Below are 128,720 nucleotides of genomic sequence, written 5' to 3' on the forward strand. Positions count from 1 at the left end.
TGTAATAGCAAGAAGTGAAAGAGCAACCAGGAGAACTCATGAAGTCATAAGGTTCCCAGATTAAAGTAATTTCTTCCCTTTTGCCCTCTCCAAAGCCTTCACAAAAGCCTCTGTGAGCTCACCCTCAGTACTCCAGACATTAAAATGTCTCTCATTTCTTCTCACTTAGGAATGAAAAGAGAATAGGTCCTTTTGCCTTCATTAATCTGCTGACTGGCTTCTCCTTCCTGGCCCAGTTCAAAGCAGACAGAGCGCAGGGCGATTTAATGTGAAGTTAAGTGATGCTGAGGCTGCAGTGGCAATCAGAGCATAGCACTGATGTCTGCAGCTGCATCCCAGGCTCAGCGTTAAAGAGCACCCATTAGCCCCCTTTTTAATGAAGCACATCTCATTATGATATCTATTCTTTTCTCTTTACCTCCAGGAGAAGAAAGGAACAAACTTCCTGGCTCATAAAGCTGTCATTCTCGGGTGTCAATAGGTGCTCAGGGATAGTTCAGCAACAGAAACGAAGTCACTGAGAAGCATGGTGGTGCTTAGAATCCAGATGGCCAAAACCCTGAGTGCATTCACACAATGTGATTTTAAACACCACAAGCAAAACAAACTGATGATAATACTACGTATCCTGCCACCAATTGAAAAAAAAGTGACTAGAATATGAGTTCACACAGGCCATATCAGAGGTTCTCCAGATTTTACACATGAAGCTCAGTTTATTGGTTACAAGGATCACTAGCCTGTGAAAACAGCTGTGTAATGTCGGCTGTGGGAGATTCAAGAGGGTGATTTACAACATTTGAAAAACAAGTGCTGTCATCAGGGTTATCTTGGGCTTGAGACTTAAAATCAGTAACAGAAGCGTTTGTTAAAAAAAGTAGACATTTAGTGGGCAGTGGGGTTAATGAAAAAAATCTTAATTTGCATTAAGGGAAATGTAGGATCCACATTTTTGGAGCTTTGCCCATATTATGCCCCTTTTCCAATGCATGTTATCAGCTCAGTTCACCTCGACTCTACTCACCTTTTTTGCCTTTCCATTTCCAAAACTTGGTACCTCGTAGCTGGTACTATTTTTCGGTATCACCTCTCTCGAGGTTCCATGTGAGCTAAACCGATACTAAAAGGTGACGTCAACAGACTAATGGCTACCGTTTCAAGGCATTTTCGCAGTTTAGCTGTGTTATTACGACCCTGCCCACATTGCGGAGGGAATATGAAAAACTAAATCGTAATGGAAAAAGGACGTGCCTCGTACCAAAACCGTGCAGAGTAGAGTCAAGTAGAGTAGAGCTACACTGTGTAATGGAAAAGAGGCAGAAAACAAAGCCCTTTTCTGAGTTCCACAAGTTTATGGAGGTGAAAACATATCTGGTTTAAGATATTTTCTGATGTAAGATGTCACTAGACTACGGGTATAAAGCATTATGTTGTTGGTGGTCTATGTTGATAAAATCTACAACGCAGCCTGTTTTATTTTAATCATTTCTGATATTTCCATACAACATTTTTTAGCCTTCTGTGCAGCCCTCATCAATGATAATGGATTATAAATTTTAAAATGCATTAGCTGTTTTTTACAGCTGTTTTAGATCAAGCCAATGTTTCTTTAAAAGGACCTTCACAGGGACCAATTACCATAAGAAGAGGCACTAAACCAAAACCTCTCTTTGAACTCACCACATTTGACCAATTTTTCCGATAACAGCATTCAAATCTTCCCTATAGGCTCCTTTAGAATACTTGTGAGAGGCTCAGATTGCCCTAAACATTAAAAACACATTAGGCTACACATAATTTATAGTCAGCCAAGTTCCAGAGGAAAGTCTTTGAGAAGGAGAAAAGAAGGATAAACTCAGATATTTGAATGTGACAGGAACAATGGAGAGACTATCCAGTGACAGACAGCACAATTTCATGAACTCTTTGCATACAGAGAGAAAAAGCGAGACAGTGAGAGAGAGAGGGAGGCGTAAAACGGAGGAGAATCAAACAAAATGTGAGCTCCTTGTCATGAGAGGTGCGTTAGTAGGCTACTGAAGCACTTTAATGAGAGCTATTGCAGTAACCCTTAAAAAGGCAAGTGTAACAATAGACTATGCAAAGCCAGCCGTTGAGTCAGGTGTTTATCTTTGCTGGCAGACTAAAGAATATTTTTCATACTTCCAGACGGTGGCTTACTTTTGAGATCACTTTGAAATGGACTGTTCAGCTATATTGTTTCAGCTCTGCTGAATTCCCGGTTTCATTACAGCAAAGGCAGAGCAATGGCTTACTATTTGGGTTATTCCTTATGTAATATAAAGCAAGCTGTATTTAAAAAGTGTGACAACATTTAGTGAGTGTACAGAGAGGCGGGCACACTGGCAAGTCACTCAAGCTCACATTTTCCTGTCAAAGTGAAAAGATGAAGTGAAAGAAAACATGGTGGAACTGGGTTTTTTTCTTTCTTTTGGTATTTTATGTGCTCTGTGCGCATTTAGCAGCAGAAAAAAAGTGAGCTGTGTTTGTGTTGTTGAAGAGCTCATACACCACCACATCTGAGGAGAAAAAAACCCTCAGCTGCTTCTCTGAGTTCACAAGAAACCAACTTCTCCAGCTCGGTTTCTGGCCTACTAGCTCCCCCTGCTGCTTGATGAAAGAAGAAATCAAAAGAGAGAGGCTTTTTGGTGTACTTTGCAGCTCCGCACCTCTTCACATCAATCTATTTCTTGACAAAAAATCCCTATGGTGTGCAAGCTACCTCAGCAGGTGATATTACTCAGCCAAGATTTGGAGAACAGCAAGATATACATTGTTTTTCTTCCTTAGTGTGTGGAGCCACAGTAAAATCATTACTGGGAGAAATTATGTATCCGCTGACATGGAATATTCATCAAAACGTTCAGAAGAGGATCCCCTTAGCTCACGAGTCATTAAAATTTGAATGAAATATAAATGACCCTGGTTCATTTGACGGGCTTTAGCGTCTCACTCACATGTATCAAAATGTTTGATAACTACACTGGCAGTCAGGGATACTACAGAATTACATGATTACCTATAGCACACTGTGAACTTCACCTTCAGATCTAAGAAAAGCTATTAAAATCACAGTGATGAAAAATGGAAGATGGAAGCTTATTGATCATAGCAATTCTCTGCAGACACAAAAATATCAGATGAGAGCCACTGCTGTAGATGGTGGAAGCCATCTTCTTCAACTGTGGCGCAATAGACAAGTAATAAATCGGCTGGACACTAGAGAAAAATTGGCAGACAATGGATGATGATGATTTGATCATGACGTTTTTTTTGTTTTGTTTTTTAGAAGACTTTCACTGTGAATTTCACACCTAGCATGAGTCCTGTTGTGGCAGATGCAGCTCTCTTCACCCTTTGTTTTTTTTCTCCCTCCAGCACCCACCAAAGAGCCACAGGGGGGGAGAGGGAGGGGGAAGAGGCTTAATCTGAATGTCTCTCTCTAAACTGGAATGATCAACTCCCTCTTTAATCTTTGAGGTACGAATCACTTGAATTCCATAAGAGCCGCCTACTACGGTAGATTCTACTTTACCCCCGCCTACTGGAATGCCAGCCCTGTACATATAGCATATTTGGCCATACAGCAGTGAGCAGCGCACACAGTCTAAGACATTGTTTATTGTGTGGGAGCTCATTTTGGCAGTGTTTGACAGTTAAGCTTTTGTTTTCTCTGAGCTGTATGTTTGTTAGTGTTAGCTAAAGCAAAGCCCCTCAGTAACAGCGAGAGGGAGTATGAGGAGGACATTAAGCATGAAGGGAGGAAATTCATGATAGAGGGTTTGTATTAGTTTGCACTGGTGATAATAACCTCTAAATGTAAGTGCTGTTGGTTATAAATGTTCCTCTTCCACATATAAGTGACAATATTGTTGGCTCATATAAAGCAGGAGAACAGAGCTGGACCAAATATAAAGTGCTTATACGCAGCACTAAAGGGATATCAGTGAGTGTAATTTCATAAGAAAATATAGCCTATGTGCCCCTGCCCACAAAGAATGGATAAACATGAAGGTGCAACAAATAGAGAACAGAACATCCAAACAGCCCCGCCCTCTAAAATATATGCCAGCTGGTTTAGGCCCTCTGTTGTTTCAGGGCAAACAGCTTTAATCTGGTTTGGGGGGACCCATAATGAAATGTGCTGTTCATAAGGCCTGTAACCATATTAGGAGGAGGAAAACTTGATATTGAGGTGGCCTCCATGGCAACAGTGCCATGAACTGTGCTTCAAATGTTTGGGAGGATTTCTAAAAAGATTCGTTGGGCTTGAAGGGAGATGACAACGTGGAGGCGGGGATGTAGAAGGAGTTGCGTTTGCACAGTGTAAATCCTTTTGGAAATAGAATTTGAATTCCTCCTCTGATCTTTTGGCTTTACCACACATGGTCCTTATTGCGCAGCCAGCGGTATCGTATAACATACAAGTTGCGTGTTTGACATTGTAGAAATATTTAATACACTATAAAACTATCAGAAGTAGTTCATATTTTGGATTTTTAATGACTTTTTAAAATGATTGAGCCGGTTGTCCACAGCAACACAGAGTCAAAATGTCAAAGCCTTGGGCATTTTTTGCAGACTCTTTATTTAGTCCTGCTCTTTGCCCTTGATTGAGCACGGTGTCACTGTCACAGGTCAATAATATGCCCTCTCCTAGCCTACCGCGTGGAGAAAATGAACATTTGTCTCAATGTCCGGGAAAGGCATGTAAGGTCTAAATTGAATACTCACTATATGGCAGGAGCATTTTAGATAAGACACTACTGAAAGAAGAACTGATCCCAGCCAGAAACTGGGGGACATTTAGAAAAAAAACAATAACATCCCTAACACAGAGGCGGAACTCGAAACAGAGATATAATCCAGCTCAACCCATCATGGTCAAACTCAAGAGAGGAAGATACAAAAGTTTCCACAAGTTGAGAGGGACAGCGTTGTTGCATGCAGACTATTTATTGATGACAGCACATACAAAAAAACATACGTGATCCCTTATTTAAAATGTACATGAGCAGAGCTCTGCTCCAACAAATCATCAATGACATTGACATCTTCAGCTAAAAACTACCCGGCTTCACAGAAGTACAGCACCTAAGAAGTGGAGAGAAAGGTACTGCATACAGTGTGGCGGGCTGCACACCACTGGTTCAGTTATGACGATGGTACTAAATCAAAACATGCTAGCTGATGGCTTGCAAAAAAACTTCAACACTGTGGATGATAACATTCATTTATCAGAAAGCTTAGCAACAGTTTTGGCATTCATGGACTGTGCAATCTTCCCTCACGAAAGAAGGTTCCTTGAAGTTATGGTGTACAGAAAAAAACACAACTCAGTACTTCCTGATTGATTCTCACAATCCACTTTAGCAGAAATGATCAGGGTTTGAACCCTGCACCACTGAGCACAGAAAATATCAAGAAACGCTGAGGCTAAGGCCAAGGAATAGACTTTGTGTGGTTTCCCTGAGTGGGTCTTTGTTGAAACCCAAATAATCCCCTGGCAGCTGGCTTTAAAAATAAGATTTGTTCCGGCATTCTTGTATTTTACAAACCTGGTGATCTGTTTGCAAAAACATACAACCCATCTCAAACACATGGCGCAACATAGAAGAGCCAGCACATCAGGTCTAGGGGTGGGAATCTCTAGGCACCTCCCGATTCGATTCACAAAACAGAAGTGATGTGACAACTGCAGCGTATATCCTTGCATTGCAAAGAACTTAAAGAAAAGGTCTGCCTGTAGCAGCACACTTGTAGTAAATTAATACAGACTTCAGCATATTCTTGACAATATAAAAAGCTGTCCTTATTGACAAATAAATAATAGAGAATCCAAAACAGTTCAGCCTAGTTCAGCCAACCTCGATCATTTTAAGGATTCAGGTTATTCTGAGTCACTCATTAATATGATCCGGTCTGTGTGAGTCACTTGATTCACTTGAGTCAACCGATCGCTAGTGAAACTTGTTCCCACAAAGTAATCTACAGTTAGTGCAGCCACTCGCTTAAAGTGTGATTCTGGCGTATTTGAATTTCATGGTCTTTTCCGGCATGAATATACATCAAATAAGCCATCTAGACAGTTATTTTTCAATTACCGGAGGCACTGGAGTTCAGTTCAATACTTTCCTCCTTGAACTGAACTCCAGTGCATTCAGGATGGACTTCCTCTCAATATGGATGTAGCCAGCTGCTAAAGCTGGTAGCTTTGTAAAACGGTCTTTTTAATAAACTATGGGTTCACTAAGTATGTTGTTGGTGCTTTGTTTTATGTGTAGAGACTCTTATCGTGCTACTGTAGAGGTTTGGTGCTATTTTGAACAATATTAGTAAAAATATTAATATATGAAAAATGCTGTTTTAGATGGTTCAGTGCTCCACCCCGAGCTACTCAGTGTTCTGTTATTATTAAATGGAGTTTGTCAATATGTTCCACTACTCACAAACAATAGATATCCTTAAATCCTTCACACTGCTCCTTTAAATCAAACCCACTTTAGATCCATGCTGAATGTCTTTATTTGTAATAATATATTCTGTTATTGCTAGTTTTGATAACTGAAGACTCTAAGGGGGATGGAGATCAAGTCAGCTGGATATGACAGTTTATTAAGATTCTCCATATCCATTCAAGTCTTCAATTTACAACGGAAAGAGTAAATCCCTCTGAGAGTGTTTCAAAGAAGAACAGTTGGAAATATTAAACCATCTTAAATCTTATATGTTACATTAAAAAAGTTGTCCAATTAACTGCACATGCACAGTAATGAGAACAATTTTATTTATTTATATCTGTTTTAACTATTTTCCAACATGTAATTATTCTAGCCTACAGTATTTCAAATCGTGTCCTTGTTCACAAAAAACATTACAGGAAAAATATCAAATGGACTGTAGTTTAAATTTTGCCTTAGGTCTTGCTTCTTTGGGGGGTACATGGTACTGACACAGCTCAGACCCAGATCTATGGTTATGTTAGCTTGCCTCTCATTTACAACTCACTTACTCACAACTCCGGTCATGTTGACTTGGCAACTTGCCAAGTACATCACTTTGTAGCTGGGGAAAGATAATTCAACCACATATTCAGACTTATCACCCCACACTTGATGTTGGTGATAGCTAGTTCAGTTACTGATTTATAACATCAGGGTCACAATGAATGGGCAGAGCAGTGAGGTGACAGCCACGTCACACATGAGGAGGAAGAGGATAAACCAAATCCTTCCCTGTGTGTACGTGCATAAACACATGTTCAAACACAATCTGATAAATATGTATGCGATGTGCAAGCAAATCCTCAGCAACCTGACCTTTAAAGTTGCCTGTCTGTCTGTGTTCACAACAAGTCCACAAGTAGCTGTTCAAAAAATCTGTGGAGGAAGTTAATAATGGCCAAGTAGTGCTGATCTGATGTATCACATATTAATACTGTCCCCCTCCTCCCCACCTCTCACGCCTGCCTCCACAAACCCTTCAGTACCCACCTGAGTCTCGTTCATAAAAGGAAATCAAGTGTCATCGTCTGCATCTTCCTTTAGTTCCATTCCTCTGGGTCCTCTGCTCCCTGCCTGTCACCATGGAGAACGCCACAGCTCAAGTACACGCTACCTGTTTGGCTTCTGTTATATTGGTCCACAGAGGAGTAGATATCTGGATTGAGCCACATTTGCATTTTAATTTTATATATTCCGCACCATAGCTTCCACATTTTTTAACTACTTTGTGCTTGTTTAATGGTCCTTGGTGAAATGAACGCGCAAGTTAATAATAAACAAAAGATTTCATTATGCAAATACAGCCCCGAGTCAGACCCAAGACTTATGAAAATGTTTGTGTGGATGTTTGGAGATATACAATCTGTCGACTTGTGGTTTTCTACATGAAACAAGAGTCACTGAGGAGGAATGTGTGCAAGCATTATTGGATTACCTGCACTCAATAGCTGGATAGGATAAAGGAGCTGCAGCACATGCAATTATTTCAAATTCACATTAAGCTTTAGACGTGCAAGTATTCCGTGCTTATGCAGCACCTATAGCTAATGGCTCAAATGTACACGTGGGTGCATGTGTGTGTATGTTAAAACAAGAGAATTGTATTTTCTTCTTGAGAAAAAACAAATAGGCTAGCATACTGTATATCTTCACTGTGGTCTGTGCAACAAAACACATGAAAGATCTTTTTTTGTTCAGACACTTTTCAAACTCTAATAAACTGAAACCTAACTGGGTAGCTTATGCTTTATTAAAAGCACTGCAAATACAGTTGAACTACTCTGATAGGTTCCAGGTTTTAAAACATACAGTATAATGAAGGATATGTTGTAGTGAAAACCATTTGGAGGGTAGAATGATCCCTGTAGTACCCTACATCTGCTGCCTGGTAAGAGCTGTCAACAAATACAAAAATAGTGATTGACGTTGCATCTTTTCTGAGACACTTTTGAAGTCTTTGTTCTTTAATATATAGTCAATGTATTTGCACCCTGATTAAACAAAAACAAAAAATACAAATTTTACCTGCATGAACAGATGACAATATTTAATTGACCACTGGATATTTTTTCCTCCAAGCAAATATCTTTTAAAATTGCTAAAGGTAAATGTGCAGTGGCATACATGTCCTTTTTTATGGTCAAACACAGTAGATTCCAGGAGGGTTGCGGGTTGTTATTTACTGAGCTGACCTTGGCAACAGTGGCTTGTGGAATGGAGTAGTAGGAGGTAGGCTTATTAAACCTTTGAGGGGGAAAGGGGCATCCACCCTTTAAATGAAGAATTTCACACCACTCTATCTCCTACAAAGCACCACTATGCTGAAGCCAAAGCTAACAAAACAAAAGTGCCCAGCTTTTAGCTGCGGAATGATGCAACAGAGAGTACAGTGTGCTAATGTGACTTGGTTTAAGCGCCTTTCCACAGTGAATTAGAAAAATCTGTCCTTTTCTGCACTGCAGCCCGGTCTGTTTGTCATAATGTGAAAACAGAGGTGTTGTCTTGGTATATAATGAATTAATTATCCCTCAGCTGGTAGCTAAGCAGAGTTGACACTGTGCTCAACCTTTTCTCTTACTTACTATTTAAAGAAAGTTTATTAACTTCTGAGTGAAGGTTCACAACACACTTTAGAGGTATAAACGTCATGCCAACAGTCATGCCAGTGTATGAGGCTGCACAGCAGTGCTTTGAGCTCAGTGCTGGAGTGTCTTTGGTTGCTGAGTAGTTACAATGCATGCCATATAACTACAATGTTTCTGGTTTAAATCCAGCCTTGGGACGTGCATACCATACCCCTCTCTCTCCCGCATTTCTGCACAGTCCTGTAAAAAAATCTTTGAACTTTAACATGCTCACAAAGGGAATCTGCTTGGGAAGGGCAGTAAGAATAGCTGTATGTGTAACAATTTTAAAAGTCAACGGCCAAGCTGGTGGCTCATTTTCTTTTCAACCTAAATGCTAATATAAGCAAAATGGTTTGTTATGGAGAACCATTCGAGAAGCTGCATTTGAAACTGTTTGTTTGTCACTTTCAAAAAACATTTGGCAGGTGACTGGATGACCCATCTGTCTATCAAACTCTTGCCAAAGCAATCGGGAAAAGAGCAATAACAAAACAAATCCTTCACTGCCTTTGTTCTTCTTTCAACTAAGAAATACAGTTCTGATAGAACTGATGATATTGTAGCATCTACACTGACCTGTTTAGACTGCTAGAATACTGATTGGTCTAGTGACAATTTACTTGAAACCTGACGATATAGATTTTTGCTCAATATCGTGATACTGCCAGAATCCAGCTGCTGTGGTAGGTATTTGGTAGAGGAGCCATTAAAATGTTGATCAGAGTATTGGAAGTTAAGGGATTACCAAATCAAAATTCATCCCATGAATGTTTCCATGACATCCATCCAATAGTAGGATTCATCCTCTGAGTGTGAATGTCTGTTCAGAATTTAATGGCAATCCATAGTTCTAAGTATTTCAGTTTGGACTAAATTGGTGGACTGACCGACAGACTTTGCCATCCTTGAAGTCATAATCCATAAGATTTGAGATACCTTGTTTCTAGCTGTCTTTTTGGCGGTAAAATGTAATCGTAGGCGAGCCTATTCTTTCACAGCCCTCCATTGTGTCGCGTTCACGGTCACTATGCGTTTTGACTTGCTCTTTTGTAAACTTGATTGACAAACATGCACCTCTTTACTTCCGGGCCGTCCCCTACATTTTAAACTCTTAAATTCATAAATACACACATGATCTTATTACACTTCTGCCCTTACCACATACCTGACTACGCAGTTGGAAGATCCCGATTTACAAGTACAAGTGAACGCAGCATAACCAGCAGTGACGGGCTCCACCGGCAGACCAACCACTGTCTGTAGTGTCACTAACATGACGGCGCATTTGCATTAAGGGAGGTAATGTTGTCACAGACACACAGGTTGGGAAAAGGCAAATACAACTGCTTTCATTAGTGGGTCATATGAGCAGTCACCGTTGTTTTAACTCACTCTTTTATAAATCAGAACTTAACAGACAATTAACTACATGAAAATCTTACGGATTATATCATTAAAGCCACGCTGATAGCATGGCTGCGATGTGACAAAATGTACAACCACAAGAGCAGGCCAGACTGTTGCTCACAGAAACTATTTTTCTCTAGAAACCTAATAACCTGACTGAGTCATCACAGGGCTGTGAAAGCAGGCTGAAATTACATGGCCCTCAAAAAACAGTGGCACAAGTAGGGTTCATCAAGAGCAGTAAACAAGATGAGCTACATTGACAGTGTAATAACCAAAAATCAAAGTGTGAAGAAAGGTCTGGCATAACTTCAACTTGTCTCTCTCTAGACTTAATATTCCTCCCAAAGGTCACATTTGTTTGGCTTTTAATCCGTTAAATGTCACATACCAGGATGTTTTAGCATTCCGTCAACAAATGCACCGCCATTACACCTCAAAGAGTGCTTAACTACCTGGGAGGAATGTCACATATGGTCTTATAAAAGTAAACACCTGCTAATGGAGGTTTATTGCCCCTAGATTGTGTTGGTTTTTTCACCGACTCACTGAGGTGTTGGTGACTGCTGTTAGTCTGGCGTCGATGTGAGATACAGTATACTATGCAAAGTTTTTTGCAGCGCCTCTTTGATTTTTCTACCTTTAACAGAGTCAGTGCACATTTAGTGTTTGCCAGCTGGCTATACATCTGTGCACACTCCTTGGACAGGAAACTTTTTCTTAAACACAATGCCTTTATTATCATAACCAAGCATTCTGCAACACGGGAAATTACAGAAAATTGGAAAATAAGTAGCAATTTTGTTTGTGATACTGTGCAGATCCCTTGTAATTAGAATTCATTTTTCCCAAACTGCATCCCCAGAGCTAGTGGGGTTTTGGTCAATGATGCTTCAGCAGGATGGATACCTGCAGTCATGAAGGTTTAAACCAAACCTTTGGTCTCAAATTCACACTCCTTCAGTTAAAAGATGATGTCTCTCACCACCATGCAATGCTAGTTCCCTTTCTATAAAGGAGACTTTTCTGTCAGCAGAGCACATAAAACCACCTCTCAACATTTCTTTGAATGTGCCTTGCTACTTTCACCCCTTTATTTCACACTCAGTTTCCTCAACACATGACCGTCTTTGCTATCCCTCATCTTTTATAAGTCCCTCAATCCTTCTTTTGGCACCACCTGAGCAAAACTTTCTTTCTTTACTGTCTGTAACAAGTACTTCATTGATTTGTGTCTGACCGGCCACCTGAATTCACTCTTGGTTGACATTTTTTTGAAATAAAAAACTATATGTCTATAATCTGAAACACTTCTCAACATTTAAAGCCATTTTGAACTGGCATACCAACTGGCTTTAAAAAAATAAATAAAGCCAGCAAGTCAGTGAAACATAATAGAGATCTAAAAATGTCAAAATTATTTCAGTATAGCTGAAATAACCACATAACTTCGCTATGAAAGCATTTAGGAGTGACTAAAGAAAAATAAACGGGAACAGCCTTGAGACTGGACTTACAGCTCCTCTCACAAATGTTTCTCTTCGCTCAGTTGGTTGGGCTTCTTTTCTTTTCACCATGTTTCCACCATGTTTTTGTCTTCTTTTGGCCAAAAACAGACTCAGTAAGTCGGTCACAATGTGTCCAAATGTGTTTCCAAGCCAGCAAGTTTCCATTGTTCTCGTTCCACAAGTCATGTGGAGAGATTTCCCTATAATGGGCCACTTCTATTTGAACCAAAATGAGATCATATTTTCTGGCCATATAGAGATCAGCTAAAGAAACTGAAGCACAGGTGCAATATGGTTTGAGAAACATTTTCAGCTTGGTTAGTATTGCGGATTAGTCGTATTTAAATGATGAAGCTAGTGTTATTTATTTATTTATTTTTTTTAAATCAACGAATCAGTTACTGGTCATAGCCTGATATAATATATGCCACCATGCCACAGGAATATGTTTTTTATTGAGCAGTTTGATTCACTCAGTTTGACAATTATAAAGACAAAGGACATGCGATCAGTTAGTGAAATACATAGGAACAGCAATAACTATAAAATCGAGTGGTGCAAATGTACCAAAAGGTGTGGCCATTGTACAGATCTCCTACTAGTTACCCGACTTCCATGTAATTAATGTCTTGTCAATCCTATTATATAGATGGAATGAAGCTAAAATGATAAAATAATTGACTATTGGAAGGACTGAAGAAATTTTATTAAGATTGAAATTAGATTAACAGAACTCTGTGTGTAGCAGAGTTTGTATAGGGATTGCACTTGCCTTAGGTGTATTAAATCATAAACCCATTATTGATCGATAACTACATGAATTCAGAAATCCATATAGGTTTATTGGCTCACAGCACTCTCTCAGTCTGTTAACATTGTGAAACTTTGCCAGTTAATGAGAAATGTGCCCGAGGTGGGTCGCTGTTGACAAATGTTGTGTTCTAATACAGGTATGTTCACTGTATGAGTATGTTTGCAGTGAGACTTATTGAAATGCTTCTGCAAAGTGTGATGCATTTTCAAGTGCTAAACTGGTCATATAACAGGGAACAGTGCACTCTAAACTCACTGTTAACTAGCTAACTATTTGGCTCAAATAATGTTGTGTAGTGTGCTTTGTTTGATCTTACCATGGCCACCTGTATGACAAGCTAGCTAAGACTAGAGTCTAAATTAGCTCAGTTATATATATATATATATATATATATATATATATATATATATATATATATATATATATATATATATATATATATTGTTTGTTGTGGGTTTTTTGCCTTCCTATAGGATTTGTTGATATTATCAAAGGATGAAGTAGTACCAGCCTTTAAATCTTCCAAACGAACTGACACTTAATGCAACACAAATGGAAACAAGTTCTAGCTCAGGTAGGAAACACAGACCACTTTTGAGAAAATAATATTCTCTGCATTGCTATGGCACAATGCTAACATGCTTTGCAAGAAAATTATGCTGATGTATGCAAGTTGTTGTCTGCATTTATTACTGAATAACAAATAGAGGGCTTTGAAAGTGAAAGTCTAAAGAACAGAGAGAATTAGACTCAATGTAGCAGTGGCAGATGTCCATTTAGCTGTGAAAGGGGAAGAAAATGAACACCATGCTGTCATGAACTATTTAAAGCCATGTATATGTGGGGTGGGGGGTGCCGCCCATAACCACTAGGTGCGAATGGCTCTAATTAGCATTTCAATGTCACACATGTCTGGCCTGCCTGAAACATCCACTGGATGAAATCACAGACAGCTCATGAGTAAAGCCACCTGTGATTGGACAGTAACTCTCTCACTCATTGGTCACATTTGGGAGGGAAACGACCATATGCCCCTCCCACTAATAAGATTATTATAATAATAATGATACGACTACTACTACTACTATTAATTGTAATAATATGGATCCTACTACTACTACTAATAATAATAATAATAATAATAATAATAATGATAAAGATAATACAAAAAATGTGAATACTGCTACTACTAATTATCATTTTTACTATTATGATCATATTATTAACTACACCTGTCACTGTAGCAGTTTATTGAGAATAAAAGTGACATAGGAAGGAACATATTGAAATAGTAAAGCTTTAATAACAAAAAATATATATACCGCATGTGCGTGCTTGTGTGTGTGTGTGTGTGTGTGTGTGTGTGTGTGTGTGTGTGTGTGTGTGTGTGTGTGTGTGTGTGTGTGTGTGCGTGCGTGCGTGTGTGTGTGTGTGTGCACTCTGTGTAATTAACTAGTTAGTTATGTAAAATGTCAAACTTATTAGTACTACTATCATCTATCCTGTCTATTTATATGTGTCTGTTCACCGCGCCGGACAATTAAAAAGATTTGCGGTGGTTTAATGTGGAGGTGGAGTGTTAACTGCAGATTTGGTCAGATGAAATGTTCAAAAACAGTCAGACAAAACTAAATCATTTCAAGTAATGTGGGGGAAGAGGGAGGGGGGGGGGGCAATCACCCTAAAGCAAGGGGCACGGTAGGAATAGACAGTGAGAGTGCGCCCCTATCCTTCCTAATCTTACCCTCTTTCTGTCCGACTGACTGCATCTGAAGCTCTTCAGCAGTGTCTCATAAGTCTGACATGCTGCTGGAAAAAGAGAGGCAACAAGTTAAAAAATAAAAGAACACCACCATGAAAAACAAAACATAAAGTATTTTCAGATTAATGTTACTTACATATAAAGACTCCGGTGTCCACTCCACAAAGGTCCGGGCTTGTGGCATGGTACATTTACTTTTTTTCTGGCCTCCAAAGACAGACTTTACGTCTTTTGTTTTTTCGGATCAGTGTCTACAAGAGCATCTAATGAAGTGGCTAGTGAATGTAAATATATTAATGTCTGCATGTTGTCTGTCTATACCCATCACATGATACCTTACCCAGTCTGGCCTGCTGAAATGAAGACGGTGTGTCCCTATTTCAGAAAGCAGGGTTATTTTTCAGGATATTTTTTTCAATCTTCAACTATATTTTTGAATTATGAATTAATGGAGAACACAGAATACAACTTTATTTTGTTAACGTATTGACACTTTCACTCCTCTGATCAAGTGTCTTTTTTTAAAGATAAATGTGCACAGGTGCATATACAGTAGGCCTACATGCATTAATATATCTTCTTCCCCAGGATTAAAACGGAGGCTCTGCCTTTTATTTACCTGTTGCCATGGTGAATCATAGTACCAGAGCTCCAATGATGATGTTTTTATGTGCAGGCTCAACCTACAACCTGCTCAGAGTTTGTTGAGCCTGGGCCCTGATCGGTTTACTTTTCTTCGATGGCAGACAGCTCTATAAACAACAACAAAAAAACAAAACAAGAGAACAGTCACAAACTGGTCCACTACACTCTACACAGTGCCAGATTTTTGTGAAGCCAGGTGTTAAGTTACTTTGGTAGTTACCAACATTTAGTGAGTCAATGGCAGTGTTAGAAAGTAATATTAGCATGAATGCTTAAACTAGTTATTGTTAGCAATATCACGCTAGCTGACCAGCTAAGGCTACATTACCCAAGCTAGCATTGCTTCTAATGGATGCTGTTACAAACTTTGATTGGTTAACCAAACAGCTAAGAAATTTATAGTTGGTTTGCAACAAGGCGAAACATTTGAAAAGTGGAACTTACCAGGTTAAGTGATGTTTGAACTCTGCAGCAGCATATCACTATTGCCATAATTTTTGATTTTCACAGCATAATTAAACCTACTTAGGACTTGTTTACAAAAAACATTCTACTCTGTTTGTTTAAGTCATATCTCCATGACAACATTTAGGAGGGAGAGTTTTTTTGTACCAGGCTAGTTTTTATTTTATTGGATGTTAAAGTTTCTGAATAATTAGCGGCGCGGCCTGTTTAGTGACAGTTAGCCTCTGGCCGTCATTTCGCCCCGGAGGCTAGTTGTCAGGATTAGTACAACTAACTCCATCATCTCGACCTGGACTGCGGTAATTTGTGTGGTGGTGTTACTATAAGTGACAAGATGGTTTGCTGTTCGATCAACTTTACAAACAGGTGGTTTGGGAACCCACTGTGTTAACGTTAGCTTTGTTATGCTAATTAAATAGCCGCACTTGCACCATGACTTGCAGTACAGCCTGCTTTCTATAACACATAAACTAGATGCTAATCTGCAGCAGCGGGAGGATTTGGGCTGTGAGGGTCTGTGCTTTACAGTCTATGAGCATGGCACTGTGATGAATATTAGTTTATATCATAGATCATAAATGCTGGCTGCCTGCACTTCTCTCCCGGAGCCGGTGTAATCTCCGCTACAGACACAGGAGTGCCTGCAATCGACTCGTGGAGCCTGTGTTTTGTTTTTTTTCAAACTTTATTTCATATCATAGCCGGTGTATTCTCCGTTAGAGGCCCGGGAGTGCCTGCACTCGACTTGCCGAGCCTGTGTAGTCTCGTTTATTTAGTTCTGTTAGCCAAGCTCTTGGTCGGTGGAGCTAATGTGGCTAATTCTGTAAACGTCACCCAGACAGATGTATCACCCTCCCCCCAACATCACATCAATGCCCCTTTTTGGTAAAAGGAAATGAAGAGGAGTTGAAGTCTGACAAGATGGGGGCTGCCAGAGGCGAATTTGCGTTAAATAGGAATTTCTCTGAGGCTCCCTCTAGTTTGTTCTGTACCTCTGACGACAACCATTCTCGAAGGAGACAGTATGTCTCCTCCACCGACGCCCATAGTTAATGCTAATACTAGGAGGTTATAATGTGATGTTTACTCAAGCTCTGTGTTTCAAAAAAATGCAGCTCACGCTGCTGTTGGCCAGCATAACCCCGCTCCCACCCCTGACTGTATTCTTGTGGCCGTTTCTATGGAAACAGACTATACAAACACACACACACAAACAAACACATACTGTATATATATATATATATATATAAAACTAAGCAAAAAAAACATGCAAAAAAAATAAATAAATCACCACCACAGTCAAGGACTGGCAAGGCTGGGTATAAATGGGAATACTTGTCTTTGCTGGGCGGGATAGACCAGAATTGTTTGAAAGATGTCTAAACTAACTAACTAATGGCCTTTAAAGACAAACCCAGGGCTTAACTCCCTTCCGTGCAAACACACACACACATGCATTTGTTCCAATAATTATGCGGCCTCCTTTTTATGTATAGTTTACTTATATTAGAATTTTTTATTTTTTTTAACTAGGTAAAGTTGTACTCCATCAGAATTGAGATATGGTTTTTCTAGCGGCCTCTTTGGTGGTATGATGTAACAGCAGGCGAGCCTGTTCTTTCAGAGCCCTCCATCTTGTCACGTTCACGGTCACTATGTGTGTTGACTTTTTTTCTCTCTCTTTTGTAACTTTTTGACACACATTCATCTCTCTACTTCCGTCCCATATAGGTTACCCTCTGATATCCACACACGCGCGCGCGCACACACACGCACACACACACACACACACACACACACACACACACACACACACACACACACACACACACACACACACACACACACACACACACACACACACACACACACACACACACACACACACACACGTTCCTATTACACTTCTGCTCTTACTACACCTGACTCAGAAGTTGGTAGTTCCAGATTTCCGATTACAAGTGAACGCAGCATAACCGATCTGGGCCTAAAGACCAACCGCTGTCAGCAGCCTCGTGAACATGACCGCTTATTTACATCTAGTGAGGGAATGTTGCCACGGACACTCAGATTGAAATACGAATAGTAAAAAGGCAAGTAGAAGGGCTTTCATTAGTTGGTCATATGAGCAATTCCTATTGTTTTAACTCCCTCTTTGAAAGATAGGAACATAAAAGACACTTTAATAGATGGAAATCTTACGGAATTCAACTTTAATTGTCTGAGTCTTAGGAAAACAGCATTTGACAAAAAAAAATCTACTACTGAGGTTCAGCTGGGCCTTGTGGCTTGATTGTTGTTGATATCATTTGCATTATGTGAATAAAACCCCACACCCCCAAAGCTCCCTCCCAAAGAAACTCCTGACCTCCAACCAAAACAGTAAAAACAGTAAACAATAAGCCACCCTGTTACTGCATCTCTTTCCAACATTAATAATAGATGTACATGTTGTCTATGGTTGCTGTCTAGTCCCTAGTATTCAAAGACCTGCCAATCATCGTGTGAGCGATATCAGGTTCCAGTCTCCTGTTTTGAATGTTGGTCCTGAGGCTAGACATATGTTTACACATGGACCGTGCCTTTAAGGGATGCTGTATTATGATGTCAACCCAAGTAGCGCTGGCACTTGTCTCATAATAAATTCATTGGGCATCTTTGGGTTGGACAGCATGTTATTGCATTATTCAAATAGCAAAGCTCCTACTGTATATAGATAACGCTGCTTCCTAAATTTCAGGAGCTGTAGGATTCAAACAATATTTGAATGCACATCAAAGCCACTGCCTCCTCAAATATCTCTCCACTGCACTGCGCATCTTTCAGCTCCTAGCTGATTTTTATAAAGTTGGACTTAAATTGGAGTGGACACCAGGTGCCCTGTGGTGGAGCTGAGGTTAGTGGAGGTTCAACCCGTTTTCATCCCTGCGGTTACAGCAAGCTGTTTACTTTCTTCATTATGCTTCTGTGCATCTTCTAAACCACGCTCTTTAATACACATTTAATGAGTCATTTCCAGTTACCGGAGAAGGTTGCAAACAGAAGACTAGATTAGAAAAACAAAAAAAGAAAATACTGCACTCTCTTTCTGATGACTGACTCATGTCCTGTGTTCCATGGGATGTGAAAAGCTTCAGAACATGATTGAAATTACAAAAATAAGACATTAACAATCCATACATAACAGCTCGCCTCTACAATAAATGTCTGTGATTTAAAACCCATTCCTGTTGTGCATCAAGGTTAGTGCTGGCACAGTTCAACCATATATAAATGCACTGGGGATTTCATATTAAGTGGTTATACTTGTGTTAGTTGGTACAGTGCAGTTTTTTCAAACATTGTTGCACTTGCCCTTCTTGCTTCTATTCTTTGTTTCTCTTCAAACTACAACAGCACCTCATATTTTAGTAGAGAAAAAGACATATTCAAATTGCTGCCCTCCTTGTTAGTCTCCTTTTGATTCACTATAACAATACTAGAATCAGTGAAGCATCACTCACTAACTCATACTGATGGCTTACAACAAGTCAGCGGAGGTGTGGAAAAAACAATTTACAGAGGGAGGAAGATGATTCAGATAGTTGCTCCTATCTGAAAGATAAAGCTAAGGGAGGTTGTGGAAATCATCAGGGAGGAGGAGGAGAGAGAAAAAAGACAAGATTGAATACCCAATGCTGCAGAAAGATTGGACACTTTCTATCCTCAGGAGGAGCGAGAGGATAAGAGGGCGGTGGAGCAGCAGCACGACATGGCTTGAGAATCAGGTGGCGAAGCTTGGACTTGCGGGTGGGTTATACTCGAGCACAACAGATGGTGTGAAGTGTTGAATGTAGAGAAACAGATGAAGCTGTAAACTCATTAAGCCTGGCTCAAGGGTCAGCAGCACCATGCCAAAAGTTAAACAGAATGCTCCCCCCAAGTAATCTGAATGCATGTGTGTGGGTGGGGGGTATTCATTTCAAATCATTGAGTGTTATTGAACTTCATGCAGTTTAAAGAGGTTCTAAACCATAGAGATAAAATGAGTGGAAAGGATGTTCCCAGTTAAATCAACTTAGCAGGATGGTCATGTCAGTGGTGGCCATTTTTGTGGGTACAATTACCATTGTAACAGGCTAATTTCGATACTGACTTCTGTGTAAACGGACTTGTGGCAAGTCGCGGAGGTGAGGTATTGTAGTAGCAAGCTAACATTTCCGAAGAATAGAGAAACCACAAATTTTACAACTAAAGGGTGATCCACAAACACTTCTCACAGCGTAGGAATGCACATTGCTATTGCCAGATGAGTGACAACTTTGTTTGGCTCTGTTTGGGGGTATGGTGGAGTTAGCAAGCTAGCTAACCAGGACGCACCATTTCGCATAGGCGGGGCACAGAAGGGTTTTTTACCTGCTACACATGTCGTGTCCCAAATCGTGCACTGCAGTGAGTGTACTGACATCCGTGCACTGTGTGCCCTATGTACTGACACGATGAGTACACTCAATTCCCCCAGTAAGTGCTGTCTCAAATCATACACTGCCGCCCGCACTTACCGGAAATGACAATTGTATTTCTTCATGTGTTTATTTTTCCAAAAGCTTTTCCAACAACTCTTCTGGCTCAGCACACCGCCAAAAATCCTTGTGATCCTCTCTTTACATTTCTAAAGTGAATCTAGTTCTTGGCGCTCCTTTGTGCTGTTGGTCTGCCATTTTCCAGTTTCAATTTAGTGTCGCATCTTCCGCTGCATAGACAAAATAGCGGCGATTGAGTTTGTTGAGTGTTCAGTGATCCACACTCAATGGTTTGGCCGTTTTTGAGTGTGCGACCAGAGAATTTGACTTTCCGACTTCCGGCGTGAACACACTTCCACCCTCAAAAAAGCTATATTGAGGGTGGAAGTGCGCAATTTGGTACACAGCAACAGACGGAAGTGTGTGGTTGCTGAAAGTTTCACTGTGCATGGTATTGGGTTGTGCCAAGTGCAGTTGGTTACGCAGGATTTGGAAGTTTAGGCTTATAAATAACTGGTACTGAATTCATGAACTGGATTGTTTAAACTATAGGATCATGGTTACACATTGATTTTGTGAAATATAAAAACACCCGCAAGGTTGCTCTCCTGCCTCACATTACTTCTGGTACAATGAGGTATTTATTTTAACCATCGTACTTGTATACATTTGTATGTAGTTTTTAATGGACATGCTTTGCAGCCAGCCTGCCAAAGCAGCCATTTCACAACGTAACTGTGCCCCGTGTATTTTGGCTGTAATGGTTGCCAGTGGTCGACCACACTAAGGTGTGTTGTCACCGTAAAGAGAAATAACAATTGCCTTTTTCTTTTGTACTAGTTAAAGTTGAACTCCGTAAGATCATCTATTTAAATGTCTTTTAAGTTACTATTTATCAAAAAAGTCAGTTAGAACAATGGTGACTGATCATATGACCCACTAATAAACCCTTGTACTTGCCTTTTTTGCGGAGAAATACCATCTGTGTGTCTATGACGACATTCCCTATCTAAATGGAGTTACAGTATGCTGCGTTCACTTGTACTCTGAAATCAGGAACTTCCAACTTCTGACAAGAAAAAGTACATTGACGGTAACCTTCAAGTCTGAATTCCGAGTCAGGCTCACTCTTATGTGTGTGGGACATGAGGTTCGCCTGCGGTTACATCTTACAGCCAAAGCGACTGCTAGAAACAACTATCTGTTTACATATTACAACTTTAAGTGTGACAGTTAGTTCTGTGCAATTCTATCATCCTTACCAAGACTAGGTACTGCCTTAACTTGATTTTTGGCTGACTTTTGTAGTTATCTAACAGGAAAGTTAATTATTTTTTCAACACTTATTATTATTTAACACAATTTTTCCTCTTATTGGCAGTAGGCCTATACTAGGTTACTGCATGTAAGTATTTTTAAGTTTCATGTTAACAATACAAATTTATGTGAATAACGGTGGTAAAATAGTGAATTTAACATCCAATCATCTGTGGAAAAGTGCGGTAATTTTAGCAAAAACAAAATAGCCCGCAATAGTGAAAAACCAGCAATGTCAAGGCATGTTAGAATGACTCTGGTGTGTTGACTGTTACTATCAGGTTCTACAAAAGTATTGGAACTGATTGAGGCCAACAAGAAAGAGTTTATCTATCCAGGAAAGTGTTGATTGTGAGACAGCTTTAAAATCTTTTCAAAGGAAATGCTTGGCAGCAAGGACCCTACTGTGACAGATGGCTGAGGGCGGTATGGGAATACAGGAGAGCAACAGATCAGACTTGACTCGGGATTGAAGATTGGAGGAAAACAGTTTTTAGAACTTGGGTTGAAAAATGGGTGACAAGAGGATTGATTGCAGGATTGACTCCAAAACATGACTCACATAACTTTAATGACAGTTTGGATCCATCGTCCTGTGATGCATAAGTCTTATCTCTAGCGGTTTAAAAAAAGTTTCCATAAACATGAGTCATTTCATTAGGACACTCTTAGTGAAGTATATTGTTGAGCTGCATTTAGTTCTCATGCTGAGCTTTGTGATGATCAGAATGTGTTGCTTCATATCTTGAACCTAGGTCATTCTTATTTGCATGCAATTAAGAATATATTTAGTTGTGCAATGAACATGGCTGCTTGAAATTGCATAAGCTTAAAGACAGCCCTGCGCAAATAAGATGGGTAGACCACAGAACACAGAGCCCTTTGCTGGCTTAATTAACCCTGATAAAGCTTGTATTGTGTTCTTGTTAGTCAGAATGTCATTTCTAGAGATATTCCTGCAAGTACAAATGAGTCTGTGAAAGCTTCATGATGTGTGGGGGATTGGGGCATAGTAATACATAGTTATTAGTTTGCAAGCCCAAGTGAAAATGTCAGAGAGATAGAGGGCAAATGTAAAAACATGCCACTTTAACAGTAATACTTGCATAGATACAACAATCCTTGAAATGTTTTATTTATTACAAAACTTTGGAATTATTCCTTATTAACTGCAAACTTTGAAACAGAAATATACTGAGTAGAAAGGATTATTAAATATGTTTGTGATTTAAAGTTGTACTCCGTAAGATTTTCATCTATTTCATTGTCTGTTAAGTTACTTTCTATCAAAAAATGAGTTAAAACAATGGTGATTGATCATATGACCCACTAATGAAAGCACTTGTACTTGCCTTTTTGCTGAGTATGCCTATCTGTGTGTCTGTGGTGACATTCCCTCGCTAGATGTCACCATGTAAGTAACACTGCTGACAGCGGTTGGTCTGCCAGGTGGGATCATCACTGCCAGTTATGCTTTGTTCAATCGTAATCGGAAATCGTGAACTCCAACTTCCTAGTCAGGCTTGTAAAGTGCAGAAGTGTAATAGAAACATTTGTTTGTATGGATTTAAGAGGGTAACATATAGGGGACGGACCGCAAGTAGACAGGTGAATGTGTGTCAATAAAGTTAACAAAAGAGAACACGAAAAAAAATTCAACACACATAGCGACTGTAAATGTGACAAGATGGAGGCTCTGAAAGAGCTGGTTCGCCTGCAGTTACATCTTAATGCCAAAGAGGCCGCTAGAAACAACATCTCAAATCTTACGGATCATGACTCCAAAATGGACAAGAAATCTGAATTAACCCATTACGCTGTGATATAAATATTCTTCTAAGGCAAGGTGTAGCTGCATTTTTCTTAGGTAAATTAAACAGCCAAAAATGCACAAAAATGTAGCTTAGGTGTCTTGACTCACTGCTCTGTGTAGGCTAGACAAGTGGTTTTATTTGTTTCTGCATAATATATTTATATCATATATCAAGCATGTGCCCTGCGATAGACTGGCGTCCTGTTCCTGCTCCTCACACCTGATGTCAGCTGGGATCGGCTCCAGCCCCCCCCTCCCCCCACGACCCCGTCAGGGATAAACGGTTGAAGATGGATGGATGGATCCAAACACTTAAAAACATGTTGTTGAATAGGCTGCAAAGTCATATATTTTAGTCAACATTATATTCCAGGTTTTGAAAGACGTCATTTTTGCATGCTTTCCAATGCAGAGAGGCTGTCATTTGGAAACATATTCACATTGCGATTCCAATTTTGCTGTTAGCTTTTACATTAGAGGTGAAACTCCAGGCCTATTCAACCGTGAATATAAGTGCTTGGGGGCTTGTTTTCTGAATGATGTATTGATTTTGGGTTGCACCTCCAAACTTTGGCTTTATGTTTTCTGTCACACCTTGTGAAGAGTGAAAAATGATTATTCTATGTAAAATGTAAACAGTACCGACATGGCAAATCACAATTATTTCTATTTTAAGCATTTCATTGAGGGTGGATTAATAGCATATAGACGCTATTTTTTTAAATGATGTTGATCGCAGGTTTTGGACATTAATTGTGGCTGCCACTGAGGGTTAAAGTCAAAAACAGAAAGTGTTTGTTGTTTTGAAGAAAAACGGAAGCAGCCATTTAGGAGAAAAACACACTTACATCCCTGTCTGTGATATATCCATATCAGAATATGCAGCTGCAAGTTACGTTTTTTTTTAATGTTGTGTGTATTCAGATAACATTTTATATTCGGCTGGCAGCCCACAGTGCACTGTATTCTGGGACAACAAATGCTCCATGTTTTTGTCTATGATTATTACAACCCTGTAAAAGCAGCCCCCAAATAGCATCCTGCTCCAGGAATAAAAGTTTGTAGAAATCCTCCTTGACCTTTGCCAAAATGCTTTAAGGTAGGCCCTTAAACACTTTGAAATGGTATTGTCCCAGAGATACAAACTAGTGCTTTATTAAATATTCTGTTGAAATTCCCTTGTGTTATCGTGAAGGGACCCCTTCCTTATCACCTCATGCCAGTCCTCTCTGTAAATATTTACCCCAGAAAGTTGTGCCTGCAGAAGAATACCAATTCTATGTCAGCAGACCTTCACACCAAAGGGAAAGATGTGTGTGGCGTGCCGCTGAGTATTGGATTAACAGCGAGTAAACTAATACAGCATCTGTTCTTGCTCTCATTCACTTGGTTTTAATATGTTTATATTCTCTGTATGTGTGTGTTCCAACTGCACTCCCATCTGTGCTGATATGTTGTCGTTTGAGTTTTTTGGGCGGTGGCCATCAGCGTGATAGACTGTCTGAACTACATCACAATTAAAAACATTTTACAACGTCCAGATTTACTCCACAAAAACACCACAGACTTTTGCTGCCATAACTGTGCTTTGCAATTTTTTTTCTAAATCCAAATAAGTAGACATCACTACAAACTAACTCTGACTTTATTGCTGGATGAGCAAAGAAGTAAAAGGGGTATTCAAGCGATTTGGTGTTGCCCTAGGGTGGGGGGTGGTTTAAAAATAATTAAAGCTATTGTGGGATTTTTACATACAAATGAACGTCTGTTACTTTCAAGCCGTTGCCAAATTATTTCACACAATGCTGATTAAGCCTATCGCCGCCAGGGAAAGCCCTCTGTATCTCCCAGGGTACTGGAGTTGTGGTGTCTGCTGCTCGTGGCGACATTCCCGTGCTGGCGCACTGGAAGGATGCCGATACACTTATTTGTACTCAGAAGTAGTGTGTTAAAGAACAAGCCAATTACCTAATGCACTGGAGTTCAGTTCAAGGAGGAAAGTATTGAAATGAACTCCAGTGCATTTGGTAATCGACTTGTATGGACTGCCTCTCAAAATGAACAGAACCGGCTGCTAAAGCTTGTAGCATTGTAAAACAGTCTTTTTTTAATAAACTGCGGGTTCGCTTACTAAGTTGTCGGGGTTTTGTTTTATGTGTAGGGACTTTTATCATGTTACTGCAGACGCTTGAGGCTATTTTGAGCAATATTAGTGGTTAAAAAAGCCGTTTTGGATGGTTCAGAGCTCCGCCCCGAGCTACTCAGTGTTAGCCATGTCTGGCTGTTGGCGACTGTCCAGGATTTCTCTGTTAATAGGTGATCAACGAAAAAAAACTGCCTCAATGGCTTATTTGATGTATAATCATGCGGAAAAAGACCATGGAATTCAAATGCGCCGGAATTACTATTTGTAACATGTACAGTTCACAATGCGGTCAGCAAACCTTGCTCATGATTGGTTACAGGAAATGTCAGTCTACCTGTATTACCCAATACCTTAACAGGCAGGAAGAGGGGGACCATCTCGCTAAATATTTTTTCCTAATGTAAAATATGGACCACCACGACTGTTATTGTTTAGTTTCTCCTTGAGAAGATTATGCACAAACTATAACATTATATTTCATTGCTGTTTACTGAATTATATAAGCCCTTATTAAGGAAGGGATAACTACAACTTATTTTTTGTGGCAATAAAACATATATGATATAAGATATGCCTTAAATAAAAAGTTTACAGCATTAAATCAAATATGTTGTTGCCAAGTCTGTCCGAGTTAACTTGCGGCTCCATATAAGTTGTTGAGCCAGCTGTCAACCGTAGCAGAAAAAAACAGTGCACGGGGACACTTGTTAAACCACTAAGGGTTGCTCTTCACACAGCTTGAAATACATTGTGGTCCCTTTCAGGAGCACATTCTTTAAGAGGACTCTTGAGTTTCCGCCAAAATGCAAACATTCGAAGTGAGCATATCATTAATGTTTCATAAAATCTACAGCCTGATTTATTTGGACTTGAAAGTGATGCAATAACAGCACCGTCTTCACAATGTTTGCAGATGGAATGCAGCCCAACCATAATGTTTATGTACCATTAAGTATGCAATAATTGTTATTATTTTCACAGCCCTAAAAATATATGCATGAATGTTTCGGCATTTCTCTTTTAAAAGCTAATTAGCCTCTCAGCAGTAGGGCTCCTGAGGTCCTGTCTATGAAAAATAATAATTACACAAACAAAATGTTCCATTAAATATCTCCAAATTCAGGCTATAAAATCAGGCAACAAAAAAAAAAAAATATATATATATACACAGATTGTAGGGGACATATTAAATGCATATTGCGCTAGACACTCCTCTCCTGCGGAACAAGTGCTCAGGTTAATTGGAATGAGAAGGAAGTTCTTCACCTCCCTCCAGCATCTCCACAAAAAAAAGTCTCTCCAACCAAGTTTAAAAAGTACTTCTTCCTCTCAATGGAGCGGCTGAAAGAGAACCTTAATCAGAAACAGTGTGACAGTCCCATAGTTTTTATCAGCCCCTGCCCCCTCCTCTTCGTGATTTAGTTACTGTGCCGGCGCTGTCAGCCCGAGCGCCATCTATCAGCCTGTGTCGATTCACGGAGCCGGGAACTCCACGCCACACCGATTGCCTCCACCCATTCCTTGTTTTCCCTCAGACACTTCTATTTAGATTTTGTCAAGATATACTTGTCACATGATATGCATTGTTTCAGAGTGATGGGCATGGGGGAGGTCTCTCTCTCTCTCTCTCTCTCTCTCTCTCTCTCTCTCTTTGTTAATACTCCAAACTCACATCCTCAGCAGATAAGAAAAAGGATGCGTTACATGAATAAAGGGACGGGGGAGGTTTAGATTAATTTAACAAAGATATGTGTTGTTTGGAACGAAGAAGCAATTATGGATCTATGTAAAGCACCACCTGTGGCTTCCTATTACTTGCCGTTTATGTTTATTTCAGGGAAAACATTTTACTTATTAAGCTCTTGAGACGATGACTTCCTGTCACAGTGGTAATAAAAACAAAAAAAAAAACGCCCTGAATTCCAATATGATTATGGTTAGAGACTAAAGTTTGCCTCGTCAAAGCCTTGTTGTCTTCCACAGGGTTTATATAGCACCTCCACCTGCTTAATAATCAATTTTCTTTTTACAATATGGGACGTGCATTCATTTTTTTAATACCATTGCAGGCAGTGACATATTAACATATGGTGACACGATAAAAGTCTTAGCAAATAGTTGACTGCTTGCACATCCTTCAGACACAGCATAGCGTTAGCATTTATTCTAAGTCATGTTTCTGTTTACCTGACCAATGAAGGTCAAATAATCACTCTCTAAGATCTTTTCTGTTCTCCTGAGGCAAATGTCTGACTGTACTGTATGTTTATCAGCTGGTCTTCAACTTGGGTCTCTGTGTTGAGCAGGTAATATACAAAGGGTTTATTAGTGCTGCAATGTGTTTTTTCCCCCAAACCCAAACTGATCACAAGTTTTTTTTTTAAAAGCTAGCGTATGGCCTTTTCATTGTCATTGTTAATAAATTGAACTTATCATCGTTACTTTTTATTGTATGCCATTACTGCAGCCTCAATACACACAGTCACTGGTACTTTTTTTCTTTTATATGGCCGTGACAGCTTTCCTCTACATTCAGTACACAACTTCTCCCACAAAAACCGCCTCGCACCAGATGCTCAACTGTTGCTGAATAAGCTGCTTTAGACTGGAGAAAAAGGGATCAGTGAGGGTTGCCAGTTTCAAGGGGGTCTCAGGTCTTCTGCTCTTTGAACAAGAGCAATTCAGCAATACTGAGCCAATATACCATATAGCACCATTTCTCTTTATCATTTCTGTACCTCCCCAAAATTCAATTTAACAATTTCTGTACTAATCCTCGAGGCGGATGTAATCCCTGGAAAAGTCACAACAATAATATAGCCCATCCAATTACATAATCCAAGAATTACAACCAGAGTTACAACTGAAAACTGAGAATAAACAACTCTGTATATCTACTGTAAGGGCATTGTTCTATCTTGCTGAAGGTTTTCATCATTGACTCGGAGGAGCAAGTTATTCAACCATTCCATTATGAGACAACTTTTCAACACTTCAATATAGATATTGTAAAGATATTAAAACTAGTGATTGAAGGGAGACTCAAAATGGCTTCCAAAGCTTGTTCAAACACTTCTGTCGGAAAATCGAAATCAGCTCTGCAGGTGCATGGGTAATTGAATAGTGTGTATCAAGGAACAGATATGAGCAGAGGAAGCGTAAAGATAGGCTTCGACAAAAGGATCCCGAGCCATCTGGAGTCCTTTTGAGAAAACTCATACTGTGGCGGTGGAAGAGGAGGGGACTCTTCACAAGGTGATGGATTTTCAGAATAGGAACATAAAGACTCTACTGTGAGGCACAATATGAATAAAGAAAAAAGATACATTGGGTAAGAGGATCAGGGGCTTGACATTTCGACAACACCAAAACCATCAATACTATAATTTATTCCATATTTAAATCAGCCATACAGATTATGCAAATCCTCTGTCCCAGTTCCATACTACATACATACTGATTGTATACTACAGTACGTGCAATATAGTCATGTCAGAACACAAGAAGTCAATATACATAATGTGTTTTATAGTCTACTTACATGAAATGATACAATACTTGCATTGTGTCAATAAAACTGACTGTAGTAAGTTACTACCAAAAAAAACAACAAATTATCCACAATTACCTCTAAATTAATAGTTTTACATTTTAGGAAATAGCTTATTGAATTCCTTGCTGAGAGTGGATCGCTGCCAAACCAAATGTTGTTGTGTTCAACACATAATGACAATAAAGCTGTTGCGTATATTATCTGCACATCATTCTCATGTCAAAATACGTTGCAACAGCCAGCAGGTGGTTAGCTTAGCACAAAGACTGGAAGCAGAGGGGACGTAAAGCTTTCAGGCCCCCTACTTCCTTCCCCTTTTCTTAGATCACACCCATTTACAAACTCAGCCTTCATTTTGATCTCACCTACACACCTGTAATCATTTGTGAGTGTATCTTGCAAGGTTGCGCAATATCGTGATGACAATGTAATTACCAGCGTCGCTGTCACTGCTGGTAATTACATTATCATTACATACACCTATTGTATCTTTTCCATTCAACTAAATAAAAATCAGTTTGATTGTAAATGTCTCCTAGTATGCCTTTATTGAGCAAAAACACATTATTTGATTACTTCTCATTGCGCCCCCAAAGTTCTTTAAGCACTTCTAAATTATGCAACTTTGGAGCACATGTGCTCGTTGGGAAAAAACAGTTATCGTCAAGCCCGGTTTTATACAGATTAAACAAACAAGATACAACCTGTTAATTAGTGAGTTTTAGAGTTGCTGGTAGGCAGTTTTTGTGACGTTTGGACAGAGAGAGACTAGCTGTTTCCAGTCCTTATGTTATAGCTTAGATAACCGGTTACATTTTATCATACGGACATGAGATTGGTTTCAATCTTCTCAGCTGCAAGGATCATGCAAGAAAGAAAAACAGGCGTATTTTCTACAATGTTAAATTATTACTTTAATTTTCCCCACAGTAGTGAGCAGCAAATTCAAAGGAAGATACTTTATTTTGTCACCTGTGTGAACACAGTATCGTTAACACCATAGCCAAAATCAGATTTAGGTCATAGAAAATGTGCTGGAGAAGAATGACAGTACCACTGTGATGTATCCACTTAAAGTGAGCAAAAGGTTATTCAAACAACAACACTCACAAAACAAGTCTATCTACCCGCCTAAGCTGCACTTGCACAAGCCTGGTGTGAGAAAAACACAGTGTCCAGGCTTTTTAAAGTTTCCCACTTTCTGGTTATCTGGCTATAATGTGTTGGTAGTCTGTTACCCTGCTATGGGGAGGTTAAGGGGCAGAAGGAGGGAATTCATTATCCTTGAGCGGCTACAGGCTTTGGCAAGAGAGAGAGAGACCTTCAGATAGGGCATACGTGCTTCCTCCTCACCTCCGCCAGCCTCCAGTATCTCCACAACCAGCTCATGATGAATAGGCCTGATCAACGGGCGAGCTGATTGGTGAAACAGGAAACACTGAAGCTACAGCAAGATGAAGAGGAGGTGTCTTGTTTGGAAAAGACTGAATCTATTACGTGTGCAGTAAATCCTGACAGTACTGTAGTACAAGCACTATAGTGTATCAATGCCAGCCAGGGCAATAAATGCTTGTGAGATTATGAAGACAAAATCTGAATAACTCATGATCCTTTGTAAGTTACTTTAAATTTGTAGTCCGTAAGAAATGAGATACGTTGTTTCTAGTGGCTTCTTTGGTGGTAAGATGTAACTTCAGATGAGCCTGTTCTTTCAGAGCCTCCATCTTGTCACATGCTCAGTCACTGTGGGTGTTTTTGCTCTTTTGTAAACTTAATTGACACACATTCACCTCTCTACTTCCAGAAGTAGAAGAAGTTGGAAGTTCCCAATTTCCGATTAGAAATGAGAGCAGCATAATCGGTTTGGATTATAAGAACACTGTAAAACGGGATTACAGTTCTCTGTTTACATGACGCACCAGTTTTAGTCACACCTATGTCCGGCATATCTGCTGACGCAACAATTTGTGAGAAAATCCCAGTGTAGTGTCCGAAATCTTGTTTGGTCATGCTCTATATTGTGCACTATTTACTAAAAACTATATAGGGGATAGTGAGTGAGTGACTGAAGGAACGATTTCGAACACAGCTCACAAACAGATTGGAATACTTAAAGAAAAAAAGGCAAGCAGAAGGGCTTTCATTAGTAGGTCATATGATCACCATTGTTTTAACTCACTCTTAAAAGAGAATTAAATAGATTACGGAGTAAATTTCAACATTAGACCGTACATTGAGGCAGTGCTTCATTAATAGTTTTTTTTAAAAAGCCAGTGACACACTCACTATGTAACTTAAGGATTCTGTTCATTAATTGGCTGAAGCCTCATGACCACAGTCTGCTTCATCTACCCTATTATCTATATTTCATGCTTCTGTTTCTTCAAGGCTTCAACTGTGTACTGCAGTGTCTTCATCTGCTCAGAAATACACAGTATAATGATTGAGAAACACAGAATAAAACGAAAAATATAGTTACAAATAGATATCCAAAAACTATAGAAGCCCAGGTTTCTTTTCTTAGAAGTGCAAAATCTATCTAGAGAAAGGGAATAACAATAATTGAATCGGGTGTGAGCAGTGACTTCCTGTCTCCCCTGTTATGATTACACTTCAGTTTTTGTATGAATTAATCCAACAATATATAATGTGTTGATTAGTTTTATAGGTGCTGATGGATGTGTTTTGCTACCTTGAAAAGAGCCAGCCAAGCTGTTTACCTCATGTCCAGGCTTTATGCTATGCTAAACTAAGCTAACCATTGGTATTGATCTTCTCATCAAACTCTTGGGAATAAAGCAACTTTCCCAAAGCTCAACGTGTGTGTTAATGAGTGTAGTCATGAAGCATTCAAAATGCATTATAATTCACTATAGATGTGGTCTTCATTACCACAATGTTTTCAAAACCCTGCATGATGTCAGGCGAATAAGGTGTAGGCTGTAGGTGTATAGACAGCACTAATGTTATTTGGCTTCTCTTTAGTGTACAAATAGGATCTTACCCCATTTCATGACCACAAACATCACATCAGCATTGCGCTCGAGTGCCGACAGCGTTCATGGGACCCTGAAGTGGTTCTGTCTTATCCACATATTTCAAAGTGTCAAGCAGCAGGTCAGGGAGGTGTTGAAGATCTGAGCAGAGGGGAAGCAGTGAATTTTCTAGTGTCAGTAAATATACACTGTAGGTTACAGTTTGCCCATGAATAAACACTGCTGCATCTCCTCAATACTGCGTCTTGCTTTCCAGCTACTGGGCTGAAGTGAAAAGATAGTCAAACCAAAGCCATTTGTGCAGAGTGAGAATGTGGACAGAGCTACACAGGACCACACTCTCCTCCAAATAGTTTGAAAAATGTAGATACATATATTTATTCAGCCTTTTTTATTGGGCATCAACCTTGCATTTAGGCCCATATGTCGAAATTACCATAAATAAACGCTTTAAGTCACGTAAGACGTGACTAAGATACAAGCCTACACAGAGCTGATGCAGACAGCTGCATAGATTAAAATGAGAGAATATCTGTTGCGTGAGGCATTCAAGTGAAAAACGTCTGATACGGTTGCAGTCTAGACATAGAGTTAGCCCTAAAGAACCAAATTACCATTTTAAAATCTGTTCAAAACAGTTTTCATAATTAAAATAGACCACTGTTTACGCCAAGGAGGAGTTTGTCAGCAGAATAACAGAAACACTTTTCATGAAACTTGGTTGAAGGGTGAAAGCACGGGCCAAGGAAGAACCTTTTAAAGAACCCCTAAAAAATTTGGAGTGCATATGAATCATAGGGCAGATACACAAAATATTGTGACATTGTGAGAAAAGATGCCACAGCCTACATCTTAAAATCCAGTAGATGCAAGTAAATAGTGACAAAACATCACCAATTGTAGAAATCCACAGCGGTGGAAGAAGTACTCAGTTTGTTTACGTCAGTAAAACTAGTAATGTCACAGTGTAGAAATAATTTACAAGGAAAAGTCCTGCATTCAAAATGTACAAAAGTATCAACATTAAAATGTACTTAAAGTTTAAAAAGTTAAAGTACTCATTTCAAAATATTATATTATTCGATTAGATTATAACTATTGATAGATTAGTATAAATATCCCTTTAATGTTGCAGCTGATAAAAGTAGGGGCTCATTATATTTACTTTACATCATGCTGTGTATCTTATCGTATTTTGTTGATAATATTTTGTTTATGGAGTAGAAGTATGAAGTATTATAAAATGGAATTGCTCAAGTAAAGTACAAGTACCTCAGCATTGTACTTTAGTACAGTACTTGAGTAAATGTACTCAGTTACTTTCCACCACTGGAAATACAATGACTCTATATCACATATTCACATTCACAGATACCAGTAATCCTCTGAGGTAGCCTACACATGTAGTTGTTCCAACTTTGTACAGAAAGTATTCGTTATGGAGAACTCAACAGTGGTTTCATCAGAGAACCGCTATTAACACCATTACTATTACAACAATGCTTTTCCCAAACTAAGGTATGGCTTTATGGAAACATAGATACACAAATATCAAGCAACTCACATCCAAATGTGAATTAACTACAAGTAAGGATTCCTTTCTTGTGAGCATAGTTTTTTTCGTAAAACCAGCTGCCATGTTCATGATGATATTCTAGTCTAAGCATTACATATTTTTAAGTGTGGGCTACATGAGTTCATGATATTAATGCTTTCTCGTTGTCACGTATGTCAATTTCTTTTCTATTTAAAAGTATCTAATAAATACACAGCTGGGACTATGAGGCTTCGGCTAAGCACTACCATATTTGATTGTATATGTAATAGTGTTGGAAAAATATCCAGACATAGTGGTTGCGTTTGCAGATTTGCATATCATAGAGGACTGGACTATTGGCCTTGCATAGTAGAGGTCTGTGCCATCCGAGTGCATTTCTACTTTATACTGTAATGAGAATTAAATTTACTGTATCAAGTAGAAAATTAGGTTTTAGAGGGAGAAATATTTCCCTGCAGTTAAACCACTTTCACATGCACTGCCTCTGAACCATAATTAGTTATGAGTACATTACTGGGACTGGAGGAGGATAGGTATTGCGTTTTGATTCATTTGTAACTCACAGTCTGATAGAGCTTTGTTCCTCATATGATTACATCCCTCATAACACAGTGATTTTCCCAAAGCTTTTCGCCGCGCAATAACAAAAGCGAGACCATATGAAAATACCACAATAACAAAAAGATGTGGGAACAGCACAGAAGAGGTTCATCAAACAAAAACAAGACAGATGGAAAAAGATGTTGGCTGGCTGTCACCTGGCAAAAAAAGAAGAGGCGATTTAATAACTCTGAACAAAGCCGTTCCCTCGAGCAAGTCAAACCTTTAATTACAAAACACGATAGGACACCAAGGCCACCCCATATTACCTCGGCAACCTTGATACAAATCATACAAAGCGAATGAAGCATATAAAAAAGGAGTGGAGCGGAGCAACAGCTTTGCAGCACAACTCACAGAGAGAGGACCCAAGACAGAGGGAGAGGCGTGAGGCATGAGGCTGAGATTAGAGGGACGGCGAGCTGCTCAAGAAACAGGCGGATGAAAATTGATGGAGTCTGGGGAAGCAATTGATAGTTAGAGGACAGGAAGCAGGCTGTAAGGCAATTATCACTATCTCTGCCATTTGATTTAAGACCGTCTGAGTGTGTAATACTGTGAATTAATCACATACAGGATAGGTACATCAGGAGCCCATTTCTGCCTTAAATTTCAGTGATTCTTCTCCATCCCTGGAAATGTAGAGATATTCTAATTAGTGCCGCATATGAATCTCCACTCACGCAGGGTAGAGATGATACAAATGTGTGTGTGTGTGTAGGAGAGGCAGAAGGCGAAACTTGATAAGACAGTTACCTTGAAACAGTACAAAAGCCAGCTTAATCATAAGCAAAACTCCTGACAAATATCAACGAAACTACGTAGACCCACACAAACTTCTATATAATTAAACTAATGGAGAAACAAAAAGTAAGCATTAACACCCGAGCCGCCCCTTCCACACATACAGAAGCCAACATGCAGACCCAAACAATATGTGCCACCCACAAGGCTGCCGCGTGAGCAACAAGCTGCACCAACTATTGTTCCCACAGGAACATCTGCATGAATAATATTATATCTAATCATGTAATGTTATTCTTAGACTATTAGGCAAATGTTTACAACAATAATTAACTTTTGTTCATTTTGCGGTTTAATTCTACAAAGGAAATGACATAAGGTATGTTGTTTAATCAAGGCTGCAGATGGCTTGTAATAAATATCCTGATATGTTACAGCAGCAGGGCATCGTTATCAGTAAAATGCATTAATAAAGAAGTGTCTTGATTGACCTGTAAGCTCATTTCAAAGTGCTGTGATATATTAAGAAGTAAATATTTGGGAAAATCTGCAGATCGTTTGTGCCCCCTAATGGAAAGACTCATTCTTGTAAACATTGGTTTTTGTGGTATGAAATTAATCTTGTGAGTTACTGAGCTTCCGGAAGATCTCCAAATTGCTTTTTTTCCTATACAATTTAGAGCTCTTTGCCCAAGGTGATAACAATGATGTGTTTATCTGTATTTCGCTCATGTGTATCGCACAGAGGAGAAAGCCATCTCTCTTTTTTGCCACTGTAACCCAAGAAAGTAGGACCGATATAATGGTACTTTTACTGTATCGACTTGCATCAGTAAACAGGCCAACAGGGTCATATTTGAAACATGTCTAACTGACATATCACGATTTGTTTATCCGCTGTTATTTAGTGACCTATGTATGCTCATTAATGAATAGGCTTACTAGACAAATAATACACCCTTGCAGTCTAGATTTCCTTTATGTGACTAACTGCTCCTTCATTGTTATAATCAATAGCAGTTACATGTCATTAGTTGCTCTTGAGAAAATTGTTTTACAACTATTCATACAACACACACAGCATACTTAAAGGCATTCACATGTATAATTATATATTATACTATATACTTTTTACACCCACACACAATCCTTTGCCTTTACAGAACACCGTTTTACCTCAAACCTTTAAAGGCACTCAGAGATGAAATCCTCTCTGCTGTGAAACTATCCAACCAAACAACAAGGCTGCCCTCTGGTGGTGTTAAAAGAATGACTACGAATATAACAGAGATGTCTTTGGAGAAACAGAGTAGATCCACATATACTCTCTATTATTCATGTTTACCACCTTATAAACGTGCGTTCCAGAGCCATAACCCAGCCAGTAGTATGGTCACCAAAATGTACAAAATGTAATGTATATGAATATAATAATAACCACATGTTTGAATTTAATACTTGACCAATGAAAACTACGTATTATTTTGTCATTTTACTAAGAACTTTAATAAAGCAATGTACAAGGATCGGAACGTAAAGCGTTGTCCTAATAACATAAATATTACCGTACCGCAGTCTGGCCTCAAGGTTTTTGGACATGATAGAAACAACGAAAATGAAAAATATTAATATATTTAAACAATGTTTTTAGGGCTGTAGGATTCAAAAATGTACAGGAAGTGTAGAGGCCACAGCTTTGAATGACTTCAGCACATCTGCGCCCACAGGACATCACTAGTTTCTCACACTGCTCTGGTTTGATCTTGGTCCTTTCTTCTTCAGTCTCTTCCACAGTTCAGTAACTGTAGTGGGTTTCTTAGACATTACTTTGTCGCCAAGGATTTTCCAGAGATTCTCTATGGGGTTCAGATCTGGACTCTAGGCTGGACTTTTCATTGTTTTAATATAGCGTAACCCATTTTTCAGTGTGACAGTAGTCATTGTCTTGCATGAAAATTGCTATTGCATGTTACCGAAGGAGGTTCACATAAACATTTGCATTCACCCTGCCATGTAGCTGTACAAGAGGCCCAACGCCTGCTGCAGAAAAAACCCTGTAAGTCTAAAGAAGTTAGTTCAATTTAGAGGAGGAAGTGTCAGGGTCCAGATCTAAATCCTACAGAGAATCTCTGGAAAATCCTTGGCGACAAAGTAATGTCTAAGAAACCCACTACAGTTACTGAACTGTGGAAGAGACTGAAGAAGAATGGACCAAGATCAAAGCAGAGCAGTGTGAGAAACTAGTGATGTCCTGTGGGCGCAGATGTGCTGAAGTCATTCAAAGCTGTGGCCTCTACACTTCCTGTTCATTTTTTAATCCTATAGCCCGAAGAAAACATTGTTTAAATCATCTCTTCTGACACAATGGTTACTGTTCTCTAATTTTGCTCAGTTTTTTTTTTCACAAAATAAAGGTTTTTGTTGAAGTGCCTTAGTTATTTAAAAAAAAAAAACATGCTAGTGCAACAGTGGTATAGCCACAATGGATATTCAATCAAATTCTGAATAAAAATAAATAACAGTATTTCTGAATAAATCAAGTTTTTATAATTTGTTCTCACATTATGATCTCCAGTGTAGACTATTTTTTATATTGTTTTGACGAGATACATCTTCATATCAATATAATATATACAGATGGTTATCAGAACATATTATTATTATTATTATTATTATGGCCTTTCTCTGCTTCCATAGAGTCCCTGTAAAAAATAAGGAGACTTTAAAGTTACTGTAACACTTTATTTTCTTAAATACATCAGAATATTAGTACAGCCAGTCACACATACTTTTTATTGGCAAAGACATTCTGGTCCCTCTCACCTTGCTTTCATAAAACTTTGGATGGCATCAGAGGCTACGTTTACACACAAATTCACTTATACAGTAAAGCGTGCTGGGTAACCAGTTGAGATCTTAGACAGGTTGAATTGGCATGCAACTTAGATAATCTGTGCCAGTGTATCCAAGTTGCAACAATCTATTCACCAATAAATACCTGTCACTTTCCAGCTGGTTGAACAAATGCAGGTTATCTCTAACACATGGGGAAATGATGATCCCAGTAGTGGTATTTTTGGTGGTCAGGACAATAAACTCTTGTCACAGGCAGAGCTGATGAGGAGAGACTTACAGGCTTCATTTGCCAAATTGGATATCATTAGCCTGTAACAAAGTCTCTCAATGAAACATTAGACAAAATTAGCCTTGTGCATGAGAGCCTCAATCTCGTTGCCAACCAATTTATAACCATGCACAACAAGGGACGTGTCTTGCACAGTTTTCTTCGGGTTATTAAAAATGAAGACATTATTTCCAACGCAAAACCAGAATAACCCCATTGACAGCAGCTAACTCCATGCATGTAAACATAGCCAGTGTTGTCAGCTTCCATATATACAGTGTTGATTTCAGGCAGTGCATGATGAGACCAGGGGCCTGTTCCATTAAGAGTTTAATAAGCCAGGGTTATTTTAGTTGACTCATTTTCATTAAACTAGTTTCCCAGTATAGTTTCCCATGGTTACTGAGCTTGAACAATGTTGAATTTGCTTTATGGAACCAAATCAAATGGAAATGGGCGGGAAGAACCAAATTTTTTGGGGGTAAACTCACTTTATGGAACAGGCCCCATGTCTGTAATGCGAAAGTCAAGAGTTACAAGGTTCATTTAAATTCTCACTGGTAACATGTTTGTGGTCAGGTCAAGACATCATTTGAAATTAACTTCTTACGATCTGTCTCTGAATTCATCTCTCAGCAGTACCATCACTGAAGCAATAACAGATTCATTGGCACATTAAACACCATCATGAACAGAGAGTGCTAGAATGAATAAAGACCATTTCTGACATTAAAAGATTTTGTGAGGTAAAAAAAAAAAAATCTAAGCAACATAATCAGTGAGCCATATTCGTGTGTGATATTCTTCTAACAAAAATCAATAAAGTAAGAGAAAAAGAGGCTGAAGGGGCTCTTTAGTGTAACAGTGCGGCAGTATGAAGTTGTGTATTCATAGCAATTTAAAGCCTGATAGGCAGCAGGACACCAAACACAAAATGCGCTCTGAACAGATGCATCAAAACAGGAGTGTGCTGTATTCCACCAGAAAAAAATTCAGTTCTGAGTGCTATTAGATGTAAAGAAAATGGGATGCAAATGCCTTTCTAGAGAAATACAGCTTATTTACAGGGTAAGAAAGAAGTGCAAGGCTAAGCTTTTTATAGACAATCACACACTTAATATCCACAGTATATACCAAAAGACATGCATAGAGGCACATACATATTAATCATACAAAGAAGGAAAACATTTCAAAAGCAGAACGACAGTCAGACGCAGCTTTTGTGACTCAAAACTGATCAAATAACGATGAAAACAATGAGCGCAAAAGCTTTGACATCATGGGATGTGAAAAAAGGCAAAAGCTGAAGTTCCAGCCCTTTGAATAAAAAAAAGGATTAACATTGTCACAGCAACAAAGAGACATCAGTTGTATTTCCATTCATCTCTTAACCTATACTGAGTGCCAGCCTCATTTTTCAACATAATTCCACAGAACATTATCACCCAAAGAAAGAACAAATCAAATATATTTTTTAAAAGACTAACATTTGGTTTTTCAAATTGGGTTCTCAACTTTCCCAGAATATGTTCAAACATTAGTGTGGCACAATGTTAGCGCCTTGATAATTAAAAAAACAAATATCTGCTTTAATCCCTAAAGACAGGGGCAGAATCAAACATGTCAGAATGGTTTATCAAGACCAGCGGTTTAAATTAGATTGGAATCGGACTGAAATATACAAAGCATTATGGGACTGTTAATTGTTAAAAAGAATGAATGCTTGCATGAATTAAAAATGATACAATTTGATTAAGACAGTCAGATTATTTGAAATATAATTGGGTAAAAGGTATCTTGAAAACTAGTCTGGACTAGTTTTTTGCTCACCTTAAAAAAGTGTATTTTGTGTACGGTGAAAAAAAATTTAAAACATTCTTTTGGACAATGACCCAAGACACTAATAAAAGAGTCTTTGCAGTGTTTAAGTACTACCTGTATTGCTACAGACAAATGATAAGATTCTCTTTTCATCGTTGTAAGTCACAGAAACACCCTAATCACTTTTTTTAAGCTCACTGTAGTTTGGCAGATCCCATAGAGAAGAAATAATAAGTCACTATCACAAACTGATAACCTTCATTGACAAAAACATTTCAATTATTGGCGGTGAATGAATGGTCACCATAGAAAGTGAATGAGTAGAAAAGACATTCCCATTCAAATCAAATTAGCAGGATGGTCAAAGAAGCGACCATTTTTATGTGTACTAACTTTCACATAAACTTCCGCTTGTTTGGCGGTAACGGCCAAACGAGCAGTGGAGTGGTAATATTTCAAGCTACTAAATGAGTCACATTTAACAACTTAAAGCCTCATCCTCCCACTTTTGTCACAGCGTAGCAACTCACATTACTATTGCCAGATGAGTGACAAATATGTTCTGCTAATTTTCTGTGTGAGCAGTGTGGCGTGGGGGCATGGCGGAGTTGGCAAGCGGGCTGACTTGCCATAACGACTAACAACAAACCGCCATTTTCTTTTGTACTAGTCAAATGACTAAGAAAACAGTTTAATGTCCTTTCCACTCAATTCATTTCTATGGTCACTACAGAGTAGGGGTGTCACAATGAGCTTCATATTTCAATTATCGAAATCAAAAGTTGGATCGGTTATTCTCACATATGAAAAAATTTAACCATATGGCCTTAGTGTGGTATATTGCTAAAGAAAATATGGCGGTTATACCAAACTTGATACCATGTAGCCTAGCTTAAATAGAAAATTAAGTAAAACCGTGACCTTAAAATCAAATGTCACATCGAATCATGGATTTGGAGAATCGTGACAGCCCTACTACAGACTAAAAAATAAATTAGAATTTTCTTTTCACGCATATTAACTTTTACTCCTCCTTGTCATGCAGAGAGGCACGGACACGATTGCGCACATAAAAAGCGGTAAGAGCACTGCAGCAGGCAGTGAAGATAAAGAGTGCAACGGCATCGTGTGCAAGATCGCCGTGTAGGCGCTCGTAGAAGGGACGGCGCTCTGTGAAGTCCGTTTTCAGCGCTTCGATCTGCGTCAGGGTGCACACCACCACGAATATGTGAAAAATCTGGTGGCCCTGCCCGATGAAGTCACACCTCCCGGGGAACAAACTCTCTGGATGAGGGCAGCAGAAGAAATAGGCGCTGATTAAGAAAAAGAGAACGTGGTACAAATGGTACGCCACAACTGGGTCGGAGCAGCCCTCCTGGTAGCAGCTGTAGATGCGGTGAACCACGGGGCTTATGTCTAAACAGTAAGCCAAGGCTGAGGGCACTACTTGGCAGAGCTTGAGGGCTAACTTTGGTAGCTCTGGGCTTGCATATTTCCCATAGCAGCAGCCGAAGCAAGTAAGCCAGGCTAAGAACGCTGCAGCGGGTAAGAAGAGCCCTTGCACTTTAGTGTGCCACTCTTTCTCTATGGCGTAGTAGTAGTGCGCTAGGGCACTGCCATACTGGTACACGGCAACCCCCACGTAGTCGAGGAAATAGAAGGTGTAGTAGGAGAGCTCAGACTTGGCAGAGAGCAGATGAGCCAGAGCACTGAAGGAGAGGTAGGTGAAGGCTGACAAGAGGACAATGAAGAGGGGCTGAGCATGAGGGTCCCGCAAAAAATCCACCGTCTCTGACATCTCCTGCCACTTCACCAAGATAATGAGGGCGGCCAGCAGGTGGGTCCACACATTGAGGGTCTCATTGTGCCTTTGGAAGAGGGTGAGGAAGTAGTAGCGCCAGCTTTGGTCCGGCTGCCTGTAGCCGGTGAGGATGTGACGCTCGCGGAACACCCAAGGAACATCGGACACCTTCACAGTGCAAGGCAGCGTGGGGAAGGCCGACTCCAGCAGCTGAGGGATCTGACGCAACTGCTGTGCGTTGATAAACAGGCGACCGATCTGCTCCATCACCACTGTCGCCATGGCAAACTGGAGGCAAGAGAGGAGGGCAGAAAGAAGGACCAATAGTGTCAATTAGTCATCCTCTGTCTGGCTATGAGCTACTGTCCACTCCACGTCTGTTTGTGTAATATTCACGCATCTACAGAGTGCATTCATGCATCATCATCATTATTATTATTATCACAAAGCAAGGGGTAGTGCATTAGTAGTTTGGTCAATGAACAGAAAAATAATCAATGAATCATTTACTTAATCATCAAGCAAGTACAAGTTCTCCCTTTTATATGATGCTAAATGATATATCTTTTGTTTTGTACAGTTGTTTGAAGGTGTCACCTGTTACTTTCGTACATCTTCTACAACAAATGATTAATCAAAAAGCAGTCATGCACTATTTCACTCCTGCTACCGATATCTGAGCTTTTGGTTGTAGCGGACCGAGCTGAAAAGGACAACATTGAATTATCATCACCTTTTTTAAGTTGTTATGGCTAACTGCGTCTGTCTGCTGTTTGGTGCCAACAGGCAGTGTACAGTGGGCTTATTGGTGAAAGCAGCTGCCTGCTCGAGGTTGATCTGAGTGGAACATTGAGCCTCCACAACAACAGGCCAGGGAACCAAAACAATAAGCCACGGACTAAAAGGCTCCATAGTGATTAATTGCAGTGTTGAGTGATGACCCTGTGCATTTTCCAGTGACAGTGACCCCCATTTACACTATTCATTTTGGTCTATTGTCAATAGCAAAAATATAGTTTAGTGCGGTTTTAGTGGTTTTCATTTGAATAAGTGGATGATGTTTTGATCATTAATCATACATCATGGATTCTCCTTCCCAAATTGTTGGATGAGTTTTACTCGTGGCGGAAGTGTCCCCGTGCCTTTTAGCCGCTCTGCAGCGATGATGCATCGCTCTGAAGGGCCGTTGCACACCACATGCCCTCAAGTGCAATAAAGCTTTTGACCTTTACCCATATGATCATAAATTGTGCCAGTGAGGCCTTCATTTTCAATTCTCAGTGTCTGTGATTGGAAATGGGAAATTACTTCCTGAAATAGGGGGGGGGGGGGGTGTATAACTCGACGCAAAGTCAATATTTGCTACAGACTGTGTTTAAGAGGTGTAGGAAGGATCTGGGAATAGTTAATACAAAAGAGAGGGGATGGTGTTGCTGTAAAAAAACAAAACAAAAAAACATATTCATGCAAGTTATGCATAAAATAACCTACTGGTGTCTGTTTTTGGCTAATCCAGTTTAAGACAACCAGAGATGTTTAAATGGTAAAGGTATCATATTGTAAATTAAATAAGAAAAAAGGACTGACTGTTGCTTCCAATGCCTTTTTAAATGCAAAATGATCATATTATTAATGGGTCAGACATGTGTTGCAACACAGCCTATAGATTTGCTGTTTGTTGGATTTAAAAGGACATCTGTTAGATTTGTCGTCTTTTGGGGCTATGAGCCCCCCTCACATAAAATGCCTGGGTGGGACCATAGGGTTAAATCAGTCACACGTGTCATCGGTTTGATGTGCACAGTTCATTTCTTTCTGGAATCCCTGGCATTTCCCAGAGATATTGGGAAAAAAAACAGAAAGCAGAGACGGGCTGTGTTGGATGATGGACGCAGGCCGAGGTTCAGGAGGAAAGGCGTGGAAGGATGCACGGGAGGAGATTACGTAACATAACCCCATCCCGAAGTCCACACCCTCCGTTTCCAGCAAGGGTTGCGATCCTTTAAAAAATGCATGCATGGGTGAAGAGGAAAAACGCTCGACTAATAAGAAGGGAGGCTGTTTCAAATTGTGCGTTATAAATCGCAGGCCTATAGGGGCCCGGTGCATTGAATTCCCACAAGCAAATCCGCACCTGATAGACGTGTCTGTTTCAATTTGAGATCCGGTGTCGGAAATCAATTTGCATTCCGTTCCTCCGAGCTTCGGGGCTTGCTTCAATTCCCCCGTGTGCATCCCAGAAACCTGCCCGTGTGTGCAGCTCAGGTGTTAAATGAAGAAAATGCCGGTGCACGTTCATGAAAACTGAGGCGCGTTCGAGGCGCATCTGAGCGATATTCCTCTTTCCCGTTTTACCGGGAAAACGCCATGGATTCCCGGGATGAAATGAATCACGCTGATAAAATGGACATACCTGTAGATAGCAGAGTCAATCCAAAGCCTCGAGTTTAGCAGCCGATGAATAGTTTAGAGAATAGAGATAACATTGTTTAATGGGGCCGAACGAAGGAAAGATGACCGCGATGGGAGCAGCGCCTGGCGGCTCTCAACGCGCAGCTGCTGGGAGGATACGGGCGCAGTTTTGACGAGCGGGTCTTGTAGCCAATCAGCGAACACGGTGTTGCTCTTTCCCGCGGCCGCTCGCGTCACTTTGACCAATGACAGCTGTCGCGTGGCCGATCAGCCCACCCACCCTCCAGTAAAATTCTTCCACTGCCGTATGAATGTAGGCACTCCCATGAGGCATTTCTGTCGGATAATAGATACTGTTTTAGCACTGTTATGCAAAATGCATTAAATAAAGTAAAAGTTAAAATAACATAGTCTAAAAACATGTATGTAAACGTATTAAAATTGCACAATGCACATTGATACCTTTTTTATGTTACCTTTATTTTCTTTTTTTAATTACTGATAAACATGTTAGATTATTTTGAATTTTGTAGTTAGTCAAAGTGGAGTTAATTGCATATACTTAAGGGTACTATAAATGTCAAATACAAGTAATGTCATGACCGAAAGAACGAGGTCGCGGGTACAAGCGGCACAAATAGGTTTCCTCAGGAGGGTGGCTGGAGTCTCCCTTAGAGATAGGGTGAGAAGTTCATCCATCCGTGAGGAACTCGGAGTAGAGCCGCTGCTCCTTAGCGTTGAAAGGAGCCAGTTGAGGTGGTTCGGGCATCTAGTAAGGATGCCCCCTGGGCGCCTCCCTAGGGGGGTGTTCCAGGCACGTCCATCTGGGAGGAGGCCTCGGGGAAGATCCAGGACTAGGTGGAGAGATTATATCTCCACACTGGCCTGGGAACGCCTCGGGATCCCCCAGTTAGAGCTGGTTAATGTGGCCCGGGAAAGGGAAGTTTGGGGTCCCCTGCTAAAGCTGCTGCCCCCGCGACCCGACCCCGGATAAGCGGATAAAGATGAGATGAGATGAGACAAGTAATGGAATAAAAACCCAATATTCTCTCTTAAATGTAATGGCATAGAAGTATATTTCTTATACTATCGTTAACATACTTTTATTTTTATTTATCACATTTCTATTATATATTTATTTTGTTGCGATACTTTGCTTTTGATTTTTTTTCCTCCCTCTATGTTTGCGGTATGCCCCCAAACAACAAGGCAAATCCCTTTTAAGTAAAAACCTACTTGGCAATAAACCTTATTCGGATTCAGAAAATGGAAATAACTAAGTACAAGTTTGTCAAAATTGTACTTAAGCAGTACTTGAGTACAGGTACAGTTATGCTCCGCCATTACATATCTCACCTGCATGTATTGTGTGTCTTAGTCTGCTACATGGGAGGAAAAAAAAAAAAGAATACAATACAATAGACATTAGATTTAACAAAGGTTGAAGGGGAATTTTGTTTTCCTTTCAACGTGGATATTCTTTATAAATCTTGGGAACTAACTGGGATGTAAAGCCTGGACTTAAAGTGACTTAAAGGCCCTTTATAAATGTAAAGTTCCTATACTCAATTATGGTAAAGTACCTCATGCTTGGTACTGCAACAAAACTAGAATTTGAAGCATGATACCATGTACATTCTGAAATTAGACATTCCTGTATCAGTGTTTTGGAAGCTGGATCTAATTTGGTTATGAAGATATGCTCACTTGACTTGGTGATATCAGTTTTATGGCATGTGCCTTTCCCTTGGCGTTCTGTAACAACATTTCCTTTGTTAGACTCTGGGTTTCTGAAAGATCCGCATTGTTTACTGATTAAAACCATCCTTGTATATTTCCAATAGAGACGTTCAAGTTGCGTCTGTGATAATATAGAATATATAGGATGATCTGTGTCATAACCTGGACACTTTATTCAACGGAAGCTCAGAGCATGATTCATATTATGGGGAGAAAAAAAGTATATCAAATTCAGAAAACAGGTGATACCAGGAAAAGTCATGATCAGAAAATACAGGCTAAGAAAGGGATCTTGGAGTGGAGCCAGCCATTGTCCCCTGTGTTGTTGATCGAGGAACACTGCGCTGTGGGACAAGCAGCTTTCTGGGCTGATGAATCCAGCAGTTTCTTCCCAACATATGACAAAGATGGGATTGTGCAGCACCGTGTGTGTATGTGTGTGTGTGCACAGCAATAAAGGCTCTGACCAACACAACCAGCTATGTGTACATTTCTATATGATCCGCTTCCATAAACATTATCATATTGTGAGCACAAAGAGGACTTGAAAAACAATATAAACGTGACTGAAAAGGGATTATGATATGTGGTGTTAGGGTGGGTTTGCTTGAGTTGTTTTCCCATACAGTAGTAGTAGTTTGTTAAATTGAAGCACCCTAATATTTTCTTTGTTATTTCTTATCACTGTAAGCTGAGGAAAAAGGTTGGGTGCAGCTGTGTGTGATCCAATTTATTTCAGACACATCTATTACCACATTTCACATCCCACCTCACAAGCAGTTGTTAGTATCTTTCAAATGATGCAGTGTAAAAGTCAGATACAAAATCATTAACGCTATGAATTATTTCACAGAATAAAATGTATTATTTTCCAAAATAGACAGACATAACAATGGGTATTCAAAAGTCACAGGTAATGAGATAAAATCCTGATATCCACTTGACTCTAAGTGCGTTAGAAATTAAACAAACAGGTTGAGCAGCTTTCAGAAAATAAACGCTGAGCGTGTACACAAACAACTGCTCTGTAGCTGACACTGAACAAATGTCCCTTGGCAGTGAGTGACATTTCCAACATGGGTGCCAGGCTGTACACTGACTGCAAGCCTGCAAGATGCAAGCAAGTGTAAACAAACCCATAAGATAAAATGTCTAATACGTAAACAGAACTTTACAGCTCATGTGGAATGCAGGTGTTGCCTCGTATGTGTCGGAAAATGTCTGCGGTTCATGACCTCCCTTGAGATGAACTGCATTAGGGATTCATACAGCAAAATGTTATCTCTTCTTAATACCCCAAGGCATTTTGTGTAGGCAGCGGATTAGTGTAGCTGGCTGTAAAAGGGCTGAAGAACTCTTGAGTTTGTGCCTCCAAGTCAATATGTGACAATGTAATTTCTCTTACAACTTGAAACAGGCAGTACTGGGCCCAGCTGCTTATGCATGATAACACTGTTTACAAGTGAGAGAGCCACAGCATTGTCTACTGACATTTCTTTTGCTCATTATAGTCCAGAGACATGCTGGTCAGGTGAATGTGAAACTGTAATTTAGCCATAAGTATAAATATGCTTATGTCTCAAAGTGTAATTCTGGCAGAAAATCATCCCATGATCTTTTTCGGAACTTACATCAAATGGATGGATTAACTATTAACGGAGAAATCTGGTAGAGTCGCAAACAGCTGGACGTGGCTAATGCTGATTAGCCTGGGGCAGTACTATGAACCACCAATAACCACTAATTTAGCTCAAAATATAAAGCATAAGTATAATATAAAGTATCCCTACACATAAAACGAAGCATCAATGGGCTCCTTCCTTTTGGATTGCATTTGCTAATCAACTTGAATGGACTTTACATTACGTTAAAGTTGATACGTCTTTCAAAACACTCTATAAACTCCAGGTTAGCTAACTATGTTGGTGCTTCGTTTTTTGTGTAGGGACACTTATCATGCTATTGTAGAGGTTTGGTGTTATTTTAAGCAGTATTAGTGGTAAAATAAAGCCGTTTTAATGCCTTCACCGTACTGCCCCAAGCTGATAAGTGTTAGCCACGTCCGACTGTTAGCGACTCTACAGGATTTCTCCGTTAATGGTTCATATACGAAAGTAACTGTCTAGATGGCTTATTTGATGTATGTAAGTGCTGAAAAAGACCAAGGGCTGATTTTGCGGCAGAATTAAACTTTAACAGAGTGTTAACTTGCTTGAATATAGGACACAGTGTGACCTTGAAGAGGAAAAGGCGCTTATAAACAATGGCTTGTTGGATACACGCTGAGGAGAGATGTCAATCCATGAATTGTGTTATTGTTATCAAATGGCAGTAGTTCCCTACCTTTGACACTGGGACCCCTTAAAGTGAATCCATGACTGCATTGGTTTCTATCGCTCATGTAGAGGTATCTTTTCCCTAGTGTATTAGAATTTAAAGATTTTCTTTTAAACGTGATTTAGAGATACGATTATTCAGCAATTCACATTATGAAATGTTTCGTTGGCTTTGTCTACATCTGTTATGATACAGCCAGTACATACAAAATACATTATTTTTTAATGATGGAAAATTATTGTCAAACCTCCTGGTCCACATGAAGGTTTAGGAGAACTGTATAAGCCAAACATAACAAAAGTGGTGTCAAGCAGCACTTTTCATTCAAAAAAAGGCTCCATGTGTTGTGAAGGAAACATGGTGTAATCCACATCATTAGAATATCTGTGTAATGAGTATGTCTACTACTATATACTATTCTACTATATGTGGCCTACAAATACAGATCAGGAATTCACTCACAACCAAGCTAAGGTAAATGTGAATTCAAGCTTTTAAACTTTGAAAAACCCAAATTGTAAACAATATAAATATCTGGGATCGAATGTAAAATCATCCTACTTTATTCATTAGATCCTTTATACCACATATCTTCAACGTTGAGTCGCAAAGAGCTACTGCAGGGAGGCAACCAAATTAATGTTTGATATTTTTTTGAACCTGTTTTTACCAAATTTAAAATGTGGCTGAATGCATACATTAACATTATATCCAACATATTATTAGCAAAGATAAATCGGCATTTTCCTGAAAACAAATTTAATTTACACAAAACTGACGATCATTCATTCATTCATCTTCAACCGCTTATCCCGGGGTCGGGGTCGCAGGGGTGCTGGAGCTGATCCCAGCTGACATCGGGCGTGAGGCGAGGTACACCCTGGACAGGACGCCAGTCCATCACAGGGCACATAGAGACGTACAGAGACAGACAACCATTCACACCTACGGGCAATTTTAGAGTCATCAATCAACCTAACACATGCATGTCTTTGGATTATGGGAGGAAACCGGAGAACCCGGAGGAAACCCACGCAGACACGGGGAGAACATGCAAACTCCGCACAGAAAGGCCCGGGCCGGGATGCGAACCTATAACCTTCTTGCTGTGAGGCGACAGTGCTAACCACTACACGATCATAAAATGGTATATTTAGGCGACCCTACAACTTATTCTAAGCCCGGTTCAACACGAAACTCAATTTTTACTGTGTACAGCGGTCCCTATAGTAGTGCTGCTTTAACCCAATTTTTGGGTCCCAGCCTTTATGGCCTCACCATGGATGAGTTGTGAGCAGTTCAACAAGATCACCAGGATCACCTGACTGCCACTAGGTGTCAGCAGTATCTAAGTATTACTATGTGTAATACATTCAGACACACACACACACACACACAAACAACAACAGAAATGATTCAATTGAGGGTATAGACTTTAATGGCTGAACCTTGGCATTGACAGTGTATTCAAACATGCAACATTAGCAATAGTACAGAACACTACATATAAACTATATGATGTATTTTAACAGTATGAAGTAGATGGACCCTTTTTTTCAATTAATAATATAGTTTGTACCAAAAAAACTAGCCCAATTAGCTGCCAATAAGACATTCACAAGTAAAGAAGAATCAGACTATATCAACACCCAATCTGACATTTAACAGCTTTTATTCAACAGTATAATCAGAACCAACACAACAAACAATACCATATAAGTGCCAGTTAAAAAAATAAAGCTTATCTGTGGAGATGTAAAGACCATTTTCCAGATCCTAAAGACGTTAATTCTCCACTTCTTTCATTGCCTCCTTGTTCTTCCTCACTTCCTCAAGCTTCTTGTCCTGTGAGTGAATAAAAGCAGAAGCATCACAACACTGTAGTTAGTATTATTTCAACGCAGGTTAACATGCCATTAGGAGCTCACCTTCTCCTTGAATTTCTCATTGAGAGCTGCCATCCTTGCACTGCGATTCTCTTTATTCGCCTCCATCTTTTGATTGAGTTTCTCTTCTGCCAGCTTGCTAAACTTGCATTCTTCTTCGATGGCCTTTTGGATGACCTCCTTCTCGTGCTCTCGTTTCTCAGCTAAGTGTTTCAGCACATCAGCCTCGTGGCTCTGGCAAAACGACAAAAGAGAACATTTGCAGTAAGAACCTGGATCCTGTACTCAAATGCAAGGTTTTACAGCTCAGTCAGTGGTAGTTTGCTCTCATCTATAAGCATTTATTTCTGACAATACCTTGCGTCTTTCTTCTGCAGCCTCCAGTTTCCTCTTGATCTCATCCAGCGATGTTTCTTTCTTCTTAAGTGGGGACAATGGGAATTCACTTTTGGCGTCCGGAGTTGAGGGGTTCAGAATGACCTCAAACGCGTGACCGGAAGCACGCTTGTTCAGCTCCTTCACTTGCATGTCTGCAGACGTATGATGACGTGAGGTCAGAGGTCAAGGTCACAACATGGCAATAGTTTAGCCTAATACCAGTATCAGCCATATTACTTTATGAATGGCAAAACAAATATAAAGGATTATCAAAAAACTGTTGTGAAAAACTGTGATTCTCCACAAGAAAAATGGTGCAAAAACACCATTTTAAATGTTGTGTTTACCTGAGATGTGCTCATAAGTTTCAGCATGAAAAAAAGCATTAAAAAAATGACGAATGGACTGGGAGGGCAGCCCTAGAATTTAACTTTTTTAAAAAGTATTTAATTTAATCTAATTCTCTGCCAAGACTACTCATTCACATAAGTATTTGTGCAGCTTACACCTACCTCCACAGCTTGCCATCTCAGTAGGAAAGTTGCCTTTTTGATACCACTGGAAGAAGAAAAAGGAGGTTATTATCAGGCAATACATGTCTAATTATACAAATTGGATTAGATTTAATTTTACATTGGTCAATTGTCCACATATGAAAGAATGCTACTTTTACAGCATGCTCATGACGTCTCAGCAGGAAAGCAGAGCATGAATGGCACTGGAGCTGACAGTTACAACTCATGTTTTGATGTTTTTTAAAGTACGCCTTTTAAAAAATACCTAGGTTTTTGCCTCCTTCTTTGGCCTATGAAATCAAAACCCGTAATATTTTAAGCATATTAAGAGGGTAACCTTCCTCCTTGAATACTCATGTTGTTTAATTTGATGACACACACAGCGTGTAATTAATAGGCCTGATCTTCTCAGCAGTGGGTGCTGTAGTACAGTAGTTCCACATTATACCTTACATTTTAAAGTTACATAATCAGATTATCAGTTACAAAATTACATGATGGTCTATAATATTACCACGTGATAGCAGTGGTTGAAATTGTCTAAGTACTGTACTTAAGTACAATTTTAAGGTACTTGTACTTTAGTTGAGTAATTCCATTTAAATCTACTTTATAATTCTACTCCACTACAATTTCAGAGGAAATATTCTACATTTTACTCCACTACATTTATTTTGCATGTTTAGTTACTAGTTCTTTTACAGATTCAGATTATGATTATAAAATATTATCAACAAATGAATTAAGCTACACAGGAGTATATAAAGTAAAAAAAATGAATCCCATTGTTATCAGCTGCAACATTAAAGTGATATTGACATTAATCTAACAATAATATAATATTCTGAAATGGGCCATTCTGCAAAATGAGTAATTTTACTTTTTGTACTTTAACTACATTTTGATCCTAAGACTTTTGTACTTTCACTTAAGTAACTTTTTTTACTTTCTACATTACAGTAGTTCTACAGTGGGGTATTACTACTTTTACTGAAGTGAAAGAAGTGAGTACTTGGGGGTAATATAGGGGATGTTTCTGGGTGCCTACTGCTGCTGGACAGTGCACACATACATTTTCCTGTAACATGTGTTGTTACAAAAATGGCGGGGGGCGGGGGCGGGGCAATAGAAATGATATATCACTAAACATACGAACTTGAAATACTAAGCTACAGAACGTCACTTTCAAAAAAGTTATTAAATGTGATAACTGTGATGCAGAGCAAAACAATTAAGCTCCTGACTAACTACCTAAACTTACAACTTAACGTTTAATAAATACATAATATCGACTCAAAACAACAGAACAGCCAGCCAAACATAGTGCAACGTTACATTAATTAATCAGCTTATAGTGTATGGCAACATATTGGTATAAATTATGCATACGATACAGTGTTTGAATGCATTTTTAAAAGCTTCTTTTAATTTGAAGCTGAACTTAACGTACAGCAGCGGCCAAGACAATAACGTCTGTTAATTACCGTTATATGACTTCAGTGATGCTGAGCAGACATTATAATGCTGCAAAAAATGTCTCGAACGGACCTTTAACTCTCTGAACTCTTTGTTTGAATGGTCTGAAAGCCTGGATAAACATTAGCATAAAAGCATTGTTCTCACCGTCAAGTACCTCAGTTTGAAAACACTCCTTCTTCTTCTCCTTCTTCTTTTCTGCTCAGCGGACCAGACCGCCAACATCTGCACCTTCGCGCAAAAACCCTACGTCATCAGAGCTCTTTGCATTCATTGGTCGAAATCCACCAATCACAGCAGGTGTTGAAACTACAAGCGCCAGGAACACAAGTCAAAAAAACAAGGAAAAAAAAAACAGACACAAAGCTGGCACAACCTCGTGGCTGTGAAAAGACCCTGCGTTTACCTTTAGTCATGTAACAGTGAATAAAATCATCCACATTAGTCCAATGTAGATATGCAATTCAGTCTATTGTGTTACATTGGAAGAAACCTGGAAGGTAAGTATTATGAGTAAAAGTAATATAAGTATTTGGTAATGGTACAGGTTTGTTATGTTTTATGTGCCAGGGTGTCTCAACGGCTGTATAATGAATAATGCAAAGTCATCCGTATTGTTTTCCTTTAAATGTTTAAAGACAATATATAGAGCATGTTTAAGTATTACAATTAAATAAATAATAAATTGGCGGTATTTATATATGATATATACTTCAGAAAAAACAGAAGACCTATACAATGTAATAAATCTGTCTAATATTATAGTCCAATGTTACATTTACAATGGGCACAACACAACATTAATAAATTATGGTTGAATAATGGCCCAAATTCAGAAGATAATTGTTTCTGAGTATACTGTACACATTAAATATGACCTCAAGTGAAATTTTACAGATACAGTAAAGCATTTATTGTCACATTATATCACATATCACATTAATCAATTGTTGCTCTATGATAATAACATTATCTCCAGCTTGAATAAGGCAGGAGTTCTTAATAAGTAGACCATTATCGACAGATGCCCGTGTCTCCCTTCCTTCATGGTTTATTGGCTATCTCTGACCTTATTGCTGATACTATGTCAACAGCTTGCAAGGATCTAAATGCACCTTCCCAAGTATAGGCATTAATCTCAGTATTTCAACAAAATGCATTGGATATATCCATTGACAAACATTCTTCATATATTGATCACAGTCCTACAAATTGTCGTATTCATCCTAAATCAAAATAGATTATACCTCATATTACATTACATCACTAAGGACCTTACTCTAATTTAACTGACTTGTATCCAGCTGCCACATGCTTCTGTGGAATCAACATCTGTGAGAATGAGTCATAAAAAGCTCAAATGTTCAGAAAGATTTGATTTGACTGGTGGTGCTGCTAGTGGGTGGGAGAGGCTACATTAAATCACATGTACCAAAATGTTCCCTGTATCTACATTATCTCCATTCATGTTTGTCATTACTGCAATTAAAATATCTTCCTTATCCTGTATTTTTCCCTCATTAAATCACTATTCAATTTTCGCAAATATATGATTAATCACAGCTTCTCAGTAATGGTCCCTTTGTGTTTTATGGCTGTATTTCTTGTGGGCTTATTTTCAACTGTTATCTCGATAAAACATAGGAATTATTTTTTCCTTTCAGTGTTCGGTTTATTGAGAAATGTCCAAGTTGATTAATTTCACTTAGCCTAGTAGTTCTCAATAGTTACTAGTGAATGAATTGAGTGTATGGCACTGACATATTTCCTGTTCAAGGTTATATATAAGGGTCTTTTAATAATCTAATCACTGTTGGCTCCCTGCTGTAGTGTGCTGATGCACTACCAACAGAAGGGGCTTTGAAGAGGCTTCTGTCCTCACCTGAGATGCTCTCTATCCAGGTAGATTTAAACAGACTCTCAGCTCCTGGGATGTTGAGTGAGAGGACAGATGGTAGGTTTCAAACAGGTGTTAAAGTCCCCACAATCCTGTTATCCATTTGATGCAGACACAACTAGACCATTTTTGGATAGAATTAAACAATGCCAAAACACATGCAACAACGTTTAACAAATTCACAACACAAAGATGTGTTGTCATTTCTAAAAATGCAGAAAAATTTCATTTTCAATTCAATTCAATCCAATTATACTTAATTCTCTCCGTGGGGTTACTTTTCTTGTACTCCGGCGCTGACAGCTTTAGCTGCAATCACTATAGAGATAATACATATACGCAATACAAACAGATTAATAGATAGACAATAAAAACAATGAAACAGAAATAAATAGAGAAAAATACAAATAAAAACAACAACAATCCACAGGTAAACAGTTGTCCTACTCGCATCTCTTGTTGGGCCCAGCATTCTACATTTTACGTATTTTATGTTGAAAAGCTTCTAGTTCGAAGTAACTGTGAAGACTTTTATGTTGAAAGGCAGTCTAGCAACTTCCGACTGTTTATGTTGGCAGGATAACGAAAGGCTGACACATTTTGATACCAACATGGGGGCTTGTCTGGCATTGTGCTCGTTAGCCAGCTGTGTAAGTACCTATTTTTAATACGAATGTTATCTTAATAAATACCAACGGAAGGCTTAAGCTCACTCACGTCGTCTTAACGTTAGGCGAGCTAAATTAATGTTGACGTTAGCTGAGGGATCCACGTTAGCGGACAGCGCTAACGTACGCTACAGTTAAATAACGCATTTACTCCCAGCTTAGCTGTTTACTACCAAATACTATCATTACTGGACATATACCGCTGGCAGTTGGGAGTTGTCTTAGCAAGATAGGGAATCAGAAGTGCAAATAATGAGCAAGTGTCATAACCTGGTCATAACAGGCCATTTGCACTTAACAGCTACGTTAGAAACGTTAACCCCACGCTGACGAACGTTAGGTTAGATAGTTGACGCTACCGTTACAAAGTTTTGACTGAAATCTTCTGGGAGCACCCTGGTGCGGCCCATACAACAGGAATACCGCTAGCCAGGCTTAGACAGTCAGAAGTGGGGTCTGTTTGTGTTTTCCTGTGTGAACTATACAGTAGACCTTTTAAACATACCCATTTAAATGTGTCGAAGATTGATTCCCGTTGCAGTGAATGTGAATGACATCAGCTGACAGGAAGTTAACAAGGACCAAGGCTGTTGCCTAGCAATGGAATTCCATTAAAAAAGGAATTCCATTGCTAGGCAACAGCCTTGGTTCTTGTCATTCACATTCATGGAAACAGGAATCTAAACATGGACACATTTAGTATGTTTACATCTTTGAATCATAACTACTAATGTTTTGTAATGGCATCACAAAACCCATGGGCAGTTATTATTACGTCCTACCTAGATTTTCTTGTCAAACTGGGACAACGAGTCAGATATGTGGGTGGTGCTAACAAGATAAATAATTTACCAGCCCGGTATTTATAATGGAACAAAACCTATTTATGATAGGAAAGCAGTTGCCTACATTGATTGGACTACATTCACGTGACTATGTTTTTTCTGATTAAATTACAGTTCCATTTTCACAAATATAACAATTAAGCACAACCTTCTCAGAGTAAACAGATATGTAGGACATGTTTTTAATATACAGAACGTTTTGAACATGAGCAGTAAGGTTGCTGAAACACAGTCCATTATTTAAAATTAATTAATATATCATTAACATGAACAGGTGCCTCATAACTTCCCCCAAACAAAACACACAATGACTCAGCAGAGATACATTACTATATGAAAGCAATTCTGAATGCCTGAGAGCCCGATGTGTATTATATTACATTTTTTTTTGAATTGTCACACGGCTGGAATTTTGTGTTCTTTCTTTACAAAAATAAAGACATATCTACCATAAACTGATGCAAAAGAATTTTGGGACATATGCCGCATTCATTTGACTGTATTTGAGACTAAAAGTGTGTCCGCTCCATAGCTTTAACCCTGTCTTTTTTTTCCCTCCCATTCCTTTGCCATCCTCCCATCATTCACAGGCCTCCTGTCTGTGTGGCTCAGCACCATGCCTTCTGTGTGGCTGCTGTCCCTCCTCCAACAACTCCACCATCACACGGCTGGTTTTTTCCTTCTTTTTGCTGCTGGGGACCATGGTGTCTGTCATCATGATCCTCCCTGGAATGGAGACACAGCTCCGTAAAGTAAGATCACTGTTCCTCTTAATGCGACTATATAACAGTTGTTCAGGGTTGTGTTGAGTCACTATATGCTGTTAAAGTAGTTGAAGTAATGTTACATATTCTCCCTTGTAAATACATTGATCATATGCTTAATTGCACATTTGTCTTCTGAACTTTTGCTGTATTTCAGATCCCAGGATTTTGCCAGGGAGGAAGTGCTCTACTTGGTTTTGAAAACCAGGTTAACTGTGATGTCATTGTGGGCTACAAATCTGTGTACCGAATGTGCTTCGCCATGACCTGCTTCTTCTTTCTGTTCTTTGCCATCATGATTCGTGTCCGTAGCAGCAAAGACCCACGTGCAGCTCTTCAAAATGGGTAAGTTCTTTAATTGGCTGTCATAGAATACATGTCTTGAGGGATGGAGAGATGTGCTACTTCTGTTTATCTGATGTGCTGATAGTGGCTGACTGTTTATCTTCCAGGTTCTGGTTCTTTAAATTTCTGATCCTGATTGGGATTACCGTGGGAGCATTTTTCATCCCTGACGGAACTTTTCATACTGGTACTAACATGCTTTGTTGAATTAATATTAACAGTAATATATTGTATCTTTTTCGAGACTGACTTTGTGATTTATATGTGACTCAAAGGAGAAATATCTATTTATGATCTTCAGTTTTAGGAAGATGTATCAGCTGTGTTTCTTTTCCTCTTCACAGTGTGGTTTTACTTTGGGGTAGTGGGATCCTTCATCTTCATTCTCATCCAACTTATTCTTCTCATCGACTTTGCCCATTCCTGGAATAAAGTGTGGGTAGAAAATGCTGAAAATGGTGACAACAAATGCTGGTATGCAGGTACGGCATCCATTTCAAAGAGGCGTTGACGTAATATTTGGACAGACAGATCTGCTCTGCTGTCCAGGTCAATAGCACACTGTTATATTTGTGGTTTTAAGCCATTCATATTAATGTATGTCCATGTTATTTTCAGGCCTGCTGTCTTTCACCTTCCTCCACTACGCACTTGCTTTTACTGCTGTGGTGCTTTTCTACGTTTACTACACACAGCCTGACGACTGCACGGAGCACAAGGTCTTCATCAGCCTCAACCTTATTTTCTGCATCATCATCTCCATTGTCTCCATCCTACCTAAGATACAGGTACTGTGTGTCCCTCTGTACTAAGCCAACCTTTTCTTAAAGACAAAAACAGCCCCGGAAAACTGCATTTGTTGAAAAGGGAGCTCTGTAGTGGATAAGATAAATGGGGAAATGTCAGTCTTGCTATGTGGTGGGGATAAGGAAAGCAAAGGTTTTCCTAAATCTTGGGCACTATGTAGCATGTGATATCGTTGTGTATTTATGTTTATGCTGTAAGATGCCTCAATGTTCTTTCCCTGCTTCATAAATAACTTGCCATTATTTCCAGTGGTTGAATTGTTGAAAAAAATCTCTACATCCAAATACAGTTGCTCAGATGTTTGTTTCAAGTCATTGTTTCACATTTTGGGGTCGCTACATTTTGGCCAATTGATTTAGCGTATGTTTTTCCTGTTCGGTACAGGAAGCTCAGCCACACTCCGGTTTGCTCCAGGCTTCACTGATCTCCCTCTACACCATGTACGTCACTTGGTCTGCAATGACCAACAATCCAAGTGAGTGGCCTCTTCTCTTAGTCGACATTTGCAGCTCTTTTCTTTAGCTTTTGATTGCATGCAGTTGTGATTTTACTCACTGTTTTACTTTAACATACATATTTGCCAATTACCTGCTGCAGCATTTTGATCATACTGGTGAGTTCCATGGCATGCTATAGGAAGAAAAGGCTGCTTTTAGTGAATAGTTAGCACACCTTCCTTCTCTCATGTTGTGTGATCTGCCTTTCCCAAGTGAATGGAAAAAAATGGGGTAGCTTGTGGCTGTAGAGTAGAGCTGGGTATCATTGAAAAATGTTTGGTACAGATGCATTGATGATATTGAATGATTTTCGATGACAAGCCACCCTTTACTAAGTTTCGCCTCTCTTGGTTACTGTTGCTAGACATGTCAAGCGTCTTGTCCTGCATGTCATTATGGAGTTTTCAACTATATCCGTGAGAGATATACCAAAGGAAATAACATTTCAGCAGATCCCAGCTGACATTGGGCGTGAGACGGGGTACACCCTGGATAGGACGGCAGTCTATCGCAGGGCACATAGAGACAAACAGAGACAGACATCATTCACACTCACATTCACACTTACGGGCAATTTAGAGTCATCAATTAACCTAAACCTTGCACGTCTTTGGACTGTGGAAGGAAGCCGGAGAACCCGGAGAAAACCCACGCAGAAACAGGGGAAACATGCAAACTCCACACAGAATCATATTAATTTGTCATTGGAGTGTTGTGAATGAAGAGTATGTTAAAAATCCTTGTCTCATGCAGTCTACGGCCCCAATGCCAGCGTCAGCCACCTAACATCTTGACAATACAAGGAGACAACAATGTTCTTGTACGACAGGGCGAGTCAATTTATTGCTTTTTTTTTAAGCTAACGTTGAGTTATGACTCCATGAGAAACTTTTAGCTGTACACCGATCACAAAATGTGCTGAGGTTAGCAATAGCACAATAAGTTGAAAATATGTTCCCCTCGAAAGGTTATTGAGGATACAGTTTGATTGTATGGGAACATAATTTTCAGGGGACCAGGCAGGCTGGTAACTTTATAAGACGAGGGTGGTGTGTCGGCGTTGCTCCACTGTTCTAGGAGATGTCAATGGAAACGCATCCAACATGCAAATACACATTCAACAGCATCACCCAATGAGCATATCACTGGGACATGGGAAAATGCTGTCGGACTTAAATATGCACACCATTCCCTTGCTCTGAAAGCTTGAATGCCTCACGTGCTTAGTTACAGTTGGTAACGTAGGGTTGGACGGTGGTCACTCTAGGGAGGGGCTTAAAGAAGTGTTACATTAGATTACACATTAAGGTAGAAATCTTTGTTTTTAATATGTTAGCTCCTTTACACCTATGCAACACACTAGTCAAGCCTCTCAAAAATACAACCACATATACACGTGAGCTTCATCCCTCTGAGTAATGTAGTGTATTTGCTGCCTGTATGGTTTGTAACCATAGACTTTGTAATGCCAGACAGCCACAAGTATTGTTAGATCTTGGTACAAGCATGCTACATCTCTACTAACTTAGTCAGTGCATAAAGTATGGAAGTTCGGTAACCAGCTCTAGTGTAGTTAGTTTTATTTACATGCAGGCATTTGAGATCTGTTTACACACAACATTTAGAATGGATCTTTACAACCAACATAGAATTAGATTTCACTTACAGCGCTTCACATTGTAGCTGACTATGATTGGTTACATGGTGTGTCAGTCTACCTGTATTACCCAGTACCTTGACAGTCAGAAAAGGGGTGAGAGACCACAGCAACGCAGCCCTATTATGAATCCCACTGCTTTTCTGAGGCATGTCACCAGTGTGTTTGTGTAATTACCCTCAGTGCCAGAGGGGGGAGACAAAAGGTCAGCACTCCAACTTTGAGAAAGCACTTGGAAAACATTATAGTCGATGGAACCCTGTTTAGTGGAAAATAGTTTCACATTTATTTAAATTTAAGGGGCAGTAATGTATTCATGAACTGGAAAACATGTACAGAGTTAATTTACATAAGAATTGAAACATTTGTGTTGTCATTTCAGTCAATACAAGATTATGTCCAATTTCAACATGCTCACTGAGTAATGATGTTTTTGTCTTTTTTCATAACTTATTATAGTATAATAAAACGTCTAATGTGTGTGTGCTTTGATGACTTAGATCGAAAGTGTAACCCCAGCTTGTTGAGTCTAGTGTCCAACGTCAGCACCACTGAACCATCTGGTGACGGCACCCCGGGACAGGTGCAGTGGTGGGACGCTCAGGGCATTGTGGGTTTGATCATCTTCCTCTTCTGCACTCTCTACGCCAGGTAGGTTTAAAAACCATCACAGATTATATTGTACTTTCGTTTCTGTATTGTTTTTATTTTTGTAAAAACCAACTCTCTCCATCTCTTCCCTAGTATCCGTTCGTCCAGTAACACCCAGGTCAACAAGCTAATGCAGACGGAAGAGGGTGGAGGGTCAGGTGGAGAGGGCGTGGTGGGAGAGGACGGCATGCGCAGGGCCGTGGACAACGAGGAGGAGAAAGTCTCTTACAGCTACTCCTTTTTCCACTTCCACCTCTGTCTGGCTTCTCTGTACATTATGATGACTCTCACCAACTGGTACCAGTAAGTGCAACAGATGGTTAAATATGTAACATGAGGGGCCCAAAGGTTAGAGGTAACAGGCCAGCAGTCATTGTAGCATATCATAACAAGAACAGGTTTAATTGGTAACATTAAAAATGACTGTATTCCTCAGTTCAGCTAGTTGCCAGGCCGTGGCACTGTGCATGCTTACAGGGACACTTGATGGAACTGAGCCATTTCATTTGTGCTTTTCCTGCTATGACAAGTCAAAATGTTGTGAAAAATGAATGCACTAGGCCTCTGACTGCAGATTTTGATACATAGACACATCTGTATGATGCTTCTGAGATGCCCACGTGTTTTAAAATCAGCAACTTTCTTTCTTTGCACAGGCATTGTAGGCTTCCAGTATGGCCACCAGAGGGCTCATTACTTTCAAAAAAAGTTATTTATTCCATGAACACAGCTTGAATGTCATCTTCTAACATCACCTCAATTTAGGAAAAACAAATGAATCAAAAAGCTCACCCTCTGCAGCGCTGCTTCTGAACCTTCATGGCCCGTACTATGAAAACAATATTTAGAACGTGTGTTATGTTGAGTTGTTTTTACTAAATTGTCCTTTTCCCTCTGTGTCCTCCCTCAGACCAGACACCACCACCCAGGCCATGCAGAGCCGTATGCCAGTTGTGTGGGTGAAGATGACCTCCAGCTGGCTTGGCCTCGGGCTCTACCTCTGGACCCTCATTGCCCCTCTCATCTTCCCTGACAGGGAGTTTAACTGAGTATCTCTTGTCTTTTAAGTATATATGATTGTTTTGTTTTATTGCCTAGTGTAATAGGCAGCAAGAAGGATGTGATGAAGGAAATTGGAAAGATGGTATAAAGGAAATAGGAAAGATGTTATAAAGGAAATACATTTCATTTACTTTAATTCCTCTTTCAGTTCAATGCCTCTTCTGTTATTGCACTTGTGTTGTTTTACTATTCTCAGTATGATTATTTAGTGATAGTCGCAGTATAAAAGGATTTTATTTTATTTTAATTTAGCCTGATTGATGATGGATTTGGATTTGGCTATAAACTATTTTTTTTCTTTGCCAATGACTCACCTTCAACTCACTACCTATGCCTGAATTAGTCCGAATTATCACAAAAACTCAACAACTAGGCACTTTCTCGATACCTCAGACATTTCAGTAACAGATTCCCTTTTAAGGGACTGTGAGATCGGACTTCTCTGATTGGTCAGGTCTGGACTCCCTGATTAGCTGGATTCTTTTAGTGCTGGGGGCAATAAGGGGAACCCTCTTTGGGACCCCCAGGAACGAGTTGAGTGTGAGAGTTAGATAAGACTAATATGACACGCCCTATAGATCTAAACAGGGCTTCCCTTTTGCTGCTGCGCTGTATGCAAATCCACGTCACTGAACCTTGAGCCAGACGGTCCTACTAGACCACCAGTCTAATCTCAGCTCTTCCTCGTCTACTCCAACATAGGGTCATTTATCTCCGGTGCTACGCCTTCCCATGTCTGACTTTGCTGGGCCTTGTACAGCCACGACAACAATCTGTACCTGTAGTTTGTTTGCAGCAGGTAGATTTATATCAATCCACCGCAGTCAGCATGTGCAGTGGTACGGTTCAGGAGGTAGTGGCGTGAACTTCACACTATCTGAGCTCTCACAAATACCATTATTTCCAGGATGGCGAGAGCGTGTTATTGAATTAAGGGGAAGGAAGAAAAGGGAATTTTCACTCGTTGCAATATAAATAGTGACTCATTTCAGAAATGACAAATTGCTGTTAAATGGTATTGACTTTCATAGTATGTTGGTGGTTGTGATGGAGGTACAGTAATTGTATGCATTATATAGCAGTTACCGCAATTTCAATATGAATTGAAGAAGTTGATATACAACTAGTATGTTTTTGATACAATCCTGAAAATGTAATTTTTTGTCGATGTTATATCCTTTGCAAACATTTCAATGCCCACACACTAATCAGATTTCTTGTATCTCTTGCTGCATATGAGTATTGTGACTGGAGCATTGCGATAAATTATTTTTATTTGTTAATCATTTTCTTTTATCAGACATGTCATGTGTAATACATTTCACGATTGTCGTCCTTCTGAGGAGATTATTTAGGCTGAATTGCAAGATCATAACATGAAATGTTTCAAAACACTATAAAGTGCCTTTTTGTAGTCCTGCGTTTCAAAAAGAATCAAAACACTAATGCTGACGTGTGCTTGCCTTACATTGTGTTGAGTCAGTCATTGCATGCCAATAATAAGGTATAGGCCTATGACAAGAATTAATATTGTAATTAATGAATAAACACTGTTTTTAATAAAGATGGAAATCTGTAACTTACTTTGTCTTGATGGAGCCCTTTCTGTCCCATGAAAAATGCCAAGTAGATACATTGAGTAAAATTATCTTTTAATAATAGACATTTGATAAAAAAACATTATATTATTTTTTTATTTACTGGAGTAGAATTATTACTGGTAAAGGTAATTAAAATGTTAACATTTGGGGTGATTTAGGAGGATGGATGTTATCGGTTGTACTTGACATTTCCTTATCTCTAATGTGTCCCCAGGGTGCATATAGTGTGATAGCACTTTCGTTTCTGTACGTCACCCCGTAGGTTTAGGTCATGAGGTACCAGAATTGGGGACAAAGGGGGGGCTGACAGGCACATCACAGCACGTTCTGTACTCTGGGTGAAGCGTTGTGTAAAGATGACAATTCAAAACAAGCGAACCATACTCCTGACACATTTCTTCGGTGCAAGTATTTTGGGTCTGATGGATTGTCTCATTATTTGGCCTTACTTTCCGTGTCCCCTGCTGGGTTTTCTTGTTTGCTGCGTCACTGCTTCTCTCTCTTACATCAGCCACTAATCTCTTGACCCTTAACTACTGTTATGTGTTTGCTCTGCCAGTTAGCTTCCTGTGATAGAGGTCCAAAGCTTAATTGAAAGACTTGTGTATCCAATAAATAATATTTATAGCCCTGGCCAGATTTTTTGCCCTATTTGCCTAACTGTAAACTGCAGCATTAAATGTGTCTGACGTTCCCCTTGTTCTGGTACAGAGACAGAGCGGTGTGTGCCAGCGCTTGCAGCCTCTGCTGTGTTATTTCCTTCTCGCCTGGCCGGCAGACGGGGGCCTGTTGGTTTTGGCCACCACAGTCCCTCAAACCAGTTGGCACTGTCTGGAACTGTTCAGGACACACTACCTCCTGTCGACTTCCACCCTCCCACAGCACCACCCCTTGCTCAGCCTATCCGTGAAAATCGTGAGTCGATTGTGTCACAGTTTAGTTGTGAGAATGAATTATTATTTCCTTTGCGTTTAGTGAAGGAAACAACAGCTTTCCCGGAAGTGTAGGAGGATAACGGCACACAACTGTTAATATAAAACAACTATGAGAGTGTGTGCGCTTTTAGCTGGAGAAAAAAAAAAAGCACTGATGCTAAAGTAATGAAAAATTTACAAAAAACTAAAGCAACAGAATGAATGAAAAGGTGTTTTGTGCCATTGCAAACAATATGTAAGTCGAATTTTACCAATGTGATTTAAAAAAGATCATATCAGTCATTATGTCATAAACTTCTCAGAATAATGAATAGCCTAAGAAATGTCAGAGTAATGAATTAGTATATAAAAAAGTGGGAAACTTTCTCAAAATAATCAGTATCTCGAAATAGTTACTCAACTCAAATGACTTAGTATCTAGACTTAGTATCTAGTACCTAAAGATAATGGCTACATTTCTCAAGATAATGGGCAGGTATCTCAAAAACAACAAGTATCTCAAAATAATGAGTCATTTTCTCGACTTCAAATCTTAATAAAAAAAAGAATAATGACTTAGTATTTAAAATAATGTATTATAATCTCAAGATAATAAGTAGGTTTATCAAAAAATACTTAGTATCACAAAATAATAACTTAATATTTAAAAACAATTATTTAGTATCTAAAAAATAATGAGTAAGTTTATCAAAAGATATTAAGTATCGGAAAAAAATAATGACTAAATATTTAAAAACAATTATTTAGTATCTAAAAAATAATGAGTAAGTTTATCAAAAGATATTAAGTATCGAAAAAAAATAATGACTAAATATTTAAAAACAATTATTTAGTATCTAAAAAATAATGAGTAAGTTCATCAAAAAATACTTAGTATCACAAAATAATGACTTAATATTTAAAAACAAATTATTTAGTATCTAAAAAATAATGAGTAAGTTCATCAAAAAATACTTAGTATCACAAAATAATGACTTAATATTTAAAAACAATTATTTAGTATCTAAAAAATAATGACATAATATTTAACAATAATGACTTAGTATCTCAATATAATGAGTATCTCGAAATAACAAGAATCTTTGTCAAAAGACTTGGTATTTCAAACTTGTGATTAACTTAAACTCATTATTTTGAGAAAGTTTCTCATTACAGTGACTTACAGAATGATATTTTCGCATCACATTTGTAGAAATTGCCTTCCATACATTTCTGCGCTGTAAGTCGCCCAGTCTTCTTTGAGTAAACTCTCTGACCTCATTTTTCCTGCACTGGACCTGTCTTGAAGCTGGAACACTGCACATTGCATGAATGTTCTGCAGAGTGGAAGTCCTGTCTTGTGTCTTTGTAGCAGTGCACTGCACAACTGGCCTGACACATGGCTTCACTTCATGGGTCAAACTCACAGCGTGGGTCTGTCGAGTCTTGTGCGATTAGCATCGCCAAATGCACAGACATTGCAGAAAAGCGATGAAGTCACTCCTCTAACAGGAACAAACAGGTAGCATCTCCTCAAAAGCTCTGGTGTTTTGATCTTAATTGTTCCAGTCTCATAGGTCCCATATTATGCACATTTTCAGATTCATGCTTGTATTTTGGGTTTCTATTACAAAAGGTTTACATGCATTTGATACACTTCACAGTATTGATATTGCACCATGACCTACTTTATAATCTCTCCTTTTCTTCCTCCCTAACTGGTCCAGACAGATGTCCGTCCTCCACAGAGTTGGGTCTGTCCGACGTTCCTGCCTGTTATAGGGAAGGTTTTCGTTGCCACCATACTCTAAGGGGGGGATTGTTTGGTCTATGTAAATCATAAATAAGTCATAGAGTGTGGTCTATGCCTACTCTGTAAAGTGTCCTGAGATAACTTTTGTTAAGATTTGGCACTATAAATAAAATTGAATTGAATTGAAAAAAAAGACATGGAAATCTCACTTTTTGCAATATGGGGCATTTAAAGTGTAAGTCCGGTGAAAATGGACCCCATGGTCTTTTTCTGCATGAAAATACAATACATCAAATAAGCCATTAAGACAGTTGTTTTCGTTGATCAACCATATATAGAGAATGCTCGGAGGGATGCTAACAGCCCCAAAGGGCTAGCACCTATTTGCTCGGGACGGTGAGCTAAACGCATCCAAAACAGCATTTTTTAACCACTAATGTTGCTCAAAACAGCACCAAACCTCTGCTTTGAAAGCCTGTTTTAAAAGACTTAACAACTAGCAGCTCCTCTCGTAGTAAAGTCCCTACAAGTTGATTATTATTTTGTAACTTACATATGCAACTCCTTTCATTTCCGTGTCAACACTCAATAGACATCGTCACAAACAGCCAAGTAATAATGCATTTCCATGGAATTATCAATGCCAAAACTTTCCTCCTGGAACTGAACTCCAGTGCATTCGGTAATCGACTTGTATGAACCCTGTCAACATGGACCTACTGGTAAGGCACAGACTTGTAAAACCTTTTTTAAAAATAATAAACTCCAGGTTTGTTAACTACGTTGTTGGTGCTTTGTTTTATGTGTAGGGACCCTAACCATGCCACTGCAGAGATTTGGTGCTATTTAGCGCAATATTAGTGGTTAAATAATTAAGTTTTGGATAAGTTCAGCGCACCGCCCCGAGCTAATCAGTGTTAGCCCTTCGGGCTGTTAGCGTTTCTCCGGCATTCGCTATACATGGTTGATCAACACAAAAAAAGCGTAACGATGGCTTATTTGATGTATTTTCATGCCGAAAAAGACCATGGTCACAGGACTTACACTTTAACACAAACTCACTCTTTAAAGAACTCTGCTCTAAACTTACCTCTTGTTTGTTTTCATTTCTCTGTCAGTGACTGAAGCATTTCAAGTATAAAAGTACCAGATTGTGTTCCATGAGACTAAAGAACTGTAATATTCTCTTCCATTAATCTGAAAATTTAGCATCCTCTGAACAGAGCCAACAGCATCTGAGAACAAATTAGCTAAGTGTCATAAATCACACTTTTATTCCCCCTGTTATCATCAGATGTGCAGATGTGAACTCCTTTTTTTCTCCTGGATAGATTTAGGACACTCTCTCTGTCTTTGGCCATTGGCTCCAGTGTCATAAATCCCACCTTCATTTCCTCTGTTATCATCATATGCAATTTGTCGCTGTAATAAGAGATCAGAGGCTGTAATGTGCTGATTATGAACCACTTAGTGTAGCACATGCAGCCACGCTTGGTTAGGCATCCTGGGAATATTAATTGCAGATTGACTGAAACAATGGTTATCACTTGCAGCGTCATCCCTGACCTTAACCCCCCCCCCCCCCACACACACACACACACACACACACGCACACGCACACATTAGTAAATTAGTCTGGAAATGTCAGCGTTTAGCTACGTTTTTGCATCACTTGTCAAGAATAAGGTCACTCTCTACGGTGAAACGCTCAGATCATCACACTGTTTCATCCCTTCGTTTATTATTGCAATCGGTGGTGCTTGACTGGTACAACTGTTTCCCAGGTGTTGATTTGGATAAGCGCTGTTTTGCGAAGGGGTTTTTGCATCCCTGACCACCTCTCTGACAGAATGACTGGGAAATGCCTGTAATTGGGTTTTAAGAGTGGGATCCAGGCCTATTAAATTATGTGCTGCATTGAGGGGGAGCTAATTGAGTTTGAGCCCTGCTGGCATACTGCATGTGCGCTGAAAACATTTACCCAACATTAAACCCCAATTAGGCTCTTCAGGATGGGAAACCTGTTGCTGGAATAAGGGAAGCTTGTTCCTAACAAATTGATGAACTTTTCATTGGACTTTCATGCCCCCCCCCCCCCCCCCCCCCCCCCTCATTTTGTCCAATCCCTTTCTATTTTCTCACTCTGGCAAATCATTAACTAATCTATAAAGTCTGTTTTTGGGTGTGTCATGTGTGTGTGTGTGTGTGTGTGTGTGTGTGTGTGTGTGTGTGTGTGTGTGTGTGTGTGTGTGTGTGTGTGTGTGTGTGTGTGTGTGTGTGTGTGTGTGTGTGTGTGTGTGTGTGTGTGTGTGTGTGTGTGTGTGTGTGTGTGTGTGTGTGTGTGTGTGTGTGTGTGTGTGTGTGTGTGTGTGTGTGTGTGTGTGTGTGTGTGTGTGTGTGTGTGTGTGTGTGTGTGTGCGTGTGTGCGTGTGTTTGTAAGGCTCTCCTCTGCGCATGCTCTGCCCGAGCTCAGAGGAGCAGCTAATGCAGTTATATAACAGTCAGTGCAGCCGGCTTCTGCTGTGAGCCAAATGCCAGGCCAGTCTGGTTACATAAGCCCTGTCAGAGTCATATTGTGGCAGTACGGAGACGCTCGCATCACAGCGTGTCCCTGCACTCCTTCCACCATCTCCTGCTCTTGTCTCTCCCTTCCTCCCACTGTCTTTCTTTGCTCCCCCCTCTCCTCTCGTGCTTTTCTACACCTCTCCACACCATCCCTCCCTCCCGCCGTTCCTCTTCTTTCCTTCCCTTTCCTCTTTGCTGCGGAGCTGCTCTGAACTGCTGGTTTCTCCTCGACTAAACATCATAAAACATCTAATTACTGTCCGTATAGGACTTTTTTTTAATGATGTGATGTGACTCAGGTCAAGAGAAGCCACGTGTTCTCATGAACATGTTTGTGGCAAATCCTACGTAAGTCATGCAAAGAAATTCGTACGAAAAAACATACTGATGAACCACAGAACTGGAGTGGAAGTCCAAAGATGTAGAACCGGAAGTGCAACAACCACAGCATTACGTGACTGATTTTAGTTGTAATTTTGATTTTAAATTTTCTGATTTTAGACGGGGCTACACGGTGGTGTAGTGGTTAGCACTGTGTTCTCCCCGTGTCAGCGTGGGTTTCTCCGGTTTCCTCCCACAGTCCACGTGTTAGGTTAATGGATGACTCTGAAATTGCCCGTAGGTGTGAATGGTTGTCTGTCTCTGTTCGTCTCTATGTGCCCTGTGATAGACTGGCGTCCTGTCCAGGGTGTACCCCACCTCACGCCCGATGTCAGCTGGGATCGGCTCCAGCACCCCCGCGACCCCGACCCCGGGATAAGCGGTTGAAGATGAATGAATGAATGATTTTAGATGTTAGTGTTAGGCATGATGAAAAACACTTTAGGATAGGATAGGTAAAAGGCCGTGGATTGGTTTATTACTGACAGGAATTGAAACCCGCTCCTCTGGCTTAAAGTCCTGTGTTTTAGGAGTGAGCGACTGCTCCAACCTGCTTCCTTACGCGGCCGCTTTTTGCCTTATATAACGTCGCATGCTTTTAACTACTGGGTATACACACACAAATAATACGTAGAATACACACGAAATACTGCGCATTGCTTTTCGTACGTGCGAAAACTGCGTGAGATCAGCCTGAGAGGATGAGGTGTGCTGCCTGCTACAGTCACCGGCGCGGTGAACTCTGATGTCCACTGGCCTATAGAAGCACCATTTGATCTCAAGGATACCAACGCACGCAGTGGTCACGGCAGCTACCAGGACTGCTTCTATCTGTGGCCTTTACTGTGTCTGACCTTCATCCCCCCCACACACTCTTCTCTTGGTACTCCAGGTATGAGGAGGTCAGACTGGGTCATCAGATAAGCAGGAGATTAGCTCAGCTGTGTGTAATAGATTGTAAAACACTGCACGTGACCCTTTGATGGTTCAGAAGAAGTTAATTGATGTGTGGCCTCTGATCCTGACCTCTGTTATCTATTCTTTGCATGATGCCATGTCAGCATCACTTTAGGTAGGCTTATTAATTCTCGCTGTGAAGCGGGAGTGTGTAAGTGTGTGTTGGGATGAAATATTGCTGCAGAATCAGAGATAAAATTTGGGTAAACCAGCTCAGATCGAGAGGGTGCACGATTAGGCCTAGACCCCTCCAATCAGTCCGGGTTAAAGCATGAGGTTGCCTGGCTCATTAGAATTAATAGCATTAACCAGGAAATTTCTCCTTTCAACCAATGGCTGTTACCGCCACCTCCTGATTATTCACGAGGTATCCGCATGACGCGCCAGCCCATTGGCGGAGGCTGAGATGGGGGCAGGAGGGGCGGGACCATTGGACCTGCCGTGCGGGGTGGTGCGGAGCCGCCGAGTGTGTTTTTGCGTAGGGGCGAGATGTTGTTTTGTTGTGGCGATCGGCTCAATGTGGCATCTCCGTCCGGTCTGACACAACAGCGGGAAGCACCCGGAGCCCTTGCGGCTGTCCCTCTCCAGGAACGCGGGCACGGAGAGCAATTCTATCCAGCATCGCAATCCAGGAAATGCGGACTTCTTCTTCTGGTCCTTTCGCTACGGGATAAATGTCTGCAGCGCCCGTACTGTAGCAATCTGGTAAATATGAACAGAATTATTATTATTATTGCCTGATTTATTACATAGTTTGCGGTTGTGCTGCAACGGGTTGTCACGCGGAGGAGTGATGCGGGTGTGAAGTTGAGCGCAGGATCCCGCCCGTGTGTTTTGTTTTTTTTTCACAGTGAGAGTGTCATGAAGTTGAGTTGCGTCTTATGCGTTGTGATGATATGTGATGGGAAATAAAGGCGAAGCTGAGCGGCGGACCACAGCAGCAGCAGCAGCAGCAGCAGCAGTCGGTTTGGATGGTGGAGAGACTGTAACTACAGTGAGTGCAGCGGTGTCGGCTGAAGCAGCTGACAGCTTTCGCTTCATCACGCATTACAGCCTACCTTCCTTCACCCCGTGTGTCCTTTAATGACAAACCCCGGCTGAGGTATAAAGCAATAGTGCGGACTGGCCGGGCCGATTCCACGCAGTTCTACGCACAAATGTTAAGATTCTCGGATCAGGCCTGTGAACTTATTTGTAATGGGCTACACCTACACTTGGCAGATTTTTAGGGGATGACATCATGCTTTTGTACTCAGTTGTTATATGATAGATCGGTGAAGCTGACCAAAACAGGTTCCTTCCTGGCGGCTGTTCAATCAGTAACTCTCCCGCTTTTAAGTTGAAGATATTTTTGACAGATTTATAGCCAATACTTCCCACACAGGGTTCACCTTTTTTATAAAGCAATCAAACTGTTGTCTTAATCTGATTACTCTGTAGGCTATTTGTGTGCATTGGCCTACATGTAAGCTTAGTCAGTGTAAGGCTGGGAAAAATATTTATTTATTCTCTATAATTTCACTTAAAACTGGTATTTTCATTTTACATGAAATGCCTTGAGTAAATGTAAAATTACCTAGTGTTTTTTTTATTTGCCAAGTGTTTTTTTCACACATGCAATTTAGACTGTAACGTGGTTATTTCATATAGACTATTGACTTATTAAATAACAAGAGAACATGCTACATCTATCGATCTAGCCGTCTGTTAGTCTGCCTGTCTGATCTATGAGCTCCTATTTATCAGTACCTTGAGTTCCTAAGCATAACCTGTGAGTATATTGACAATTGATATACAACATATTGTTATTACATCAGGTGAAGGAATCAGAAAAGATTAAGATGTTTGGCGCAAGGCAAAGTCATTGCACTTTTTGCATCTCTAACGCCAGTGTGAGAGGAAGTGAGGTGGGGATAGCAGTTGAAGTGAGAGTTGCTCTCTGCAGATGGAGCCAACAGTGGTTACACAGCTGTCTGCCCTAAAGCCAGGTGCTGCTGCTGAGAGATACTTTTTTTTTTCTCGCATCAGTGGAGGTTCAATATCTCTGCAACTCAAAGGAATGTGGATGTTAAAAAAACAAAACAATAGCAGCAATGCTGCAGTGTCCTTCCCTTAGCTCTTGGTGCGTAGTGTAACACAGCACAAAAATACAGTAGATTGTCAGTGGTAAAGTGGTGATGAAGGGGGGATGAATGGAGAGAGGCCAATATGCAATTATTTCTTATTGAATCAGCACAAAGTGGCAGCCTTACAGTGCTCCACTCTGGCCCGGATCAAGACCACTTGTGGTGCTGGCTGAAGAAAGGCACTGGCTCAGCAGGCAACCGAGGAGAGCACTGCTCCATTTCCTTGCAAATTTCCAAGATTGTTTGACATTGTGAAGCATCTGATCGTTTTTGAGCTTTGGAGGATTACTGCCATTTATGGTTTTTAACATGGATGGGAATAAAAGCTTGCGCGTCAGACTTACTTTGATGTTTTTATACCAATGTACCTTGGCTGAAAGGTGAGAAGGAGGCTTGTAAAGAATAATTACTATGTTTTAAAGCTGGAAGTGAATGTGCTATTATGTGTATAAGCTGTACAACCTGTTTTCATACAGTTTAGCAGTGCCAATTCATTACAAAAAGCTCTGGTATTCAGTATCATAGTTGTACATTTGCACGATGAGTTTGTTCAGGTAAAATAAAAGCAAAACATAACTTTTTGTTAACACATAACACTTATTACTGAAGACACCAGTCAGACAATTAGTCACGCGGCATCGTGTGTGTGCATGCGTATGTGCGTGCGTGCGTGTGTGTGTGTGCGTGTGTGTGTGTGCGTGTGTGTGTGTGTGTGTGCGTGTGCGTGCGTGTGTGCGTGTGTGTGTCTTTATCGCTCCCTGGCGCAAGCAACTTACGCACCACATGGAAAAGGGCAGTTTTCTTCACACAGAACCACTCGACACCTAGTACATCCAAACTTTCAGTCATGTGGCATACCCTCACCACTTCTTCGTCTCTCACACAAACTGAGAGTCAGCCTTGCAGGTGGCAACGTGTTGATCCAAATGTATGAGATGCAATCATGAACGGGTCATGTGGAGTTCCCGTTCAGACACACCTCCTGCAGATAGCAAGGTCTGATAACCAAGGCCACGCCAGAGCGAAGGATCCGGGGATTATCTGCAGCCCCCCCCCCTAAAAATACAAAAACAAAACAAAAAAACCCTGATGTGAAATTATTAGGTGGATGGCGTGACCCTGTAGAAAAACTTAGCGAGCGTGTAAGTTGCCAGTCTGTTCCGCTTTACACCAGCTCGACAGATTACACAAAGTATTAAATGGCATGTGTGAGCATGTTTAAAGTTTTGTTTGCTCTGCATGAGCGTGCGTGAAAGGATGGCATTGTTATCAATCCTCCTACAAGAAAAATAATACATTGGCAGTGAAACACACACACGCTGTAAAGTCCTGGTGGTTGGTGGACACAACCTTGTCATGTCCCTGCTGATGGTCATTAATTCTGTTCTCTGAAGCACCCGCAGAAGAATAGACCCACTGTAGTGCTGGGAGATCGGAGTGAACCAGGAACAAGACTTTGCACTTGTGTACACACACACACACACACACGCGCAACATGCAAAATGGAGGCTAGGAGTACCAGTCTGGCAACTTCACAAATGCCCCACTAGCCTAATAATTTTACTACATGCTACCAGTTGCATTGTAATGTATTCTGAATAGATGTTATTTAGTCTGGTGGCCTGACTGTAGTTAGTGGTTCTCCTTTTGTGTGTGTGTGTGTGTGTGTGTGTGTGTTCAGGGTGATTGCATATCAGTGTCTGGCCTCGACTCAACCTCTCGCCCAGACCAGTGTGTCGACTGCCCCCTTTAAATGCAGATAGAATTTCCTCTTGTTTGCCAGAGAGCAAGAGTCTGTCCCGTAAATGTGTGTTAGTGTGACTGCCTGGTGCCCCCGCTCCCATGTGCCAGTCCTGGTTATGTAACGATATATGTGGAGGACGATGTACAGGCAGCGCAGAGAGGTGACAGATTCAAACACTCCCCCTTCAGAAGAGTTAATCGTTAAGTACTTTTGGCACGGCCTGTAGCCAAGTGAAATGTTAAAGGGGTAATCCCTCCTCAAAATAGGCCACAAGTTTATAACATGACCTCAACTTTTCCCCTCTGCCATAATATGTCACTTCGATTTGATTTACGTGTTCTATTGTTCTCTTTTGTATACTTTATAACCAGCTCTTTCTTGTATCAACACCGAGGGACTTTTTGTGCAGGTGTTCCCTTTCCACAGTGACCAGTGTTGTGTAATAGCGACTGTCAGCTTCTACACTGCTTACCACAGCTATGTCTGTAAAGGGCTCGGCCAGGATCTGATCTTTGAGGCTTGTGTACCGCTTAGGAGAGGCTGAATACACACTTAGTAGCTTATCAATTACCATGTATTCAGATTTGAATGAAGGAATTAAATATGGAGCAGGTAGCTCTCTGGGATTCTGTGTTGCCTTGGAAAATTAGCTGCAGATGCACTCATTGCATTGATGCATTCATTGATCGGTAATGCAGGCGAGGAATCACATTTCACAAATAGATATCTCTGCCTCTTCAAATCTCTCTCTGGGTCCCGTGATACCCCACTGACCACGCCCCACGGCACGCTGCATCTGCACAGATCACCAGGCTCGTTTCACCACACTCATCGCCTGTGTTGATTTACTAACAACCACCAATATAACTTGTGGTTAATCTCTGCGTTTAATTCCTCCAAAATGTGTTTCTAAGTTAAATGTTGGCCACCGTTCCTTATCCCTGTGCCATGGCGATGTGTAAAATGAATTCATGAAAGTTGGTCAGATACGCCTTTTTAATGAATAAACTCTTCTAAAGATATTTATGTCCTTCCTTTATATTTCATCTCTTTAGAGGCAATTCCAGTCTGCTCGTTTCATCCTGCTCCATTTCCTCTCCTCTCCTCTCCTCTCCTGTTGTTTCCTCTGCTCTTCTCACTTTTCCTTTTATTTGGTTACTCTAACTTTCCCTTCATCTCCTCTTTCTCTGCCTGTCTCTTCTCGTTTCTTTTCCTCTACTACCCTCTCCACTCCTCTCCTGTTGTTTCTTCTCCTCTCCTCTCCTCTGGTTTCTTTTCCTCTCCTCTCCTCTCCTCTCCTCTCCTCTCCTCTCCTCTCCTCTCCTCTCCTCTCCTCTCCTCTCCTCTCCTCTCCTCTCCTCTACTCTCCTTCTCCTGGAGTCCTTTGTCTCAGCACGTAAGGCATCCCTGCAGTAACTACGAGTGAGGATTGGAGGGGATTTCTGCTCTGCGGGAGGGTAAGAGGGCTTTGGGAGGAAAATCCTTCCAACCCAAGATCTGCTGAGCAAATCAAGGCAGCAGGCAACGCTCCAGCACAATCCTCCTCGGCCATGTCACTGAAGCAGGGCAGTTGAACTAACCCCCGGACCCCCTTCTTTAGCTGTACACTTTCAAAGCCCTGTGAAATGTGTGGAACTTCCTTCAGTATAATCCAGATGTGCTTTGTGTGTCTCATGGTGGTGCCAGTCTCCATTGTACCATGTCAAGCATTGAGGACCGCCCTCTTACGTGGCGTGCCTTCGCGCTATCGGAAGTGTCGGCTTGCGGGAAGATTTGAGGCATGCTCATTTTTATATTTTAGGTCGTACTTCTGCTGTATGATCCATTATCTAATATACAAAACATCTGAAAAAAGTTGGTCTGTGTATGTGCTGTGCAGTGGCATACATGCTTGTGCGTTTATTATACCGCATAGTCCCTGTAGGCAAGCTGTGCCCTGACATTGTCAGGTAAGGTCATATAAAGAAGACCTAATTTTAGATGCTGTTAATTATGCACGAGTGTGGTCGACTGCCATCACTTCGGAAGGTTATTTTTCTCCTCACCCTGTTAAAGGGCACACAAACTTACAGATTTGGTCAATATGCGTTGCACTGAAGTAGAGCTGTTCATTTTTGTTGTGGCTTTGCGATGCTACTGATGCTGTGCTGACATCCTGTTTGAGGTTAAGACTGACTGTTGTCTTCCATTTGATGTAACCCTGATGACAAAGACGTGTTTGTGTACACTGTGTAGGTATGCCTCTGTGTGTGTGTGTATATAAATATATATATATATATATATATATATATATATATATATATATATATATATATATATATATATATATATATATATATACATAGATATACATAGATATATATACATAGATATATATATATACAATGTTTTTGCTGATGCCTCCATATTGCAGCCCCAAAGCGAGGGCGTCTGTTTCACCTAATTGAAGGTCAATATTTGCATGAGCATTCCTACAGATAACTTTCCTAACATGGTCTAGACAGAACACAGGCTACTACTGTGCTTCAAAAAAATCAGGAGTGCCTGTCATATTCTAGTATGACACTGCCAAGCCCGTCTCTCTACACTACGGTACATTTGTACTGTGCCAAAGCAGTGGAAAGGTCTTTCATAGCATGCTATTATTCTGCAAGATTTGGGGAAAAAAAGTTGTTTTGATTTTGCAAAACCAATCAGACCAAGTTTAGACCTAAACTTGCACTGGGGGGACTTAACTGGGGAACGGTTCAGATAAACATTTTACACATGGCTAATTAAATTCAGGAAACATTTAGGGATTTCACCATTTGATAAAACATTTTTTGTCAGGAGACAGGGAAAAAAACAGTGACTGGAAGAGAGAAAGGTCAGGAAACAGAATGCAGTAGTCGTCAAATAAAGCTTATTCCTGGTCCACATCTTCTGAATCATATACTGGAAGTCAAGGTCTGTGGTTAACTGGAGTCTATAGCTGAAATGATTGATTACTCAAAGTACTATTTTGGTAACCGATTGGGATTGTTTTAGTCATTTTTCAAGCAAAAAAAAATGGGGGAAAATGCTGCTCATTTTTTTGGTTCCAGTTTCTCAAACGGCAGGATTAGCTGCGCTATATCCCAACTTGATGTATTATGCATGCCAGGCCACTAGGTGTTACTGTGAAGCAAGGCCACACAACACCACCAATAGCTCGCATAAAAAAGAGCATGCATAGAAACTTCCTTCTTCTCCTCTCCTTAGAAGCGGAGAAGCAGGAAGCCATACAGTGTGACAGGCAGCAGCCTCCCACCCTGGCAACGTGAATGTCCGACTGATGGAAATGGTCCGAAATGTTTGTGTTGTTTGTCTGTACTGTACATGGATGTTATGTAAACGCGTACGTGGCAAGAGCGTTTTTAAAAACTTCACGCTGGAGGGTCGTTTTTACTTTTTTGCGTTTTTAAGCCCCAAAAACACTGTTGCCATCTAAACGAAAGGAACATCAGAAATAAATTATTTTGACGTTTTCACCCACTAGCGTTTTCGTGTAAACAGGGCCTTAGGTGTCTGAAACACCTTATAACCTTGCTGAGAAATACTTCATCCACCAGCCTCTTAGTCAAACAAAAGACACGACAGCATGGTGAATCATCTTAGGCAGGATCAAGCTCCACAATGCACTGCCGCCTTAGTGCAGTAATCTTGTGTGGAAATTGTCACACTGCCACAGTGGATTAACAGTTGAAGTCGAGTGGTCAGTTGCCGGCGCTGCTCAGAATGAATCGCTCTATCGGGGAAGTAAGGGATAGAAGGTAGAGAAACAGTTTGTTTGATATTGTAGATGCTCTGTCACACAGAGCTGCTGACACAGACTCACCCCGGACGCAATTGAGAAAATAAACAGAAAGCAGGTGCCGCTCGTCATAGGAATACATGTTTATCCTCTGCTACTGGATGCCCGAGCCAAGGTTTTCAACACCTTTCGTTTTGAGTGAAGCTGAGGAAAGACGCAGGACAAAGGCGAATAGTTGAGGCTAACACATGAAAGTCCTGCACAGAAAGTCCATCCATTAATCCATTTTCTTACCCGGGATCTGTAATGGTATCCCAGCACACATTGGGCTAGAGGTGCGCAACAGCAAGATTGAAATAATTGGATATTATAATAACTTAAATGAACAAGGATATACAGCGAGACAAAAGCTTTAATTTTGAAATGCATGGTGGCATATGTCTTTGGGGGGGTAAAGGACAGAGAACGCTGTAGGAAGCTTGTCCTCCGTCGTAGGTGTTTCAGGGATTTCTATTATGTAATCCTGCTGTCCTCAACAACCTTAAACAGTCAGCAGTCCCAGTGTTTGCACCCAGGTAGTCCCCCACCTCCTCCCTTTTTTCCCTACTTTGCACCGTCAGCACAGTGCTAGGGAGCAACCCCAGCTTAGTCACTGCAGACTTTTGATTTTTTTCATCAACACTCTGCAACTCTTAATATGCTTAATGGCACTGCGTTCGCCCTCTGAGGGACGCCATGTCTTGCCCTGATGTCAGCTGATTGACAGGTTAGAGAGCCAGCGAAGGTGCTAGGGGAGAATGAGAAGGGCTTTGTGATAGGCTGGTGCCTCTCTGGACCCCGGGGGGGGGACGTCATATTTCACTTTGACACCCCCACAGGGAGACCCAGGAGCTGCTGGGCTGGAAGCATGTGACCAGAAGAGAAGATTGAGGGTTCAGCTGCCCGTCAACTTCTCTTCTTCCTTCCTTTCATTCTCCAGTACTCTCTCTCTCTCTCTCTCTCTCTCTCTCTCTCCTCTCTCTCTCTCTCTCTCTCTCTCTCTCTCTCTCTCTCTCTCTCTCTCTCTCTCTCTCTCTCTCTCTCTCTCTGTGTCTCTGTCTCTTGTTCTTTCTTTTCCTCACTACCAAACCTGTAGTAGCATGAATGTAGCTATCTGAGGAGTTGATCAGGATCCTTTGAGAGTACAGTAGCCGAAGCAGCATGGCTGGGTTCCCACTCCACTGCCCCTCAGTAGGGTGTCCATTACTGTGGAAGTGCCTGTGTGTGTGTGTGTGGGTGTGGGGGGGTTGTTGAGTGGAGAAATCAATTTGTCTCTGAGTGAAAAGAGGAGGAGACACACATGCTGCCCCTGTGTGCGATTACATGATTTCAGAACTGTAAATTAAAGCTTGAGTTAACTTCTTGAGCTATAATTCCATTGGAGTTTTTTTTTTTCCTATGTGAAAGCTTAATGTGTCTTTGTCTTCCTACTCCGGTTCTTGTTAGAGTGAGCTGTCCCTGTTGCTCAGCCTGCAACAGTCTTTTCTTTTATTGGTCTTAATTGTGTGCTTTTTGGCTCGCATAACTGTTCACATTGTTATCAGAATAACGTACAAGTCATAGGTTGTATGGCGTGCTCGATGCGCTTTGGAGTGGCTGCGAGGATGGGAAGAGGGCAACATTTTGTTCTTGCTCAAGTGCAGCCGCAAAACTCTTGAAGCTGCAGTTTGCTTTGCAGAGAGTATCAGTGTTCCATCTCATCAATCTGTGTAATGCACTGTTTATTGCTTTTCTGTGTAACTACATCGTTATCAGTTTATCCTCAGTGCAGTTTTTCATGGCGAACATTATGTCTATTGTATTCTGCCAAGTCTTGACTACTCTAGTCTGTGTGTCATCAAACAAGCCGGTATAAAGATTTTCAAAAATGTTATCCCTCTTAAACCAGACTAGGCCTTTAGTCTGGGGTGATTATTGCTGTGTTTATTTTTATCCTCTATCTAATGTCAGTCATTTTTCGCCTTGCTAGGAGGGTGGCTCCGGATCTTTCAGTCTTCCCACAACTTTGGGCCAGACTAAAACTCTATTGGCTGGATTGCCATGCAATTTTGTAGACATTTGTTGGACATCTTTGGTGATGTCCTCACTTTTTCATCTCCACCATGAGGTTGACATTTTTTACTCTGAGTGATTAACTATGGAATGGATTGCCCTAAAATTAGCTGTAGATGACTTTTCATCTGGTGCCATAATCAGGTCAAAATGTCAATGTGTCCAATACTTGTACACAGTTTTTACTGCAAAACAAATGAGCTTAATGTTTAGTGCTAATTAGCGGTGCTAATGCAGAACCCCTAACATGGCTGTAGACTCTTCAGTAACTTGTTATATTTCTCACTTAATATTACTACTCAGATACGTTTATTAACTTTAATAAAGGAGCTGTACTCATCATTCAAAGCATTAATTTATTGGAGAAATGGTGTCAGAGAATGAAGTCACTCTCCCTTTGTGTGTGTTGCAATCTGAGTTTGGTTTGATAGTTGGTTGAGGTCTACATGTTAGTTCTTGTGGCCGTGAATTTTGTTTTTAGTATTTCCCGTATTAGGGAGTAGCCCGTGAGAACTGTGTGGAAGCAATTCGAGCCTACTTTTTTTTTTGTCAGTATTCCAAATACATCCCATTTAGTGACATACTCTCTGTTGTAGCTACTCAACATTGAGAGTTTAAAGAATTTTCCTCATATTATCAGTATAATATTATAGGGACCATTAAAGCTACACAGTAGGATTATGTCCTTGTTCTACCCTCACACTGAGAGAAGGTATCTGATGTCTCAGTGAAGGCCGGACCTGTCAGTCATTCTTTCTTTCAGCCTAAGTGAAATGACGTCTCTTCCAACCAAGCTCCTGTTGAGTCTTGCCAGACCGCAGTGAGCAGAATGAACAGTGAGGGCTCACAAGACCGGGTCTGCCAAGACCTGCCTAATGTGATTTGGTTGTTTGTCATCACTTTTTTCATAGTGTGTTCATGTGCATGTATACGTGTGTGGGTATGCATATATGCGTGTCCTTGACCGTAAAAATCCAGGGAGTGTTCTCACTGCATCGACACAGTCATGATCTACCGTACACGGTATTGTCTCCATAGTCACAAACCTCAGCTGGAAAGCTCGCTATTCACTCCTTCACTTCAATGCATTTGTTCAGATGCTTGTTATGATGATTGTACTGCATTAACAGTTTGAGTTTTTCTTTAATGATGTAAGCTATCCTACTTGCCAGTCCCCCAGATTAGATTTTCTCGGTCTTTAGATTAGATTTCACTTCTCACTGGAGGGAAAATCTTGCCATTTCTTTTCTAAAAGTGTTGTGGGTTCAGGCTTATGACTGCCTCATCTGTTATTTGAATATACTATAAAAACCCTTCTCTTCCAGATTCTTCCAGAAAGTCATGCTGTTAGTCTGTTTGTTGTAAGTTTGATTTCTTCATCTCTTCACTGGTGACATTTGTACTATGGGCAGCTAGATTCCATCATTTTAACTGTTTTGAACAGGGATATCATACTGTATACTGTATACTGTTTTAGAAAGAGTATACAAGCAGCATGACTAAAAAATGACATCAAACCTTATCTCAGCATAGTCTCTCTCTCTCTCACCTCTCTCTCTCTCTCTCTCTCTCTCTCTCTCTCTCTCACTCTCTCTCTCTCTCTCTCTCACTCTCTCTCTCTCTCTCTCTCTCTCTCTCTCTCTCTCTCTCTCTGTCTCTGTCTCTCTCTCTCTCTCTCTCTCTCTCATTATGTACACACATACACACTGAGTAATTCCTAAAAGGAGTTTGCTACTTGTTTAACACATTTTAGTTTAAGAATCATGTTAATATATATTTTTAAAAAAACCTAATGCTTAGCCTGCCCGGAAGTCATCTTAGTCTAGCTGGGCTGCCGAGCCAGTGGGCTTGTAATACGCATGGGGAAACACTGACCTCCTTAAGTGTCTTGCTTTTGAAGAGAAACTAACCTTGGTTGATGAGCATCTCATACATGCCTCTGAGCCTGTGGTAAATTTAGGTAACTTCAGGTTAGCATATTTAATTAATAGGCATGTGGTTTGAGGTGTCAATTATCTTGGGTGTTTTACAGCAGGTTCAAACAAGTATCACCCAATCAGGACTGATAATTGGAGCCAATTTAGTTTAACATGCGACTGCTTGACACCCAATCTGCAATCTGTTGTTCCTGACGTTACCCTGAGATATCTAGTAACTCGGCATGACAGAAAGGTCTAACAGTAAATATTCTCACTGGGGAAACATTGTCTAAGGTAACATAATGATTCAGTGTGTATATATTCATTCGTTTGGAGACAGTGCTTCAACCTGTATTGGATGACGAATCAGCTGTACATAACTGGGCAAGAACTAACAGGTAATCAATTTACCCAGCCACCTATCCTACATGAATACGGTGTCTCACTTTATCGCCATAAACCTGCTCATCTTGTTGTTTATTTTCTCTCTCTCTCTCTCTCTCTCTCTCTCTCTCTCTCCCTCTCTCTCACACACATACTCTGTTTTCTGGCTGTGTCTCCGCAGTGTGCTTCTTTGAAAGCCACAGCATCTCTATTTTAAGGACGTCTTTGTTTCTCTACCTTGTATTCAAATGATCATGCTCTCACACAGTCAAGGGGATGGATGCAGCTCTTAGGACGAGCAGGTTGGTGGGGTGGGGGCGTGACGAGCCGGCTTTCAGAGTCATGTTTCTCCTAACCAGATCTTTATGAGGTGATGACAGCTGGAGGAATGCGCCGCTAATTCCCCTAACGCGGGTCATGTGACCTCCGGGGCTTGCTTATCTTACAGAGCACGGTCTGGTTAGTCAGGGGGACGAGAACATTTTTCATCTATAATGTGTGTGTCATATACTGTATATTATTTGATCTCATTCAGAAGCAGTGTGCAGGGATATACATAGTCTTGAACCAGACGCTGTGGCCGTGTGTGGCCCTCCCTATAGTGGCCAGACCTCCCAGCAGCCATGAGTACCGCCAGTGACACATTTCTATCTGTTTGCAAATGCAAAAGTGGGCCAGCTGGTTTGCAGACTTAAATCAGTTCTTACCTTTTTGGCAATTTTACGCTTTTCTTTTGTAATCTTAAAATGCTCCTAATAAGCATATGGCACACTAAAATGTAAAAGAAATCCACCAGATGTCAGGGGAGGAGGGAGTGTCAGAGGTGAGGCAGGTGGAAGAGAGTGGTACTGGAGTGAGGCAGAGTTGTTCATGTTCAAATTTTTACTAAGTGCTATGCGACATGCCAGAAAGGTAAAAATTGCTTCAAGGTTTCCCCTAGTTTTTTGATATTGGAATAATGGACCTTTAGCATATACATTTTTTTTTCAATAACTTTACTTGCTTGTAGTCAGAGTCCTCATAAAGAAATTGGACACCAGTGTTTACTTGCACTTTGTTACTAAGCAGCATGCAGGTATTGACACTCAGCTTGACACCTTAATCCTACTCGACCTTGTGTTTACAGTACAGTAAGGCTCTGTATCTTTAGCACTCTGTTTTTGACGGTTACTGCAATGATAAATTGTGCAAGCAGCACGATGATTTAACATGTTCAGTGAGAAAGAAACTAGTTAAAAAAAAACGTTCCAACTGTGGAAATATACTTTATGTCACTTTGAAGCAACTTGAAGGATGCATTCACCCAATAATGAAAAAAATTCTGAATCCATCCATTTAGATTTGCTTTTATTTGGTTTACCTACCTCAGAGATTTCTGCATCCATCTCAACACAATGGACGTATGTTTTTTTGTGGTGCTCACAGCATTGAAAGTTGCGTTTAAAAACAAATCAGCAATTTTTTCAGAAGCAGTGTATTCATTATTTGGGATGATATAAATATTTATTTTTATGTTTTATTCACTGAGTGGTTTTACACACAACTAAGTGGTATTAAAACAAACCTACAATGTTGTGTGACTATTTTCCTTTACTTGCAAAATGATGTGTAATTCATGGCACAATTTAAACAGGATTATAAAATGATTTATCTCTTCTGAAAATAAGACCCAATGGAAGGGGAGGGACTTTGCAGTAAGCAGCCTTAAGTGCATTTTATGGTATTATTGTTATTTTTAACTTTATTTTACCATGAATATTCAGATTCAGAATCTCTTTTAAAGGGGACTCCTGGCCAAGACAGCAGCATAGAAAGGTTCACATAAAAGAACAAACAGACATAAGGCAGCGGAAAGTTGAAACAAACAGCGTAAAATGATTGACATGTATTCTGTAGAGTCAGCATTTCAATTCTACACGAAAAAAACACACACACACACACACACACACTCTAACACATTTACTAAGAGACTGTTTAGCTGCACTTGATTGTCGCATGTGATTGATGAGCTGTCTCACTCGGCCCTGGAGCTGCAGTCTCGAGATATAGAGGCTGCACACTGCGTACACATTTGATAGCCCTTTATGAGATTGCCTCAGCTGGCAGATAGTCATACAGTAGGTCAGAGCTATGTACTGAGAAGATAAAATGACCATGTACAAGAGCTCTCCCTGTTTCTGTTTCTCCTCCGCATTTGCACACACTCTTTTTCTCCTATCTTGTTATTCTCTGTCTCGCGTTGTATCCCCCTCTCTCTCCTTACCACATGCGCTCGCGCCCACCTCAGAGAAAGAAACGCATAAACAGACGGGGTTATGGCACATGGCATTTGTATATGTGCATTGGGTTTGAAGGGCGCTGACAAGGCGTCGATGCGTCAGGAGAGCCCCTATTGACAGGCCACTAATGGCGTGGCACCGGAAAGAATGGGCAGCAGGGGGCACGCAGCGGAGGAGGGAGAGTAAACCGTCACTTGGGCTGAATGGAGTTGTTTGTCACTGTGGTTACCAATTACTTGGACTGGCCTGGCTTTGAGTAAACTCCCTGATCAGAAGGGTGCTCCTCTGCCAGGCCGAGAGAGAGAGAGAGAGAGAGAGAGGCCATGTTGATACATTCTGCGGCCTGGTTCTCGTGTTTGAACACACTCAGGCTGAGCTTTCACCTGTTGGTCCCCCCCCCCGTGTCTGTGTTTGTGCACACGGTAGCTCCGACTTAACAGCACCGATGAACAAAGTCACAGGTTACCGAGATGCCAAGATAAGGCATGGCGCCTGGTCACGCACAGTGCTGTACCTGCTGCCGCTTCACACAGAATGCAGTACAGCAGCTGCAGAAAGAGGAAGCAGCGCAGGCTTTCCCATCACCGGGGAGGAATCCACATGGGTGACTTCATAGAAAAAAAATAGATAACTTCAGTACAGAAAACAAAAATAACTGCACTGACTAATCGCTGTCGTCAAATGAAGAATGAAGTGCACAGGCAGTTGTCCTTTACCAGTACACTGCAGATTTCTAATGATGTGATTCAGAAAAATACAGATAATATCACAGTGTCATTTCACCGAAAAAGATTGAGGTCCAGTTTGATATTCGTCCCCTCTCCCATCACCATGTTCTCACCGCAACCTCGAGCCCGTTCCTTTTCAGTTGCACCATGAGAGAGCAAATATCGAGCAACCGACTGTGAACGGCAGGTACAATAAGCTGCGTGGGAGAATTTGCACTGTGATCTTGACATCCACGCATCACTGAAACTTGTGGGCGCAGGGAGGGCAGCTTTAGAAAATGTCAGTTCCTCTTTCTATATTTAGCCGCTCCTGCTCCCCTCTTGCTTTGTCACTCTTTTATTTCATTCGCACACCACCCGTGCTGAGTTCTGATGTTTGGTGTCAAGCTGTCAAAAGGCAGATGAGGTTTCTTTGACAGACACTCTGTATCTGTCTCACATCTGCTACAGTAAATCCCTACGAGGCACTGGAGTCTGTTCACTGCTGCCTTTTAATGTGTTTGTTTTTAATGTCAGAAGACCATTTTGCTTCTGAGGCAGTGAATCAATACTAACGCTTTAAGACTCAGCAAACACTAATACTGTATAAACCATAATAGCTGGGTCTACACTAACGTCGCAAATTGCTAATGATATATCAGCTCTATATATGGTATCATTTAACAATCAGGGACTTTACTCAGGGCCAGGCTACTTTCCATAATTACTACCCACAGCAACCCTGGAGACATGATTTCCTGGTAGCCCTCCTCATAATATACATGAAGTTTACTTTGCCGCATATAAAGACAGTGGCACTTATTAATGCTTCAGCACCATGGAAAAGGAAAAGATAATGAGAGTGCGTCGCAAAGGCTGAAATCGAGAACTAAATGGGGGGAGAGTGGTGGTAAACAGGCAATCATGCATTTCTGTGCGTCTCGGAGAAAGAGAGTGAAAAGCAAGGCAGAGAAATCCTTGAAGATAAGAAAAAAAGGGAAAAAAGAGTGATGCTGAGTGAAACAGAGGGTGGTCAGTCTTTCAATGTTTTACAGGATCAGATATCACATCTGCTGAGGATACATATTGATTGGCATTAACAAAAAGCCGGCATACTTGACTCCATTAGCAGGCTGGTTGGTTGCATCTCTTACACTGCTCTCCACTAGCTGTGTTATATCTGCCCTGCCCGTGTATGTTTGTGTGAAAATAGATTTACATGTATATCTGAATGCCTAGTCCAAGTTGAAAGTTATTACTTTTCTTTTTTCGGGCTTATTCCTTGATCAGATGTTTCCTGATTTAAGCCAAAGTTGTGTTAGTTCTAAACTGATTCATCCAGACGAAGTTCGGTAACACTTGACTAAAAGGGAACTAATCATGTAGAGTTCGGTTGCTTGCCATTACCAAATTCACCATGACTTTATGTGATTAGTTCATGTTTAATATATTATCAGTTAAGGAATGTTAATTCACAGTTACTTCATACATTCATTGACTGAATTAACTGAATTCCTCTTAGATAAATGTTTATGGCAGAACTGTGCATTTGCTCATCCCATCTGATAAAAAAAAAATCATATTTACAACATAGTGGGTGAACATGAGTCTGATTTTGTCTTTAATGATATTATTTAATTTGATTTCCTTTAATTATTAATTAATTCATTCATTCATCTTCAACCGCTTGTCCCTGTCGGGGTCGCGGGGGTGCTGGAGCCGATCCCAGTGGACATCGGGCGTGAGGCGGGGTACACCCTGGACAGGGCGCCAACTTAGAGTCATCAATTAACGTATACTTATTTATATATGTATATGTATACTCTACTGGTCAAGAAATAAACTTGTATGTACTGTAGGAGGAATTCAGCTAATTTGGTTGCATATCTGTTCATATATGGAGAAGCCTAACTGTGAATTAACATCTCCCTAACTAATGATCTGTTAAGTGTGAACTAATCACATTAAGAGTGAGTTCATGATACATCCTGCATTAATTCATGCATTAAAATATCATTAGTCATGCATAAGTTAAGCATTACTTGAGTTGTTTCCTTATTGTAAAATGTTACCCAAAGTTCTTGTGTGGCAGCCTTTTTCTAAACAGCCCATTGTGAGTTTGACAATGTTATAGAAGTGTAATGTTAAATCATTAGAGTGCTCTTTTAAGTGCAGTGATGCTTTGAGCTGTTGGGCATGCTAACAATGAAAATGCTAACATGCTGATGTTTACTGTGTTCCCTTGATTTACTTAGTTTAGCTTGTTAGCATGCTAACATTAGCTAATAACACAAAGTGTAGCCAAGGCTGGTGCGATGGGATTGTCATTTGTCATCAACCAAAATCATTCATCAAACAAACTTAAACTTTTTAAACTTCCGACTAATTAAAAAGGTTCAACTGGTGATGATGCTACACGATTGAGAGGATCACCAAAGTTATTTCGTTGTATCCTGAGGGAGGAACATGAATGCCTGAACCAAATTTCATGGAAATCCACAATTTTAAGATATTTCACACACAAAAACACAACTGCATGGTGGTGCCAGAGAAAAAGTCTCTCTCTCATTAGTTATATTAGAGAGATATTTCAGTTGGGATCAAAGTGGCGGACCACCCAGCTGACTGACCGACATTGACATCCCTAGAGTCAGCCAGCTAGTATGGCTTAAAGCCAAGCTTTTGGTCTCTTAGGGATCATCCTGCACCTGTATTTGGACATTCCTCCTGCTCGACGTATGACATTAGTTGCACAATGCTCACTTGTCTGCTTAATAAAACGGTGTGCTGGTGCCATCCAGTCACAGGCTTTTCTCAAACTTAAACCTGTAAGTAGCATGGTTTATGTGAAACGCGTTTAAGTTGTATGATGTTACATACAAGTGGAGGGTGAGAGTAAAGTGATGATACAGCTACATTTACCCCAGTAATGACTTGGATTTAGTGGTTTGACATGCTGTTACCAGAAGACTCAGCCCGCTTGGGTAGATGGGCGACTTCTTTGACCCCAGTTTTTTTCTCCTCCAAATAAATGCAAACAGGTAGAGCAATACTGAGCCACAGTGGCTTTTATACACTAGGCGGGCTCACTCTTTAAATGGGTTTTGTTTCTATCATAATACCACAGTCTTATGGACAGACGGGGGTCAGTTTACTGGCAGACCACAAGTCTGAAATAATCTCACCCCAGAAAAGAGAGCCCTCTCTGAATACTCCCATATTTGCCTGCTTTACTACAGTCTACAGTTTATGGGGTGAAAGTCCAAAAATATGTCATCTGTATGGTTGTCTGTAAATGCGCAAACCACTCATTTGGTCTAAATTATAGTCTGTGGCTGCTCCAAAACGACATGAAGTGTTTTTGTTTTTTTCATAAAGCCTGATGTGTACATTTTAGGTGTTGCTTGCCTCTGCATTATATTGTATATCATATACTTGAAATTGCCTCATGTGACTGTACCACAGGGGAGCCCTTGTTTCCATTTACTGTAAAGGAGAACCGCTTTGCATGATGTGCGCCTGACATGCATGGGGCAGCATACGGTTACATTTTATCATAGCATCACGCAAGCTTGCTTTCACACCTTCACGTTCGTTGCACTTCCCATTTCCATCCCGGTATTCAAAATGACTATCTTCTATGTTGTTGCTTAAAGCTGCTGTTCAAACTATCGCTAGTTCCCTAACCAGACTGTGTGTCCGCAGCCCGGTCCCAGGCCTCGCTAATCGTTACGTCTTGTGTACAGCAACTTTCCTGTCAATCTTCGCCACAGTGGCAGTTTTGTTCCCGGGCCTCTTCCTCCCCCCCAACCTTCCTGTCAGACCCCTCAGTCTGAGGAACAGAGGACAAAGGGATGACGGATGGGTGAAGGTCCCTCACAGGGAAGTACAGTATAGAAGGTGCGTGCTGTAAAGGATGACAATGAGCACATTCACACAGACACAATACAGCGCCTCGGCCAGTGGAGCCATCAGCCTGTGAGAGTTGCCCAGCATCAGGTCCGCACGGTCCCCTACAGCAGTCAGCCAGCAGCCGCATGGAACCTCAGAGTAATCACCAAGTCCTGAACTCCTATTGACTTGGACCAAATAAAAATAAGAAAGGAAACACAGAGCAGAGGAGAAAGAATAGGGGGGGACATGTGAGCAACCCAGGTACATTACAGGAGCAGAGGGAACACAAAAAAATGGATAAAGAGAGCAGATGTACAGTTGAATGAGGTTGAAAAGGAGAGAAACATCCCTTTTCCCCTTTTTTTTGACACATGCCGTCATCTGCCTGTGAGTCCCACCAGGCCAACACGTGTTGCTGGTCTGTGAGGATCCATGTTGCCTCAGCCTGCCTTCTGATCAGCAGCCCCGGCCATCCGCTCGTTCTGTGCGCCGGCTCGTCGCCCGTGTGAGTGTGTTTATTTTAGAGCGTGTGACTCACACTTCCTGTGCTCTGCCAGTGAGGCAAAGCTCTATGGAACAGCACGACCTCCGTTCATTCTCAATTCTTTCTTTCTCTTTCTGTTTCTCTCCGTCTCTCTCCCTCTCTCTTGTGTTCCACCGCTGATAGGCCTGGCCCCAAGTTCTGCGTAATGCGGGGGCTTGCTTGAATGGATGCCACACTGGAATTAATTTAACAGATGCAGCACGGTGGCTGGAAGTGGAAGATTTAGTAAATAAGACGTGTTCATGTATAGGCATAGGGTTTGTCACTGAGGAAGAAGGCTGCTGTTTTTTTCTTCACCGGCCGCTACAATAAGATAAAAATGCTGATAAGGAGGTGATAATTGAGTGGAATCACCCTCTGGGTTCTGTGTAACAGGAAAACCCCATGTAAGACCTTTTTGTAATCCTATCCAGTGTGTCACCGGCCGCCGTTTCGTAAACCTGTCCTGAATCTGTATGTGCATGTTTTTTTCCCCGTTTCCTGGTTTGTCGCGGTTGCAGTAAGCAATGTGACAATCAGTGCCATAACTGTGGTTTCAGAGAGGATGGTATGAATTTTTGAAGATGTTACTCATGTAATGAAAATACGAGTTGCTTTTTAGTTTCTTCTTGCTCTGCCTCCTCCTTCCCTTACATTTGTACAGTGGAAACATTCATTTACTGTCTTCCCTCCTCTCTCGCTCTCTTTCTTCATCACTCATTTTTGCCTAACCCCTAGTGTCTCCCTCTCTCTCTCTCTCTCTCTCTCTCTCTCTCTCTCTCTATCACTCTCTCACTCTTTCTCTCTCTCTTTCTCTCTCTCAGCAACACACCCACTCAAACAGTCACATCCGCTCTCACTCTGTGGCTCTCCCTGCTTGTCTCACAGTGCCTGTGGAGCGTCTCTGAGGGGGAACACCGGACTGCTCTGTCAGGTAATCTAAACTGTCTCTCTCTCTCTCTCTCTCTCTCTCTCTTTCTCTCTCTTTCTGTGTGCACCCCTCCCCTCACTCTCTGTCTTCCTCTCTCTCCTCAGTCTTCCCCCCTCTCTTTCCCACTTCTATCATTACTTTACTTGTCAGCTATCAGTAAATTAACAAGAGTTATTCGGTTATTGCAGCTGTTCCAAGCGCGTGTTCATTTCATCATGTTTTATTTCAAACATGTCATTCGGTACCTTGTAATTTAGCACATTAGCAGTATTTTGTAAGTCGTAAACTCTATTTGAGGACAACGTACCTGAGTAGTTTGAACGAGCATCACTGAATTGTATGGAAATTATGATACACTGATTCCTCCTCTGTCGCTTCCTCCTTTTTTTCCTCCTGAATTTATGGACAATTATGGTGTGTAATTTGTTCCTTACCCGAATCGACTAGGGACGGTCTAGGGATAGCGCTCGTCTCTGATCTGAGGTAAAGCCCTGTGAGACAGATTTTGGACCGTATCATTTAAGTAGACAAACTAAGTGACTACGAAGAGATGATTTCCATCCGTGAAGGTCCTGGCCCGCAAATAAAAGGACGGACACTCAATTTAGTCCCAAGTCGTGGTCAGTTTGTTTTTACAATGTGTCACCAGAAGAACCAAATTTTTTCCGCTGCCAGGGGGTCTATTAAAACTCTCAGCGCTTAAACTCTTCCCCCTGCCTTCAAGGTGTGTATTTCTTGGCTCTGCCATACCACTTGTGTTTGATTTAAAGGCTGGTATTGACCTGCAGTTCACTGGCTTGTGTTTAATCAAAGTCAACACTGCGACGGTTGTGAACTGCCAGTCTTATTAAAGCCCTGACAAATCCTTCTCTGTCACCTCAGAGGTGCAGTGATCCCGACGCGCCCCGCACAGAGCTGAGAGAGGGTGAGTGAGAGCTCTGGTATGTGGTGTTTTTCAGACGGCGTCCTCCTTCTCCTTAGTGAGCCGCTTCTACTGACAGCCGCGGTATCCCTGGGTGAGTGCGAGTGCCGGCATCTGAGGTTTCACCCTCTATCTGGCATCTGATTCTGTCTTCTCAGTTTCTTTTCCAGTCATTTACTATCAAACCAAACCGGTCCTTCCTGTGGTTCTGCGATTGCGGTTTGGTGTGAGTGTCTAGGACCTGTGGTTTGATTGACAGCTCTGTTTTTGGCGGTTGTGACGGGGGAAGAACTGTGATTTAACTTTCCATTTACCTTCTACTCAGGGAATGCTGCAGAGCCTCCTGTGTAGTATCAAATGTTGCATTGCTTCATCTAGATTGTGACCCTTGCAGTCGAAGCCTTCGCAGACTTTACTGTATGTATAGGTGGCGTCAACCTGTCGTCGCTCAAAAGGGGGGGTTAGATGTCAAGGGTCATGCCAGCTTGTCAATGCGCGCCAAGCATTTCCCCTCCTCACTTCCTGCTGCCAGTGTGTGTCTGTAGTCAGAAAGGATGCTGGGAGATAAATTTAGACCTCCAGCTCCCTCTCCATCTGCCGTTGCTCAGAGTAGGCTGGTTTCCATGGGAACCTGCACCAGGCTACCGCCAGTAAGAGAGAATGGTGAGAAAGAGAGATGTGCGTATCTGTTTGTGTGTGCATTCAAAGGGGTATGACAGCTGTTTTTTTTTTTTTTTAAAGCACTTAAGAGGGTTTATCTGTTCTCAGGGTACAAGGTAATTTAATGCTAAGCCCATATTTGTATCCGTCATTACCAGCTTCATAAATGTGTCAGGGTATTGATGAAGAAATGAACACAAACTCTGCCCGGCCGTCCACTCCTCTGCATGATAATTAAGTTTTGACTGTAAAACTGCTGCAAAGCTCCTGCGCTACTTATGGAGCAGGAGTTGAGTTAAGTGTTTGTTTTATGGCATCGACAGTTTTAGAAGTACAACCGCTGGGCCTAATAGACATGATGGAAGGAGGCAGTGTGTGTGACAGCATAAGGGTGTGTGTGTGTGTGTGTGTGTGTGTGTGTGTGTGTGGATCTTCATCAGTGCCTGTTTCTGCTGACACAGTCCCTTTGCATGTACACATACACACATATTCCTCATCCATTGTCCTCTCTGTTGTCTGTGGGTCGGTCGTTAATCACATTTTTACATTTAACAACAAATCGCGTCATTCGCCATGAGACCGCTCTGCGAAGTATCATACAACAGGTCATGACAGAATAGAGGTTGAACTATATGGGGAGGGCGGGATGCTCCTGTGTTCAGTTTGTTGTTTTGCAAACTAATATTAGCCTTGTGGTTTCGATCTGAGACCTCCAATTCAACAGAACATAACACAGTTTACAACCTAAAATTAGAGCGATGAATGCGTCAGCCGCGCCCTCATTGATAAGGTCAAACAAATGTGCATAACCTGTGTGTTTTACCAGAGGTCTTATCATTGTACACCGATTTTCTATTGGTGCGAGTACTGTATAAGCCCATAGTCCTTTGAAGTGTTGCGTGAAATAGGCGCCGTTGATAACAAGTCATCTTTGTGGAATGATGAGAAAGGAAAACCCCTCAGCAGGAGGATCGGCTGAGTGTAACCAGGGTAGGTCACCTCAGGGCACTGCAGCGGATTTACCCATCAGATATGTCAGAGTATATTCGAGGCTGCTGTACCGGCTCTGGGGAGAGTAGTACCGTACACTGTATGTGCGCTGTAGGTGTGTGTGTGCGCGTGCGTGTGCGTGTGCGCGCGTGTGTGTGTGTGTGTGTTTTGGCTTAATGTAGACTAGACTGGCTATTTCTTGCGCCTGGCACGGCCCCGGCTGTGTGTTTCCCTGTTCAGAGCTGGCAGTCTAGACTGCCATGAATAATGTAAGCAATGCTCTCTCCAACCTTAAAACCTTCTAATCGCCCTGTTTAAGGGCTGCGTCAACGGAGATGCCTGAGATCATTAAAGTTACACTCTGATAACCGACTTCATGAGCAAAGACATTTATTGCAGGGAGGTTGAGGAAGACAATTTGTCTTGCTCTTTGTGGTTTCCCTCCTGCTTAATCCTTCTATTTTCTACGCACAGCATCATCTTTCTTGTTCACATCCAGCCCCATTCACTTTTCACCCTCACTCTAATGGCTGCATAACACATTGAAATGTTATCGAAATAGCAATATGGACTAGTGCAATATCCAAATTGCAAGGGGGTGCAATATTTGTTTAAAGCAATTCTTGCCTTTCTTGCATGTGTCAGTTAGAACACTCAGCACTCTAAAGTCCCAACCTCTTCCCCCTGCCTGAACTCTGAAGCTCCCTCCTCTCCCGACACATGCTTTGAGCGAGAAATGCTGCTTTCCAGTGCCAGTGGAAGTTTTGGACCTCCAAATTGGTAAAATGCACTGGAATGTCTGTCAAAGTGGATCCTCCTACTAGTGAATTCGAGCTAGGTCGATCTTCCTTGGTTCACTTTGACAGGCATTCCAGTGCACTTTGCCTAGTTGGAGATCCGAAACTTCGGACTTCCCATGACACTTGAATGCAGCATGAGCAGCGCAAGTGAGAGCGGAGTGGCGAAAGACATAGCAAGAAGCTCAGCAAATGATTTTACACGTACCGATTGGTCAGACTTTTATCAGAAATATATGAGAATTGCATATTTTTGAGTTTCAACACCTGGTGGATTTCTTTTACATTTTAGTGTGCCATACGCTTATACGGAGCATTTTAAGATAACAAAAGAAAAGTGTAAAAAGGGCAGGAAGGTAAGAATTGCTTTAAGGCACTATATGTGTCAAAATACCATTCTTACTCAAGCACTGAAGAGATGTCCCGGCCCACAGGTTGTATTCTACAGACTTTGTTTGCAGATTATTGCAAAAATCGTACCATGGTCATTTTAATAATTCTTCTTTGAAAATTTGAAGAATGATGCAAACATGATCATTCTATCCAATATCGTGAATCATATAGCAGTTGCAGTCAAAGTAATCACAATCAGACATTTTCCTCATATCATGCAGCCCTGCCTTCTTTTTTTATCTACTGTTTTTATTGTCATCTTATTTTTGCGCATGAGCAACGGCTCTCTTCCGTCAAGATCCAAAGTTTAACATCTTTGCGAGCTCCATTTCCTCCTGATCCAATCATGTAATAAAGTAACGTGTCTCTCCGGCTCAACAGCTCAGGACAGAAGAAGGCCGCCACCACATGCGAGTCTTCCTGTACAACTGTGAAGGTGGCAAAAAGAAAAGAAAAAGAAAACAGAAAAAGTGAATTATAATTGGTGTTGATTTGGTTTGTTGTGCTGCCTAATTGCTGTGTGTCTGCTGTAATCAAAGCATCGGTCTGGTCAGAAACACACACTAAACAGATGATCGCCCCTCAGCAGATGTGGGGGGGACGTGGAGATGGAGGCAAGGATCTGTCAATTTGTTTCAGAGAGGAAGACTGATTCTCTTTCGCTTTTCCCTACTGTAAACTGGCTCTAATGAAGGCTGACTGTGCAGAGTGTTTCCTTTTTTTTTTAAGACATATGGAGAGAGCAAAAGTGTGTCTCATTAAAACAATCTGTCAGTACTGCCTCGCCACCACTGGCACCTTGAGCTGCAGTCTTCTGCTGGGCCTATTTATTCAGCCATTGGATCACTGATTCTTTTTTCTCTTCTCCACCTCTTCTCACGTCGCCTTGCACTCTTTCTTACTCCTACGTCATATGCATATGTCTCTAATATTATAGATAGGACTGGATCAGAATATTCGAATATTCGTTCGTTGGGTAGGTTTTTCATTTTTGGTATCTAGATATTGTTTTTTTCACTTATATAAGTAATATAAATATATAATCTATTTTGAGTGCTTGATGTAAGCTATCAATAAAGGCCAACTGTAAAATAATGTATGGAAATTAAAAAAAAACTCTGATCCTGGTTGGTGCATAACGCATATTTGAATGTTTGCACTTCATAAGCACCGAATATTAAAATATTGGAAAATGGTATTTGGAACTAGCATCGTGAGAACATCCTGATCTCGCGAGCTCCATTGTATTTAACTCGCAGATCAGTCTGGTTACGTGCCATGGAAAATATTTGGAGCTGTTTGCCATGCGAACGTCCAGTCAGCGTTGGTTTTGAGGCAGCTTTAAGTTTAACAAAACGCATGCAAATCCGACCTGATCTAGACACATTTTCAGACAGTAGCTCTAATTCTGTAGCAGTAGCTCTAATTCAGTTCACTACCGCTAACACTTTTTTCTCTTGCATCCTTCTGTTAGAATATGGACTTGGCACCTGAAAATGTGCCTTTTATCTGTAAATTCACATTACACAAACGGAAAATATCCTTTACCGACATGTTGTTTACTTTCCGAATTTTGGCTCAATGTTTTGTTCGTACTTCATACGCTTCGTTGTTCTGATTGGTTGATTTGGCCTGTACCATAGGTAGTGATAGACAGACAGATGGTTTATCCAGTCAGCAACCAGTATTTTCGCCCCTTCCCAAAAGATCGCCAAATAAGAGTTACCAGATGGATATGCTGAGAAAATGAGAATCATGCGAATCAATCCATCTGGCGGAGTCAGGTTAATTTGGGATAGAACAACTATGTATTTCCTATCTCTCACCTCCTTTCTATCAGTTTCTGCATTTGCTCTGCATTAGCACCAATTCCTTGTTATTCACTCTCCTGGTATGCTCTTTGCTGTCAGAGGTGGTGCACACTGTCTACACCATCACAGATATCTACAGCTGTGAGGTGAACACACGTGGTGTCGTCCTTCAGTGAGCGTTGATGTGCTGATGTGTTGATGTTGTCAGAATTGAGGGGTGGTCACAAATATGGTCAAAGTCTTAGGGGACGATTGATACTCTGGATAAGCCTGTGCTGGGACTGTCAGCAGTTGGGCATGGCTGCTTAGTGAGTTGTTATGATTGGCCCCATCCATTCCCAGAATGTGTTTTGATTGGCCGTGATACAAGAATCCTGTGTCTCGAGTTGAGACGGAGTGCAGGATTTGTAGTAAGTGGGGAATATTACAGACCATACATCTTGATAAAAGAGGAGATTTCATCATGCCCATGAGTCTCCGTGATCAGCTATATTGTCTCCACATAAACACAGCTCTCTAATAGAGTGTGAGTGGGAAATATTACAATAGATCTATCTTGATAAAGTTGTACCCTTTCACAACATGCTTCATAACATGCAGCCACTCCTGGCCCCTCATAAACACTGCACCCTGGTGGCTGTATAACAGCAGAGTGTGAGGCGCGTAGGCTAAAACCCAGTTGCTGTCAAGTACTTTATCCACTAGAATACAGCACCTCCTCCATTTACCCCCTTTAGCTTTAGTGCCAGATCAGATAAGCATAGGCCATATTTCCAACATTTGTTTTGACTCTTCGCCCTGACACTGTGGTCTCTTCTTTTAGTGCCTGTGCTGTGTGGATGTTGTCTGGCTGGCCCTAAGCTGCTCTGACTCCTGCGCAGTGGGCCAAATATGTATCAGATGTGTCTGTTTTGAATGGAATTATCTCCTTCTGAAGGGAGTCTCAATTTTAAGGAAGTGTTCAAACAGTATGTGGGAATGCGCATACTGTACAAGATGTCTGTGTGCTCAGATCACCATACCAATAAGAGAATATGTTGACCTCACATTTCTTATTAGATTAACGGTAGGTGTGCCTCCGTCTCCTGAATCACTACACACTTACAGCCAGGAGAGATGAGAACAAAAAACATGTTGATGATGCAGTTACTTTGCTAATGTTCTCATTAAGACCCTGACCCCACTCAAAATTACACCAGAAAATATAACCCTATTTGTCATAGTATGATATGTGTGGGCACTTTTTAAAGGGAGTTTGATAATAGGACACTAATGATTTGGCCGTCTGCTCTACCAACATAACTCTTTTCGAGACTGAATGACAGGCTTTTTGGAAACACAACCTAAGTCGTCTTCACAAGGTATTTGTTTTACTGTGCTGTTTTTCAAGGGAAGAACACAAATAGGGAATATTTCCCCATGCTGTAGCTCTTTGTGACAACATCTTTTTAAATAATGTGCTAATATGTATCCATTTGTGTAACTCAGTCCTTCCTTGTCTTTTTTTGTGTTTCTTTAGACCCATTCAGAGGCTGAACGGCTAACACTTTTGACAGCCAACAAAGGAGATGCAGAGAAGACCTTGGGAGGGCTGTTAGAATGGCTGAGGTTGGACAGAAACAGAACTGCTTTCTACAGAGAGATGATCCATGTTTACCTGCAACTGTGCAGCTCCAGGGCACCTTTTAATGATGCCTCATTTGGTCCTCTTGAATAACTCTTGGCCTACACTGAAAAAGGCCCTCCTTTGTGATTTACAACTCAGTCTGTCCATGTTCCCCTTCCCTTGACCTCTCTGCTGCCATGCGGTTAGCCCGATGAGGCTCAGAGAGCCCCTCCTTGTGTGTCTGTAAGGCCTCCTCCCCACTCTATGGAGGCTGAGCCCAGCCGTCCGGCTGATGGGGACCGCTCTGGAAGGCAAGAGCAGCAGCATGTGGCAGCTGAATCCTCTCTAGGATCTTGTCCACCTCAGCAGCCCCAGCAGCCTCCTAATCCTCGCCCTGTACATAGAACCTTGGGCCGCCTGCAAAATCGCCAACCCAAACGTACTGACCTTCTGCTTCGGTTACAGCAGCAGCAAGCAGTAGCATGGCAGCAATCAGACGTCCCAGGTCCTTCAGGAGGCAGCTTCTTCTCTTCAACTTCCGCATCAACCTCATCCCTCCCATCTACTTCCTCCACCCGGGTTGAGCATGGTCATGGGGTCCCATCTCAGCCCAGCCTAGAGGGCTTAGAAGGGGTAAGCTCACCCAGAAAAGGGGAGAAGAAACCCCAAAAACCAGGGAAATATGTGTGCACTTACTGTGGCCGTCCATGTGCCAAGCCAAGTGTTCTTCAGAAACACATTCGCTCCCATACAGGAGAAAGACCCTATCCTTGTGTCCCCTGTGGCTTTTCTTTCAAGACCAAGAGCAACCTGTACAAGCACCGCAAGTCCCATGCCCATCGCATTAAAGCGGGCCTGGCATCCAATCGCGATGAGCCTAGTTTGAGTGGACCAGAGGGCAGTGGTGTTGGAGAAGACCCTGAGGAACACACAGAGGGAGAAAGCACTGAGTCTGAAGAAGAGACGGGTCAACACAGAAAATCCTCCCCTAAGGAGATGTCGGGCCAGCAGAGGAAAGGTAATAAGGAGCCGCTGGGAGGCTCGGATGTGAGCCAGAGGCCTGAAGACTCCCAGGCCGTCAAGCAAAGGCTGGCACTGAGACTTAGTGAAAGGAAACGTGGCCCGATGGCTTCTCCAGATGACCCTCCTTCCTCCCTCTCCACCTCATCTTCCTCCGTAGGCCCTGGCAGTAAGGGTAGCACAGAGTCTGGCTACTTCTCTGGGTCAGGCAGCACAGACCTGTCCCAAGTTAGCCCTCCCAGTGCCAGTGCCAAAACCTATGCAGAAATTATTCTAGGGAAATACGGAAGGATGGGAGGGCAACAGCGCAGTCCCCATCAGCAGCAGTATCCTCATTCTTCACATTCCTCATCCTCAGGAACAGAGGAGAAGGGCATCCCCTTTGCTGTACCCAAAACCCAAGTAATAGAACACATTACCAAGCTTATCACTATCAATGAGGCAGTAGTGGACACCAGTGAGATTGACAGTGTGAAGCCCCGACGCTCCTCTCTGTCCAGAAAGAGCAGCATGGAGTCACCTAAATTTACCAGCCCGAAAGATCCCTACACATTCGATCCCCCTGGCCCCAGTGGTTTGAAGCACCTCCACAATCCTGAAGCAGATCCATCAGGTACCCAGGAGCTGTCAGCGGTGCCTCTGCTTAGAAGCCACTCAATGCCGTCATCTAGCAGCCAAGAAGAGGCCTCCACATCTGGCACCATTTCTCCCAGAGGTTACCGTCTCTGCCAGTCATTCGATGAGCAGCAAGCGGTGGTAGCAGAGATGAGGGTTGGCCATACCCAGCGTATGCTGAGGCGCCAACCTGCCATCGAAGTTCCACTGGGAGCTGAGGTAATGCTGGAGGAGGCTAGCCCCACTTCCTCCTCCTCAGTCAGAGGCGCTGAACGAGCCAGGCAGCCACAGCAACAACAACTAAAGAGTCAGAACCTGTTTGAATGCGAAGCATGTGGGGATCTCTTCCAATACAGTGAAGGCTACGAGGCACACAGAGGCATATGCCCGGGACAGCAAACCCTGGAACAAGAGAGCGGGGAAGCAAGTAAAACATGCAGGGAGGACCGCCCCCAGATGATGATGCACTATAAATTCCGAGCACTGGCCATGGCGGTGAGGAAGAGGAGGAAAGAGGAAAGTCTGGAGGAAGATCCTCCCAGCCCTGGATCTGGAGCCATGTCAAGCAGTTCTGCAGGCCTCATTCCTGAACCAAGTAGACCAGAGCACAGTGAGGCCCTTTCAGGTTGGTATCCAGATCAAATTATAATATTATCTTGTGGGAACAATATGTTTCTTTTCTCTCTCACCTTTTTATCCTTTTTTACCATCTAAGAATCCTGAGTAGCTAAGGAAAATACATAGAATAATACGCCAATATCTGCATATGCATTATTAATGTAAGGTGAATAAAACACAAAGGAAAAAATACTGTGAAATTATACTACAGATAAAGGGAGAAAGTGTAAAAGCAATTAAACTTAATTAAAAAGCAGTTAACTAATACAATATAATGGTATCATTATTTTGGTTTGTTTCCAGGTGTTTCTTTACAGAATGAGCCAAAACAACATCAGCAGCAGCATGACAGGAAGGGTGTGTCTGTCATCCAACACACAAGCTCTTTTGAGAAGCAGGAGAGTATATCCATGGAGAGTCAGGAACCAGACCTCAGAGAGAGTCAGCAAACGCAACAACCCGAGCCAAAACCATCACCCTCTACATCTCGCCTCATCCGCCAGTCAAACATCCAAGTGCCAGAGATTCTTGTTACAGTGGAGCCTGATGCTGACATGCCGTCTGTGTCGTCGCCAGTGGCGACATTCTCATCCAAGGTACATGATTATTCAAAGTATCATTTGGTTATATATTTTTCTACATTTTATACTCATTTGATTGTCTCAGCCCGGCTTCTGTCCAAAGCAAGAAACAACTGTAAGAATCCTTATTTGAACCAGAAACCTAGATTTCATTGCTCTGATAAAAGCATGATAAAGTCAAGTAAAACACCTGGCAATAAGGAGAGGTTTTGTTACTGACTGCTCTGTTGTTCCACTGCCACTAAAGCTACCTGATGTCTCTTAACGAAATGCTCTCTGGTTAACCAATGTTGCCAATTCCTCAGTAAGGAAAGTAGCTATTGGCTGTCCTAAAAGTTGCTAAAAGTAGCTAAATGACGTCATTGCCTAATTTGCCAGTGATGGTAATGCGGCCATCACTTCTCAAAATAACTTCATTACTTTAATGCTTTGTCTAGACCCACATTACATAAATAGATTTTGTCCTGTATTGGTAAATGTTAGAATATCAAATTTAATCAAAAGACTGTTATGTTATTTACATCCCGTCCTGGCTTATAAGCGGCGGGATGAAAATAAAAGTTATGTAAATAACTATGCACATGCGCAATTCACTTGCAGTCTGGACGAGGAGTGGCGTGGGTCTGTCTCCTCTCTGCTCTGACTTTAGCTTGGAATGCTGCGCGAGGCTACTGTAAGACTGACCGCTTGTGATTGAGGGGCTCTCGGCAGCCCCCCGCAGCTCTGTGAGGCAAGAAATTGCAGAGCGATATGTGCTTTCACGTCAGAGTCTCCAAACACCACAAAAGTCTCTGATAACACCAGTTGCTTTTGACATCAAAGTTCCAAAGAGGATCTGGATAGTCGACAGATTTAGCGAGAAAGTCGCCAAGTTAGCAACACTGCTGGTAAGCAATGAAGCAGTGTCAAGTTATATTTGTAGGGCTTTTATTGTGAAAGGTAAGAACAAAGTAGTGTAGCTGAAATGCGTTGCTGCAGACAATGTGGAAGGAAAAATAGTGTGCCGCCTTTGTTCAAACTACGAAGCCTCTGTTTAATTATTCATACACTGTCCTCTTGCTTTTGCTGGGATTTCATACCCGGAGGCAGACAGAATTGGGAACCAATTCAAACACTGGTGGAGTCATTTTTCTATAGCCAGTAAATTGTGCAATAAACATTTAGTACATAATGATGAGTTAAATGGAAAGGTTATCACTTTAACTTCTAACATCCTAAGAAGCATTTTGTGCAGGTTAGCAATTAATATAAGGGATATTATGTTAAATTGTTATAATGCTCACCTGCACAAAATGTTTCTTAGGACATCATCTTAAACAAAATGTTAGATGAGTAAACTCTTTATCTGTTCTTTAGGAGTCAGAGAGAGTGGAGGAGTTCCAGTGGCCTCAGCGTAGCCAGACTCTATCCCAGCTCCCTGCAGAGAAGCTACCACCAAAGAAGAAAAGACTCCGCCTTGCAGAAGCAGCCCAGTCCTCTGGGGAGTCTAGCTTTGAGTCTGTGTCCCTGACACGCAGCCCCAGTCAAGAGAGCAACATCTCCCACACTTCAAGCCTTTCTGCTTCTTTTGATGACACAGCAAGATCAGAGCCTGCCGTCTGGGCCTCCACAAGCCAAAGCTCCCAGATGTTGATGGTGCCATCTGCCTCCCACCAACACCACCAAAGCCACAAGGAGATGAGGCGTTCTGCCTCAGAGCAGACCCCAGCTCGCACCCATCAAACAGAGCAGGTCTCAGAGACTAGAAGTAAGTCATTTGACTATGGGTCCCTGTCCACTCAGCAGTCTGTATCATCCTGGAAAGAGAGGAGAAAGTGTCTGCTTGTGAAGCACGCCACCTTAGGGGAACCTGAGCAGGAGGAGGGGGCTAGCATGAATCAGCTGTCCAGAGCAGAGAGTCCAAAGCCTGGGCCTTCTCACTCTATCCATACCCCTCTCTACTCAACAGAGGCAAGCTCCCGGTTACGGCTGGAGGCCACAGGAAAAACCTTGCAGCTGTTACAGCCACAAATATTCCTGCCCTCTCAGGATATGCTCCCTTTGCAGCAAGAATTTCCTGCGGTAACACTATCGCAGCTACTCCCCGTCACCACAGCCGTCTCTGAAGTACTGTCCACCCAAATCATCCACAGAGCCTGGCCACCAATACAGATGCTCCCAACGCAGATTCACATGGCCGAACGGGTCGGGATACCATTCCATCAGATTCCTGCTCTAGTTCCTATCCACTTCTCTTCCAGGACTAGAGCTAGTCAGGCTCTGTACTTGCCTTTTCCTCCAAGACTTACTGCACATGTTGCCTCCCCTCCCACTACAGAGAGCAGACCCTCCATCTCTTCCATGTCTGCAGCCCTTACAAATCCATCCCTCATAAGAATCTCTTACCACCACCCACAACCGGTCATCGCCACATGCCTGGCGCAGCTTACGCAAGTAGGTGGAACCACAAGGTCCCTTGTGGTGCCAGTGCGCCTTCAGACCCATATACCTACCTATGCCAGTGCCATGTACACCACCCTGTCCCAGATCCTGGCCTCCACCCGATCACAGGAACCCATTTCTTGCACAGCTATGGTCATCATGGGCCAGGTGGAGCGGGACAAGCTGCAAAGGTCCTACTTGAAGGTCCCCTTCCCGGACTTCAAGAGCCTTCTTCCCCTGTCTCTGCCTACGGAGTTGGTCTCAGGATCTGGGGAGGGATATGGTCCACTGGGGGCTGGAGGAAGTAAACGCATGCTTTCTCCTGCAGCCAGTCTGGAGCTCAGCACAGAGGCCCAGCGTCACCAGAAAAGGGTAAAAGAGGAGGAGGAAGGGGAGCAACATAAGGCAGGAGATGAGGAGGGGGAGGAGGAGGAGGAGGAGGAGGAGCGGGAGGAGAAGGAGGATGCAGCAGAACAGAAGGTAAGACAGGAAGAGGAAAGTAAAGACACTGGAATAAAACTGGAAGAGGGGGAGAAGAAACAGCCAGGGAGGGCAGAGGTGACAACTGTGAAAGTGGAGGGGGAGCAGGAGCAAGTACCAAGGAAACATATAAGGGAGGAAAAGGAGGAGGAGGAGAAGGAGGAGGAGGAGTCTACTGTACAGACAGGTGAAAAAAATGAGGAGGTGCCTGTTGTGGAAGAGGGGGTTGAAAGACCAGCCGTCCCTTCATTCCCCACCCTCAACACCTCCACCTCAGTCAACTGGTGCTACCTGAACTATGTAAAACCAAACCCGTCAGCCCTGAGGGACCCCTGCAGCTCAGTTTATTCTACCTGGAGCGTCAGTGCTCACAACCCCAACTTGCCAGGCCTCAGCACTAAGGTGGCGTTGTCTCTACTATGCTCCAAACAGAAGCACAGCTCAGAGACGTACACCATGGCCATGGCCCCGACCCCGGCCAAAAGCAAATTGGCCCCTGCCACTAGCAGGACCCCACGTGTGTCAGAGGTAAACATAATCACAATATACACTAACTGTATTCGTTTGTAAATGCTGACCACTCTGTTAAAGTTAGTTTAAGTTGTTTTGAATTTTTTCTATGTGTGTCTTGAGTGTAGGTACATGCCACCCCACCCAGCCCCCTCACTAAAGTAATGGAGCAGCAGCAGCATGACAAGGACGAGAATAAAGAGATGAGAGAAGAGGAAGAACCCTCCACCTCCAAACAGAGCGAACCCCCCCGCATTCGCATCTTCGAGGGCGGGTAAGAACTACAAGAGAGGGGCCGTTGGAATACACATCTTTTCAATTCAAGATTCAATATTTGTGAATAATCGCAGTGCCTCATTAAACAAGTAATCTCCTCTTCTGTCACAAACTGATGCCTGATGGCAGCAGAACAGCAACTACGGAGAACTGACAAGGGTGCACAGAGAATTACAGTAACAGATGGGAGGCAACGGAATCTGCAGGGACTTCATTGTACCTGCAGCCAATCTTTTTCCTCTTATTGCTGGCATGAATGTCTGTTTTAGAAATGTTAATGTGGAAAGAGAGCTGTGTGTGTGTGTGTGTGTGTGTGTGTGTGTGTGTGTGCGTGTGCGTGTGTGTTTGTGTGTGTGTAGGGAAAAGGTTGTCTCCAACTTCACTTTGTGAGACTCTCATTAATACCTGTTTTTAACGCCATGGTTGCATAAGTTACTGAGACACAGAAGAACATTATGAAGTAATCTGCAAGCTATCAGTATTCTAATCACGATTGTCATGTTTGCGTGCACTGCATGCATTTGTTTGTCTTCAAACCCCTATTCATTTCTACACTTCAGTGCCTTCAAATATTTACATATTTGTGCTTCCCATAAATGTCTGAGTGTGCCTTTTTTGCAGAGCGGCCTGTTCTTTCCCAGGTTTACTGCGTTTACACCAGAATAATTTCACCAGATGTGTCACCATTGAAGCAATAGCAGTAAAATATAAATTGTTCCCAGTTCCAGGGAACACGCTGCTTTTCGCTTTGATCGGAATGGAAAATATTTTAGTGATATATTAGGTAGGAGATAGAAGAGATTTTTAGGAACGTTTTCTTCTTGCTTACATAAGTGTGTGCGCATGTATGTCGACACTTGCACATTTAAGGTTTTGTGCTAATGTGCACACAGATTGAGTGTGAGGAGTTGTCTGCCAAACAGTAGATAAGACACTAATTACCAGTCTTTATCATTTGCAGCCACACATGACACACATTCAGGAAGAGCATTTCAACCATCAACAGCCTACAGCTCTCTCCATTTTTCACGCCCTCTGTTTCCATCACACCAACTCTTGTGTTCAGCCTGCCTGTGTCACTCTGGTAGCTCTTCCAAGTTTTACTTACCTGCCTATGATGTTATCTTCATTCCCTCCCAACCTCCCCCTGTGTCCTCTCTGTGTGTACCTGCGCTCCTATGTTTTCTCAGCACAGCTCCTCACTATTGAACACAGCAGAATGTTTTGTACCCTGACTCTGTTAAGACTCATTATCCCTATCTCGCTTTTTATCAACCCTTTGAAACCACGACTGTGTGCCACGCATTTTATCCTGGAGAACAAGCAGCACTTTTTTTTTAATGAATATGCGTCATTCAGCTTTGAAATCATTTCATAAATCCATTTAAGGAAGAGGAGTGCGGGGCACATAGCTAAAGAAACAGATATTGGATCAAGGCTGCTTTGTCCTCCTGTCTTAGCAATTAAGCAAGCATAGCCGCTCCTTCTTGGTGGCAGCAAAAGTCTGCGCTACATCAGCTTTAATCCCTCCTAGTGAGCAGAAGATGAACTGTCTCCTTGTTAAAACATTTAGATTGATTTCCACGGTGTAAGTGGGTAACATTGTAGATTTGTCGTGACACTTTAACCACAGTGGTGAATTGGGCATAGCCATTCCTGTGAGGGGAGTTTACAGCATTTGTCAAAAGGATTAGTTGTGTCAAAAACATTTCTGGTCAAATGTAGCTTAAAGTATGTTCCAGTACTTGCAGTATTTCATTTCACTTGTGATCAGTTGTCGCTGCGTTGAAATTCAGTTGCCTTTATCAATCAATCACACACTGGTTGAAAGCAGTGTTCCCTCCGCCGATCTGCCGCGGCCTGCGTGAAGCTACAGCACAAGCAGGGGCAGATTGTCGGTTGAGTTTTTAGAGAGACGTGCTGCAGATTTAATGCTCATATGTGTGAAGTGCAACTTCTGCCTTGTTTTTCCTGAGATGTAGGTGGATATTTTTAGCATTGGAAAAGGAATACATGCCAGTAAACAGTAGCTAGCTCCTGAATGAAAACAACATAATGCCACTGCTGAGACTATTTTACAGTTGTGTAACAATTTGTCATGATGCGGTTGGTTCTGTACAACAGGCAGCATTCACAGCCTAGGTTCTTGTAGATGTGGTGCATATCCTGTAATTAAACACAGTCAACACACATTGGATGCTTACAATTCATCTCTTCATGAGTGGTAAGAGCAGTTTTTCATAGAGGACAATTCATTCAGATGTCAAATGTCTGTGGTCCACTGTGTCCACAGATAGCCTTTTGGTAAACATCAAGATTGCATATAAACAATGTTTTTATAGACTAGAGCTAAATGTGTTGCTTGATTTTTATATATACTGTCTATTTTAGTTTGTTGGCTATAGCCAGGCTTCCCTTCCTTCTCTTTAGCTGCTGCTGTTGTTGGCAGGGCCACCCGATTTCTACAGTATGTGCCCACTGGGTGTAGTGCAGGGAGCAGCTGAGGGACTCAGTTTTGATGGGGCTTCCCCAACCCGCCTCCATAAAGAAAGCCTTGTTTCCCAGTATTCCTTGTGTGTGTGTGTGTGTGTGTGTGTGTGTGTGTGTGTGTGTGTGTGTGTGTGTGTGTGTGTGTGTGTGTGTGTGTGTGTGTGTGTGTGTGTGTGTGTGTGTGTGTGTGTGTGTGTGTGTGTGTGTGTGTGTGTGTGTGTGTGTGTGTGTGTGTGTGTGTGCTGCTTGCATGTGTGCATTATTTGCGCTTTACTCAAACCCACATTCATCGTTATTTAAGCTGCACTAATCAATATTTCTGTCTAAGAACAATGGGACCCCTTGTAGTGGAGAAACAGCAGAAAATGATCACCTAGCCGCAGTTCCCTTCAGCTCGGAGAGCATTGATTTTCAGCTGTTTTCAGGGGCAAAGCTCTATGAAACAACTGTATGCTACCTGCCCAGCACCAAGGCTATGGAAACAGGCAAGGACACCAATCAAAGATAGCAGGGCTTTGGAGGTGTGACACATGCGCAGTGGAACTGGAGCTGCGCTGTTCACTTTCTATGATAGTGCGCTACCTTTTGGGCATCATGGCAATTACAGCCCAGATTTGACTGCGCATGTGTCATCCTCCCAAAGCACCCAAAGCACCACCATCTTTGATTGGTGACTTGGCCTCTTTTATACTAGTCTTGCCCAGCACCAAATGGCAGGAAGGCAAAATAAGAAACTAGCAGTTGAACACAGTTAAGCATTTAGCAGCTGAAGGGTCATATATTTTCTAAGGAGTTGGAGACCAAAATAAAGCTGGAGAATCAATATAGGACGTAAAGTCCCCATTCACTCAAAAACAATAACATCGTAGCAGATATTGTATGTGTCACAACTGCTAACACTGTGTCTATCACTGCCAAATATATGCTAACAAGCTAACAAACAACATAAAGATGCTAACTAAATAACCATTCTGACAGATCTGCTAGTCACTGATTTTGGTGGCCAGCAGGTTCCTCATCTGAGTCTGGAGACTCAAACATGTATGGCTGGGTCTTTCTGATGTTTCCTCTAACAGAGAAAATAGACCGGATGCAAAACTATCTCTGTAGATTGCGGAGCTCCGCGACCAGCTCACATGGCTCTTTCACCCGTCAACTAGCAGTAGCAGTGGGTGGAACAGAGGCAAAAATCCAGAATTTCTCAATAAGGGAGAAAAGTAGATGTGCTTCCAGCCCCTTTTCAGAGTTTTGTTTTTATTTTATTTTTTTTATCTGGGATAGCCATGCTAAACTAAAAATGAATCATGGCAAATAATTTTTCCATCCTTTAAATGGTAGCCTATCTGGATTGGGCCTTAAAATTCACCTTGTGGTCAGAAACACAACCCAAATGACTGTTTGAAAACAAATTCACCGTAACAATTAATGCTGTTTTCAGCTTGTTCCATTGCCCTTAAGTGACCAAAAATCCTTAATGCAACGTTTAAATGCAATTCACGTAAATTGAATTAAATGTAGGCTAAATTTCACTACGGGTGGTTAAAGAACACGCTTTGTGTTTGTGCATTAATCTGTCAAATGTATTTATTGTTTAAAAGTAACCTTAACTTGATCTTTTGTGGTTTATTTTTGTGTGTGTGTGTCTCTCTCAGGTATAGGTCCAATGAAGAATATGTATATGTGAGAGGTCGTGGCCGGGGCAAGTACATATGTGGAGAGTGTGGCATCCGCTGTAAGAAGCCTAGCATGCTGAAAAAGCACATCCGAACGCACACTGATGTCCGTCCATATGTTTGCAAACACTGCAACTTTGCCTTCAAAACCAAAGGTGAGGAGACTATAAACTAATTTACTGAAAACATGATATGTATTGCTATTCTTTCCATAATATCATAGCCATCTACTTAATGACATTGTTGAAAAGTCCTTATTTTCCTTGCCTTGTGTGAGTCGTGGGCAATTTTAATGTGCTTTTTTTGTTCCTTCCTAGGGAACCTTACTAAACACATGAAATCAAAGGCTCATGGGAAAAAATGCCAGACAATGGGAGTATCTGAGTCATCACTTGACGAGCCAGAGAGCGAGGAAACAGGTACTTAGAGGGGATGGGGAAGCAACTTGCATATTTTCTATCCGCCGTAGAGACATATTGGTACACAGCTGGATGAACTTCTGTCTCTTGTAGCTGCTCTGCACTATCAGCTTATGCAACATCATGTTCTATTCTCCTCCCTTTGGCCTTGCATAAGAAATATGAAAGAGTAGTGGATAAATGAATGAAGAACACAGAGAACACTACAGTCTCCTTATGTGGTTGCGATAGTCTTGCGAGTTTACCTTGTTGTCAAGGATGTGTTGCTGGCGCAGAACAATACACATTCCAGCACTGACGTCTGCCTCAGAGCCAACTACCTCACGATCGTCCTCTGCTACCCCTCTACTCGCCACCTCCTTCTTGCTGACAGGCGACACTCATCACAGCCAAGGACGCGCCATTTAAACTGTCTTTTCATTCACAAGGCTGTTGAGATAGTTTGTGAATAGAGGCACGGTGCTATTCAATAAAATCCGGTCTTTTCATTCTCTATTTATTTAGTCTATTTATAACATGGGCTTGATGGGTAGTGGGTGAGGTTTGTCAGAAATATACAGTTAGCTGTCCTAACCCTTTGTGCTTGTTCTTGATAACTGTTCTCTTAATGTGTTTTTTTTTTTGTGAAGATTTTGTCACAAGTTCGTACATTCTGTACAGGAGTTTTAAAGTGTACAACGTGGATGTAAAGGGATATCATTTTACAGATGTGTACGATTTTGCTGTGTCTTCACAAACAGCAGGAAGTGAGGAACGCGTGTGTGGCTCAGAAGAAAGGGTGGAGCATCAGTTTTCTGACGTGGAAGAGTCTGAGGACGATGACGATGACGACAACGATGATGAGGAGGAGGAGGAGGAAGAGGAGTCTGCATCCCATGATGATCTACCGTCCTCCTGTTCGTCAGACACCCACCCATCAACAGGAGGGCATTCCAGCGGCAGTAGGCGCTCTCAGCAGGGCACTCCTGATCCCGAGCCTCTGGGCCCCAGTCCGAGGGGAGTTTGGCCCGGCAGACGAGCCGCATCTCCAGGCAGCAGGAGAGCACTGTTCTCCCGGCGGGGCTGGAAGGCGTCACCGAGAGCCTTCTCCCCCAGCAGCGAGAGCTGTTCCCCCAGTCGCAGCCTCTCCCCCCGTTTGGAGCTGTCCTCGCCAATCCGAAGCCTCTCCCCCCGGGCGGACCTGTCCTCGCCCATTCGAAGCCTCTCCCCCAGGACGGAGCTGTCCTCGCCCATCCGAAGCCTCTCCCCTAGGACGGAGCTGTCCTCACCCAGCCGACACATCTCACCTTCCCCGGAGAGAGGACCATCTCCCATCAGACCCCTATCTCCTCTTCGTCCCATTTTGCCCAGCTGCTACCGGTCATCACAAACACGGACCTCTCCCTCGCCGCTCGGCTTTCAGCACAGGACCCCTGGATGCCTGCCATGGGAGAGCCCTGGCACAAAGGGTAGTCATGACAAACCGGTGAGTCTTTTTCTAAATATAAATTGAGCAACAGCAAGCACAATGTATTTTATCTGCACTTTCCTCCCAAGAAGACCTCAGTAGCAGTGCCCTGTTCACTGTCAGAGCAAGTCCAGTAAATGTAATGATGAAGTCTTTGCTCCCTCTACAGGTGAAGAGGGGTATAGCAGCAGAAGGGCCAACATGGCCAGAAACCAGTTTGTTTCCACCCGCGTTCCGTCTTCCCACCTGTGAGGGTTATCCCGGCCACCAAACAGTAGACAACATCTTCAGCCATCTTCCCATGCACTCCCAACAAGCCAAGGTCCCCTATCTTATGATTCCCATTGGAGGGATCCAAATGGTACAGGCCAGACCCAGGTCTCACCCTACCACCCCCTCGTCCCCAACGTCTCCCCCAGTGGAAGGGCCGTCACTGGCCAGATTTGAATCATACTGGGGCGGGACCCCCAGAACTCAAGGGCTTAGGACTCCTGGAGACCACTGGTCGGAGCACCAGACAGCAGGAACCAGCCAGTCAGGGCGGTGCGTTCTCAGCACAGCACTAACATGTTCCAAACCAGAGTTGGAGACCACGGACTCAAAGCAATATGGCAGCTCCCATAGCTCGGCCCAAACCCGCAGGCCTGCTACTGAGACCACCAAACACTGCGTTAGAGACAGTTCAAGAGCACCCCTCAGTCTAGCAGCCCCCGTAGGCTCGCATGTCATTCGACAGCAGTCAGAGGGGCAGGAGCCACCATCTGCTGGTGATCTGGTGGAGGGAGGAGCTAAAGGAGGCAGAACAGACCAGAGCACTTAACAGTGTCTACACCTTGATGCGTCATGCATCCCATTTTGCTTTATTGGTTGCTACAGTAGTCTTGTTTTTTTTATTGCTTCATTTTTATACAGTTTTCAATACTATTGTTAACATAAATGTCTGTTCTTTGGCAATATTCAGGTTTGTTATGAAAAATGCACTTTTTTCTTTGTGAAAATAATGTCTATATATATAAATTATATGAATATATCCCTCCTGTATCTCTACTGATACTGGTAATCTTAATGTTTGTTTAAATATATGTTAAAGAAATATGAATAAATTTGTAAATGACCAAAATCTTTAATCAAAAATAATTCCATTTTTTTGTCCAAAATTTGTCCAGTATTACTCAAATTGTAGTTACTTGTGCCTTTTCTGTCCAGATTTGTGTTTGGAGATGTACAGTACAGATAGACAAAGAGAAGAGCTGTGAATTTTTTTATCCACATTTTTTTGTGTTGTTCAGGAGGGTTAATATTTGGTGTTTTGATTGTTTCTGTTCTAAAGGCCATCGCTTTAATGCCAGGTTAACAGAGGGCAGCATTGTGGTGGTATTGAAGGAGCAGCAGAAGCTTGTCAAAGGAAATGCACTGAAGTTCTATTTTTTATTACAAAAGATTTTAGATTAGAATATATCTCTGTACAGAGAAGAGCACTCCTTATTTATTGTTATTTGATGACAATGATCATTGTTTCAAGGTTGTTTTTTAATTTTTTTTTATTGGAAAAAGGATGTTTTTTGTTAAATCTGTGTCTTTTTAATGATGTTCATGTGACTTGAATTGGTGACGGAGATGAAGAGGGATTGCGTTTGACTGGTACCGGAGGATTAAGTGCCCTGCAGATTTCACACACAGCAAACTTTCTAGTCATTGAAGAAATAAAAAATGCACCAGACTCCCTCAAGGTTGTGCTTTTTCTTCCATTTGACCATGTTATGAGTATCATGCTTTTGTTCAAGTAGAGTTTATACCGTAATTATTCTTTATCACAGCATGGGAGGTTTAGGACAAATCGTTGTAAACGTTTAATGATTTCCTCGTGTTATCAACCACATTGGATCGGTTTTCCACAAGAGATCAGTGAAGTTGGAACGTGGACAAAGAAAACATCAAAACTACTTCATAAACCTCTACGATAGGGTTCAACTGGATCAGAGGTTGCTTTTGGAAGAACACAAGAAGGTGTTCTGGGTGTGTCACAAAGAATAAACAGCTTTGTGGTAGCTGTAGTTGTGGTGCAGCTCGTTGCATGGTTGTTTGTGGTACTTTGTCACAACTTAGTATTGGTATTTTGCAGTCTTGGCTCCTACTTTGGTGGTAGTTTGTGATAAATGTATATATGGTTGTACGTTGCAGCCCCACACATGATAACATGTGAGCTATGACCCTTTTCAAATGTGTGTCAAGTGTGTGTTTTATGTCAAAATGTTTGCAGATTTTCTTTAAATGTAAAAATGATCAAAAGGCTCAAGCCACAGAGATATGCACACAGCCTGTAATCAGAAACTGCATTCAAACAAGCAACCAGGACTTCCATACGGTTGTGATGTCACTGTCAATATACTATATATATATATATATATATATATATATATATATATATATATATACTATAGCGTTTCAGAGGGAGCGGGAATACAGGTATATTCAGAAAAAAAATTTGATTTTTGAGCATTAAGACATGTTCGAGCAAAAACACAAAATATAACCATGAACCTGAAAACGAGCATATGTCCCCTTCAAATCTCTGTGGAGAGATAACAAAAAGAATATTAAGACAAAGATGCAACTACAGGTGGATGACTAAAAACAACTTTGAGTTTGTTAGCGAGGTGTTGGGCCTCCATAAATTGACAAATTAACATTATTTTGGCACAAATCGAAATCCAATTGAAAAAGGGATTTGTCTGGCATTCTTCCAAAACATAATCCTCAATTTGGTGTTTTGATGATGGCGGTGGAGAGCTCTGTCTAACACGCCAACACAAAATCTCCGTTGGGTGTTCAGTAGGGAGGAGATTTAGTGGTGGTTGCAGTAAATGCATATGATTAACATAACATAACCTTCATACTCATAAAACGATTCTGTATTCTGCCTGTATGAAAAGCATCTGATTTACGATACTTCTCTATTCATTGATTTGGGCGTCCCTTTAATGTGTCACCTGTCAGTGTGTTGTAAGTGTTAAATAGCAGATGAATGCTCACAGTCATAATTAAACTACATTTTTAACTCTTATGGGAGCAACAAGGCAGCTGTGTGTCTTTAGTAGTACCACTAGATGTCATCACTAAATCACGGACACTCAAAATATTTATCCCATCCATGCTGCTGATATTGCTCTTAAACGTGACTTTAGAAGGACTGTTGTCATTTGGCATTCTGGTAGGCTTGGTTTTAGTTTTGATTGGGGATAAGAGGGGACACAGCTATCAAAGTAATTCACCTGATCAACTATCAACCAACATGAACTTAAAACAACATGTCTATAAATTCCTGGAGCTATTCTTGGCTATATGGGTTAAATGTACATTCATATTCTGCTTCCTGAAAACACCTGTTTTTTATCATACACACACATTTACAATTCCAAAGGCTGCTTTTGACTCTATAAAGATTAAAACCTCGGCTGTAATTGTCTTAACTTTTAAAAGCATACCAATCTGGCACATGCAGCTCCAGGAATATAAAACAATATTCACATAAATGTATTACTCCCATCCCTGCAGTGTTTTACATTCACTCTCACTGGTGCTTTGCACAACAATGTTTAGCAACACAGCAAGACATGGATTACGTAAAGCTGACTCGGGCACAGTCAGGGAGCGTGTTGACAAGAAGCCAGAAGATGATTGCTGCTGTGACTTGACATTCCATAGAAAAATGTTATAAAACAGGCACTGGGGGAGGAGCATATATTTTTGGACACCTATATCAATAATAGTTTGAAGTGAGTGATCATTCTTACTCTTTCAAAGCCCTGTACGTGCTGACAACACAGAACCAGAGAGGGAGAATGTTTTTAAGGAGTGAACTGAGAGGAGGTAAGGTTGCTTATTAAAAATAAACACGTGCTTCTAGGACAGAAGCTGGTAAACACATCGGGTCGTGGCTGAATAAAAAGAGACTCCCTCTGTCTCACTTTCACTTGCTATCCATTTTTTAGAGACCGAACTATCTAATGTGATGTGATGTCTGTGGAGAGGGGCACATCTGTGCTCCTGAGGGAACTGAACTTATAACCTCTTGCGCAATAATTTGTTGAAACTGTGTCAATCTCATATCCATGTCACACATTCCACAAATATTTACGTGAGAGTTAAATGTTCCTCTCCACACTGAAAGGCCGGCAGATTATATTTTAGATGCTGGAAAATCCAGATCAACTCAGTTACAGACTGGGAGGAGTTACAAGAAATGATGATGATGGTAGCTAAATCATTTAAATGACTGTCCTTCCACTTGTGCTCTTTTTAATTTGTCCACTTCTCTGTTTTACAACACGTTTCAATTGACATGTTTGTGTGCATTGGACATGCCCGCTACACAGAGGAAAAGTACAGTCTGCTCTCATCTGTGTTCTATATGTTCAGGTGTCAGGTGTCATGGAAAGTGGATTATAAGCACCTTTCAGTAAACACTATCCGTAGAAGGTTTTAAGACAAATGAATAGGACCCCCTTCTATTAGCCTACTGAACAAACAGTCAGAGTTTGTTCAGTGATCACACGTTCATCTTTCAATCTATACTCTTCTCAGAAAGATTCTTCACATGCTCATGTGAAACATCTTCAAGCTGACAGTGGCAAAAAGACAAATTTACTAACTAATGTTCCAGATGAGAAAAGTGACACCTGTCATTGTGAGGATAATATTTACGCCACTAATCTGAACATGATATGCTGTGTGAACATGAGTGAAGGCTGCCATTCGGCCATCTGCACGGCTGACCTGCACACTGGGCACCGTGAGGGTGGGGCACTACTGCCTGTAGGCAGGTTAGAGAAGTGGGTCTCAGCAGGGGCAATGTTGCCACTCATTTGGAGTTTCTGGTTACCTGATGAATGTAAAATCCAATCTCCACTCTTTTTTAGCTCTGTTTTGGGTCTCTATCACCCCCTGAGGAAAATATGCAAGCTGACAAAAACTATGTTCACCAGCTATACAATACTGTAGCTTCCAAATCGTCACATTGTGTTTAAGTTGTCATTTGATTCCTCCATCCATCCATCCATCATCTTCAACCGCTTGTCCCTGACAGGGTCATGAGGGGCTGGAGCTGATCCCAGCTGACATTGGGCGTGAGGTGGGGTACCCCCTGGACAGAACGCCAGTCTATGGCATGGAACATAGAGACAAACAGAGACAGACAACCATTCACATTCACACCTACAGGCAATTTAGAGTCATCAATTAACCTAACACGTGCATGTTTTTGGACTGTGGGAGAAAGCCGGAGAACTCAGAGAAAACCCACGCAGACACGGAGAGAACATGCAAACTCCACACAGCTGTGAGGCAACAGTGCTAACCACCACACCACCATGATTAAATCAGGGTAATTTGAGTCCAAATTTTGCAATGGATTTAAAGTACTCATAACCAAAATATGTAAAAAATAATTATTACTTTTCAAACATCGCTTTTGAAAGTCCAACAATTTTATCATTAAAGTGTTTATTTAGCTTAAAACAAGGTATTTTTGGTTGATATTTTAAGCTGTAAGTCACTAGTTTTTGGAAGATGAAAATGTTCCTTTGATTTACACATTTCGGTCAGAATATCAGTAGTAACCTTTTTTTTATTCTTTTTTTTTTTTTTCCCCATAGAGAATCTGGCTTAGGGAACCCCCATTACAATGTCTGCACTGTATATCCCTTCATATCTTGTCACACTTGTGTTCCAAGGGATCACTGTTGGAATCCAGTGCTTTGGTTCTCCACCATCACTTTTTAGAGTACATTCATATCAGGATCAACAGCCTCCATCTCTCTACTCTAATCTACCCCTTCAGCAGACCTCATGTCTTCCTCCATCACTCTCTTCTTCCCCTTCAAACCTCATGTATAGTAAGAACAAAGAGGCAATTCCTCATTCATAGGCAAGCTGCAAGCATACATGTCACAACTACTACTATGCAATAAAACATCAGCAATTCCGGGAATGTGTCCCAGGTTTGAACACCTTGGGGTCGTACACTGTTGCTCCATGGCAAGGGACCGTGGGTGGAGCTTTTGTCATGACATCATGTGAGGGAGAGGAGAGTTATAAAAGAGTGACAGAGCTCAGACACCTGCAGACAAACAGCAGCAGCAGCAGCAACAACAGCACATTAGAAACCCAGCTGTAATTTTATGGATCATATTCTCTCCGCAGAGCTGCATCCATCTTCTTTAAACTATGTCGACTCGAACCGGTGTTCTTCTTCTCATCACTCTTTGGGCTTCCCTGGAGGATGGTGAGTTCATTTATGTATTTATTTATTTATTTATTTATTTGTTTCACAGTTTCATGGTCTTGTTTCAGTGGCATATGCAGGATCTCGTCGTATGTATCTTCTCAGTTATCCTAGAAGAGAGAGAGAGAAAACGTATTGCTATGCAATTGTGTTTTTGTCAGCGTTGTAGACTGGGACTCACATACTGTGTGTACACTGGCTTTAGTCACACTGTGCACAAAGCAGTGACGGTCATCACTGTATGTTGGTACACATACATGTTTTGGCAAGCCCAGAAAACATAATAGGATCCGTTTATCACCCAAAAGCTGCTCATTTTCTGTTGCTCAATGTTGACATACAGCTTGTTATTGAGTCTGGTGATACCTCAAGTAAAAGTAGTAGGAGTGTAGGTTTTTCCCCCTCATTTCATGCAGGCTTTTTATTCAAAACAATATATTTATATATAATAATATTTCTGCTGTCTCTAAAGTTAGCATGAAACAAGCAAAGGCATTTATACATTCCCAGCTTGTACTGCAAATATTTCTGTTTGCTCACTGTTCAAATCAAGAGTGATGAGTTTTGCAGAATGAAAGAATAGTTGGATGGATTTTTTTTCATGTTCTCACTTGCATATTATACATAATAGACTGGTGATGTAACAAAGCCATCTGTTTTGAGACACTGTAAAAGTAGAAAAGAGTAAAAGCAGAGGCACTGACAGTTGGTTTGGCTGTTATTGAGTGGCTTTTTATCTCGCACTAGGCTTGGGTCTTCCGGTGATGAAACAGCAGGAAGTGGAGGCCGGTGACGGTGTTCCAACACAGAGAGTGAGGATGAAGCGCTGCGCCTGCAGTAGTCTGCTGGACTCTGAGTGCCATTACTTCTGCCACCTGGATATAATCTGGGTGAACACACCCAGGTGAGCACCAGAGAAAGCAGACAAGTTGGAACACACATGTGAAGCATACCCACATTGAGTCCAATATCTGCAAAATAAACAAGTGTTATCATTATCGCTGTATAATAAGATGGGCAGTGCTGCAAGAAGTATCAAAGAGCAAAGTCTGCAGAATGTTTATATCATGTACATGGCGCTGAGTCTCTCTTTCTCTTTGCAGTAAGACAACAGTTTATGGACTGGGCAGCGCTCTGTCCCGCCGCAGAAGGTCCACTGGCCGCTGCACCTGTGCCAGCCCTGATGATAAAACCTGTACCAGCTTCTGCCACAACAGGTGAGTCGGAGCCAGAGCATCTTACACAGAGTCAGGTGAGGGCCCTTGTGAGTGTTTGACCCAGATGAGCGTGGCCTCCATCATAGGTGGCTTATTGATTAAAGACATTTCTTATTGCCCTTTTATAGAGGAGAGTGGGGCAGCGTGAGGGCAACACCTCATTTCACTGCAATGCTTTTATTAGCCTTTATGTGGCATTACCATATCTTATAAATCCTGCTTGTTGGAGGGTTTGATCATCAAAACAATACAGCTGAGGCCTGTGGGAGTAGAAAAATCTCAGGCTGGTGCACAAAGTTCACAAAGCTGGTTTCTGACTGGCTCTGAAGGCCCAAGGAGCGACGCACGTGGGAGTTCGGAAACAATGAAAAGCTACATAGAGAATTCGAGTTTCCTTGAAATGACAAACAAATAATGTCACCACCTAGAAACAGCGGAGAGAGCGAGTGACATTTTTCAGAAATGATATCTGCCAATGTGGTTCGCTGTTTTCTTCTGACATAAAACATTTAGTGAGTCCATAAAGATAAGACTTTTTTTTAGGTTAATGAGAATGTAAAAAAGGAATAGTGTTGAATGCTTTTATTTAAGCGGGGTGTTCTTTAACCACAGCAATAATCAATAAAAGATGTTAAGGGACAAACTGCAATGTCAGGGCATTCTGGATTTCAAAGGTACTATAACATTTTTGTTAACTATACCGTTTCCCTTTGTGCAGTCCTGAAATCATATCCCCAAAGAGATCTGTAAAGACACATCAACTCAATATGCTCAGCATCCTAAGGTGAGCTTTGAATGACAAGATTACATCAAAAATCACACACCACTTATATTCTGATCATAGTTTTTTGATTATGTGACTGACTTTTTACCCCCAGAGCTGCAGCCAGGAGGTCCAAGAGAGCTCTGGCTGATTCAGACAGAGATGAGTCCTCTCGGATGAAGAACACTCGCTAAAACAGTGTGCCAGCTGAGGCGGCAAGAGTGAGAGAAAAGAGAGCAGCGAGCACCTGAACAAATGGCTCTCCTTTGATAGAGAGGAGGAAAACAAAGGGCTTCTGAAAGACGGTGCGGTGTCTGATGCAGGAAGGCCCGAAGCGCCACAAAGATGTCTATTTGTACCCGGGAATAGAGGGTGGAAAACATGACAGCGTTCTGCAAACACATCATGGAAAACAGATGTGGAGGATCAGCATTGAGAGGAGCTGCTATTGTGATAAGAGAGCACTGCGTCTGTGGTCATGTTTGACTCTGGGAGTCTGGTGCGTGAGAGTCACAGCGGCTGTCTTTGAGTCACTGTACAGACAGGCCAGGCCGGCAGAGAGGAAAAGGGACATGCATACTGTACTGTATGTCTCAAATACATGACATTTTATTAACCATTCTTTGTAAAATGCAATTATTTTTCCATTTTATATGTTAATTTAATTTGAATTTGGGGGACTTTGGGGGTACATGTTGAAAAATGTTCTTTAGAATATTGAAAGTTGTATTTCCATATTAAGGATTAGTGTGTGCAAAGCGTAAATCATATCAATTAGAATTAAATCAAACCTGTATCGTTCTTAATATCTTTCCGTCAAAGGTTTTCGATATAAAGATAAATTGAGACTAAAGAAAAAAACAATTTTTCCCCTTCTAATTTATGGGCCTTTTCTGTTTGCTTTAGGAAAGCACACTGTGTAAATAAATCCATCACTGTAAAGAAACTTCACGTGAAGGATCGTTTGAGGGAAAATAAATCCATTTAGGTCGGCATGTGTGATTCAATTGTAGACAGCCAAACACATTTCTAAGTTCAAAAGGAGGCCTGAGACGGATGAATGGTCCTGGAATTCGAGGCATTACATTCACAATAAGTTCACCTGCTATTCACAGGCACCGCAGTCTCTGTTATCATGGGGATCTGTGGAAAGAATGCAGCATTTTGTAACTTTGCTCGGAGGGGTGATCAGGAACAAAATGGCCTGTCGCGACGTGTTTCTTTCTGATTGCCTGCACTGAGCTTTACATACCGTCCGTGCGCACCTGAATATGCAAAAAAAGTGCAAATGAGGGCCGGAGCCGAAGACAATTAGAAATAATTAACCTGGCATCTAATGAATGAAGGTGTAGCCAGCTGACCTGCTCTTGCTGTCTGATCGAATAGCACTGATGCATGATTAGACTTGAAGTGTTAATGTGGCACTAATTTCCCTAGTAGATTTTCCTGCTTTATTGCATCTCATTGCATTCTTGTCGTACGTCTCCTTCGACCCTCTCCTTTAGCACTTTACAGCCTGGCTCCAGACACTGTCACACACTCTAAGTTGTCTGCATCCACCGTCTGACACAGTTCCAATACTCATACTGTGACATCTCACCTCAAGATGTTTGTTAAAGGGGCCATTTTTTGCTAAATTTTCATTTTCTTACATAATTAATTTCAACTTCATTTTATTTACAGTGCCAAATCATAACATCTCAGGACACTTTACAGAGTAGGTATAGACCACACTCTGTGATTATAATTTACATAGACCCAATTCCCCCATTGAGTATGGTGGCAACGAAAACCTTCCCAATAACAGGCAGCTCTATGGAGGATGGCCATCTGTCTAGACCGGTTGGGTGGATGGATGGACAGAGAGAGACAAAGACAGAAACAAAGGCAGAGATGCAAGCAACCACAAAAGTAACAGTGACTACAGTGATAGCTAAAGCAATGTAAATATGACTTAAAATATATGGCAGTTAATACAGCAGAACAGCAAGAAACAGGCACAGCCTGAGTGACAGAACATGACATTGATAATAATTATGGTGGCAAACATGAAGTTGAGTTAGTAACATGCATTGATGAGACATGAATAATACAGACAGACATGAATGATACCGACAGACAGGATAATGCTCAGAGTATCAGCAACAGGATTATCCCCCGGCAGACTAGGCTTATAGCAGCATAATTAAGCATAACAGAATCAGCCCCGTACATGCAGACTCTAAGAGAAAATGAATGGCAATATCAACATAGCGAAGGGCTCGTAAGCCCTAGCTGTAAGCTTTATCGAAGAGGAAAGTTTTAAGTTTACTCTTAAATGTGGGGACAGTGTCTGCCTCCCAAATAACACTTGGGAGTCGGTTCCACAGGAGAGGTATGGTAGCTAAAGGCTCTGCCTCCCATTCTTCTTTTGGAGACTCTAGGGGTATTTTGGGTTTCTACTAGAATTTTTTTCATGCTTAACCAAGCCCCCACCACAGCGATCGGTTGATCCAATGCGGAAGTGCCAAAAATTGCAATTCTCCTAGGGGCAGGTTTCATAATAGAGCAATTTCTCATTGACCCCCATGTTAAACAGGCCGCTTTCACAGCATCATTAAAACCTATATAAGGCCTGGTTCAAAAAAGCATTCTAGTCTGTATGTTTAGGTCATATCTCCATGACAACACTGGTGAATTTTTTAGTACCAGGCTAGTTTTTATTTTATTGGCGGTTAAAGTTTAGGAATAATGGTAAACGTCAGCAAGATGGACGTATCTCCCTCAGCCCAACGGCACATCAATGCCCTTTTTTGCTAAGAGGAAATGAGGCAGAGTCAAAGTCTGACAAGATGGCGACTCCCGTAGGCCAGTACATTTGGATCAAGTTGCGAGAACGGGTATGCTACGTCCACTTTTATACAGTCTATGTGCTAAACACATTATCTTTCTTATACTGTCTGTCGGAAAATACAGATATTCACCCTCTGTCTGAAACGCTCCATTTAAGCGCCTGTCCCTTTTAGCCCCCCTCCTGAAAAAGCCCAGTCTGTCTGATTAGTGTTTCCGTGACTTCAGCATCTCCACATTGTTATTGCAGCCAGGCAACAACTATAACTTCACTGTGGCGGCACTTCCTACCTATATATTATATAGTTGTGACATCACAAATTTATAAGTGTAAGTCCTAGCAGCTCTATAATAAAAAAAGATGTGGTATCTCACTTTTTACAATACAGGACCTTTAAACTGATTTGCACGGATGTTTATAGTGTTTATAGTAGAATAAGGCAATCAGGATTACAATTTACTCTACAGACACAAGAGTGGTATCAATCATTCATCTAACTCTCGGACTATTCATTCAAAGGGCTTTATCTCTGCGCTTGAGGTTTACTCTTAAAATGGTGTATAGGCATTTTTGTCTTTGCATGTCCCTTACTTTTATTACCCCTTATTATAAAGTACTTTAATCATGCACTTAAAAGTTTTAGGGGGGTTCTGTAAAGCCCTGTTTTGGCATTGTTGTCATGATGTCAGTATATTTCAAAACATGCTCACCATCACTTACACATTTATCTGTTTCATTCTTTTCTCTAAAATATTATTTCCTCTCCTTTACTACTGAACTCTTCGGTTTAAAATGGTTGAAAACATTTTCGGTCCAAAAAAGAGAGAGGAGAAATGGTCGGTAGTATCAGGTCATTTAGAGGTCAATTGGGGGTTGATGATATGCTGATTCATTTTAACTTATTTAACGTCCCAGTCGCAGAGTGGCAACAATAAACAATCACATTCATTATGCTGTAAAACATGTAAAGAGATACAGATTATATGACACACAAATGCTAATGATTAACTGACGTGAGGTAAAAAAAAAAGAAAGACTATTGCTGTGTCAGCTGTGAAACCACAGGTTGCTTCAGTGGCAGAACTCTGTCCATGGTGCTGGAATAGGAGAGACTCTAGTGAAACACTTCATTGTTGCCTCCGTACGTTTATGAAACTGGTTTCTAATAAAGCTTTGAGGGTAATCTTTTGTCGTCAATCGACTGAGCGCTTTCAGCAAATGTAGTTATTTCAATGAACACATGTTAATCATATGTTAGCAAGTATTCAGCTTGTGTGGCTTTTCTCACGGCAGACATTTTACATGTCGTAGCAGAAAAGGCCCAGGTGTTACTAATGCCATTAACAATGGCTCTGTGCAATTCAAGCACTACAGTGTGAGTGACAGTGAGAATGCATACCAGGAATTGGAAATCGAAGCAGCTAAATAAAATTCAGCCATCATTCATTTTAATTATTTACGCCCATGCTTTTCCTACTGAAACAAGTCAAGATCTCTTCAGTGAAAAAGGCCTATTGTTTTAATGACATCTCTGTCAAACATCACACTATTTACTTTATGGATGATACATCAAATCTTTGAATAAGCCAAGTGATTGAAAGTCACACTTGTTGAGTAGAATAAAACAGTTAATTCAATAAAATGGCATTTACATTTAAAATGTATGTTTGAGAACTAATATATTTTCTTGTTGACATTATAGAGTCTTTTCTGATTGAGAAAATACGGTCTGACAAAGCTTATATAGCTGGAGTAGACACCCCAATCAAGAGTATCGACAGGAAGACGTGTGTGTATGGATTTAAGAGGGTAACATATAGGGGACAAACCAGAAGTAGGGAGGTGACTGTGTGTCGATAAAGTTTACAAAAGAGCAAAAAAGAAGAGTCAACATCCATAGTGACCATTGGAGGTGGATGGAGGGAAAGGAGGAAAGAACATGCTCGCAATTACACTCATACACTCACTCATCTTCAACTGCTTATCCAGGGTCAGGTCGCGGGGGCAGCAGCTCCAGCAGGGGACCCCAGACTTCCCTTTCCCGGGCCACGTTAATCTGCTCTAACTGTGGGATCCCGAGGCGTTCCCAGGCCAGTGTGGATATATGGTCTCTCCACCTAGTCCTGGGTCTTCCCCGAGGCCTCCTCCCAGCTGGACGTGCCTGGAACACCTCCCTAGGGAGGCGCCCAGGGGGCATCCTTACTAGATGCCCGAACTACCTCAACTGGCTCCTTTCAACGCTAAGGAGCAGCGGCTCTACTCCGAGTTCCTCACGGATGACTGAACTTATCACCCTATCTCTAAGGGAGACTCCAGCCACCCTCCTGAGAAAACCCATTTCGGCCGCTTGCACCCGCGACCTCGTTCTTTCGGTCATGACCCAGCTTTCATGACCATAGTCGAGGGTAGGAACGAAGATTGACCGGTAGGTCGAGAGCTTTGCCTTCCGGCTCAGCTCTCTTTTCGTCACAATGGTGCGGTAGAGCGACCACAATACTGCCCTCGCTGCTCTGATTCTCCGGCCAAACTCACGCTCCATCGCCCCTCACTCGTGAACAAGATCGCGCAATTACGATTTTTTTTTTGTTTTTAAAGTGGCCCCCTAGAAACAATGTATCTCAAAACTTATGGAGTAGAACTTTAAATTTGGGTATGCGTAATCACATCTATTCACATTGTGAGTGTGCTAAAGTTGAATACCACGGAATCCTCTAAATGACTCATATGCCGTTCCAGCACTGACCCATGTGGTATATTTAGCTTCAAATGGTCATAACTGATTCAACACACTCAGTAAACATTCTTTAAATGGATTTGTGTCCAAATTTACTCAAAAGGTATTCCTTTAGGTCACAGCCAACTGACCATGATCATGATTGGTAACAACATGTTCCCACTCCTAGAATAGACCTCTGTATCATACGTCTTTCCAGCTGACTGAATTGAGTGAAAGACATCTGCAATAATATCAATTATAATAATAATAATAATAATAATAATAATAATAATAATAATAATAATAATAATAATAATAATAATATCAAGAAACTAACGCTCATGTGTTGAGATTATTAACCCATAAACCTTTAAAACCATTTAAACCCATAAATAGTAAAGCCATTAGAAGCACTTCATCCTATATCTTTGTTATGATAAAGTACCGGGACCTATTGAGCAACCATAAAGCTTCATTGGAGCAGAGATCTGCTGTCCAACATTCCTGATATGTCCAGTTGTTAGATATTCCACAGCTGTTCCTCAAGAATGTGCAGTGCAGCAATAGCCCAGCGTCTCAACCACCCACTAACACACACACACACAAACTGTATGCATACATTCACACAGCGGTTGTCAGGGGTTATGCGATGAGGGGGGGATGGGAGTGGGAATTGTTTTCCAACCAGACTGTACTGTATCATGCAAAGGCCAGCGGATGCTACGGTCAAAAACATAAACTAACCCTTGCAGCGCAACAAGTGTGTGTTTAACCCCCTACTGTGCATTGCAATGATTCTTTACCACCAGGGCACAGGATCATGTTTCCTAATGTGGGCTCAGACAGCTGCCTGCCCTGTCAACTTAACCCACATAGGAACAATCCCTACAGCGCAACACTGTATAAGGCAAAGTACAAAGGCTCACTTTGGAGGAGGGGTCATAGAGTCCTTTACTATGAGGGAACTGTCAATATTACACTACCACTCCCTTGACTATGTGAATCATCTCCAACATGCTCGTCATTGCTGTCAGGCACTTCCAAGGAAAGTGTTATCACTGATACTTTTCACTCAGAGATACCAGCCAGACTTGAGCAATATCAGTTGATTACGGCATTGTATTCACAGTGCAAAACATTACTCTCATCCAAATCTAAGAATGTGGCATTTCTCATTACTTCTTATTACTGTGGTTAAGCTTTATTGTTGCATATATATATACATATATATATATATATATATATATATATATATATATATATATCGATATATTTGCAATAATGTGTTCCCCAGGGGGGCTCCAGTTTCAGGACAGGCTCACAAAATGGAAGGGAAAAAAATATTATATTAATTATATATATATTATATATTATTACCTTAGTTATCCATTTGGCCCTTTTTGCCAGAGTTAAGAAACTAACTAACAGACATTTTACAAGTAATTTCAAAGAGCAAAATTAGGGTTAGAATATAAATGTTGACTTACAAACTCATACTCATTATACATCACTGTAATGTTATCAACACATTTTCTTCAGATATTTGATGTTCATCCATTTAACATGAAACTGAAAACAAAAACATGAAACAAGCTTTACAAGTCTAGTGCTGTTATCTTATCTGAGACAGTTCCTTATCTAAAATATTACGGAAATTATGGAATAAAGTAATCAGATACACTTTTGAACCAGGATAGACACAGATACGCTGCTATGTATACAAATGTAACATCGGCTTCATCAGTTGAAATTTGTCACATAAAACCTTCACAAGAAACAGTTTTTATAGGTTACGGTTTTTCCCCTGGTGGATCAAAGTGCTTCCATGTGTTGTGATATCTGCAAAAGCTTTAAATGATCCAGGTTTCAGTCTAATAAATCCTTTGTGTATGAGCAAGTCCTAAAAATAACTTATGGATCTTTTAATTGCACTGATAAATCCACAGTGGCGTTTATGATGAAGTAAAACTTGTTTGGGGTCTACATAAATGGAGAAGCATGCTATCACTGTAGTTGGCCAGTAGATGGCCTCTGGCTACCACTAACTCAGACAAGAACAGAGCTCTCACATAACAGCATGCACTGTAGTGCTGTTGTTAGGAGCAACATCAACATTTCACTGTAAAAATGTGTCACCAGACATCATCACCTATTCAACTCTTGCTAATCTAATAAACAGCTTTAGGAAACAGTCATTTACCATTTATGTTTGTGTAAATATTATATATGTTGTCTGAAAATCAACGAGAGAGCAAACATGTCTGTTTTGTTTTACAGTGTTTCCCCCTTACTCCCCCTACTGCATATGCAGACAGGAAAATTATTCTAAATATCTTTCCAGTTTTCCACTTTTATATTCAAGACAAAACAAACAGAACAACACAAAACATAAAGAGAAAAAAACTAACTTCAACAGAAAACGCCACCACACACAACACTATTGGTGCAATCTACAGTACATGGTGCTACACAGTCAGGCAATCCAAGAGCAAAAGTAAAGAGCGCCGGACTACCTCGCTGCAGAAAGTATGAAATTACAAAATCATTGATCTTTTAGACGGATGATAAATGGTCCCCAAACATTTTAAAAGTTGTTCGGTACCTTGGAGTTGTGGAAGTGTATCCTCTCCATCTGTATGATTATTATCATTTTATTGAGCCATTTTTTCCTTGGCTGCCACCACACCAAGCATCAGTGCTTGTTGTTCTTCAGATGTGTAGTTGAGAACAGTCTCTGATTATCCTAAAAGTGCCAGTTGTGAATCAAGGTGAATATATTTTCCATATACCTCAGAACCTCCCAGATCTCCCAGAATCCTTTAACAATCAGTCTAGGAAGCTGAAGAAGAGTTCATATGTCTTCTTTATGTCAGCACAATTAAAGGATATGTATAGATGTGACGGACCACACATGACGATACTGATCAGATTTCACTTGACCCGACCCTTTCAGTCATTTACTGCTTGCACTTTTTACTGTTTACCTAAAATTGCACCATTCCATATAACAAGTAGTTATGTAAGTTGTTATTATGTTATTTCCACTTATTGCCACTGTATCTCTTTCTCTCTTATTAATGCAATTTTACTTTATTATTGTCAAATTGTATCTTATTATTGTGTTTCCGCCTTATTAATGTCACTTTTTTCATCATATTTGATATTTTAATATTTCATTACTGAGCTGACCTGTTGTCAAATTAATTTCTTTGCACCGTTGACTCTGCATGAACCTTCATAATGACCAATAAAACTGAAACTTGAACTTGGAACTTGAACCTGTTTTTTTAATCTTGTTTTGTACTGTAGCACTTGGGGTTGCTTTTAACAATGAAAAGTGTTTAACAGATCAAATGTATTCTTCTTCTTCTTCTTCTTCTTCTTCTTCTTCTTCTTCTTCTTCTTCTTATTATTATTATTATTATTATTATTATTATTATTATTATTATTATTATTATTTGTATTATTATTACTATTATTATTCATGACTGTGTTATGTCACAACACTCTTCTTCTCTGGCAGGATAGTGGTCTAGAGTAACAGGCTGGCAGAAACCGTTTTGGGGCCCTAAATAAACCTGACTTATGATTTAACCACTGGCGGAAGAATCTCAGACAATTTACATTTAGTAATAGTCCTGTAAAAAAATAAATCTTGCATTTAAAATAAAATACAAGTAAAAGCACAGCAATAATAGCATTTTAAGTACCCTAAATAAGCAAATTACAGGCTATCATGGCCTAATTCTTAATATCAATGCATACACCACTTACATGTTGCCTTTATATTGCTAGGTGGGTTGGATTCCCCCTAGAAGGAGCTTTATCTTATCTTAACATGTATTTTTACTGTTGATTTTATTTTGTATTATTAACCAGAATCATAAAAGTAACTTAAATTGAACTACGGAGTTACAGAAAATGGAAATACACAACTATCTAAAACATCAAAATGTGTCCAGCCGTTATAGCCTGTGGAGTTGATATATAGTGGCCATGTATTGTTATTGTATAGGAAATATTTTATTATATAATCAAAGGATGGGTATAGGAAGGGACAAGTGAAGAGCTCTGCTTTGAGGTGTTTCATTATCACGGCGTGTGTGTGTGTGTGTGTGTGTGTGTGTGTGTGTTGGGGGGGGGTATAACGGAATGCTCCTCCACCCCCCTCACTCCCTTTTCTCACCCTCCCCAGATCGATGCAATGCAATGCCTGGTGGGTACTGAAGTCTTCCCAACACAAAGAAGAGCCGTGCTCGCAACGCCCACAAGGGATGCATCCTCCACCGAAAACTACCGGTACCGAGATGCCCAGCTCGGGATGGTTTCCGGTAAGTGCGTAAAATGTTTGGACCGGAGCACTGGAAGAGGAGGAAAGTGTAGAGGTGAGGAAATGACCGGGCTGCTATTTTTAAATCGGCTGTAACTAATTTCATAGAAGGATTTGGAGGAGGGGTGACTGCTGAGGTCACGGGAGTAAAAGGAGCCGCACTGACTGAGTTTGGAGGGAAGATCTCTCCGCAGACAATAACCGAAGTTGCGCTCCAACTTGGCTGATACGAAAACAAGCCGGATTCACGAGCAAATTGCACGTTTACAGTGCAGCATTGCCCGTCATATTAGTTTTTTTTGTAGATCCCGGGTGCCACAGCAGAAAGTGTTTGTGTTTGTCGCTGAAATCACCGCTGCCGTTTCTCCATCTGAAACTCCATTTTTCCACTGATCTCTGCAGCGCCCATGCACAACAAAGGATGTGATCGCCGGGATGTAGATGGCGTGGTGTGTGTCGATGTTTTGTAGTCGGATGACTCTTGTCAGTGGGATGCACCTTCGAGGTCTGTATGCCGGGTTTTTTTTTGTTTCCATTGTGGCGTGCCGGTCATGTTGTGGAAAACAAACCATGTAGCTTCACAGGCCTACGCCGCCCCCCCTGCATGTGTTATTTAGTCTGCGAGCCAAAATGGGGATGCTGCTTCA

At 41.2% G+C, this 128,720-nt stretch overlaps 4 protein-coding genes across 8 annotated transcripts; 2 read left to right on the forward strand and 2 right to left on the reverse strand.

Moving 5' to 3' along the window:
• Window positions 1-40,950: 40,950 nt before the first annotated feature.
• Window positions 40,951-44,249, reverse strand: paqr7b (progestin and adipoQ receptor family member VII, b; the record flags this gene model as incomplete). The annotated part of the gene is made up of 2 exons (XM_083919046.1): window positions 44,141-44,249; window positions 40,951-42,015 (listed from the first exon to the last, which is right to left on the reverse strand). The coding sequence occupies exon 2, from the start codon at window positions 42,007-42,009 to the stop codon at window positions 40,951-40,953; it is 1,059 nt and encodes a 352-aa protein (XP_083775172.1). The 5' UTR covers window positions 42,010-42,015; window positions 44,141-44,249.
• Window positions 44,250-49,774: 5,525 nt separating this feature from the next.
• stmn1b (stathmin 1b) lies at window positions 49,775-52,694 on the reverse strand. 2 transcript variants are annotated; one of them, XM_083918250.1, is made up of 5 exons: window positions 52,629-52,694; window positions 50,993-51,038; window positions 50,460-50,632; window positions 50,145-50,336; window positions 49,775-50,061 (listed from the first exon to the last, which is right to left on the reverse strand). In XM_083918250.1, exons 2-5 carry the CDS (start codon window positions 51,006-51,008, stop codon window positions 50,002-50,004), a joined length of 441 nt encoding a protein of 146 aa, XP_083774376.1. In that variant the 5' UTR covers window positions 51,009-51,038; window positions 52,629-52,694; the 3' UTR covers window positions 49,775-50,001. The 2 variants fall into 2 exon arrangements, with proteins under 2 accessions (XP_083774376.1, XP_083774375.1); XM_083918249.1 differs by having other exon boundaries at window positions 52,619-52,654.
• A 2,254-nt stretch (window positions 52,695-54,948) lies between these two features.
• serinc2l (serine incorporator 2, like) lies at window positions 54,949-63,238 on the forward strand. The gene is made up of 10 exons (XM_083919134.1): window positions 54,949-55,018; window positions 56,472-56,633; window positions 56,803-56,990; window positions 57,098-57,177; window positions 57,335-57,472; window positions 57,609-57,778; window positions 58,182-58,272; window positions 60,452-60,602; window positions 60,696-60,905; window positions 61,513-63,238. Exons 1-10 carry the CDS (start codon window positions 54,980-54,982, stop codon window positions 61,649-61,651), a joined length of 1,368 nt encoding a protein of 455 aa, XP_083775260.1. The 5' UTR covers window positions 54,949-54,979; the 3' UTR covers window positions 61,652-63,238.
• A 7,048-nt stretch (window positions 63,239-70,286) lies between these two features.
• Window positions 70,287-111,594, forward strand: hivep3b (HIVEP zinc finger 3b). Of its 4 annotated transcripts, none has more exons than XM_083918290.1 (10): window positions 70,287-70,540; window positions 90,099-90,208; window positions 97,298-99,644; window positions 99,941-100,233; window positions 101,575-103,647; window positions 103,758-103,903; window positions 108,048-108,223; window positions 108,386-108,487; window positions 109,228-109,952; window positions 110,104-111,594. In XM_083918290.1, the coding sequence occupies exons 3-10, from the start codon at window positions 97,649-97,651 to the stop codon at window positions 110,752-110,754; spliced, it is 6,162 nt and encodes a 2,053-aa protein (XP_083774416.1). In that variant the 5' UTR covers window positions 70,287-70,540; window positions 90,099-90,208; window positions 97,298-97,648; the 3' UTR covers window positions 110,755-111,594. The 4 variants fall into 4 exon arrangements, with proteins under 4 accessions (XP_083774416.1, XP_083774419.1, XP_083774418.1 ...); XM_083918293.1 differs by having other exon boundaries at window positions 109,231-109,952; XM_083918292.1 differs by having other exon boundaries at window positions 90,163-90,208.
• Window positions 111,595-128,720: the final 17,126 nt, after the last annotated feature.

Source organism: Echiichthys vipera (assembly GCF_963691815.1).
Source record: "Echiichthys vipera genome assembly, chromosome: 8".
NCBI lineage: Eukaryota > Metazoa > Chordata > Actinopteri > Perciformes > Trachinidae > Echiichthys > Echiichthys vipera.

What these genes read in the sequence shown, in the direction of transcription:
- stmn1b (XM_083918250.1), bottom strand. An exon ending in CTGCAGAAGAAAGACGCAAG is followed by an intron (nt 50,337 to 50,459) that starts GTATTGTCAGAA and finishes TCGTTTTGCCAG; the next exon opens with AGCCACGAGGCTGATGTGCT. An exon ending in ATGAGAAATTCAAGGAGAAG is followed by an intron (nt 50,062 to 50,144) that starts GTGAGCTCCTAA and finishes ATTCACTCACAG; the next exon opens with GACAAGAAGCTTGAGGAAGT.
- serinc2l (XM_083919134.1), top strand. Translation starts at nt 54,980, where the DNA reads ATGGGGGCTTGTCTGGCATTGTGCTCGTTAGCCAGCTGT. An exon ending in CAACAAATGCTGGTATGCAG is followed by an intron (nt 57,473 to 57,608) that starts GTACGGCATCCA and finishes TGTTATTTTCAG; the next exon opens with GCCTGCTGTCTTTCACCTTC. An exon ending in TGCAATGACCAACAATCCAA is followed by an intron (nt 58,273 to 60,451) that starts GTGAGTGGCCTC and finishes TTGATGACTTAG; the next exon opens with ATCGAAAGTGTAACCCCAGC.
- hivep3b (XM_083918290.1), top strand. Translation starts at nt 97,649, where the DNA reads ATGGAGGCTGAGCCCAGCCGTCCGGCTGATGGGGACCGCTCTGGAAGG. An exon ending in GCCAGAGAGCGAGGAAACAG is followed by an intron (nt 108,488 to 109,227) that starts GTACTTAGAGGG and finishes CTTCACAAACAG; the next exon opens with CAGGAAGTGAGGAACGCGTG. An exon ending in AGGGTAGTCATGACAAACCG is followed by an intron (nt 109,953 to 110,103) that starts GTGAGTCTTTTT and finishes CTCCCTCTACAG; the next exon opens with GTGAAGAGGGGTATAGCAGC.